This window comes from Setaria italica, chromosome III (genome assembly GCF_000263155.2).
Source record: "Setaria italica strain Yugu1 chromosome III, Setaria_italica_v2.0, whole genome shotgun sequence".
Classification (NCBI taxonomy): domain Eukaryota; kingdom Viridiplantae; phylum Streptophyta; class Magnoliopsida; order Poales; family Poaceae; genus Setaria; species Setaria italica.
The window spans coordinates 3,675,020-3,810,361 of NC_028452.1; the positions used below are offsets into that span (position 1 = coordinate 3,675,020).

A 135,342-nucleotide genomic window follows, 5' to 3' on the forward strand; every position below is an offset into this window, starting at 1 on the left:
TTTCTTAATCAATGGCCCCCACAAGTGAAAAAGAACAAGAGGAATTTGTTCGAAGTGTCTCATTCCTGCTTTGGGAAACAGCCCAGCACCTCTCTCATAAAAAAAACAAAAAACTGAATTCGATGGCATTACAGGTGTGTACATGTAAGTCTTTGCCTGCTGCACTTTTGTTGCTCAAGCTAATTTCAGGCCATTCAAAAAATAAAAATTCAGATTACCCTTAAAGATAGGGACTTCAAAAAAATAGTATCTTAGATTGAAGCAGTAGTTGTTGAACCTGCATTGGTAGATATTATATATGTAGGATCAACTAATAATAATGTCTTGTTACATATGTATATATATCATGAAGCAACAAGCAGCGCACATGATACATATATGCGCAGTACTATGCATAAACTAAGCAGTCTCTCGCTCATATATGACATTCTGGTGCTACTTAGCTTTCGTAGTATAAAGCTGTACTACAACTATAATGTGTATAGATAAGCATTAGATCATGAGCACCAGTGTCGGGCTTTTAGACTTTTCATCTCTCTTCTCAGACAAATCAAGGGTCTGGCTCAGCAAACTGCTTCTTCTTCATGGTGATGTAGTCGTCGATTTCTTTCCTCGACAGCACAGCCTTAAGCGGCCCCCTGAACATCGTCTTCTGGCCAGAGACAGCAACATCAGCATGCGGCTTTGCCACCACCGTCACCGCCGTCGGGTTGGTGTACACCGAAGGTCTTCTGACCAGGTTGTAGACAGGCTCGATCTTCTCCACCTTCTGCACGCTCACCTCACCGTCGGCAACAAAAGGGTTCATGTTGCGAAACATGATGTGTGTTTACTGGTTTGTAGCAAGAGAGGAGGCTACAAGGATGCGTTGTTGACCTTGCTTGTCTTCTATGGTGCTGGTGGTGGTCTCCATTTATAGGCCTCGTGGGGATTTATACGCACTGTGAGATATCAGTGAAAATTAAAGGTACATCTATTGACTTTGGTTAATGCAGTAGGTATAAGTTAGCTGCTTGACAATTGGCCTTGTAGTGTGAACACATTAGCATCCGTAACTTCCACCACATACTCGAAAGTAAAAAAGAAAGCTTGTCCATGTCTGAAAAGGGAAGTAGCTTCATGCAAGGGAAGAGTTCAAGAGCGAAATAACCTGATCCTTCTCTGTCTCTGAACAGTCCAAAAGAACCATGATCTCATGTTTAGAAGTTAGATATCCATTGGTGCATGTTTGATGTTTTGGTCAAGACCTTATTTTCGGATTTTTTTTTTGGCTGGTCGGACAGGTGAGGTGACATACATAGTGCGCCCGCAAATTCATTTTTACAGATATACATCACAAGGGAAATTGTAGCTTAACATCAGAGTTCTCCGGTTTAGCCAAGGCTTAGCTCCGGACCCCACTGGTACTTGTCTAATTTGGCTTGTCACTCGGCCTTGAGTAGGATCATGGTCTTTCATGTTTGCTATTTCTTCAGCGTATTTCATATCCATTTCATGAAACACAATAATTTCTGAACAAAATTTAAATTCAGTGCCCTCTTTTCCGCTACAGTGTGTCAGGCGATCAGGGATACAATTAATAGATGCATCACGAAACCGTTGGTATCAAATCAGCAAAAGGAAAGAATCCAGTTGAGTGCAAAGATGACAATCTTAATGGAGAAATAACTTTACTACTAGTAGGTAGATTAATTAATCACGAAACCTTCTTGTTCCGTATCGAACACGAGTCACCTAGCTAATTGCATGCACATAATCTCAGGTTCTTGTTAGTGGAGTTCTAAGTTCTAACCCCTCAATATTTCCCTGGTGTGCATGCTAATATCAGGGTGCTAACACTTTTCGATTGCAACACGCAAACTCTATCAAGACTCGAGTGAGGATGATGTCGAATCTACCTGAGAATAGACCGTGTTTGCCACTGCCAGCTTACTAAAATCGAAGAACACTACGCAGTACGCACTGTCATTTTGATCTAATCACCTGCGTCACGTTAGCAATTTATCTCCTTAGCACCAGGAGTGCTTTAATTTTTCCTTGTTTGTGCATGAGAGCAACTCGTGTGCTGCTGTGTATGGATATTTTTCTTGACCATTCTATATTTCACGTAAAGCCTAAATCAGCAAAAGAGGGTTAGCAACAGAGTAGATATTTTAGAGGGTCCCAGATGAGGACTTGCATGCAGATAAGGGTCAGTCAATGAGCAAGTAACAGGAAGGTGCCTAAAAAGTACAAGAGATGGGTGTGGAATAATCCACAGATTCCTTTGTTGAAATTGCTCGAAAGTTCTTGATTCCTGCGTTGGAAAGAAGTTTCTTCAAAGTGGAGAAATTTATCCAGCATGACACTGATGTTGGTTAAGCATGTAAGTTTCTCTGCTGAAGCACCTGAAAGCACGATCCTGCACTCTTCAGGAAGCTCGATGTCTTTTCAGGCTCTAGTTTAAATTTAAATTTTTTAATCCCAACCAGAAAAAAGAAGATGCTCCTCATACAACTGAATCATCAAATACGTCTTGGAAAATATATAGTAGTATGTATGTCTCCTTACAAAAATTACAAGTGCAAGATTATATGCTTGCGAGAAGAAGTACTATATAGTCTTACAAGTGCAAGATATATCATCACAGAGGCTGAAACAGCAGGAGCCACATCCTCATGAGAGTCTTTTGGCAGCTCTGTGTCTTAGTAAAAATGGAGAGAAAAGGCAGATGATCAATACTTCTACCGTCATGTGATATGTACGTATATCATTAGTCAAGGTGGTCATGAATTCACAATTGCAGATGATTATGTAATCTTGTTTTCACTTTATTTTTCTAGAAAAAGAAATTGTTATCCGACAATATGCTTCTTATTATACAGTTCGACGTTGCTCCAACACCAAATGAGAGCAAAGGTATCGTTGGTCATTCGTTCTGAGAAGCATCAGGTACGTTCTAGACTCCGAAATGCTAGACTTGGACTCGCAACAGTTAGCCTACCTCTCCTAAATTAAACTAGGAAAACACTAAGAAAAATATAGACACATAGTGAATTATAGCATGAGCATGCAGTAGGGGTTTTAATTTTGTAGGAAGATATATGCCCTTTTCTAAGAAGATATGCTACTGGCACTTTAAAAAGAGCTCTGATCTTCGACAGATCGGCTTTAAGAATGCTTGGTGGTCGTTGTATCTGTGGCAGAAGAATATTACTAGCTGTCCATGGTTGATTCTTCCTAGGAAATTACTAGCGTTTGTTGGATGGTCTGATATGATCACGGCTCTGCACGATTTATTCCTGAATCTCTAATATTATACAAGAAAAAGGAAAATTCCAAAAGTGAGTCAAGTCATGGTGATAATATTATTATATTTCAATTATTTTTTAGAACTGAAATATAGTTACTGCTCCTACATTGGCAATCTACTAGACTATCAACATAGGAAAATAGAGTGTGTATTGTATACTTTCGAAGGTTGGAAGCATGATTATGGGTGTCCGTATCATGCTTTAGAATAAAAGAGTAAGTGAAGAAAAAACATACGTTCCAAAGTGTTTATTCCATGAACTTTGGAGATAGCAAATGGCAGTGGCTAAGAGTTGCACAAATTTTATAACAAGAACCTCACACAACCATACACTCCTTATAGAAACACACGCGCCCGCGAACACACACGTACAGCCGTACAGCTGGAGCGCCTGGGTTTGCACTATTTTCCCGACACACACATACATATAGCCGTAGGTAGTATGGGCTTTTGCCTGACGAAGCTCATGTTTCTTGAGAGGGCTAGTCATTGGTTAGTTGTGCACGATAGGAACCGAGACAAAGCTATCAGGCTTTTCATCCACATCCCCCACCCGAACAACGTTGACGGTCAGGCTCCGGGTCACCTTGGCCGTTGCCGTTTGCGACGGCTTGGTGGCGACGTTGTAGGCCTCAATCCTCTCCACTTTCTTCACCCTCACCACGCCTTCGACTGGAAGCTCGTTGCTCATGCCCACGCTCGCCCTATTGTCCCCGCGGAACATTTTCCTTAATTTCTTCTTTGGATGGAAGCAATTCAACTTAGCTAATTCCTGCTAGATCGATTGATGTGTTTCCTTTGAGCTTGGTGTGGTCTCCATTTATAGGCTGCTAGCTAGCTGGAGGCGTGTTATGGAGGGACTCTGCAGAGATATGATACTGCTGATGTGCAGTGATCAAGAGCAATCAGTCACAAATTAAAGCTGCAGTGCTATCAGTTCTTGCTACTTTTTTGGATGCACAAACATGATGCTGTCCGAAATATGTTAGGTACGCTAGCTGGTACGGTGGTTGCTGTGCGCAGAGTGATCTTTCTCAGCATCTTGTTGGTGGAGCCTCCCCCTCACATGCATGTGGAAATATCATTAGGGAATTTGCATCGGGTACTCAAAGGTGAAAACGGCGTCTTAATCAAGTTCAGCCACCCTAACAGTAGTGCCCGTAGCTTGGAATATAATCTTAGCTACTATTGACGCCGATTGTGGCACTGGATGAACTTCGCAGTATATATAGACTCTCTGATTAAATAATATAGGTATAGTCCAAATCTTGGGTTCAACAAATAGAATAGAACAAAAATTTCTCCACCGTATAGACGATAGAACTGACAGCTCAGAAATCCAAATGGCACACAAGGTACCCTAGAATTCAAGTAGATTGGAATCCATGATAGATGAGGATCCGTCGGATTGAAGATATGCACGACGGCAGTGTTGGAGAGATGTGGCAAGGTACTTTTTACGACAGGGATCATTATCCTGACAGAATAATCCGTCATGCCCATCAGTTAAAGTAGTACCAATTTTCAGAGGGAAAAAAAAAGAGGTGAAAGAATCCAAAAATTCAAACACGGGATAAACCCAGGGCAGAACCAAGATCTTCTGCTTCTTGAATCACGAGTTGATCAGCCGCATTGCATGTTCAAAAATAATAAAGTCAAAACCCTTCAGGAAACTTTCCAGTATGCTTTTAGAATATGTTGTTAAATAGTTTGCAAAATAGAAGAATTATTTAATTCATGTGTGCGTCGCGTGCTCCTGATAAAGCAAGAGCGTGCTGCACGCTCCATGCTAAATAATTCAAAAGAGCGCGCGCATTAAGCATCTCGAATCTAGATGGGCTCAACCAGAAAAGAAAAAGGTTTGGATGCAGAATTTCTATGTAGCCCATGCAGGCAAGGTCCCCCCTATCAGTCACCTATTATTCCCAAATATGTTCGTCTCCGCATAGGGGGTCCATTACGTGTTGGGTTCCTGTAGGTTTCTCAAGGTTGTTAATAAGCATGTGAGAAAACTACGTTCACACAAATTGAAATAAGAAGCCAAAGAGAAAGAATTACGTGAGAGAGCACTCACCATTTTTTTTGCAAAACGGCTCGAGTATTTCTTTTTGAGTGATATGAAGGGGCAATCGTTAACCTTGTCGTGTGCAAAATGTAAGGTGGAGCTAGCTAGCTTCTTAGGATGGTTTGATTTCAAAATTTGATGAGCTCATTGTCCAATCCAAGTTGATGGAGCCCCATTGTTGCCGATCTTTAGGACATCTGGCGTTTAAGCGACGCGGAGCTTCAGGATAATCCCATGCTTGTGGCTGGAGGCTAAAACGTGGTTAGATCGGTTCCAAACTCGATGAACTCCTCATTCTGTACTTGGAGCGCTTGAGTTTGAAGGTTAGATCGAGGTCTAGTCAGCTTCCTCAGCTTTCAGAAAATTTTTGGTTGTGATGGTTAGTATGAGGAACTGAGCACATGATTCTTGCGAGGAAGTTGTACCAAGCTATTAATCATTACAGGAAACAAACAGTACACAAATTTGCATCTGGAGAGATGGAAATGCCACTGAAACATATACGTACGCTGGGTCGTGGCAAATCGCAAATGATGCAACACACAGAGGGTATCTGCTGTACATAGATTGTAAGTTCAGGACGTACTAGGTTTGATATGAGGTGATCAGGGTGCATATACGCATACATGTTCGATCAAACATTCATGACCTCTAGCTAGTTTTGGCCGTTATCGTTTCTGCCGCCGATCCCTTGGAACTTCTCCTTGCTCCTCCTGATGAAAGCTGCAGCCAGGTCGTTGACGTCCGGCACTGCCTTGCCGTCAGCAGCGGTGCCTCCTGGGGTAAGCGAAGGCACGACGCCGCGGGTGGTAGCCGTCGGTGGTGGTGTCCCGTTCTTGACAAGCTCGAGCTTCTTCTCTGCCCACTCAACATGGACTTCACCTTCCACAACGACAACGCGTGCACCATTGCTACCACCTCGCCCCATCTTGGCTTCCACTTCCACCCTCTGTATTTCACCACTACCTCTAGCAGTATTTTTACTGTCACAGCTGGGCAGAGGATTGATGATCAATTTGAGCTGTGTTAGTGTTTTTTGGTTTGATCGATCGACGGTCGGTGAGCAGGTATTTATAGGCTCCAAAGTGTGGAGCAGGTTGCTTCGATCGATCGACTGGTTGTGCAACTCTTTCTTATGTGAACATGGAGTAGCCAGTAGATTCTTAAAGTGGAGTAAAAAGACTCAATGTGCAATGCCGCGAATTTCAACCAAACCATACAGATCAAGGTATGAAAGCACTCTGAGAGTTTGATTCCTGATTGACAAATCGAAATGCTGGCTATATGTTGAACTAGGGGATGCGTGTATGTTTGCTGTTTGGACACACTTTGAATCGATGCCTTCCTCTTGGGGGAAATGTCTCGAGTGTGTTTCAGGCTTTCAGACATTGCGGCTGGAAGCATCCACGGGGAGAGTACTGGTACCAGGCACCAGCTGCTGAATGCTGATTTCCTGGCAGATGCCACCATATATGTTATGATTGCTCCTTATGTAGTACTTGTGATGATGGTGAATCTGTGAATTATGTTTGTTCTTCCCAAATCCCTAGTGCGTGGTAGCTAAAATTATGTGTGTAGTTTTGCTCTAAACTCCAACAACACAAACTTTACAACAAAAAGAGCTGGACGAAAGAAACTCTGTAACTGGCATGCTTTGCTCCTGAAGCCCACAGAGTGGCCTCCTCTGTAATTTGGCCCAGGGATCATGCATGTAACTCAGGCCCTCTTTGTGGTCGAAGATTCTTGCGTTTTGTTACTTCCATACTTCCCGACACACTATAAGGATGAGGGATATCGGAGCCCTCGTCTTGAGTCTTGACACGCTAGCTAGCTAGGAATACTGACCATGTTTGACCACCATTGCTGGACCGAGTCAGAAGCCGCCCAGTGGTCCGGGTGGGCGGAGGGTGGCAAGGCCGAGCAGAGGCGGGCGGCGGGCAGCAGCGGGGCCGGCTGGGGGCGGGTGTGAGGGCGGTGGAGCCGGGCGTTATTTCTTTTTTTATTTTTAATACCTTTCAGTACCAGTTATTTCAACTGATATTAAATTCCCTTTAGTACCGATTTTCTAACAATACCGGTTATGAAATCGGTACTAAAGAAAGTTCCCAACTGGTACAAAATGTCATTTCTCTGATAGTGTGAATTTACATTGTGATCTCCGTGGAGCATCGACGTAACGGGCAATCTTTCGTCAGGATGTGTTACAAATAACACCTGAGTTTGCAATGAACTCAGAGGTGCAGTCTTGGCTGACCAATGTATTGCGGAGTGGATGTTTGGTCCTGTAAAGGCACACCAAACTTAGGTTTCTTTTCCTTCTTCACTTTGGTCCATAAGAACATAAAATGAGCATGTTTACAAATCTACATCACAGATATTATCGGCATATATCTTTTCGTTTAAGAAAACAAAATTCGCATGCCAGTTACAGACCCACACTCAACTAACAAGTTGACGTACACGACAACGAACTTGCTCCCCAGATTCTGATCGGCTACGACCAGGCAATTGACACGACAATACACGACAAAGGTATCTGTAGTTTCTACAAACTGCAGAATGCATGCATGGATCACAAAGTTCAGGACAGACTATGAAATAGTACTGATCGAGTTATTATATGTACGTACACACACGCATAGATAGATGCATGTTCGATCAAACGTTTACATGGTTTTTTGGCCTTGGAACGCCGCCCTGTTCCTCCGGATGAATTCTTCAGCCAGCTCGTTCACGTCTGGCGCCACCACCGCCTTTCCGCTGACGGTGGCGGTCGGAGAACTGCGCCCTGCCACGTTTCCCGGCGGCGGAGGCAGGACGACGCCGGTGGTGGTGGTGGTCGTCGTCGTCGGTGACGGTGTTCCGTTCATAACCACCTCGATCTTCTCCACCCTCTCGACATGGACTTCAATTTCGCCGTCCACGACCACACCTGCACTGCCTTTGTTGTAGGCACCTCGCCACATCTTGAAAATTTCCACTGTTTATCTTACTTCTCTTACGAGAGGTCGTGCACTGGATGTTTGGGAGATATGCATGGATGAGCAGCGATCGTGTGTTATTTATAGGCTCCAACAGCAGCGTCTGTGGTGAAGTTGGTTTTGTTTGCTTAAGCGGCATGTTATCATATGTTAGATCCGACCATTTTTTTCTCCTATGGAACATTAGAAGAAAATTTTCTCTAGTTGGAAAGAACAATGTTCCAATAAGGAGGAAAAACATTGTTATGTTCTAGAAGAAAATGTTCTTGCCGAAGAAGTAAAAACTATTTTATCAAAAAAGAAATTTAGATTTCACTTAAGCTGTGCAGCAAACAAATGACTTTCTCTAGTTTTGGTCTACTATATTTCCCGAAAAAATATCCGAGCAAAATCAATTGGAATACGTGTACTACTACAAACCGGCCCAATCTCAGAAAGAGGACGGCCCGGTCCGTACAACGCTTTCGTGTTGCCTTCCGCCACGGTCACTATTGCAAACTGCCAAACTTGACGCTACCCTGTCGGCCTGTCCTTCGCAAAGCCGCCGCCGCGTTCTCCTCTCGTGCGCGCGCACATCTCGAGAAGGCAGCAGATGGCTGGCGCGGCGGCGCAGGACGACGCCGAGCAGCTGCTCCACCTGAAGCTCGCGTTCCTCGCCGGGGAGCCTCCCGCCTGCATCCTCGCACTCGCCAGGTACGCGCTACCGTTAGCAGTCAAAATAGCAACGGCACCGAAGGTCTCCGTCCCTGCGGTGCCCTCTCCCGATTGAATTCGTGGTTCGGGGAACGGTGACCACCGACTGGTACAGCCTCTGGTTCAGTCTGCTTTGCAAATGCTGTCTGCAGTGCTAGTATTGGTGCTCTGAGTCTGCTTTCTCGTCGCCTGTTCAGTGCGGACTTGGTGGATCTGCAGCTAAGATAGGCTAGTGGATATCTAGTTGACCTGTAGGTCATGCTGTTGTATAGGTGATGGCTAGTTTAGTTCGTGATCAGCGTCCAGTATTTAGGCTTGTTTAACTTTAATTGGCCAGCATATGGTTCTAGCCGCAGCAGCGAAGTGTTACGCCTCCTAAGCACTCTACCAAGTTGGCACAGTTGCAAATTCCGCAACAACGTTTGAGTGAATTGCAGCGAGCCAGTGACTGATTACTTGGCCATGGAAATGTCAGGCAGCCACAATTTGTGGGAAATATGTGGCGTTGGCATGACTACACATGAATAAGCTACAACTACAAGTTCAAAAGAGAAATTGTTCTGTGTTTCTGGTTTCTTTTCAAAAACTATATGTTTATGCATATTTATGTACGTGTTTTATTTGATTTGCAGAAAAGCTGGGGGAGGTTCTATCACACCACATGTCCAAAAATTTCTTTTGGAGAATTGCACTGATACTAATGTAAATGATCTTTTTTCTTCTCATCTTGTAAAATTTACTCAAACAACACAAATAAGATATATATTTTTGCAACAGAAGCAATAGATAATTTATTTGTGAAAAAAACTGCAAATATAGTGTTGTTATAAAAGTTTCCCATTAATCAATATCTTCACATCTTATAATGGGATTTCCGTTGTATACTGATGCAGGTATATGGACGCCAAAACTCTACTTATACAACAACTATTTTTAAGAGGATTATATCTGAGGTTGAATTATCATCGGACATTGTGATTGATGCACTTTATGAGGAATTTGCTCAGCGTATGTTGTCCAAAGCAGTATGTAGATTTTATTTTGTATTATATCTCAATAATTGGTAATCGTTAACACTATACTCAGATACCTCATGTTAAGTGCAGAAAGATTCATTGTTAAATAAGACGAATCATATCTATAAAGAGATATCATTTCTTTCTTCTACACGTGAGTTACCAATTCCAACTCTTTAGTTTTCTTTGAGAAATATATCAAATTAATTATAACAATCCATAGTGACAACCTTGTTTACATATGTAGATGATAATGTTTCCTCAAGTTTAATAAGTGTTGTTGCTCGACTATCATGTTCTTCTAATATGCTTGAAGGTGATACAGGGTATGTTGTCATTAAACACTTAAGTGTTCTGTGTCCAGATATTCTATCAAGCTACTTTCATATGTTATTGATTGATACCCTGGATTTTCAGGTGCTCCCTTTGGCCATCAAGTTTATTCTTGTCTGAGTTTATTCTTTCATACCCTGAAATTTTCTCCACAAAGTGTTGCTTCGAGGTAAAGTGATTAATTTACTATTAAAGTGAGATACATTAATAATATAAACTCATGCAGGGAAATTTATATAAATATGTTCAGCTCTTGCATCACCACCCATTCAAATAATAAGTTCTATCAAAGAATAATGCAAGTTTCTTCAGTCCTTACTTATGGTAAACAATGCTATGACTAGCAACTTTTTTCTTTGTTTGGTACGAGGCTAACTAGGGTGTAGGGGCCTATTTGGTAGATGACCTCTGAAAGTGATTCTCTATGAGAAGTGATTCTTTGGCTGAAAGTGATTTAGGAACTCTATAGAGGAAATAATTCTGGGCAGCATGTGAATCAGGGAAAGCTAGTTTTTTCAGCTTCCAACATCTTAGTTCTTGCCCTGGAATCATCCTAGGAGCTGGTGTGGGAGCTCTGCTGAACAGGCCCTTAATAGGAGTAATAGTGTTTGTATAAGTGCCGCTATATGCTGTTTGCACCACCATGTAATCCTTTATTTGTAAACATGTGTTAAGCAAGATGCATCCTCATGAAATTAATCTTTTAAGTGGCCAGCTACTTGAAATGGCTCTTTGTGTGCAAAATTACCTAAATATATTTTTCTCTGCACTTAAGGAGTATTCTCAGGATTTCTTAAATGACATTGCTCTAATGTTTGCATTATAAGCAGCTAGGTTCTGGTGTCGGTTTGGTGGGTATTTGTCTTAACTATGTTGGTGCCTCTAAGGTATGTAATAATGCCACTCTCCATTAAAAATGAATGGTTATCACATTATTTATGGGTCAGAACGTGAAACAGTATTATTTCCTAAATTGGTGAAGTGGGGATGCATATCTACTGTTTAATTGTTCAGCATCTGTGTGGAGCTAAAGTGATGATTAAGCATGAATTTTTCAGTCCAACTATGTTCACAAGTTTCTTGAAATCAAAGAATAGTTTCAAATTAAATATATGTCATGTGGAATTCATATAATATGCAGGTTATTCTTACCGATGGTGACACATCTACACTTACAAACATGAAGGAAAATATGGAACTGAATAACGTATGCATTAAACTGGAAGATTTTGAAGAGTTAAAAGAAAGCAAGAATAAGGTTTGTTAGTTTCCTTGCATAATTCAGAGTGTTGTGTGCAGATGTTTTCTCTCTTACATAATTTGGCATGCAACAGTTTGAATTAGATGGCTCTCGTTGAGCATTGAATAAATGCACTATTAGTTTAATGGCAATGCATTGTGGCATGCAGGTAGAGTGCAAATATCTTTCTTGGGAAGAAGCATCTGAAAGTGATTTACGGGGCTACCAGCCAGACATAGTGTGAGTATAGAAATATATTTTTGTAATGTTTCTTTGTACCTGCTTATACACACAATCATAATCATGGGGAACCGGGAACCAGGATATTCATCTGAAATTATATCTGCAATGTTTCATATAGCACCTGATACACAATAATCGTGTTTAAGTTACTCAGTAATGGTAATACGGTTAAAGAAAATAATAGTTGTTCGGATCATATATCTGAAGAGGCATCTTGTAAAAGTTGTGATGAAAAGTGATGCTCCTATTAAAACTATTTTGTATGCTATGAATTTCGAACAATATTTCCGATCGGTCTTACACCTGAAAATAATTAGTGATCCACAGTGTACAATTCAGTAGTAGTGCCAATCAGAATTTATCAGGGACTTTTGGGTGTAGAATAGGTGCTGTAGTTCGATTGTTTTTATTGCAGTAAGATGTTTATATCCCCTTAGACTTCCACTAGGACACCTGCAAAAAAATTATCATCTAATTACAACAAAGTAACAACTGTTATAGTGATAGCGAAATTTGTAATCAATACTAAACAAGTTTATAATGTGTTTAATAGTATTTAACATCAATAGAAAGGAATGAACCATGTCCAAAATTAAAAAGACTTTCCTTCGTTTTTTCCAGCATTAAGCAGAAACATATTTTAGTTGCGTATGTTTTGGTGGTTGTTTATTCTTAGTTCAGTTTCTATCTCTTTATTTTTCCTATTGTTGGGTGAACATTCCATAAACTTGTTTACGCCAGACCAGAATGTTAGTTGTCCCTTGACTGGTTTTGTACCTGTTGAACTTATACAAATCTTGTGTTGTGGGGTTACTGGTACCACTCCTGTGGAAGGAAGAGAGGGCATACATTGTGAACTGCAGTATCCTGTTTAATCTGATAAAAATTATATCTTGTAAAGTGGGTAACAGAATTCATCACTTCTGTTCATGCTGCCTTCCTTTCATCTGATGTTTTCTTTTCCCAGTCTCGGCGCAGATATTGTGTACGATCCAGTCTGTGTGCCACACCTCGTTCGAGTGCTCTCAATGCTGTTAAGGAGAGACAGCAAACAAGGGGAAGTCAACAGAAAATCTGGTGATGAATTGGAAATGGATGGTCCGGTCGCGTATATTGCCACGGTTGTTCGAAATGCGGAGACTTTCAACTGCTTTGCCAAAGCAGCTGCTGACGCCAAGCTGTCTGCTATTAACATTGGCAGCAGTACGGCTCCTTCAAATTTTCTACCCTATATGCTATCATATGATAGATCAAGTGTGCAGCTTCTTAAAATTACTTTATCGTCATAGAATTGACAAATTTGCATCTTTTTGAAGTATTGCCATCTCGACTCTCATTGTAAGGGCATCAACCATGCCATTACATTTGTTGTACTTTATTGTCATAGAATTGACATTTTTTTTCAAGTACTGCCATCAGTGTTCGTTTCTACTTTATTTTGATGTGAGCAGCTGTTTTTTTCTCTTCAAATTATATTGCAGAGTGGAATCCATTTTGAATTTCAAAACGATGTTAGATTCTACCAGGCATCAGACAACTTCTAATAAAAATAATAAAAAGAATTGCAGCAGTTGGGACAAAACTGCTAGATAGAAATATGTATAATCTCTGGACATTAAATTATTCAACGTTCACAGAGATAAGCAAATTTCATCTTTCATATACACCACTCCATGCAAAATTCTGTACAATTTACAACTTAGCTCACTTTCTACAGGATCAATAAGAAACTAGAATCATGATTTGGACAGTTGGAACTTAGTCCTACAGAAGCAGTACTCCTGAACCAAAAAGGATGGTGAACTTAGTCCTACAGAAGCAGAACTCCTGAGCCAAAATGGTGGATTATACATCATGGCTGGGTAGGGGAAAACTAACAAAGGTAGCAGCTCATGCAAACTTCAATGCAGTGATGGCCAAGAGAGTTATGGCTCTGAAGAGAATTTCATTCATGCTTTTCTGTATTCTCACTGCTACCTCATCCTCCTCCATATTAATGTTACTTGGGCTTCTGAAAATGCTGGCAATGGTGTCACGCAAACCATTGACTGCCCAGGAGAGCCAAAAGAGCCCAAATCCAACACTGGTGCTCAGCAGTCGAGCTGAAGCAAAAGGAGTTCTCATGCCGGTAGCCATCTTGCACATAACTGACAGAAGAATAGCCAAGCCAGTTCCAGCTATGCCAACAGAACACTGAGTCAAAAGTTCATTGATCTCTGGACCAGCCTTTTTCAGTGAGAGAATTGTCGAGCTGCTTTTGTCCTTGTCCAGCAGGATGGATAGAAATGCCTCGCTAGCATGTATATAGTTTCTCTGATGCAATTCACGTTCTTTGATGTTTTTCCCTCTCTGTTTCTTCTTTGATGAAGATTTTGACTTCACATCAGCGCTGCACATTTTTTTTAAAAAAAAAACGTATTGTTATTTTTCTGTTGTCTGAAAAGGTGCAAGCAGGAATTTAATGTAGCAGAGCATAGAGTTAAATGTTCAAAAGTTGCTGCATGACAATTTATTTTGAATAAAGATTTAAGGTTAAATGATGGGTCTTCCAATCAAAGTGTTCCATGCAATTGGTTAGCCCTGAAAACAGTGTATCTCACATGCTACCCACATAACCACCATACTAGTTGATGCATGAAATGAAAAAGTACCCGCTAGTAAAATGATAGGAGTAGATAAAGATGAATAAATTTTAGAACACTTGATTCGCTCTATAACCTCTTAAAAAATGTTCAAATAATACCAGGTCCCTGCTTTAGTGAGTGTTAATTTTCATAGAAAGTTGCTTAATTTAATATGGGCATGTAACATGCAGCATAAAGATACTTTGAAACGTGCCTGATACTCTTTGTATCTAGTATATGCTGCAAATGATAAGGTCACATCATTAGAATCAGAAGTTACTCTAGGATCTAAATGTGCTACCAAGCAGCATAAAAAAACATCATGATACGTTTAGACTTTTAGATAAAACAAGTGAAACAAGAAAACAGCATGGAAGATACCGGAACTACCAATATTTAGAAGCAGCATATTTAGTAGCATACACCTGAAGGAAAAAAAATCTAGATAAGAGGGAGCAAAATGAATGCAGTACCTTTTTGAAATATCGGTTGCCATGCTTGCTAAATTTGTATTGGATACTTGGCTGTTAGCCCGAGAACGCTTTTTCCTGCGTATGCAAAGATGCATGCCATGTAAATGACACAACTGAAAATGTAGTACAGAAATGAACCATAAAATTAAAATATAACAACCCAAACAATGAATATTAGTTTATAACTTACAAGCATATCATTGGCAGGTACAGGAATTGCATCATATAGGTTGAAGGGTAGTTTTAAGATACTTCAATATTTCATGCATCTCTTATTACCTAGTTATATATTGTTACTGTCCATGCTCCTTGCTTGTTAACTAATTCAGGAATATCTAGTTCTATACCAATTCATCCATGAGCTTATTAGAAGATAATGGATATATTATGCATCATATTAACCCATGTGCAGCTAACCAGGGAAGATTTAGAATACAGAATCTTGCTATCCTGATTTCTGACATAATTAATGAGCAAGCTGTAGCAAGTCAATAGTTCTCACCAAATATCTTTGACAGAAAAAAGGGAAAGAAAAACTCCTGCCAATAAATCAGAAGCAAAGTCACCAAGAATACTCTGCACTTGCAATCTTACTGACATTATGTACGCTCACAAGATCAGGCAAATTCTTAAATAGCAGTTCAGAGATAAATATTCAGTTGCGATGCTTCACAATATTACCTCTCAAAGTATGGAACTAGAAATGCAGTCTTGCAGCCACTTGTTTCTCGTTTAGACATGTTGAACTCTAGAAAAAGTGATAACAAGTCTCTCATCTCATCTCCATGGCCGGCAAATAGGATTCGGCCATTTTGATCGATAGTAAGAGCAGAGCCATAGGACTGAACAAAGTCCAGAAGAGGATCAGGGATGACAAGTTGTTTCTCTGGCAGATACTGTTGGGGCTCATCCAATTCCAATCCAAACTCACAGATAGTTAACTTATCATCCGGTATATATGGTTGATTTCCCAAGTTAATTGGTAGAGTCTGTTGGCCAGTGAATTCAGATAGCAAGGATTCATCAAGTTCTTTCACGTCAGACCCTGACGTCACTGACATCAGAAACTTGAGGATTTTCTCTTGCCTTGCACATTGCTCAGCAATCCCAAGGCTAAGTCGAACTGAATCAGGGTGGGAATCTGTTACAAAGACATTCACATAAGACATGAGATGATGAGCATCATAAGAGGCTGCAAGATAATTATAAACACACTACTCAGTACTTGTGCAACAAAGAATCAAGGGGAAATCGCCACCATAGCATTATGTTGAAACACAGTTGTCAAGGTTAAGCATGGTATAGCATGAACACTGCACAGGAACCCTTATTTGTGCAAGGTGAAGAAGAGTTATGAGCAAGAAATGGCATTTTTATTTCTAGCTGCTTTCAGTTTCTTCGCATAGAGAAGCGCAGTGTTTTATTCAAAGGCCCAGGCTCACATATCCAAATACGGCTGTAACAGAACATTAAATTGTGCAAACATAGTAGTAACGGAACATGCATACATAGAACATAGTAGTAAAGCGCAAGCAACACATTGACAAGACACAAGAGAACGCCATGAGCCATGCGAATCGGAATCTGGAAACGAACCTTGCACGTCGATGAGCGTGGCCGTGTCGGGCATGGCGAAGGCCTGGTAGGCGGCAGGCACGGCCTGGGCCTGATTGCCGCAGGGCATCATCATCTGCACGGGCAGACCCTCGAGATGGTGATGCGGATGCTGCTGCTGCTGCTGCAGCGGCGCGCAGAGCTGCACCGCGGCCGCGGCAGCGTCGTGCGGCCTCTTCCCCTGGAACGGCAGCACTCCATGGAGCTCCTGCACCGCACAACGGCATGAGAGACATCGCACACCGTGGCGAACCGATCAGGTCATTACACCAAGGACCGGGCACAATTCAGCCCGACCCAATCCAATTCCGCGCGAGGGGTGGCTCGGGATCAGGGCGGCGTACCTTGGACGGTGGGAGGACGACGGGGGAGGCGGCGGCGACGGCGAGGAGGGACAGGTCCCCCACCATCCGTGCTTCGGGCGGCGGGGCGGCGGGCGACTGGAGATAGGATGGGGGGCGACGAGGCGTAACGCAAGAGGCAGCGGGCGTGAATCGTGATGCGCTGCCGGGGAGGGGGTAGGATAAAAGCAGGGTGTTACCGGGGGCGAACGGGTGGAGGCGGCGACGCCGGGGCGGCGTGGAGCGACGGTGGCGTGGGGAAAAACGCCGCGACGGTGGGAAATCACGGTGGATTTTGGCTGGTGTATTTTCTTCCTGTGGTGCGCGAGGAAGATTCGCGAAAGTGAAGGCCGGGACGGGGAAAAGGCGGCGGCGACGTCGGAGCGCACGGGAGCGTGGGGCCCACAGGGTGGCCCCTGGTGGCTGCGGCCGCCGTGCACCACACCAGCGGGTGATATTTTCCCGGGATGGGCTGGCTGGGCCACGGCCCCTCCGACCGACTCCGACGTCGTCTAGCGAGGCTTTCGTGCTCCATCTCAGCCACCCGTTGCAAATCAGACGTCTGATAGCCCCATGACGTCCAACGTGTACTGTGCTCGTCGAACAGGCTGGAGTGCAGTGCAGTTCGTTCGAGTTGGGTTTGTTTAGTTGCTTAGTTTGGAGGTGCAAAATTATTGTGCTAGCACTGTAGCATACTGTAGCGTTTCGTTTGTATTTGTGAATTATTGTCCAAATATTGACTAATTAGGCTCAAAAGATTCGTCTCACAAAGTACAACAAAACTGTGCAATTAGTTTTTTATTTTGTCTACATTTAGTACTCCATGCATGTATCGCAAGTTTGATGTGATGGGGAATTTTCTTTTTGCATAATGTCAAAGTTGAGAATTTTGAGGAACTAAACATGACCTTGGTTTGAATCGCAACCTACCTCCGCGGTTTAGCCGTGGGCGGATTAGTGTAACAAGTTATAAGAGCTTATCTTCTTTCTCTTCTTTATTTCTTTCCTCTTTACCTTGTATATATTCTTTCCTCTTTTCCTTGTATATAGAGATGTAGGAGGGGCTTGAGCCCCGACTGACTTACCGCTAGATCCACCTCTGGCCGTTGCAACGGCTGAACTTTCGGCGTGTTTGGTTTCTGGATTCGGTTTGATCTAACATGAGCTGCTCCTACATGAGGTCGTTCGTTGTTTTTCGGGATCGAGCCGGTGCTGGATAATTGTTGTTCCTACTGCCTTGTACGAGCACTACACGGAGCGTCTTGATGTCGAACGACATGGACCTGTGATGTAAACCAAACAAATATATTAGGTTCGGATACAAGATCGGATGATTTCGGATGGTTCGGACGCTAACCAAACACGCTATTGCTCGCCAGCCAGTTATGGCATGCATGCAGACAAGGGAGATCAGGAACCAAGCTGCGAGCCACAAGGACGAGATCGTGACAGTGACCATGGCTTCAGCCCTGAAGACGGCGCGCCCGGGTTGAGTGAGCTGGGCGAGAACCAGTTCGTGAAAAGAGTTTGGTTGGGCTTATACCAGCCAGCCCTACCAGGGGATACACATAGGCTTTTATTAAAAAAAAAAAGAACAAAGTTTCCGCGGTTTCCCCGCGAACGCGTCCCAAATTCCCGCCAGAAACCGCGCCTGCTCCAGCGGAGAAGAGGCAACGGCCAACGGCGGTGCCCCCTACCGCCACCGAGTAGTCGGCTCGCTCCCCACCCGAGCCAGTAGCGAGAGGGACAAGAGAGGAAGATGTCTTCCTGGGACGACGACGAGTCCGCAGCGGCGTCCGCGGCCGAGGCGACGACCACGGACGTGGAGCTGCTCAAGCGAGCCTGGCGCAACGAGAAGGCTGCGCCGGAGATCCTCCGCTTCGACTCCCCACTCGTCTCCCGCGTCCGCGAGCAGATCCAGCTCCTCGTACGCCCTTTGCTTCTTCTTCTTCTTCTTCTCGCCGTCCCTCCTCCTCTCCCTCTGTTACTTGTCTGGGTCTGATGCGGATTCGCTACCGCGATGCCACCAGGAGGAGACGCTGGACGATTTCGCCGACAGCGGCGTCGACGATCTGGTGGTCTCGCTCTACCAGATGGACCTCGACCGCACGCTCTTCCTCTTGCGCTCCTACCTCCGCCTCCGCCTGCAGAAGGTCGGTCGCATCAAATCCCAATCTGTTCGCTAAAACTGACCAATTGTAATTGTAATTACCGAATTGTTGCCAGTCTGATTACTTGCTGGCTATAGATCAAGAAGTACACAATGCATATCTCCAGGTCTGACGACCTCCTCAGCCAGCTGTCGCTGCAGGAGCGCCGGTTCGCTAAGAGGTATCTTTTGACTGTGCGACTGGCATTTGCCCCAATTATTTTGCATTGTCTTGTGAAACTAGATGATTCTGATGGGCTCTAGTGTTTGATCTATCACTAGTTGCGCTGAGATCATGGAGAAGCATCTCGAACAGTCGGTGCTGTCGAAGCTGCCGTATGGCTATGACTCGGTTACCAGACAGTCCTTATCGAGTACTGAGGATGACATGGGTATATACCCTTCACTTGATCTGCCAAATTTTGGAGTTCCTTGTCCTGTTGCCGTACTGCTTCTGTCGTTTGCAGCTTCAGTCATTACATATTTTGAATAGGCTGCTGGATGTGAATAGTTGGTAATATAAGTTTCACCATTTCTTTTGAGGTGGGCGGCCTGATAGTTGGTACAAAGTATCTTTGGAAAATTTGGTCATTAGTTGTACTCAAAAGTAGTGTTCCTACATAACAAAATTTAGCTGTCAACTTAATAGCAGCTCGGGTATAAGAATGCCTCCTGCCCTCATGTGATGGTTCTGATTACCTACCGCATCTTGGTACTTCCATCCCCAAATTATCAATATGCTCCCACCATGTTGCCATGAAGCATGACAATTTTATTTGATTCTGAATTTTAGACTGCCTTGTCCTTATCAGGTTGAAATTTGCTGTTCCGGCAGTGTTCTTATTATCCTAATGACCTCATCCGTTGATGCGTAACTAATGCTTGAATCTGTAAACTAATGCATAGGGACACGTTTCTATCGGATTTATCACATTTGGATGCATCATAATCTTAATTTCAGTAGTCTAATGGAAAGAAACAAACTGAAAGTTCGTGATGCGGTCACATAATGATAATCTGCAATTGTATAAAGTTACACTCCAGAGAGCGATCAAGGAGAGCCTCGACCAGGCACAAATGTCAGAGTGCATCTTTCTAGCATAATAACTAGGTTCTCATGTCTCCCCAATGCCCAAGGATCCATGTTCAGAATCTTTAAATCTGTAAAGCTATCGGCCTGTTGCATGATGAAAATTACCAATCCTCTAATGAACTGTTGTGCATTTGGTTAAGAAATACTTTTGAAGAAAGCATTCAGTTAATAATTAACTTTCTTCACAAAAGAGTTAACTAACATGTCTGCAGTCACAAACATCTAACACAGAGCTTTTGGAGATGATCACTATAGGGCATAGGCATAGCTAGAACAGAAACTTAGCTTCACATTTTCTAGAACAAGCCTTTTTTTATTCACTTTGAGGCAAAGTTCAAGAGTAAATAAAGAATTCTTCCGTATTTCTGAAAAAGTGAATGCTTTTGGATTTTTATTTCTTAAGATGTGGAATTTAGGAATGTCCATGTAATAGACCAACTTCTAATTTGATTTCGATTTGAAATGCCTTGTTCAGTGCCAGAGCCTCAGCTTGGCACCTTTGTCTTCTGCAAGACTAAGAGCGACGTAGGAGCCTTCCAGCTAGATGACATGTAAGTGCCCAGGCACACTTCAAATCTTGATTTGCACTGTTACATGCTTTGCTTACCTGTGATGCTTCGATGCAGTGGAGAGGAGGTTGTGGACTTAGTTGCCGACGACTTGTACATTCTTCGGTACAAGTCCATCAAGGGCCTTGTCGAGGGTGGCCGAATCGACCTTATCTGATGTCAATCACAAATCAGTACCTGTAAAAGAGCGAGCTCTGAAAGCATAACAGCTAAGCCATACAAGATATTATGAAGCTTTTGGTCCAAGATTCTTCTGAATTCTTGGAACGGATGGAATCAAGGGCAGGAATGATTTGCTCTGTATCGCCACAAAGATAACCTGAATTGGTAAATACCGTCTAAGTGCAGCATGTGGCTTAGGCTCCATATGTAAGACTCACATTGGTTTGTATTTTGTAATTTGTACATGATTGTGATGGTACCAAACTTAGTTTATCTATTTTCGTGGGTTTTCTCTCCGTTTGTTAATAAAATCAGGATCATGTAGTCCTGGTCATCGTCATCAGTTCAGTTTTGGTTTCTGATCATGTTGCATAGTAATGCCTGGCCCAAGATTAATCTATCCGAAAAGGTCACCCTTCCTCATACTTGTTTTGGTGATATACCAGTGGCTCATTCAAGTTATCGAAAATTTTTTTTGACCTGAAGAGAAGGTTCATAGTGTTCGTCAGTTCAGATTCTGATCATAATGTTTTTTTTAGGAAACTACGGCAACCCATGAACTTAATGTAGCATGGATATGAGACCAAAGATAGATAAACACAACATTTAGCACTAGACAAACATTTCTGGAAGCTTGCACGGTGCACACGCGCGAGAGAGAGACAAAAAAAAAAGGAGCACAAATCGGTTTAAAATTAAGATAGGCTGATCAACTCATTACCAGGCGCTGCACTCCGTCTGTCCTGGCATCCTCTGCACTTGCAGGAGGTTCCATGGACAGGGACGAGTTCCGTCTGTCCTGGCATCCTCATCAGCCGCCCGGCTTGGTAGCCGGAAGTTGTCGGCGCCAGCGCGCTGTCGCGGATCTCCTCCCTGCGGCGCCTCATGAAACGCGAGATGCTCCTGATCTCGAATCGGGACAACTCGCCGGCGTGATTCCGACGGTGCAGCGAGCATGGCGTGGGGTCATCCCACGCAGACAAACAGACGGCGGCAGAGTCGGAAACCCTCAACTCTGCATTCACAGGGATTAGAGGATTTACCCCTCCGTTCTGTTCTAAATTATAATTATAATTAGTTTTAACTTTCTTCAAAATCAAAACATCTCAAATTTGACCAAATTTATACAATAAAGTACTAAATATCAGATAAGTAATTAAATATATTTTCATAGTATATCTATTCATCCTCTTTATAATTTTGGTAAAACATAAAATAGCTCTAAAATAGTTAGAATGACTTGTAATTTGGAACGGAAGGAGTAGAATCTAGCGGAGGATTGCGAGAGGCGAAGGCGCAGATCTTCGGTGAGTCCACGACGGCGGTCGGCGGCGGAGGCAAAAGCAGGTGCAAACGAGGGACAAAATAGCAAAACGGAATCCAAGATAGGTGGTTTTATGGAAATATTTGGACCGCGATTAATAAGTCCAGATTAGGGTTTTTCTGCAAATAATTGGATTGCGATCGGCTTTTATGCAAATAACGGCTCCCCCTCCCTCCCGCTGCAGCTGGCCGGCAGCCGGCGTTGATGGCGAGCCAGCCGGGCCTCTCGCCGCCCTTGCTCCGGAGTCCGGATGAAGAATACCTTCAGGCTTCAGCACCTCGCCCCCTCAAGGTCTCACGGCATCCCCGGCTTCGGCGGAGAACACCAGCAATGGGAGCCTACGCTGGACCTGGACGGCCGCCGCCGCCGCGTAGCGCCGGAGCCGAGCGTCGCGACTGACGTATGCCTCAGTCGGAAGCTCGGAGCCCTAACTACGCCGCGCTTCATGGTTGCTCCTCAGCGCCGTGCGTTGCCTCGCGTCCACCGTCTCCATCCTTGCGTCGCGTCTGACGTCTGTGCTGTCGTACCTTGAAGAAGCTGACGACAGTGGCAACCTTCACTCTGCGAATCCATGGCTGCACTGATATCTAAACAAGGATGTGATACGCACACTGGAGGTAGTGGTTCTTTTCACCGTAATAACGAGTCAAAATAAATTATCTGATATCAGTTGAATATCAGAAATTGTTATTACCATCTTATTTCTAGCAATGCCAACACTGAAGAAAAGTTCAGAGTTCAGACAGACACTTTCTGGTTTGGAAGATCCACAAACACCAGCAATCATCGGCTCATCGAACACAAGACTTTCTTCCCAGTTGCTGCAACTTGCGCATATGTTTCCCTTCACTCAAACAAATCGTCACAGAATCACAGCGACAACTGCAAACCCGTAAAGGTACCGAAAAACGGTTGCTCAGGGCCGTTCTGCAGCTGCAACTGAACTATGTGCCCTTTTTTTTTTGCAATTACAACGTGTGAACCGTGCAATTTGCCTTTTGAAATCCTAGTAAACAAAGAATACATGGAACATGGAGATGGAGATTCAAATGAAATAACCAAAGGAAGGGTGTTGGCCTTTGATGTGTTTCCTTTCATCCAGCCGCTATGTCATCTGTCCTGGGTGTTCGACATCTGAACCTCAAGTTTGTCAACTGGCAGCGTGGAAGTAGCTGTTAGCAGTACGCATGGACCACATTGCATTGATGTGATCCGACAAACTCGTCTGGTCACACATGAAGAGCCCATCGCTTGCATGGCCATCATCAGTTGTGGATTTGAAGGATGGCATAAGCTATCATCTGGATAAGCTTGTCTGCCCATAAAAAAAAAACCCTTCTTTTTTTTCATGCTATAACGTTACCCATTTCTTCTGTGCCCATAAATCTTTCACCTTGCAGGCTTGCAACGTCTCGTCCAGATGATTCCCGTGGTCAGCATGGAGTGGAGGAAATAGGAAAATAATTGAGGCAGATGCCTTGGTCATATTTGGGTTGTGTTTGCTATCTTGGTGGAATATTAGGTATCTGTATCTTTCCATCAAAAACAGATGTACCATCCAATTCCAACGGTTTGCTTGACTGTTCTCTTTTGGGAGGATATCAGGGATCTGGGCTCCCTCAAATTATCTTTCCGCCAGTTCTCCTTTGCTAAAAATGACAAAGCTTCAGTCTTCAACTTCCATTTGCCGCTGTCCGTGGGCTGCCTCAAGTCAGTTAGTTCCAACTCAATAACTTTGCTAGAGGACATGTTTTTTTTTTTCGGATGAAATACAAGATCAATGGTCATACATTTGGGGCTCTCAGGAAGTCAGGAATTCATCTCCGAATAAGCATAACGGTCGCTCATTGGGATTGGGACTTCTACCGCTGCTTGGACTTTTACCTGGCTATGGAAAAATTCCCATCAAAGCAAACACAAATTATACTTTTGGCTGTCACTTAAAACACAAGAAATCTTTTGAAAGGAAATCATTTTAACATTGGTTGCTACAGTTGTGTGAAGACACTGGAAGAAGCAGTTGATGATCTTTATTTCATCTTTCATTTCAGTCAATAGGGCCGTTGGTTTGTTGATATTCAGTGGGACATGAACCTGCCCTGTTTGATAGAATTAATGAACAGTACTGTTTCCAAATAGGTGGTCATTCAATGGTAACCTGCAGGGTCATTTTGGACTCATAGAAATAGCATTGCCTCCAAATATCAATCGTTTTGGGATGCTTTACAACAAACACATTTTAGTTTTGATCAATAAAATATTTTTAAAATATTTTGAATTAACTTTTGAAAATGGTAGGTTAGATTTATCTTCAATAACAGTTTACGTTAAAGTAGTGTCTTTGTGTCGCTGTTTGACTAGGTTCATCCAATTCTTCGAACACGACTAGGTTCACTAATCGACATGCCTGACTTTGCAATCCAAGCGCGCGCTCACTCACAGCTATCACAAAGCGTGTCTCGTCCAGCTTCACGAGGGGAGATCACCGTCTGCACGCGTAACAACGAAGCCCAGCGCCACCGGCCCACCGCCCAAAATTAGTTTACTCGTCGAAAGACGGCTCCTAAAACTCGTAAAAATCGGCGCAGCCTGTGCTCCGACTGTGCGCGACGGCGACAGTTCCAGGTGGCTCCATGTGCCCCAATCCTTTTGCCGTCGGGGGCGGGCGGGGCCTCGCGCCTCTCGCTTCCTGCCTGCCTCAGCCTCCTCCCCTCAGGATCACACCAGCCAAGCCATCCTTAGGCGAAAATGTGAAGAAAAAGAGAAGCGAAGCCCCGATATAATTGGGAAACCAGGGGCCACTGGTGGTGGTGGTCTCCCTCACTTGACTCCTCAGCTACTACCTTCCTGGCTTCCTCTCTCTCCTCAGCTCCATGTGGGCGGCCTCGAGCTCCGCTTAGATCACAGCTGTGTTCGTTGGTTGGGTGATCCGCCCCTTGTCGGCTCCTTTCAGTTCCGAGCTCTGGAACAGGGAGATCTGCGCTGTCTCCACCTCGGCTCCCTCCCTCGTGTGCGCGTGGGCACTGAGCAGTGAGCTCCTTTCCTCCTCGGCCTTGTTGCTCCCCCTTCTTGCTGGATCTGGCTTAAAAGATCCGACCTTTCGTGCCCGCCTTGGCCAAAGATCCTCGCTTGGGTGGTTCCTGGAGATTGCTGGGAGGATGCAGCACGACCAGAAGAAGAAGGTCGGGGTCTTCTGTCTGATTCCGTGGTGTGGGCGGTGTTGTTGGTCCTCCTTGCTTTCGCGGCTCGAAATCTTGGTGTTTCGATTCTTTTGTTTGATTTGTGTTTCTAGCTGTGTCCTTGCTGTGTTTTCCCGATGATTTAGTGATTACAACATTTTTTTTTGCATATAAATCTATACGATGTTTAGTGTCCGATGAAGCCAATTTCTTTTTCTGATCTGGGGATAATTAAATTAATTCCTTGAAAACAAAATACTCTTTGGCGCCCAAGAAATTTTGATTCTTAGCCTCTGTCTTTTTAGCCTCGCCAGTCGCCAGTTGCCATCGTTGTCATACTAGAAGGCTTCTAAGCATCACATTGTCCAAGCCTGAGTCATTTACTGTTTTGGCGATGCAGGCACCTTCAGAAATGGATTTCTTCACGGAATATGGTGAGGGCAGCAGGTACAAGATAGAGGAGGTTATAGGGAAAGGGAGCTATGGTGTGGTTTGCTCTGCTCTGGACACCCATACTGGCGAAAAGGTCGCTATAAAGAAGATAAATGACATCTTCGAGCATGTGTCTGATGCGACACGGATACTCCGTGAGATCAAGTTGCTTAGACTACTGCGGCATCCGGATATTGTGGAAATAAAACATATTCTACTTCCTCCATCAAGGAGAGAATTCAGGGATATATATGTAGTTTTTGAACTCATGGAGTCTGATTTGCACCAAGTTATAAAGGCTAATGATGACTTGACCCCAGAGCATTATCAATTTTTCTTATATCAGTTGCTTCGAGGATTGAAATACATACATACAGGTAATTGATTTGTTTTCACATGAATTTGTTTTTTTAATATTCGAATAGCCAGTGGCCTGCTGTTTGGAGTTCCACATTTACTATGGGCAATGTATAACCGTTGAAGTGGAATATGTGTCACTAGACATCAATCCAAGCTGGTACGCTAGTGTAAGCATTTGTGCGAAAAATTGAAACCTAACAATGTCTTCAGAAACTATATGCTCACAAGAAACTTGAGATTGTTTATTAGTTTGATACACATCAAAACTATTCATTTAGTACTCTGTCTACTTTCTTAAAGGCAGATCTTTATTTGTGGTAATAAAGTATCCTGTGCGCAATTCTTGTTGAGCTGTTTCTGGAATCTTAAATAAATGATGAAATGGGACTTTGCATCCAATTTGATGCAAATCAAGCTACAGTGTAGGTTGTAGGAAACTAAGCGTTTGCTGCTTCGCTATCACAGCCTGCCTTACTGCTCAATCCAGATATTAACATTGTTTTGCTTGTCTTGAGGTACTAAAGTAGTAAAGTATAGATGTCGAATGGTTACTGCCTAGTTGTATTACATAAGACTCTTTGCTCTTTATAGCCACACTGTTTTTGTGAATCTGTGAATCTGCTGTATGTGTAAAGAGACAGTTTTGCCTTTTATGATGGGCTTGAAGAACATGTTTGTGATCAAGAATATTTTTTACTACTTGTCTTTTATGCTAAAAAATATAAATATTTTTCTTTAACTGATAGGAAGGCTTGTTGTCATCACGATCTATCTAATAACAATTATATATCAAATTATTTTGTATTTAATGAAATAAACAATTATTGGAGCCAACACATAGCAATGATGTTGGTATAGAAGGAGGCTGAAAATACAAATATGGAAGTAAGGGTTAAACCGTAACTTATATGGAAAATTATAAACGTGCATGATATGACTGATGCATCTTTCAATAGTTTTGCCTTTTATAAACATTAATGTTTTTGGTCTTGAATCTTCAGGTGCTCCTGATTTGTTTCTTTTTTGTGCTTCTTATTTGTGGCACTAACATGCCTGATATGACTGATGCATCTTTCAATAGCTTATTGCAGCAAATGTATTTCATCGAGATCTGAAACCAAAAAATATTCTGGCAAATGCTGATTGCAAGCTCAAAATATGTGATTTCGGCCTAGCCAGAGTAGCTTTCAACGATACTCCAACTGCCATCTTTTGGACGGTATACCATATTTTCTCCAGTATGCTGTTCAATTCTTGTAGCTAGTCTACTTTTGTAGCGTCAGCTAATTTATTACTCTTTTTTAGGATTATGTTGCAACTAGGTGGTACCGAGCACCTGAGCTGTGTGGATCTTTTTTCTCCAAGGTTGGTTTTCTGAACATACGCTTGATCTGATATCAACCATGATACCAGTAAAAGTATTTTATCTGTTTTCCTATTTATTATTCAAATAATCTAGTTTAATGTGATAAGTAATTACTTTTCAATAATGCTGCAGTTCTGGATTTCCTTAGTAAAACATGCATACCATTTCCTTGGTAGTTCAATTATAATAGCTTTATATTCAGGTATTTAGTTAGTTCAGTGTCAATGAGTACTAGTCCGACAATTAAAGACAACTTCTTGCATGATTTATAGTTATTGAATCCAGTGGCAGAGCTTGGCTTGACAATGAGAGGGGGCCAGATTAGCAATTTTTTTGTGCTTAAGTGATAGAATTAAGTGCTCCTTAACTTTGGCCAGCACTAACCTCCGCTTCTGATTGAGTCTGCTAGACTTGCTTTGGATCATAGACTGTTAAAATGAAACATCAAATTGTTCACTGTATTTACGCTAAGGACTATCAAGCTGTGCTCATGGTGCCTATTTATTTCATTATGTGGCTGCAGACAAAACTCCACTTGGCTGAAACAATAGTTGAATTTGATGAACCTAATGATTAAACAGTCACGGAGAAAAAAATAAAATCATATTAATTCCCCACAGTTTAAGTTGGAACATGAACACCTTGTGCGACCACTTTGCAATCCAAATATTTCCCAGAAAAGAAAAAAATCCATGCGACTCAGGACTAAAATTTCACTCTTATGGCTTATGCTGAGTTTTATACTCAGACCATCAGATAAGGTGACTTTCATAAACCTCTGCTTTGATTGCCTGATGCAATATAAGGTGGTTTTAATTCTGTTACTATAGCATGTTCTTTGTTCATAGGTAGGAAATGGTGCATATTTAGAGCCTGATTGGTTGGGTTCCGATTCGTACCAAGCCAAAATTAGGGCATGCCAAAATCAAGGCTTGCCAAAATCAGGGCATGCTAAAGTTAGGGCAAGAAATTTTGGTATCCATTTGGTTTGGTGCTACTGTATGGCAACCAATACTTTTCACCCTTTTGAGTTTCAAAAAGTTTCTAGTGACTTGCCTTAGTTTTGGCTATAAACATTGGCATGCCAATTTCTGGTAGTGAACCAATTGATAGCCAAAATTTCTAGGCATGCCATGGTTTTGGTTGGGCAAAAATTGGAACCCGACCAATCAGGCCCTTAACTCTCTCCTGTTCCATGGCCTTGTATAGTTTGCGAAGTATCTGGAGCACTGTTGAAAATTATTATTATTTTTTGCAGTATACACCAGCAATAGATATATGGAGTATTGGCTGTATATTTGCAGAACTATTAACTGGGAAACCTCTTTTCCCTGGGAAAAATGTGGTACATCAACTCGATATAATTACAGATCTCCTGGGAACACCTTCTCCAGAAGCAATATCTAGGGTAGGTACAGTTTGGCATCAAAATGTTCTTTATATTGTAACAAAAATGGTCTAATGCTTCTAGCTACATGTAATTTCGCTGTAGATTCGAAATGAGAAGGCTAGGCGCTACTTGAGCACTATGAGGCGGAAAAAGGCTATACCATTTACACAGAAGTTCCCAAATGCAGATCCACTTGCACTAAGTTTGTTAGAGCGAATGCTAGCTTTTGAGCCAAAAGACAGGCCAAGTGCTGAAGAGGTGAGTTTACTGAACACTCTTTTTATTACTGTATTATAGAGTGTCACCAACTTTCCATGCTAGTAACCTGAAATGCCAGCACCACTAACTAATGTCTCGTACACATTGCCAGGCTCTTGCTGATCCTTATTTCAAGAATATAGCCAATGTGGATAGAGAACCTTCTGCACAGGCTGTCACAAAGCTTGAATTTGAGTTTGAGAGGCGGAGAGTTACAAAGGATGACATAAGGGAACTCATATATAGAGAGATTCTTGAGTATCATCCAAAGATGTTGAGAGAATTCCTTGAGGGAACTGAGTCAAGTGGTTTCATGTACCCAAGGTGTGTACCTATGCCAAGGCTACTTTCATTCTTTAAAATCTTTTGACCAAAATGTGCCTACATAGGGTAATTTTGTGGTGCTATTGTTAGTAACCTATCTACTCTATATGTTTGTTTATTTATCATTCTTGCTTGATTACCTGTCCAGATTTGTGCATCCAATATTCATAATTTTTTTTGCATATTAACATGTCTTGTCGTTTTGACTACTCTGTTAATGTTGATAAGCGGTACATGAAGCATGAGTTAAATGGTTTTTTTAGATTGGTATTGAGTAGTGTTTACTTGTTTTATCGAACAAGAATTAATTTTGATTACTTTAACCGGCCAGTCACTAAATAAATTGAGACTGCATTTTTCGTAGAACTGAAATGAGTTGCTCCTTTATGTTTTCAGTGCAGTAGATCATTTTAAAAAGCAGTTTGCGTACCTTGAGGAACATTATTGCAAGGGATCTACAGGAACCCCACCTGAGAGGCAACATAACTCATTGCCACGGTAAGATATCACTCTTTCTTCCTATGACTGTCTTGAGTTAACTGACAACTGTTTTAGCCAGACAGAATATCTGGTTCCTGACTATCTCCTTGTGTATTATAATAGGCCTTCTGTTGTCTATTCGGACAACCGACAACAAAGCACAGCCAACATCACGGAGGATCTTTCCAAGTGTTTAATCAGAGAGAATACACAAAAGACACAGCAGCATTCTGCTTCAGTTGCTGCAAATAAATTTCCACTCCATGTTCCTCATGGTAAACACCTGCTACCCCAAAGAGGACATTGCGGTTAACTGTATAGAACATATGTGCGGTCTAGTTACACAAATACTCCCATTTGATTTTCTGACAAAATGCATCCATAAAACTCGCTGCTAACTCTACTCATCTCTTTCATCTGACAGGTGCTGCTGCGAGGCCTGGTAAAGCAGTTGGTTCAGTGCTGCAGTACAACCCCGGTCCAGCATCTGCCGCTGAGCAGTATGAGCAACGTAGGATTGCTAGGCACCCAGCAATTGCCCCAAACAATATCCCTTCTGGAAGCTCATACCCGAGAAGAAATCAGACCTGCAAGAGCGAGACAGGTGATGCTGAAAGGATGGACGTGAACCAAGCTGGGCAGCCAAAGCCATATGCAGCAAACAAGTTACCTGCTACCGTGGACGGTCGCGGTGGCCACTGGTAGATTTCCGCAGCAGTGCACCAGCGAACCATTTCCTAACATGTTATCAGCAGCGGTTACTTATGCTAAGCGCTACATTATTCTGACAAATTCAGAAATGTAGTCCTGTACAGATTTGTATTCTTAATCCAGATACCTGAGTTCTAAAAGAACGTAGAACTAAAGGATTCCTAAATTCCGGATTCTTTGCACTCGAAGTTGCTGGGTTTCGATTTGTCGCTATTCAATCACTAAAATCTGGTGAAGATTTGTCAGCCTGATGTATAGTGGAAACTCACTGGTAAGTGGCAACATTGGACCTGTCTGCAGAGTTCGTGATTGAAGCTGTTCATGAACTTGTTCTTCAACCAGGTAGCTCTAGAGCCGAACTGAAAAGCTAGTAGTTGCTCTTAATCACTTACACATCAGGTGCACAATGATCATTTCGGGGGCCTAGGAGCTACAGCTATGTACACTTCCTTAATATCATTTCATTGTTGTAATCTGCACGTTTCTGAGTTCTAACTCCAGAGCGTGTGACTTTGTATTTTAATTTGTTAATTAACTGTACTATTGAACTTTTTTTACGTTTATAATAACACTTGTGAAAAAACTATTATTTGGAAGTTACATGACTGTTTGATTGGAGGATGTCTAAGCTCGCGTGGCTGCTTGCCTCGCTGGCGTGGTGCAAGCTGGCCGCTGGAGGCATACAAGCTGAGTTGTTCTTCGATCACTGCACCGCAGTGCTTGATGGCCTTCTTGTAGAAGTCGCAGATGTGGTTGGCCATGGCTGTGTACTGGCCAGGGTCATGAACTCCAGGGGTTCGATAGCTTCCTCTTGCTATGCTTGTAGCGCTGGAGCACGTCCAAGAGCTCCTCTAGTGCCTCCTGGTCTCCTGGACCCTATTCGGGCCCTCAACGTCCAGCCACCCGACGAGGTCACACTTGTCATCCTTCATCTGTTAGTGGTAACCACAACCACAACCATATGTTACTTTACAAGTTTGATATCGCATGAAATAGATGATGGAGTGGCGTAATTACATTCTCTGCCGGTGCCATCTCTCACCATCCCCTGCTCGAGCGCACTCTCAAGACCCAAAGCTTGCTGCTACCTAGCACTGCAGGCCTTATGCATGGAGTCAGCAAAGAGCTATACCGACTAGTTATGTGTCACTACATCGGCCTTTATCTTCTCTAATGGAGCCACATATTTTGGCCTGTGGTATAGTTGTAGCTCATTGCTTAATTACAAAGGAGAAATTTCCGACTTTTTCAAGAAACAACTACTACCATAGTGAGAAAGATGGTATGAATCCTGTATTCATGGATGAAACAAAAATGATGCAACTTTAAAGAAAGTAAGCTTGGGTAGAACCTGATCACTTCATAGAGGGAGATAGCTCAATCGAAATTTTGTAGTAACTTATTCCTTTGAAAAGAACAACCTAGCTAAGGTTTGGTATTCAATTTAAATGGACGGCAAAGTTGCAAATGCGACTTCTAGTGTTGCTATGTCGTCCGAAGGACTATGTCCATGTATGGAAGGCAAAGAAAATGTTGGGTTTTTGTTCTAAGTGATGGAAGATTTAACACTAATTTTTGCTCCCTTCCTACGAATATTTTGATGTCCCTGGAGGGAAACAACCTGTTCTCTGCTATCTCATTACTGTAATAAGGCTATCTAGTGACGTTTATAAAAGCACTCTAGCGACCGATTGCATTTAGTGGCTTGAGTGTAGTGATGTTTACTGTCAGTTTGTAGCTAAGAACCATCTCTAGTAATAAAAAAGTCCCCTACGAGCCCATGGTGGTAATCTATTTGAACCATTGGTTCTAGCTATAAATTGATGTTACAAATGTGCCTCCTTTTACTGCTAGTTCTTTCATTGCAAGAAACCAAAGGTGCTGACGTTATGTAGTAAGCTCCCACTATGTGAGGTCTTCTCCCTCCTCTTAAACAGGAGTACACATATCAAAAAATTTATTTTATTTTTGCCACACCTCTAGCTCCCAGGCACTTTTTATTATTATATGGTGTTTTCAGTGGCCCATGGATGATTTTCTAACTTCAATATATTTAATTGGTGTGTCATCTTATCTATCTGCCAAAAATTGTTTCACACCAACTACACAATTGCTTTCGTTCCACTAATAGTCTTCTTGAGGTATGTAATCTCTTTCTCCTCTGATTGTTGAGCTTAAGTGAGCATATGGAGAATTTGTAGATTATCATAGGTATGTAATGTATAGAGTATATCCATTCAGTTATATTTGATGAAATAATAATCCATGCTCCCATCACAATAAATAGTTATTTGTTCACAAAGTTATTACAAGACAAATTTGAAAAATAATACACGGCTAAACTATGGTCAAGTGCACACATTCCATGGTCACATACATTACAATGATCTACATGAAAAATCCAAATGTAAAGTCTTCTAGGCTGCTTACGTCAAAAAATCATGTATATCCTTCTTTAGCTTATTCCAACTCCTCCCTTGCTTTCTTCAGTTGATCCTTGGTATTGTGCCATGCTCCTGCACTACATTTGGGCCACTCTTATTCCCAAACATTGGCATCTCTTTCTTCCTTTTTCTTCTTCCTCAGCAGCTTCAACATTGCCACAAAGCTAAATTGTATTTAGATTTATTTCTACAATATCGGCGAGTTCTCTTGTGTTCCTCGATCCTGAATCTTCTGTCCACACATGGATTGAACCAAATGTGGGACTTAATTGGTTGTCAATCCTTACAAAACATAGTTCCTAATAATAATGGCTTACGGCATAAAACATATGTCACTGAAGTTATGATCTTGTACTTCCCATCTTTGTTGATTTCTTATAGCAAGACATACACAGATCAGAAGAAAATACCATCTCCAGCAATGAGAATACATAATTATATAACAGTAAATATGGTAGTTGTAATGTTCGTCGATATATGAACGACGAACATGATGAGAAACCACAAGATAATTAACACGGACTGTCATACATATATTAGGAACACATCGATACTAGTTCATTGCATATGCATCGCAATGAATGTTCATAGCCCTGTATTAGGATACTAAACCATAGATAACAACTAGTTACTAATACTCCTTATCCATGTCCATCCACTGCTCAGGGAGAAAATCTCCTTGCTGATCGCCAGTCCAGGCCATCTGGCTTCCAGCCCCCTCCAGTGCTAGAGCTGTAGCCCCCATTTGCTGGCCAGCCCATGTAGTAGCCTGGCTGCTGCTTGCCTGATCAGCACCATACAGGAAGGGTGGCCAAACCTGTGAAAAGTTGTTCATGGTGGAAAGCTGCCTGCCGGTCCCATAGAAGTTTGGGTTATATGCATCACCAGTAAAGGCGAGCGCCTCCCAGCTGGAAGAGTTGTTCAACACCCAAGGTTCAGCATCATAGAGGCCAACATCATTAATACTGTAGCGTTGCTTCTCGGAGGTGCGTTCCAGCCTACGGAAATACTTCTGCGCATGGCTGGAGACCTGCACTGGTGTCTTGGTGGTGACAAAGTCCCTTGAGATGTCCTTCCATTTGCCGCGGCCGTACTCGCGTAGGCCACAAAGGAACTGCCTGCAAGTGAGAAATATTGGTGAGTTTAGGATGAAATAGCTAGTGAGATAATGATTAGATCTTTCCTATTATAATCTCAAGATTAGTAAAAACAAAAATCAGATCTCAGAACCTGATCATAACCAATACCTCACACCACATGATTAATAAGTTTTTCTTATCCACAAAGTATGAGCCATGAATTTTCCAAAATAGTTGAAATATAAGTATGCGCGAGGTTAAGTATATTTAAAAAATTATTAACCTGTGCTCCTCTATGGTCCAAAACCTCCCCTTCTGCTGCCTCTCTTGCTGAGGAATGATTGCTTGGCTCTGAGGAGCTTCAACCACCATCCTCATGGACTCGGGCGTCTTATTTGACATATAGGCATACAACGTATCCATGTTTGGATCCTCCACAGGAATCCCAAAGTTATCATTCACCGAGTTGTTGGTTGCCACCACAAACTGATTTCCACTCTGTGTCGGACTAATCATCTCCACCACGAGCTCAACATACAATTCAATTACCTGATCTCTCTCCTTCCAGGGGAACCGTGCTTGGATGTCATTCACAATGTCATTGTGTTTCTTGTTCAAGTCATCTGCATAGTTGTTGTTGGCATTGCGACTAGCAATGAGTGATTTCACTATCTTGATATCACAGGCACTCCACTCACCATTGAACTTACGATCCATGTTTTGTGGTGGTTGCGTACGTCCTACACAATACTTGGTAGTAAGAACTATGAATAGGGTTGTTGGAATGAGGAGAATGGCAACCATACGGCCTTGTATTTATAGGCCTTGTAGAGAATCCATTTGTCCTAGTCTTAATTAATTGTATGAGTTCCTTTGGGAGGCAAACAATGATTTCTTAATGATAAGTTAAAGATATCAAGTCAATGATTTCTAAATGATAAGTTAAAGATATTCCATGCATATTCATATCTTAATGATACAATGTAGTTATGGCACATATCTTTGAGCTCACACTGTGATAACTGATAACACACATGCAACAATTGTACACACCTTGGCATGCAGAAATGCCTCTAGCAGGCCACAATGGATATGTACATGGACATACTATTACTTACATTCATAGGCAAGAGTGTATTAAGTGTACAAAAGGACAAACACCTGTGCAGCCTAGCTAGTTTTGTGTCTAGGGACATGTGGACACTTGTCTATCTGTAGGCTAAAAGGTGTGGATTTACATGGCCATACAACCATTGATACCATTCTCGAGTACATAGGATTGCAAAACCAACATATGGTCTGGCTAGTTGACTCCATCGTCAGTGGTGAAGTTTTACGACTAAATGCTTAACCACATGATATAAATCTTTTCTTGTGATACGACACTTAATAGTTTTGTCTGATTTATGGGTGTTTTTAGCAGCGCTCTTCGTCCCGATTCTGCTGCTCCTGATTTCGATTTAATTTCCTAGTGAATCAATTCATCTAACCCTCTTTGTGAATCATAGAAAACATCTAACAAGAAAAAAAAAGAATCGATCCTCTAGATCTGGACGCACCATCCTGACTCGGTCTCCTCCTCCAGTCGCGAGCGGAGGATGCAGCGGCGGGCGACGAGGCACTCACCTGGATAATGGGTCATCGTAGTGCACCGATAGTGGTTTGTCAACAACCGAGCCAGGCCTACAAGCCGCGAATCGAGCACCCCGGCTGCGAAATCGACTCCAGTAGTGCAGGCCGAAGCCGAATCAGGGAGGCAAGGTAAGCATGGAGGTGCGGGAGTGTCGCAGAGGTGCGGTGGGGTAGCATACTAGGCGCGCGGAGAGAGGCGTAATCGGGTGCGGAGTGTGGGAAGCAGGTTTTTTCCGCTTCCCGCCTCACAGTGAAAAGAGTGAATTGATTCGCACTTATTCAGACGTGGAGCTAGTCGCAGCAGACGTATTTGGTAGCGCTCCCCGGATTCTCGCGTGGAGCGGAGCCGGTGGAGTGGTACCAAACAGGCTCTATAGAGTGAAGTTAACTTTCATAATATGGGTTGTTAGCTAGAATATATACCATGGTCCTGGTATTCCTGTTCGATGGTTCTATTTTTCTTTTATCTTCCTGAAATCAAAGGTTTAGATATTGTTTGACCTCTTACGTAATCAGAGTACTATGATAGGTCCCAAAACCAAAATTTTGATAGACATGCATAATTATAACTAGAATGTCCAAGGATCACTTTCATCACAAAACCTGCTAGGAAATGATGACGTTATTTCTTGTACCTCGCAGCCAGGTCTTCCATCAGGGGCCACTTGCCCTTGTGCATATAACGGCGCATCTTCTTGGCTTGCTCCTATCACACGAGCTTCCCCTCAAAAATCTCCAATCTACTCCCTCCGTTTTAAATTGTAGGTTGTTTTGTCTTTTCTAGGTGTATAGATATTATTATGCCCTACAATTTGGAACGGAGGGAGTACTTTCTTTGGTCATATGTCTCTCTGCTATGATCCTCCATCATAGTATCTTGGTTTACTCCAACATCTTAAAATTCTAGGCTAGCGACGCCTTTCGTGCACTGAAGCGGAATCAGAATGCATAACAACCTCCTCTATCATATTCTGCTTGAATTTAGCTTAGTGCAGCATCTCAAAATACCCAATCATCAGTGTTTCGATTTGCTGTTGGACAGCATAGGTGTATAGAGCCGACTTCCGTTGCCAGCAGGTGTAGATTTAGTGCTGCTAGTAGGCATGCTATTTCCATTCTAACGGGATTACGGGAGTAAGTCATGCCCTTACTTTGATGGTTGCTTGTGCAAGTGCTATAGTTCTAATAATGTGCTACTTTTTCTTACCAATGGAACGTTTACTTGGAACATAATCTAATCTCTCAGCCTCTCGAATCATAAATAAACCACATTGTGAACCTGAAAACAAATTGAACATGATCGCACACTGCATATATGTGATGCGCGAGGCATGCGGTACAACAAACTTGAACCTCAATCTGCTCACTTGTTAACTGTGAACCTCACTCTACTCATGAAGCAACACTTGCAGTAAGTGTGACAATGGGTACAGTTGGGTGATGCTGCCATGTTTTTTTAGAGAAAGTACGACAACAAATGAAGGTTGCCTGAAATTCATTGCCGATAAACAACAATTTCCAAACATTTATGGATCAGGTAAACCTGATTAGAGGGAATACAGGAGGAGGACAAGAGGCAAGATCAGAAGGAAAAAGGATCCTTTCTTTAAAAAATAATCTAAGCTACACGATGGACAAGCTGCATGCCATCGGCGATGGTGGTGCGTTCCTCCTTGGCGGAGACAGGAGCGAACACTCCAACTTCGGCACGGCCTGCACCGACGGCAATGATGGTGCCCAGTGCCCTACGAGGTATAGTAACCCGTAATTCCATATATTTTCTGAACCACTTCTCCTTCGGGGACAACTTTGTCCATGTGATCAACCTGGGAATAATGGCAGACAGGAGGTCTTCATCTACGACAGCAAATCTGGCAAAAAAAAAATGTCATGCTGATCACTCGCCTCAGCATGGTGCGTACAGGTAATGAAAAATAATAGCATCTTTATAATTCAGCCCCTACCTATGATCTGTTACCTATCTGTGCTTCTTAGATTGAATCCATTAAGTCTCTCGCCATCGCCAGGGGGAGGGGGAGTTCTGTTTTCGCAGTTCTTTTTTCTCTTTATGTGTTGGTGGCATGTCGTCTTTTTCCTTTTTAATTATTTGCTTCTCTGTTCTATTATTCTGTACTTTGGTGTTTTACTGCTGTTTTTTATCCTCTTCATTAGTATAATTATGCACATCTCTCCATCCTACAATATTAGCAAGTTCTCTTGTGTTCCAAGATCCTAAATCTTCTCAACTTAACGGGTTGTCAATCCTTACATAAACATGTATAGTTCCTAATAATGGCTTAAAACATGAAACATATGTCTGTGAAGTTATGATCATATACTTCTCATCTTTGTTGATTTCATTTGTATTATTTAGCCCTCTCATGAATTAATCAAACATGTCTTACAACAAAATATACACAGATCAGAAGAAAATAACACATCCAGCAATAAGAATACATAATTATATAATAGTAAGTATGGTAGTGGTAATTCATTGTCGATATATGAACGACAAACATAAAGAGAAACCACAAACATAGTAAACACGGAGTGTCCTACATATATTAGGATTAGGTCGATACTAGATCATTGCATTGTGTATCGCAATGAGTTATTGATAGCCCTGTATACAACATTGCCAACAAGACTTAGCCTGCAATGTATCATCTTCAACCAACTAGGTTGCCTTGGATCTGGCTGTTGGATCCATAGCTGCTGGAGGTGCGCTCTAGCCTACAGAAGTACTTCTGTGCATGGCTGGACACCTGCACCGGTGTTTTGATGGTGATGAAGTCCCTGGAGATGTTCTTCCAGTTGCCAAGGCCATACCAGCGCAGACCATGGAGAAACTGCCTGTAGTGAGAAATATTTGTGAGTTTAGGATGAACCTATTTGATACTAATTCAGATCTTTCCTATCATAATCTCAAGATTAGTGAAGACAAAAATCAGATCTAAGCAACTGATCTAATAAAAACCCCACAACATATGGTTAATAAGTGTTCTAATCCACAAGAAATATGTGACATGAATTTTCCAAAATAGTTAAAAATTATGTGTATGCGTGATAAACTTATATCTAAAAAATATTAACCTGTGCTCCTCTATGGTCCAAAACCTCCCATTGTGGTGCCTCTCTTGCTGTGGAATGATTACTTGACTATGAGGCGCTTCTTGCACCATCTCGGAGGCACTCCACTCACCATTGAGCTTGGGATCTATGGGTTGTTGGGTTGAGTACATCCTACACAATAATTAGTAGTAGGAAGAACTAAAAATAGGGTGGTTGGAATGGGGAATGGCAACATTAAGGCCGGTTATTTATAGGCCTTGTAGTGAATCTATTTGTCCTAGTCTCAATTAATTGTATGAACTTTGATAGTCAGATAATAATTTCTTAATGATAAATTAAAGATATATCAAGTGATGCATATCCATATCTCAATTTTATTTGTTAGGGAATATCTCAATTTTATTATATATGTTGTTCAGGCACATCTCTCACCTAGGTATGAATATTTGGCAGCACAAAGGCTGCTCTCTCGCAGGTCACAATGGACATGAACATGTACATAGTATTAATTACATGAATGCACAAGATGGACATAAAGTACAAATGGACAAACACTGGTGCAGCCTACCTAGTTTTGTGTCTAGGGATATGTGAATGCATGTCTATCTTGAGAGTCAAATGTGTGGTTGTACATGGCCATACCACCACTTGCCACCGTTCTCGAGCACACAGGATTGCAAAATACGATGCTTGGGTTGGCTATTTGACTCCATCGTTAATTTGTGGTGAAGTTTCACGACTACAATGCTTAGCCACATGATAGATATATCTCTTTCTAATAGAATGTATTATTAGTTTATTTGTTGCTGCTACATAAAATATTCTGAACTATTCAAATCCCATATACATATGCAAATCTTTTCATGCGATGGTTTTGGTATTTTATCTTTCATTGAGAGGATGTTCTCTAGGTAATGCAAGAAACAACGGCACAAATCAGCTGGTTCTGTAGATCATAGGATGATAGGAAACCATGTCTGGATTAGGTACTATCAGCTGACTCTATCCTTAGTAATGTACAAGCACATGAAATATATCTCTTTAACGTGATCATGAACTGATCAGATCCTCTCTGTAATATGGTACTTATTCATTTTGTCTTCTGTACATATGTATACTATGAGCTTGAGAGTGAATGTCAGCTTTTGATAATGGGTAGTTAGAACTGTATATAATTATGTTTTGGTATTCTTGTTTCTCAAGTTCTAGGTGATCAAAGAATGTACATGATTAGCGATTTTCATGGGATATTCTATTTGCATGCACGCAAGTTATTTTGTGTGCATTGTACTTCGTATAAGTGCTGGCTTAACATCTAACCAGGCTAGGAAAAAAATATTTCTATGAATTTTATGTTGTTTTAGACACACGACTAGTTAGCCGCAGCCCACACATCTCGCTTTTGAAGGTTTGTAGATGCTTTGTGTTACTTCACACCTTTGAGTGAAAAACAAAGTTAATATGTAGTATATCTTCACTATATATTCATATATATATTGTTTGTATTTTCCTAGGAACAACCGATTTTTGGGTCATGTAGGTACATTCATTTGTCGTTGAAGAATATCTTCATATCAATCAATAGTCTCTTAAAGATAGCATGTGCGTGTGTATGTGTATATAGATATATCTAAATCTATTTGAAATTTAAACAAGCTAAATTAGTGTTCTTACTACATTAAAACAAGTAATTCATGAATTAACTGCTTAAGTTTATTGAATGTAGTGTACCATCATTTTAGCATTTAACTTTTAACATGAATGATCATATCTATATAATTTCCATGCCTATTTATTTATCTAGCACCATGGCACCATACCAATGACGTGGACGTGCTGGTATGCATCGTGCATCATGCTACCACTGGCATGATGACAAAATGGATCTTACGTGTCGCACGCATAAACATCTACACGTTAGCTGCTGTTACAAGAACTAATGCTTTCAGATGTAGCATCTCAAGAAGAATCATAAGTACACACTAGTCATGACAAAAAATGGACCAAAAATCACCATGTCAGCTTGTTGTCTTTCAACAAATAAAAAACAGCTATTTAATCACGGCACAACACAGTTTATTTAATTAGCTCGGGGTGTTTGGATACCAAGTGATAAAGTTTAGCAGTGTCACATCGGTGTTCGGATACTAATTAGGAGGACTAAACATAAGCTAATTATAAAACTAATTGCATAACCATGTGCTAATTCGTGAGACGAATCTATTAAGCCTAATTAATCCATCATTAGCAAATGGTTACTGTAGCACCACATTGTCAAAATATGGACTAATTAGGCTTAATAGATTCGTCTTGCGAATTAGACTCCATCTATGCAATTAGTTTTATAATTAAACTATGTTTAATACTCCTAATTAGCATCCAAACATTCGATATGACAGGTGCTAAACTTTAGCCGTCTGTATCCAAAACAGATGACATACTGCCACGAACATCATGTCCGTTGCTGCCTTTCAACAACAAATGGTAGGTACATATCAACAGTGGAGGAGCTACATACTGCCATGCGTGGTGGACAGTTCCCCGCTGCCATTTTTGCATTTCATGCGTTTCCATATGGACATATAGTCATTAAGCTAATGATTTTATTGATTCCAAAGATAAAAACTCATCCAGATTCACTTGCTAATTAGTACTTCACCCCTTCCCATAGGTTGGACTCGGGCTCTGCGTGTGCATATAGTCTATGGCATCCCACTCGCGCCTTGTTTCCTTCTCTCGGACTAATTTGGTTTCTTCATTTTATTCCACCGCTTGTTTAACTGATTCCATTGCCAAGTGAACCGGTTAGAACGTTGAACTCTAAGAGTCGTGGAAACTTCCGTCCCAATCCGAATTCGAAGCACGGCACTTTCTTAGAACAAAAGATTGGAGGGAGTTGTTGATGGCAGTTAGCATGCTAAATTGTGAACTGCAAGTGCACGGATTAGCCGTATCTTTTCCCTTAGAGATTCCCCCAAGGTTTATGAATCCACGGAACCGCTTAACTAAGCACTAATCGATGTAGAGGAGTTTTAAAGCATCTATTTTTGTAAGTCGAAAGGATTTTTTACTACATTAATTTTGGTTGCACCGGTATCGTTTATTCTCATGAATTGAAATGAAGCAATTTCGATTCGATTTCAACCGTGGGGTAATGGGTTTAGGTTCTAATTTTGACCAAAAGTGAAGAGGGATTTTGAATGAAATAAAATAAATATGACTTAGAAAAATTCTAATTCTAAAAAAATCAATGAGTTTTTCAAATTTAAACAAACTAAAATCTTATGATCGTGTAAGTCCTAGAATGCATAAAAAATTTACAAAGTATTAACTCTACCCTGCCTATTCCCAACTGAACTCATCCTCTCCGTCCGCTTCTGCACCACTGACAGCCTTCGCCTTCGCCGAGGAACTCCGTCGCAGGCGTGGACTCACCTGCCAGGTGCCCAGGTTGCGCAGCTTGCGGCCGCGTGCACGGCGGAGTTCTTCGACAGACTTCAAACCAATCAACATCAAACCCGAAACTCCAAGGCCTTGTTTAGGCCTGGTTTGGTTCGTTTGCTTATTTTTAAAGTATCCGTCACATCGAATGTTTAGATACTAATTAGGAGTATTAAACGTAGACTATTTACAAAATCCATTACATAAGTGGAGGCTAAACGGCGAGACGAATCTATTAAGCCTAATTAGTCCATGATTTGACAATGTGTTGCTACAGTAAACATTTGCTAATGATGGATTAATTAGGCTTAATAGGTTCGTCTCGCTGTTTAGACTCCACTTATGTAATGGGTTTTGTAAATAGCCTACGTTTAATACTCCTAATTAGTATCTAAACATTGATGTGACCCTTGCTTAAAAATAAGCAAAGGGAACCAAACGCCCCTTTAGTTCACCCCAAATTCCAACTTTGGCACTATGCAAAAAGAAGATTCCCCATCACATCAAACTTGCGGTACATGCATGGAGTACTAAATGTAGACGAAATCAAAAACTAATTGCACAGTTTTGTTGTACTTTGCGAGACGAATCTTTTAAGCCTAATTAATCAATATTTGGACAATAATTTACAAATACAAACGAAACGCTACAGTGTTGCTACAGTATTTTGGATACCCTAAAGTTGGGCAACTAAACAAGGCCCAAGATGCAAAAAATGCAAGCTGATTTTCAGAAATCCAAAACACAACCGCACTAGTAAAACACGAGATTGATGCGCGTCCGTACTAAAAAAGCATGCGGTTCAATCATGAACGAACCACCAAATAGCGCCTGGAGTGCAGGCAAAAGCAGCACGCGATGGAGGAGAGGGCGCCAAGGGAGGAGCGGACGGACCAGGCGGCCAGCCATGGCCGCCGCTCCCGCTCCATGCGCCCGCACGCAAGGGAGGGGCGGACGGGCCAGCCTGCAGCCTGGTCAGCTCGCCATGGCCGGCGCTCCCTGTGCGCCCGCGCGAGGCCGGGGTGGAAGGGCCGGCCTGCTAGCGGCTTGGCCGGCTCGCCACGGCCGGTGCTGTCGCGCACGGCAACCCGAGTCCAGGCGCGGGGAGCCGGGGAGGAGGGGGCGCGGCTGCGAGGCGCATGCGGGCGCGAAGGAGGAGGGAGAAGGCAGCTCGGACAGCGCGCGGGCACGGAGCCGACTCAGCTGGCCGGGGTTGGAGAAGACGGAGCCGGCGGCAACGCTCCGGCGAGAACTCGGCCGGTTGGAGTCGGGGGCAGATAAGAGAGAGGCGGGGGTAAACTAGTGAAGTCTGGTAGCTTTCTATCAAGGGGGTGTTTGGTACACCTCTAATTTTCTATTAAGGGATGTTTTGATATCCCTTCTAATTTTAGTACCCGTCACATCGGATGTTTGGATACTAATTAGAAGTATTAAATATAGACTATTTACAAAACTCATTGCACAGATGGAGTCTAATTTGCGAGACGAATCTATTAAGCATAATTAGTCCATGATTTAACAATATACTGCTACAGTAAACATGTGCTAATTATGGATTAATTAGGCTCAATAGATTCGTCTCGCGAATTAGTATATAGGTTCTGCAGTTAGTTTTATAATTAGCTCATGTTTAGTCCTTCTAATTAGCATCCGAACATTCGATGTGACACTCATAAAGTTTAGCACCCCGTATCAAAGACCCCTAAAATTAAAATTGAGTACAGTATCCTAGAGCAAATTTACATAAGAATAGTAGTGTCTTGTAGCAAAGTCAGTTTTTTCAGTGGCCTACAGCAAAAGATACATTTTAATGGTGTCCGCTGGCCAATTTTGCCTTTCCCCATTTCCCGAACACGATCGTAACATGTTGCTACACACAAATCTCAAAGCAATGTAAACTGTTCGGCTTTGGGCAGCAAATGGCCCCAGTAATGAAATTCAGGTGGGGATCCCCCCTTGACCCTAAAAAAAAAACCTCAAAGCAATCGAAAACCTTAAAAGAATCTTTCGAAAGATCAACAGAGATAGCGTAGCGCGGTTCTCCGGCGGACGGCGGCGCAACTCAGGCGTCAGAATCTGAGCTTGGGGCGACCGGGTGACTGGCGAGGCGACGAGCCGACGCAGTATGGTACCATTCGCTGATCCGTCCCTCCCCCTCCCTGCCTCTTTGGCCCTTTCCTTCCTCGCCCTCTTCGGATCCGATTTGCTGCCGTTCTTGCAAATAGGAATCGGATTCCCATATGGACACCGGATCAGGTTCCGGACTCGGCTTCGATCGTGTGGCGGGAGCCGTGGCTACCTCTATTTAAGGACGCGATGGGATTCTACTAGGCACTTGCGAGAAGAACAACCCGTCGCGCCACCTTTGTAAGGCCAAACCCCGGAGGTGCTGCACAATCCCACGCCTGTAGGGGCTTCTTGGTGCAATTGCCAGGTAATTCTACTCTTCCCATTGACCTGACTCGATTCTTTTTAATTTCCTGTTACGGCGTTGTAGTTCAAGGGCAGTCAAATAAGACCAATCTCGTTCTCGTCAAAAAAAAAAAAATCTCTTGCTCGTAGATTGCAGCAACTTTGTGCAGTACCTTGTTGCTTGGTAATAGTATGTATGGTGGAAATCATTCTTTTCAAAAAAAAAAGGACATTTTTGTTCTATGGTAATCTTCTCTGTAAATAGCATGCTTTGCCTCAATTGCTGATTTCATTCGATATAATACTAGGTCAAAAAACTTGCTCATAATGCACAATTGGTGTGCTGAATTAGTTAAGGTACCCATTTCGAAGTTTCGGTTCTTATGATTGAGTAGCAGCATGACTAAGTTGCCCTCAATTTTCTTCCTTTTCAGATATACTTCCTCAGTCAACTGCAGAAGAGGTACAGGATGCAAAACCCATCAAGCAACTCAGACTCCACTTTTGAGCTGGAAAGTGCTCTGCCAATCCTGGTTCATGATCCGGGAACTCAGCAAGTTGACTCCCAGACGCTGTACAGCATCTCCAAGCAGTCCCTGTTCGCTCACGCGATCGATGGAGTGAAAGACTACCGCTGCTTTGAGACCCCCCAAGGCTGGGTGCTTGCCCTGGACAGAGCTTCCCTGCAGACATTCCTATGGCGCCCCCAAGACAGCGAAAGGATTCAGTTGCCGGCGGTGGAGGAGGACTTCCCCAGCCGATGCAAGTGTTTGCTCTCTGATGTGCCCACTGCCTCAAGTTGTGCAGTATTAGTCCTTGATCTTGACGACACCCAGATGTGGGTCTGCCAGATTGGAGCAAGCAAATGGGACTCCTGCAGCTACACCCTCACCATGTTCGATGCACGTGACAATCCTCGGGAGAGGCACATAGCGAGACGTCATGGTGTCGCTGCTGTTAACGGCAAGGTCTATTTCCAGCTTACAGGCTACGAGCTGGGGATAATTGAGTTTAACCCTGATCCAAGCCTTGCGACCATTGAGGTGGACATGGTCGACTTGCCTCTGAGCATGCCAATGTGCTCAACTTACCTAGTTGGGTCCTACGGCGAGCTTTTCCTTGTTGTTATCTTCTTCGACGGCGACAACGTGCACAAAATTGCCGAATTCGCAGTGTACAAGATGGATTTCTCGGTGCCAGCTTGGTGCAAGGTGGACAGGATTGGTGATGATCGAGTCTTTCTTCTAGGTGGAGATAGGATTGGGCTTTCGAACTTTGGAGCCTCCTGCAAAGTGACTCCTGAGAACAATCTTTGTGGCAATTCCATCTACTTCTTGAATCACCTGGCCATCACCGAGAATTATCTACATGTCATCAACCTGGAGAATGGCACTGAGGAAGAGCAACGGCCATTCAGGGACAAGGGTTTTCCGATGCCGTTGCGTTCGCCATTCTGGTTACTCCCTACAGACACATGATCTGAAATTCTGAACAGCCTAAGCAGTTATCTTTATATTGGATAGATTCAATGTAATCTCAGAACTCTATACTTTTCTATGGGAAAAAAAAGACACTGTTTAAGTCTTACTTTAATTATTTTTTGTATATAAACCTTGGAAAGACCCAATGTAGCAATTGTAACATGTGTCTTGGTCTATAATCTAGAGTAGCTCAAGTTCCTCGAGTCTCAAGCCAAGACACCAACACAAGTTGATTGTGTTTGATCTTTAAACTATTTGAAACACTGGAAGACAAGCCTGAAACTGTGTATTTCTTCCAGAGAAGTTTACCTTCCAAACCAAACCACCTCTGGCCTTAAAACCTATTCCCTCCATCTCAAATTATTAGTAGTTTTGATTTTTCTAAATTCATAGATTTTGTTAATGCACCTAAATATATATTATATCTAGATGCATAATAAAATGTATGAACATAGAAAAGCAAAAACAACTAAATTTTAATAATTTAGGAGTTGGGATGGAGTGGAGTATGTAGCAATTGTAGCTTTATATGCCATCTTCAAAAGTCTATACAAGTTCAAAGTATTTTGGAGATTGAGTCTGACTAAAAATTGATGAACAATGGCGGTTCAGAAACTTGAACGCTGCATCGAGCGCTGTCAGTAGCCTGGGGTGAAGCTTCTTGACGGCCAAAGGGGGCCATGGCCTCCCTACCTAATATATTTTTCTATTAAATGAATAATAAATTCTACTAAAGGCCTGAAATGGCAGCCCACCTCTTTCTACACTGCCACTCTCATAGTGTGTGCAAACTTGCAAAAGTATGTTGAGAATCGATTGGCATTTTGATGATAACTACAAGGCTGATATTTGAATCTTCAAACATATCAAGCAGCAATTGGGAGTTCGTGAAAATTACCATTCTCATATTCTCGTGACATGGTGTATCTGGACAACAAGAAATAGAGTTCCTCTCTTCATGGAAATTATCATTTGCATGACATGGTGTATCTGGACAACGAGAAATGATTGGATCTTCAAGGATATAGACCCCTCAGTGGATTCTTGCAAAAGAAACCTTAGTTTTGCAGAGTAAAGCCTAGCCTCGTCAATCCCATGGAATCTTGGCTTAATGCCCTGTAATTTTCCCTCTTGTCCTATTTTTTATTTCTCGCTTTTTTTCAACTCTCTGTAAATTTGTTTATTTTTTCTTTTATTATTTCCAATCAATAGAACATTCAGTTGTGAGGGTGAGGTAAAAGCATAATTATTAGGACCGGACCGGACATTGAACCGGCCAGGCTCTCGGTTCACAGTTTGATTGGTCTTGCCGGTTGAACCGCCGGCTCAATCCGGTTCAAATAGATTAACATTTGGATCTCATCACAGGTAAATTTGTAGGTCAATGGTGCGCTCGGTGGCTCCCAACATGCAGGACTTGTGTTCGAATCCCACCGACCTGATCCGGTTCCCCAGTCCGAACCCGCTAACGGCCAAGCCAGGCGTGGTCAGCGAAACCAAGTTAAAAAAATTGGATCAACCTGAGCCCACCCAAACAATTACTTTCATTTATCTTTCAACTAAAAAAGAATTTTCGTGGGCACAAATTTTCAGCTTGAAATGAATCAAGCTATTTTTGCTAGCCTGAGCTCGATCAAGCCCACATAATGCTCAGTTCTAGGTAAAACACTCGAGTGTGATAGAATATTTCCGGTTATATCTTACAACTAAAAAAGAATTTTCGTGGGCACAAATTTTCAGCTTGAAATGAATCAAGCTATTTTTGCTAGCCTGAGCTCGATCAAGCCCACATAATGCTCAGTTCTAGGTAAAACACTCGAGTGTGATAGAATATTTCCGGTTATATTTTAAAGGGCCTACAACTGCAAGTAATTTGCATATATAATATATATTTGATACTATTGTCCCAACTGGAAATTAAATTGAGGTGGCAACTCGGAGGCGCGATATCACTGCAACGGTTCCTTAAGGCCGGAGCCCGGAGGCGATGTCTTGTCACTTCTCTTTACGGATGCACGTAGACACCGACGGCATCCAGCAGGGATCCGGACCTCCCGAAGAACCCGACGACGCGGGCGTCGTCCTGCACCGGGACGCTGAAGGGTGTTTGCCCCGGGTTGCCGAACGGGCCGTGCTTACCGACGTTGGTGACGAACGTGAGCGACCTCACGACGGTGTGGCCGCCGAACGGGCCGTACGTCCCGGAGATCTCCTTGACGAACTCCCCCGCGCCGAACTTGACCTGCTTGCCACCAAGAAAGAAAGAAAAATTGCTTGAGTTATGAGAACTACGAGATGCATACGTCGTGATGATGAGCAAATGAGGAGCAGGAACTGCAGATGGAACGTACCTTGTGCTTCTGCCCGCCAGAGCCGCCCCACGGCCCCGCCATGCGCGGCGCCCCGTCGACGCCGGCGTAGGTGAAGGAGATGGCGTCGACGGCTCCCTGGCAGCGGATGACGACGCTCTGGAGGCGGTGCGGCGCGACGCCGGCGGCGACGATGTCGTCCCGCGGGTCGCCGCCGCTACCGCCCCACGGCCCGATCTTGACGAGCCCCTCCATTCTCCGCCGCCGCCGCCGCAGCAAGGCGAGATGATGAACAACGAAGGCTGGTGCTCAGCTCGGCTGCGCTGTGTTTTGTGCAGGATCAGAACGTGCGGTATATAACCATTGAGCGAGGCCTCGTGTTGGAATTCGCAAGGTTTCCTTCGGTTGGTTCATATGCACTGAAGGCATTGCTATACAGTAATGTACACGAATGCCAAAGGGGTCAACAGGCTACACATACTAGAGAGAAGAGCAACCGTACTGGATTTCGAGTCTACAGGAATTCCACGCCACAGACCAAATAAAGCAACCTTTGAGTCTGGAACCAAATTCAAACTTTGTTTCCAGCTCTAGCTAAGTTTTTACCGTTGTCAAGTTCAAGTCCTCCATCCGGCCCGAGTTCCCACACAAGTTGCAGCTCTGAAACATTCGTATCGAGTTGTTTTACCAGCACATTGCATTTCTGATTCACAAATCATCCAAGCAAGTCACATTGCGATTATAGTATTTTTCAAACAGAAATCATGGTCAGACCTCGGGCGTATGCACGTTGTCATTCGGAAGGCTAATCAGTACGCCCTTGCCTCTATTCTAAAGCAAAATCACATATCAACGGGCTGATTGCCTCTCGAATGTGTCAACAAAGCCAAAATAAAAAAATGAAAAGAAAAGGAAAGAAAAACAAAAGGAAGCTAGTTGCCTTGAACGTGTCCTACGTCAAGCCCGTCTGATTGCGAGTCAAAACTGGAGACATGATCTTCAGCTCCATCACCCCTGGCTGCTGCTAGCTTCGCGTATATGGAACATCAGCTGCAAGGCACAGTGTCACCAGCTATGAGCAGAAGAGCACAAATGTTGAGCAGAATTGTATGGCAAACAATCAATCACCTTAACGCCCACGTAGAACGTAGTGAATATGAAGGCAAGGGCGGGCAGGGCTGCAAAATGGCAACATGTATTAGCTACAGGGATCATTGGACCTTGTATGTCTGACTGATTAAAATTCATCGCAAGTGAATCGAGTGATGGGTGCGATTTTGCAACTCACCTTCCTTTCCAGCCATTTTTGAGATCAGAACCTTAATCCCAGATGGTCCCACAACATAACCAACAAGGTTTGCCACCTGTGTGCATGAAACATCTCAGAAATAGCATTCACAAGAAACAACCTGTGAATGACCAATCTACAGCTGAAATTTCTTTATGTTCGCAATTGTGCAAATTATCATGGCACATTCAAGACCGTCTGGATTTTCTGTTGAAGACAGCTAGACAAGTGGTTTCATATAGTCTCTTAGTATTGTTCTTTGATATCTTCGATTCTTTTACCGATAGGAGATCAGGAGAAAATAACTGCATTCCTTTAGCAGTACATAAAATGCATATAGAACGTACCATAAGACAGCTGATTGTCACAGCACCAGCAATCGCTTTAAATTCACGGTGAACAAGCATCCCAAGGGAACTACTTGCCTGCCAAAAAGAAGTTTAAATGCCTATTAGTGTTGGCCCAAATGATCTCTTTCTCATTAACCACACATAGATAGCAGTTTGGGGGGTACATATAGAGATAAGGCAGGGGTCGGTAGCAGGGGTAATTTAGGAATAAGTAGCTACTGCATGGATAGATAAGGTGCACATGCACCACCAACTACACCCAACACACACATGACTTATGCTATCAATTAGATGGCTGCCTCGTTAAATTTCCATGAAGCATCTTGCAAGAATGCTAGAAGATTTCAGCATCTTAGAAACTTGATTCATGCGGATGTCTCCAAATTCTTTTTACATTATACTGGCATGGTTATTTGGATCCTCAATTAATATGCCTTCCTTAACTCAAATTTACAAATCGGATTTAAAAATTTCTCAAACAAAGATAAGAATTTTGATATGCTTTAAGTATATTTAGTATCTTGGAACAGCTGTTCTACAAACTTTTGGAACTACATTTTAGCAACTTCTACGAAAAAGCAGATGAGCTGCACCCACAGAAAATCTACTGAAACACAGTTCTCTGAAAAATTTACCTGAAATTTGTTGGACAGAGATTTGACCAATATCTCTGGAACAAAAAATAAGCAAGTTAACCATGCCCATGAAACAAGTTTCCTGTTTAGACAATCAAATAGAAGAATCCAAGTCATCACAATTGATGTGAAACAGAGTAAGCAAGCACATCAATTGTAGGGTTTTGAAGAAGCTACCATTCCAGATCATGCCACACTGCTACAAACGTGAATATCACCCAGATGCTCAGTAGCTTTCTTCGAGAACCACCAAGAGGAATGTATAAGTACCTGCAATAAGCGAGTGGCTTGTCAAAGAAAGCAACATAGATGTACCTTAGTATAGACATGTACCAACTCTATGTACAAGTTCATGAATTTGATTCAAAATTATGATGTAAATGAATGCAATACTGTATCAAGTAAAAAAATTCCTGCAACTTCCATATGCAACAATCAAAGGTGGCAAAACAACAAACAAGCAAGACGCGATACAAACATGTCACAGGATATATACGTGGTAGCATAGAAGATATTTAGACCAGACCTGACCAACCATCTGTTAAAAGAAGCATGCCAGCTTTTCCAGAAACTCTCCAGATCGTGACAATTATTTATACACCTAGGCATGTTTTCAGGTGTCTCGACTCCTCCAACCTGCAATAAAGTGCTCAGTGCTTTAAAACATACCAAGAATATCATGAAACGGATGCTGAGATCAGAACAAAGTTGAGTTCATACCAATGCTATCTTTTAGATAAACAATTGCACAATACTCTACAGCAAAGTGTGTACTGAATACAAAATTCAAATATTGAATTACCAGTGACCAAAACCGGAAGTAGCGCCAAATAAGAAAGAATTTCAACCACATAAAGTTCAGCACCTGTATTGAAAGTTTGAGAAGTCAATGAGATTGATTGTTAACCATAAGAACAAAATCAATAAGTTGCAAAATATTAGCTACGAAAAGAGATATAACAATTTATAGTAGGAGACAAAACCTACCCAGACAACTACAAAGCAAAAAATGCAATTTCAGGATAGGTAGTGCAACTAAACTTATATGCAGGCAATCAATTAATAAAATCTAAAGAGAATAATGGAAAAATATCAACTGCTGCACCCTGACAAAATGGGATAAAGTTCCACAAGTGACAACTCAGAAGTAAGGCATTGAGCACATTTACAGGAAATATCATATGTATCATACAATGTAATCTTATTTATGAGAATGTACAATATAATCTTACCCCATAACTGATGATGAAGATCTCAAACGGGGATAACTGCTGCCATAATCGGCTGTCATCAGAAAATTCAATTCAAATTTCAGAACATAGTAGTAACATTACAAAGGAATAAAGAGTTAGCCTATAATATGAGAACAGGCAGGTACCTTACTACAAAGGCATTGTAGTGGAAAAAGTGTGTCATGCCTTCCATAAGAAGGAAACTTAAGATCCACCTCAGACCATACCAAGATATTTGTGCAAATGAATAATTTTTCTGAGGTACTTCTAACTGCAAGATCGCTACATCAAAAACAGTTTAGTACATGTAACTACTGAGACATTTGCATAGATACACAGCCAAAATTCCTCTCCAAAACACTGCAGACATTTTCTAAAGTCGCCAAGTGACATTTGAGGTAACTTAGAAAAGACTGGAAAAGATATTCATGATGATCAGTGATATATTACAATTAGCTATATCTATATTGAAAATGGCTGCCGTATTTCCTCATCTTGAAAAGAATTCCAGACTTAAACAGCTGCCAGGTTATAGATTATTAGATTGGCCAATTCCCTACAAACTCCTTCATAGAAATTTTATAGCTATTAGATCAGGGTGTTCACAAGAATAGATAAAACTGACTGGATGTCATAAACCAGTTGACGCCATTACGCTGAATGATACGAAACTAATATTTACTTACACTTTTTATAAAGCACTGTTTTGACATATGAACAATCAATATGGAAAATCATTTTCATTTCATAATGCATAAACCATAAATGAAATATCATTCTAAAGTGCTACTTCTGTTTTCAGATTGATAAAAGATCAGCTTCAGTAGTTCATTAAAAAAAATCCTAGAGAAAAACTAACCTGAGCAGCAAATGCATTATATCCAACAATAGGACCAGCAATGTAGAGTGGAGCATATGTCAAGTAGCATAAATATGTGAGGAATGTGTATCTGTCAACACTGAGCCCTCTCTCCTGCAAAGAAAAGCACTGTTATCACAGGATACGAAGAATAAATATAATTCAGTTTCCAAAGGAACTGCTTAAGCTAAATAGTTACAACCACTAAAATTATGGTTTAATGATATATCATACTGGAAACAAGTAAAAACGTGTTGAGACCTTCTTTACAGACAACCTAGATGATCTATATTGAATTCATGTACAGGTCAACCTGGTCTCAGCAGAACACTAATCATTCCATAGTAAGAATTCTTTCACAGATCTTCTCATGGGAGGTTTGATGTCTCACTCCACGCGAATTCCTACGCCAGTTATTCATCAGTTATAAAAAGACCTAGCCCAGTCATTAGATACAAATACTAGTTTTGTTCTTTCACTTCGAAAAATATAGTTCTCATATGACCAAAACCAACCTCTTACATGTGTCTAAAACTAACAGTGGGTCTATCATGTACCGCCTTACCACATTTAACAAAAATAAATTAACTGTTACAAGAAAGGTTGGAAGAATGAAATACCTGCAAAGCAAAGTAGCATGTCTTGCCAGAATAACAAACCTGGCATCTTTGCATATGTTTCTGTACCAAGAGCACTCATGTTACTATACTACAGTATCAAACCAGTATTCTGTGTATCAACACGTGTGAGTTGTGACTACATCAAAGGTATTAGAAAAAAAAATAGAGAGTTCTAGATATCCATGAAAACTATGCGAAACAACTATTTAGAAAATAATACCAATTCCAAACATTGTTTTGAAAGCTCATTTATATAGACTTGATCAGATCATCCGAATACAATCCAGTCCAACAAGTATGTCAACTAGACAGACCAACTTTTCATACACTGAAGATCTGATGCTGCAAAACTAACATGTAAAAAAAAGGTATGTCATTAGGGAACATAGTACCTTGTGATCAAAATGAGAAGAATGATATGTCCAGCAGTAATCACATCCAAAGCTAATCATCCGTAGCACAACTGCATGGAAATTAGATGGTGTATAAAAAATTGTCCATATTGAATCAAGTAACATACAAAAACTTGATGCATAAACACAAGCGATGGCACAAAGTATAAAAATTGGTGCAATACTTGTGATGAAATAAATACAAATAAACTTGTGTGATAATTGCATCAGGCCTAACCCAACTTGAAATCATACTTGGACATATTGGAAGAAATTTACCAAAATGAGTTAGTTCAGTTCAATAGTATCTGAACTCACAGCATCGACAATAATGAAACGGTGGTGATTGACTGACAAAGAGAGCACCTTGAGCAGTTCAGTAACTCCATTTTCTTAATTCAAGGGGTTTTAAAGTTTAGCACAACCATGGGGTTTTGATACAATGGGAACATGTTCCTACCAACCAGGATAATAATTATCCACAGTTGATAATTTGTGGACCAACAAATCTAGAACATGTCTTGAGAAAAATAACTGAAGACAGTAGTCTTCTTTTAGGTTTCAAATTCTACAACAAATTCTCTAAAATATAAGGCTCCGCCTTCCTATGACTTCCACCAACTTGAACAGCTACAATAAGCTTCTATATACAACAGCACAAAATATATACATGATTTCAATAATAAGACAACATGAGCTAAAACATACCAAAATTGAAGCATATGTGCCATCGAAATGCACCCCGATAGTTGTCTAGAAAAGCCAGATTTTGCCTGTTTAGATACGAAAGTTAAATCTCATAAAAAGAATTAAACAAGATATCTTAGTAAGAGAAACTGCAAGATGCAGTGCAGCAGCATAAAGAATCTGACCCGAAGAATGAGAATGAATAACCTTCATAAACTCGGTTAAGAATAAGAACGGATAAGTTGAAGCTCCAAATGAGGCTTGTGCAATACTTATAATGAGCAAATAGCTGAAAAAATATAGAACTATGGTCAAAGAATGAAACAGACAGTAACCAAAATTAAAACATCAAAAAGTGAAAATCTGTTATCTAGTCACTCTACAGCCGTCAAATTGATTTTAACTGATGATGTCACTTATTGGTTGATGATCATCACATAACAAACCAAGCAGCATCGTGCCCGGCATTATGATTGATAAAGTCACTGATTTAGCAACACATTAACATTACAATTTACAAAATTGCTTGTTTTGTGTTCTGTCTTTCTTGACTTTAACATACTCAATATTATGTGTATCAATTACTGAACCGATTCCTTGCTTTTAATTAAATGTTTAGACCATTACATTCTACAAAATAGGTTCATAAACTTCAAAACAAGACAGTGAGTGATTGTTTTATTGGCAACGAGATCAGATTCTTCCATTTACGTTTATTAGTCATATTGTTTGTATACAGTATACACACAAACAACATAGGGATAGAGAGCAAGACAGTTCGAAGTTCAAACAGCTGTGAGGGAACATGCAAGCACTAACCTTCACTATGGAGTAATTAATCGATGAAATTAGAAGAATAAACACAACACTGCCATGAAGACAAACAAATTAGAAATTTACAAAAAGAAAATGATGAAGAAGGAAAAACAACATGGTCTGGTGAGTTTCATACCAAGCACCGTGAAGATAACATAGATAGCTCAGTGACAGTATGAGCCACAACAAAGCAGTCCCTCGGCCCTTCAAGCCATAGCAATATCGCAATGTATTGACTACAATCAGAAATGCGCCCATTACAACAGTCAGAATCGGCAGGTTCCCACGGAAGTTTCTCCATTGCGCATCAGACAGGTCCTGCAACAGACAACGAGGAAATTGAACAGGCAGCTCCTCGATCTCCAGGTAAGACAGATGGCTGACAAAAACAGGCGAAAGTTTACGCACATTCAGATGGCCAGCAAGTGACCCCGCGCGTAGTCCGTAGAGCCTACCGGAGTGATCTACAACCACGAAGCAGCTGTGAGACAAGCGGCAATTGCGGAGAAGATAGCAGGAGAGGTGACGGAAACCGGGTGCCACCGACGTACCGTGCGAGAGGCGAAGCGACCTCCGGATCACGACGAGGTAGAAGCCCAGCGCGTATAGAACGAGCGCGGCGAGCTCCAGCCGCTTCCAGGGCACGCCGCCCATCTCCGTCAGACTTCAAACCTCCCACCTCGCTAGCCGCGCCCGGGAAGGGCTCCCAATCAGGCGAATGGCGCGCGCCTCTGGCGTCCGGTCAGGTGTGGCTGCAGGTGTACCTGGGTGGGTGGAGAGCTCCGCGGTGCTAGGTCTTCAGAAGATGTTGGATGGGAAGGATGGAGCTTTGCGGCTCTGGGACGACGGCGGCAGCGGCGGAGGTGGGCGGCGCTGGATGGATGTGGCCATGTGGGGAGGAGACGCGACCCGAACCAGGGGCTTATATGAAAATTTAGGGGCTTGTCTGCAAATTTAGAGAGTTATATGTAAATATTCGGATCGTGGCCATTAATCTCGATCCATATTAGGGACTATTTGTAAATACAAGGGTGTATTTTGAAAATATTCGGATCGATCAGGGGGTTTTTGAAAATGTTCAGGGGTACTTTATTAAAATTCTGGATGCGATGCGGTTCTGCGTCGCCGATCGCCGGAGCGCCGCCCACCTCCCCTGTTCTTCGTCCTTCTGCCTGGCTCGCCACCTAGCGAGTAGCGAGCGGCGGGAGACGCCAGCGGAGGAAGGGCTCCCGCTCAGCGAGGGATACGGCGGGGAACGCGCGGCTGTGGACGGGATCAGAGGCAGCGGGGCGGACGAGATCCGGGGTGTAACGGCGGCGGATGGTGGGAAGCGGAGGCAGAGCCTGCGGCCGCGGCGAAGCGGAGAGGGGAAGAGAGCTGCTGGCCGTTGGATCGGCGTCGGAGCAGAAGCCTCTCATCTGCGATGGGATTCAAAACGTACTCCAGTAATCCGCTTTCGTTAGCTGGCCCAGCCTGCCTATGCATGCAGTAGTTTATGTTGGAATTGTGTTGGGCCAGTTGCTAGTCGAAAGCCAAGGCCCAAGTTCCGCTAATGGAAGCCCATCCTAACTTCCCGAGTCAACGCCACCGCCGGGATACCGTTGGACAAATCCAAGGATAGTGGACTTACTCATTCTTATATAATGAAAAGTTAATGTGAAAAATAGGGAAAAAAAGATTACCATACACCGTTCTAGACTCATTCCTAATAGCATAGAAGCTTCGCTAAGAAAAGATAAAAGAATGGTATTCAGAAATAGAAATGAACACAAGTACACAACAGCAGTGCTACTCGCCATGTATTTAAAGACAAATAGAGTATCTATTATACAGGATATTTTACATGACAGTCCCTATTACTACCGGAACAAAGCAACCAATCACAGTATCATTAGTATTAGCCACATCTGGTTAACATGGAGTACACTAGCAATGACCAAGCACAAGAAGATCCTCAATATTACAACAACAAACATGGCATATACAGAAATCACCAAAGGAAATCTTCTAGGCGTTAAACTTCTCTCTGTCGTGTGGAGCATTATAATCGATGTTTGGGCCCACAGGGATAATCCCGTATGGATTTATGGGTGAGTAGCCTCCATAGTAGCTCTTTTTTATGTACTCCATGTTAACCGTGCTGCTGATGCCAGGAATTTGGTATATGTCCTTGGTGTAATTGAACAGATTTGGGTATTCCCTGATGAGCTTCTTGTTGCATTTGAAGTAAACAGAGTAAACCTGTAGAAAATAAAAAAGATTCAGTACTCATAACTGGTTAACCTTAATCCGTATAAGGAAATATTTGTAAACTACAGACAGAAAATTTTAAGTTCTAATGAAAACAAAAAAATGTATAGCTTGAAACTATAGTATTCTACTTCACAATTGTTCATCTGCATATAAAAATGCCACCTAATAAGGAAATGAAAAAACGAAAACAAGATGATGGAAAAAACCCTGTATATTCAAAATGTTTACGTGTCCACCTTTATATGGTCTAATAATTGTCAAACCCCTTATTTGCGCACAGTTTTTTGCAATTGATTAAAGGCGACACCAAAAAAATCACACTCTGCATCTCATTCATTTGGTGCTATAACTCTTTGAGAATATCAGATAAACATTTATGATAACATCAAGCATCACAAAAGGCCTAAAACTGAAGAAAAAAAAAGGAACTGGGTGAGATTAGCAATCTTGCTGGATGTTAAATCGCTGTAGTAGTCGTCCCATATTTCTGATACTTGGATAGAACTCTTTGTCTATTGTTAAAGGAGGTTAAGGGAGCATGAACTAGTGAAGATAGATTGGATGCACCTTCAAACTGAACACAACCAGATGTAACAGTAATGCTTTCAACAAAACGTCTCTTTCGTGATATCTAATTAACTTGATGGAAATCTATGAAACACACAAAGCAATGACCTTAGAAAGAAGAACACAGTTGACAACAAATCAAATCCTCATAGAGTTGCAGAATTCCATGTTCATTAGTTTAATGTTGTATTTCTGGTCAGCAAGTAGCGTACACATAAGGGCACCAGAACACTGCTATGACAACAAAATATACTTTAGAATATGAAAAAAATATACATATGTTTTTTAGGGATAAGGGTACCACGGGTCCTCACCGACCAGCATACTGATCGGCCCTGACAGGTGGGCCCGCCCGACCACGCCGTGCAGACCAAGACATGAAGATACGTGGAGCACAAGTCCGGAGGCCGGGTGAACGGATTCTGCCCGAATATCACGGGATACTTGCTGTAAACCAACTCAGATTGTTTTCCATGTAATAACTGACTCTAGGTCGTCAGCCTATATAAGGCGGCCAAGAGCGCCCCCCGAGAGTAACGTACATCAACTCTTCGCATCCCATACCAGCAATACAATCCACAAGAACACAGGACGTAGGGTATTACTCTCCAGAGACCCGAACCTGTCTAAACCTTGCGCTCTTATGTTACCATTCAAGCTATTGATCTTGCGATCTCCCCCGCCTACTGGGTAACCCCTGGTGGACTGTCGGTCACTAAATATAACAGTTTTCTTCGATGAAAGAATTCACACCTCATCAAATCTTATAAGAGTTGTAAACAAGCGCACGTCTGCCTCTGTAAGTTGATTGCCGCATAAAAAGCGTTGCTTGCTTAGAATATCCTCACATTTGTCCAAAGCCTCGTATAATTTCGTGACCGCCTACAAATATGGAACAAAAGAAGCGTTGGTCAGACATTGGAAACGTATCCAATTTGAATAAACCTGCTTCCAAGAAACTGTGAACCGATGATTTACCTCGTCATATGGCCCCTGTTGCTTTGCAAAACCACATTTGTACACACCGATGTTTATCGCTTCGTATACCAACTCATTGATCTCATCTATGCTGGCCTGTAAATGAGCAGGGTATAGATCCAGATCAGGATTCTTTGCAAACTCGTTGAACTCGGAGTTGAGCATTCGGATGATCTCCGCGCTCTCGTTGTTCACGATGGTCTTGAGCTGCTTGTCCCATAGAACCTGTAACACAACACAGGAAGATCAATCCGATTGTTTAGCTGGAAATGTCAAATGAGGAGAAGAGACTCACAGGGACGCTTGGTTTCCCGGCGTAATTTCTGCTGGCGATCTCGTAAAGCTCCCTGATGCTCTTGGCTCCGTTGAAAGGATCGGGCTCGGCACCTGGCTCCTCATCTTTGGTGGCAGGAAACACCCATCCCATATGGTCGTCGGTCTCCTTGGTCCTCTCAAAGACGGGTTTCACCGACTACAGTATCATCGCACAGAGAGAGGAAAATCAATCAATGGATTTATTCCCCACATGGGCCGCGAAATCGAGCTGTGATTTCTCACGGTGAAGCCGATGGCGTGATCGAGGCCCTTGAGCTTGAGGAAGGCGAGGCACCTGCACGCCCAGGGGCAGGAGTAGGCGACGTAGAGGTGGTACCTCCCCGGTGCGGCGGGGAACCGGGCGGAGCTGTCCCTGGACACGAAGCTCCGGAAGGTGGACGGCGACGGGTCGAATGCCCCGGAGTCGGTGACTTCCTCGTGCCCCGAGCGCGCCATCTGAAGCACGCCACCACGAGAGCAGAGTACTGAGGGTCGCCCGCGCAGGCGTACGGATCAAAATCCGAGAGCCAGCGAGCGGGCTTGCCAAGATCACGTACCTTGACGTCGACGAAGGTGGTGGAGAGCGTCCGGGCGGCAGTGGCGGTGGAGGTGCGGCGACTGGGGAATCGTGTGCTCTGCCTACGGCCTTCAGCACTGTCGCACTCTGCTGTCTCGGCATCGATCGATGGATGCAACATGAAGCAGCAGTAGAGCGTGGCGTAGTCTATGATTTACGTATTCATCTTGTGATGGCGTATTTTATATATGTATGTGCTAGTAGAGAACCTTTGGCCGCGAGTGGTAGCAGGTGACTAGCGGCGTGTTTGATGCTCGGTTAAAGTTTAGCTCTTATCATATTGAATGTTCGGATACTAATTATGAGAACTAATATAAGCTAATTACAAAACTAGTTGTAGAAGTTCTGGGCTAATTCGCGAGATGAATCTATTAAGCAATTAATCCATCATTAGCAAATGGTTACTGTAGCACCACGTTGTCAAATCATGGATTAATTAGGCTTAATAGATTCGTCCCGCGAATTAGCCTCCATCTATGCAATTAGTTTTATAATTAGCCTATATTTAATACTCCTAATTAGTATCCAAACATCCGATGTGACAGGAGCTTTTAGCCCCTAAGAAACAAACACGCCTAGGTGTGCACGAGAGAAGGGTTAAAAGGCTCTGTATATCGATGAAATAAGAAAAATGAAACATTGTCAAGCTAATTCCTATAAGGTCATTATTTGTGGCAAGCTGCCATATCTAAATGTGAAATGAAATTTTGAATAAAACAAATCTTACAACAAATACTCATTTTTATTATTTCATAGGCAGGCATACTATTTAATATGTGTAACCTGGAAATGTTTTAATTGGACAATATAACTTTCCGTGTGAACTGAGTTTCATTTAGACGAAACTTATTTCCTCTATCTGTTCATAAGTCCTACAACAGATCATCATATCTATTCCCGTGACACCATATTTATAAATAATGAAATTTACGTCGAGAACATCTCGGCTCCACTTCTCCACCGTGGAACGGATTTGTGAACGGTGACATGCTATTGATACGAGACAAGCGCGAACAAAAGATAATGCGAGAGGCGATAAGAGCTAACGTACCAGAGGTAAAGCAGACTTCCGAATTATGGTGAGATAGAAGCCCGGGCCCAGTTCACCCCTACACGGCCACACCCGACTCGCGAAGCCCGGGCCCAGTTCACCCGGGCGACGTCACGGCACACGCCATGGGTTCGGAGGCACGGCCTGCACGCGGCCGCGCCCCCTCCTCGGCCTCTCCCCCCGCACGGGTACACCGCAGGCGTCCCATGGGGCCCGCATGCCAGTGAGCACGGGGGCACGGGCGCGGTTTTACGGGAACAACCCTCTGCTCGGTCACTATTCCCAATTCAGGCACTCTCTCGTCTATATACCATTTCTAATTCGCCCCCTCCCTCCCGTTTCTCACTTCCCAGCGCTACCCAGCGCATCCGCGGCCAAAACCCCCCTCCGGCATCCGCGGAATCCATCCCCGGGTAAGGTTCCAGGGGTCCTGGTTCGATGGTTCGATTCCTTAGGCCGTGAATTCATTCTGATACCCGGCAAACTAAAACCCGCTACCGATTTCTCCAATTTCTCGGGTTTCTTTTCTTTTGTTGTGTCTTCAGGGGACAAGAAAACCCCGCCTGCGTGCCACTGCCAGCATCAGGAACAGCGCCTAATCACTTGTTCTTTTTCCTACAGTTCGGTGCAGGATTCGTTGGATTTACCTGAATCACTTTTGGTGCGAGGAGTAATTGTCAGCGCCAATTCCATCGAGCTTGGGAAAATCCGGCTCTTTGGTAGCTGGATTTTTGGCCAGTTCGAAGCAGCATCAGCTGCAAGGCGAGGATGCGAGGAGTGCGGCGGAGTGCTCGCGGGGAGGCGTCCGGGAAGGCGCACCGCGAGCTAGACCGGTTCGACATGGCCAACGAGGTGTTCCATCTCACCAGGGCCAGGTCGGAGCTCTGCCACCGGGCTCGAGGCGCCACTTCAGCCCGCCGGAAGAGGCCCTTCTCGACGTTCGAGCTCTTGTCGGCGAGGGAGTGCGGCCGCACGGGCGGCGCCGGGTTTGCTGCGGCCGATCGCGCCTATGTTGGCAGCAGGCACATCCCGACCAAAGGGCCGTGGGGCGTCGACGAAGTGGACAGCGAGGCCTACGTCTCGCAGTTCTCTGCTGATGGGTCGCTGCTCGTCGCTGGGTTTAGGGTGGGTGATTTTTGCTGTTACGATAGACAATGTGAACATAAGAGTTTCTTGTTCTTTTGTATACAAAACTTGTCTAGTGACTGACGATTCTGCGTGCAAAAATGTGGTGACAAGGGAAGCCGCATCAGAGTTTACGATGTCGAGAGAGGGTGGAAGATTCATAAGGATATAAGCTGCAGGAGTCTGCAGTGGACAGTTTCAGATATTGCTCTCTCACCTGATCAGCAATTCCTTGTAAGTATCTTGAGCATCGAATTCCTTTCAGACTGGATCCTGGACCTTTTACTGCTGTATTTGGGGAATTTGGGGATGTGTTTGATCACTCAGACCATGATTCGTAGAAGGTCTGGGGGAAGGGGCTGCTCCCGTTCCTACTCATGTATCTGAATATTGGTCCATTTCCTTTCTTTTTTTTTTTAACTTACATTCTAGGTCTTTCAATATCTATTTATCCCTGGTATGCATTCCTTCTTCAAAATTGGCTACATCCTCAATATCATGTGATATCGTTTTTTTCTAATGGAATATCATGTGATTTCTGATGAGGGATGATTTAGGATTGTTGTGATGTGCTATGCCAATTGCCAACAGTTACTTAATTTTTTAAGGATCTTCACCACGTCCAGGGATATTTTATTTCTATAACTTCAATTTTAAAACATGCGGGGGTGTGAAGCTTGCTGTTAAGTAGTCACAATGCCTATTTAAATAAATGCAACAATTTATTTGTACCACTTACCGAATATCAAGGTTTGTTACTTTTCTTCATGCAAAAAAAGACAATACCACATACTTAGGTGATTTTTGGTTCGTGGCACATCTGTTGCTATAATATGTGTTTGAACTTGTTTTGTATCTATTCTTCTTTAATGACATGATTCACAATTATCCTGCATGTTCGAGAAACAAAATAATTAGGTGATTTTGTATTACTAAGAAAATAAGCACCCAAGAGGACTTCAGCTTAGGTGCACATGGCGTACTACTGTTATTTTAGTTTACCATTTTAAAGTTTTATTTGTTAACTGCTTACTTTTTTCCGGTAAAGGGCCTACCTTGTGGTCTATTCTATCTGCAGCCTGCAGGGTGTGCTGTTAACTTTAGACTTTACCAAGTCGCAATTCATGTTCAGTGGCATGCCTTTTTTAATCAAGCAGATTTCATCACTTCGCAGGCCTATGCAAGTTTGTCGCCTATTGTTCACATTGTGAATGTGCAGAGTTCTGGAAAGGAATCTCATGCTAATGTTAATGTATGCTATATTCCCAAACTTTTCAATTTGTTGTCACCTATTAAAAACTTTTAACTTCATGCTCATGCTGAATTCATAAACTCATTCCTCTTTTTCCGAAGGAAATTCATGAGGGATTGGATTTCACTGGTAATGAGCATGATGAGGACTTCGGAATATTTTCTGTTAAATTCTCAAAAGATGGTAAAGAAGTTGTTATTGGGAATAATGAAAGATCAATATATGTTTATGATCTTGCAGCAAATAAAGTGTCAGTCCGCATCCGTGCTCATACGGTATGAACCATATGACTAACACAATCTTATTTGATTTATTTTGTTGTGTTTGTTTTCAGTGTATGATGGAAAAAATAAATGCCTGTGTCTAGTTTTATTAATCATGCATAAAATGTCAGTATAAACAGCTACTTTATTGTGCTGCATCATCATAGAAGCATATAAGTGTCTAGTGGCTCAAGAATTTTCATGGATTCAATTGGAAGTATTCCCATGATGTCATAGAATGTTAGGGTGCATTTGGATATGTGCCCGTGCCTACCCAGCCAATTTTGACCGCTGACCGTGGATGAGGCGGCCGTTTGGACGCTGGCCAAGATTTGGCAAGCCGCCGCTTTCCTAGTTCATTTTGATGCATTTGGCCAACCAAATCGGGACGGCTGAATCTTCCGCCAAATTTTGGCCACAACTGAAGCTTTGGCATGGCTAACGTTGGGCAGAATCCAAACATACCCTTAGTACCTTATGCAAGAGTGATGGGACACTCCAGATGACAAAGTGAAACAATTTCAAGTGGAGTAAATTTAAAATAGACTAGAGATGAGCATGCCAAAGCCTCTGTCAGTGCATTGTACCATCCGCATAATCATTCAATAGATTTCATAAGACAGCTTTATCAAATATCATGGTGCAGTTGGAATTTGCAAAATTGAGAAGGTTCATATTTCTTGATGGTGGAACTGCCATAACAATGCTTCAGTGTGTAGTATAATTTTATTATACAGTTTGATGCCATAGGTCTGGAATACCAGCTAGAAGCACATAAATATCTATCTCTTCCACATGTGTTTGGAAAATATTTTTTGTGATCTCATTTTCTTTTCCACTGTTTCTCTAAGGATGATGTCAATGCTGTGACCTTTGCTGATGAAAGTGGCAATATATTGTACTCTGGAAGTGATGATACTCTTTGTAAGGTTAGTATTTTTTGGCTATTTTACCTTTTTTGCTTTCCTTATTCTTGCTACACTGGGATTATAAAAAAATTATCTAATAGATAATACAACGAGCACAAAATTTTCTGTATGGTAAATATAATTAGACCTGAATACGTGATAGGACATGCATAGCTTTGTGACGGCTTTGAAACTTCTTGCAGCAGACAAGCAAGTTTTTATACTTAAAAATGGCAGATTGAGTATTTAACATCTAGATTCTAGAAGGTAATGATGAAAAACTACGGCAAAGGTAAATTCAGTAAAGTTCCTATTAGATCATCCCTATATGTTCTTTTGTGAGGATTCCTTCGTGTGTTCATCACTAATCATCCATGTATAGAGTTTTACCTTCACTGACAATGTTTTGTGAATTATAACCCTCAGGTGTGGGACAGGCGTTGCCTTGTTGGGGGAAAATCAGCAGGTCTTTTGACAGGTCATTTAGATGGAGTTACATTTATCGATAGCCGTGGTGATGGGCGTTATTTCATCTCCAATTGCAAGGATCAGAGAATCAAACTTTGGGACATCAGGAAAATGTCTTCTGCTGTGAGAGCGTAGGGTCTTGCTTTATAGCCATTTGTTACATAATGTTGAAAAGTTCTATCTTTTAAATTTGGTACTGTTGTTTTCACAGGCGCCCAGTCAAAATGGTGGACTGGGACTATAGGTGGATGCCATTCCCATCAGAAGCCCATCATTTTAAGCATCCAGATGACCAGTCTCTGGCTACATACAGAGGTCATTCAGTTTGGAAAACACTTATCCGTTGCTACTTCTCCCCTATGCACAGGTCAGGAGGGAATGGCAGATTTTCTTTATTGTTGATTTTGTCACCAGCATACTGAAATTTTCCATTATTTGCTTTAGAAAGGTTACATGCATAAGTGGAATGTTGACCATCGAGTGAGTCTGGATTGTGGGATCTACCATATTATACTTTTGAACTATTGACGTATGATAATCTGTATACTAGTATGCAGATTGAGATCACACATCCAAAAACACAAACCAATAATAAGATGAAATCCTGAATTTGTCTCACTCTTCCCCTTGTCAGCAAGAGTTGGACGGTTCAACAAACACTACTTCTGCTGGTTGCTCCTCTTTGTCCATGAAAGTTCAGTATTGCAATTTCACCTTATTACCAATGATATAATGTCAACATGGCATGTTCAGGACAAATTTTTCAGAACCTCAGAAGCACAATTATTTATAACAAAATTTGAATTTCATACAATATGTAAGTATATGATGCACATTTTATAACATTGGGTGCACTTATTCAGATAATTCAGCGAAGTTTTCTTTAGACATTGTGAATACAACTTTTGTGTAAGTTTATCATTTTGCAGTCCAACATATCAATGATAATATGCCTTGCTTACTTAGAATAGCATGTAAAAAGGGCAACAAGGTAAATTGAACTGCGGAAATAACTTAATAAAATGTTAATATCAAATATTATATCTTAACTTAATTTGTTGTTAGAAATGTCATAGTTCTCATAGAAATTTTTCAGCAGCCATGTGAAAAGCCTGTTTGATGCATGTAAAGTATTTAGTCCAGCTGATCTCAAAAAAAAAAGTATTTAGTCCAGCCATCTCTTGATTTGTAGCAAGCTTGGTTGCTGTAGTCTGTAGGGGGGTTTGTTTCTGCCTTTCTGAAATAACGCGAGTGCAAATAAAAAAGGTAAAGGATGTTCTTAATTTCCCTATTGCGTTTTGATTATCATAGGTGGTGCCTAGAACATTGCCAAGTCTATATTCATTTTTCTTTTCAAATGCTGTGCTTCTTGTTGCAGCACGGGCCAGAGGTACATATACTCAGGATCCAGTGACAAGTCTGTATATATTTACGACATGGTATGTTGCTTCCATGTCCTTCTGATTTATTTATATTTTAATTTTTGGAGTAAGATGTAGTATTTTCCAAATGATAGCTTACTGTTTGGATATGCAGTTACATCAGCATTAAGTATTGTCAAATTCTAACATTAAGAGCATGGCGATCTCGTCGGTAACCAACCAGTTCACTGATGTTTGAATATGGCCCCACGCACGACTAGACGTTTGCTTTGGGATTCCTTGGTTGACAGCAATAAACATTGTGTCATAAATTCTCTGGTTGCTCATAATCTTAGTTCTGCCCATACAAAATTAGCTGCATATCCCATGTGCGCCGACGCATTTCATCTTTCTGCACAAAGATTGTTTCTGAGTGCTTGCTCTGATCCTGCTGAACGTACTGCCGTGCAGGTAACTGGGAAAACTATTGAGAGGCTTTCGTGGCATGGCTCGATCATCAGAGACTGCACCTGGCATCCGTATCATCCAACGCTCGTCACCTCCTCCTGGGACGGCTATCTTGCCCGGTGGGAGGCCTCGGGGAACAACGACGACCTTTCAATGCCAAAGATTATGAGAACGAGGTGGCCCGTGCGGTTGGGCGCGGCAGCACCCACGGAATAAGGGGAGTTGACGGTGGAAGCAAGATGATGGCGTCCGCAAAGAGCGAATACCAAATGGTAGCGAACATTGTGCTTGATTTGTAGTTTCGGAATTGCAACTGAGCAATGTGTACAGTGCCGTTTGACTCTGTGTGCCTCACTGTCATGCAATAATGCCAGCTTTTCATAAGAAAGAAAATGGTGACATTGTATAGGTAAAAATTTGCTGAAATCGTGTTGTGAAAATAGTTTGGTAAATTTCCGTGCATGAACCTTTGACATTTGCGTCTATGGCAATAGTGTAGTGCTCGCTTGCATCGACTAGAACAGAACTGATACAAATATGCTCTTACATCATGTAGCAACTGATAAGCACTACAACTCCTAAGATCCATTGCAAAATTTTGCCTCGCAGGCAACTCACAAAACATTGCTAGGGCAAAAGATTGCCTGCCCTATTAGACATGGAACACATAAAAGGAAAAACAAATGCAGTAAAACAGGCCCTTCGCTTATAACGCGGTCTTCTCATCTTCGCCAGCACCAATCTCATATGCCTCTTCAGTCCCCTCGATATTGTTGGGGAACACAAGGTTAAGATCACCTTATCATCCACCGGAACTTGCTTCTCTACCGACGCTTGCTGCACGTAGATGGATTAGTCAGCTCTGGATGTCTTGCATAAATTATATATCATATTAAGCAGTGTTCTACTGAGGGTAAACATCAAGTGATCTGAGCAAAACTTAACAAAAAAACAAAGACTTAAGTTCTAGTATGATAGACTAGCTTTTCAATGCCTTCAGATTTGTCACTTAAAAATCAGTGGGAACTGGGAACATAATTTAAAGAAATGTTTTTCCCCAGAAAACAATGATTTTCTGTGCAACGCTGAGGTGAACATCAATCTCTTGAGAATTATCGAACATGACGGATTGATATGAAAGAAATGCACACATGCTGAATGCGACAGTTTGAAAAGGATAGTGCAAGACATAAGGTCAGTCAGTACAACATTCAAAAATCCTAAATTAAAACAACTTTTTTGGAGCGAAAACAAGGCAAACCTTATTCTCCTGCTTGGTGCAAGTAATCCTCGTTTCTCAATGCTCTTGTAGCGATCCCTCGTAAGATTAGAACACCCCTGCATGAATTTTGTAGTTAACTACGGCAGAATAATAGAGATACAACAAAACAAGAAGCAGTTGTTACCTTTAGCTTTCTAAGAGAGCCACTAATCTCTTCAGTCAATAAAACTTGAACAGGAGCTGGTTCAAATCTGTTAGATTTGGAGTTTTGAGATTACTAGCCAGAAAACTAAAAAAATCATCATTAAATGTACTATGGAATATGGATCATTGTTTCAAAGGCGTCGCCTAGTCCAGGCGGTCCCAGCTCGCCTTGGGAAACCAGCCGCCTTGTCGCCTAGGCGATAAGGCGTGCACAGATTTCCAAGGTCGCCTTATCACCTTTAAAACACTGCTATGGATAATGCCTCAATGTACCCTCATAATCTACTGTCACATCATTAAATGTAATTAAATGTAAGATATAAATATAATAGTGATTTGCAAAGCATCTAGAAAAGCATAGACATTTTCATCATGAATTGCATGAAAAATATATAAGAATCACTGGCATAACTGAAGGCAAACTAATCAGTTAGTTTAGAATTGTACTTGTGTCTGCCCAGACGAGGTGGGCCTGATTTAAGCCTCTCCTCTTTAATCACAGTACGCCGTATGCGCCTCTTTTGCTTTTCCTCATCCTCTTTAGCTATCTCATCAATTATATTTGGCAAGCTGAAAAAAGTAATAATAAGTATGCAAGCTTGTGCTAAAATATACCATTATAGGAAGCTTCACAATCCGATAACATAAAAACTACCTATCAATTTCTTTTGAAATACTTTCCATTTTCTTTGCTTCTGCCTCTTCTCTTAACCTCTCCTTACGACGAGCTCTTCTGTTCATTTCTACTCTTGTTACTCTTTTTGTTTTGTTCTTCCTGAAGGAATAAATCAAAAATTGAAAACGCAATAACATCTTCAAATTCAGCAACAATAAATATTATGAGTTAATATCTTTTGGAAATGAAATATCTATTTGAAATTAACATAGTTATGACAGTATGCTTGTCCAAGAATCACATGATCCCACCATAGATCTGATTCCAAAATAAAGTGGCTTTTATGGTCATTTCCAGAAACTTTAAACATCACTTCTTCTAGTATAAAAGAGCATGCCTTGCTTTGTTAGCTCCAAATGGTAGGAATAGAGGTACATAAAATCTCCAAAAATTCACTTTGCAGAACATATAAAAAAACTACGCAATAGAAAAACTGATATTAGCTTTTTACAATCATCATTAGCCCAAATAAGTGATACTTTGGGATGTCCAAAGTCAAACTACCAATATTTTTATAAACTTAAAGTTCAGACTTCAGACACACTGATGATATGATATGATTTGAAAAGAAAACAATTTTCGTGGTATTACAACTTTACAAGCTTTTGGTAAACATATTAAAATGTAACCAGTGTTCCAGGATGCATTATGTACACTGTTTTTCATAAATCAATGACCAAATCCCAAAAGAATATTTATCTCTCACATACGTGCTATAGATTGTCAGGTCTAACCTTTGTCCAACTGAAGTATCAGCATCCTGTTCTCCATCATCGTCCGTGACATCTTCATCTCCATCATCAGCATCAAGGAAGAATTTCTGCAGGCCACATAAAAGGTTATACTATGCAGCGGTAGTATGTATGGCACATAATTTACAATAAGATGCCAAACTGGTTGTCTTTCAAAAGTTTAACATCAGAAGCACCATCAAGGTGAAAACCTTACATATTTACATGCCATATATATTGAATCAGTTAAGATATCTACATAAATATGGATTTCTGCATTTCAATATATACAATCGTAATTTGCATGCAGTTAAAAGCACAGATTGGGGGCTTCCAATAGGGTAGGATAATGCCTAAATTGCAACATATCATAACGGAGCTGCATAAGCCTCAACCATAAACTTACATCTTCTTCAGTTATAGGTTCACCAGAAATTATGAGTGGTACAGGTGTGGGCCCCAACTCTTTCATGAGTGTTTTGTGCCTTTCATCCGCAACTGCTTGAGCAAGAGCATCCTACAAATATCAACATAAATAAACTGCGTGAAACAGATGACTTTTCATCGCTTTAAGTAAAAGCATAGCAGGTTCCTCTTGTACTGTCATCATCATTGTAAAAAATATCAACTGGTTTTAACTGAGGAATGGGATACATTGAAAAAGATATCTGCAAACAAATATGAACACATACTTGATGTGCTTCAAATGGAGGATTAAATGAGCATCCTTGGGGCTCAACTTCAACAGCAGGAATCAATGACTTAGTAGATCTCTGCAAATAGAAATACAATTAGTTGGACCACAAAAAATGTGCTGAAGCCACCAAGTTCAGCTTTTCAAAGCAGAGATCTTTATGCATAATAGAACATTGCAAATGCCTGTTTAGATGCACTTAGATACAGACATTAGTGTGCATTAAAGAGCCTTTCCTCACCTTTCTAGCCTTAGTATCTCCTTTATCATCCCCCGCCCATATGTCAAGGTTCTTTCCAGCAGAATCATCTTCCTGCGGAGAAGACACTCTCAACAGTTAGCAAGCTGGACAAATAAACAGAAAACAAGTCATACTCGTCGAATGGTCAAATACCATGGGGACACTAATGTCTCCCTGTGTCTCGTGCAATTCCTTCTTCTTTGTCTTCTTCTTATCCTTCTTGCTGACCACAGAAGATGGGATTGGCTGTATAAACGGGTTCCGCTTCAACAAACTCTCGTGATAAAGAACCTTCTCTCTCTTTTTCTCGATCTTCCTTTTGGCAGGAATATCTGAAAGCAGAAATCAAATTTCAGCTATGCCAGGGAATGCAGTAGCAGGAAAAGCGTTAAGTTACAGATGTGGCTATAGAAACAGCAATCAACAGTAATTTTGGACACGTGTAATCAAGCAGATATGCTTTAAACTCCAATCCTAAGCTACTGTGACAATTCCATCACTGAGATGAACCACCTAGTCATGAAGATCAAAGGGCCTGGTTATTAAGTATTACACATAAGGGTCTCAAAGTTGAAGATTGACAAGTTACCATCATACTAGTTTGAGCGATTAGTAGCGTAACAGGCACATCCATCGCCATCAATTGTTTGGGAGTGTTAGTCTAGCAAACAAACTTTTACGGTGTTGCATCCCAAAAGAAATTTAACTTCAGCCTACATCAGAAACTACAACGATAATTCGGAACCTGAAATCGAACGGGAGGAGAAGAAGTTAGTGGCGGCGCAAGGGGACGGGATTGACCTTTGGTGGTTGTGTCGGAGGCGCCGGCGGCCGAAGTGGAGGCGGCGGGCTTGTCGACGTAGAAAAGGGAATCAGAGGGGAGCGAGGGGATGGCGGCGGCGCCGGCGTGGGCGTCGCGCGTCTGCTTCTCGAAGAAGTCGCCGATGTCATCGGTGCTGATGTTGGCGCGCCACGCCTTCTTCCCCTTCCGCGAGCCCTTCGACGCCTTCCCCATCGCCGCCGCCGCTTTCCTTCACTCGCACGCGGTGGAGGAAAGGGAAGCCGCCGGCAGAGGAGGGACGGGGAGGTTTGGGGAGTAGATGAGAGAGTTTTGGTGGGGAGCTAGGGTTTCTGCGGTCTCTGTGAGTCAATGGCAGGTGGGGTCTCAAGGTGGAGGGGCCCATTTGTCCTTTGACGATGACGGTCGGTGCAAAATGTTCGTTCCGCAAAATAACAAAAAATTTCATCCCTCGATCCTCGAAAAGGGAAAAATAGAAAAATGCATCTAAGCACTCAAGTTTTATTGATTTTCTGTATCTCAAATACACAGTGGTTGGTGTATATAACACTCAAAAAAGTAGATTTTTGTTGAAAACAATCAATTATATGCCCATTTTACTTTTTTTTTTGCGAGTACATTTTACATTTATTTAAAAAAGTTGATGGCATAACTTCTAACAGGGGGTCATTTCTGGTGTTTGAAAGATAACCTCAAAGGAAACGCAAAATTGACGGCAACTTTCTAGTGCAAGTTATATTAAAAAAAAACTTTTAAAAACACATGTAATGTTGTCCAAAACTATTTCTTAGTACAAATTTACGCATGTAATTACTCTATCCGGTACAAATACTCGCTTTGACTCAGTTTGATCAAATGATTGACTAAATTTGAGAACATAAAAACTATAGGTGTAAATTTGTCTTGCAAAGTTGTAAGTACATCATACCTATTAGATATAGTAAGCATATTTTATTAAAACAATAATACAACAACGGTTAAAGATAAAATTAAAAGGCCATAAAAATTCAATGGGCTACAGAGAGTACTCACTCCGTTCCAAATTGTAGGTCGTTTTAGTTTTAATGTATGTCTAGACGTATAATAATATCTATGAACCTAGAAAAGCCAAAACAATCTACAATTCAAAACGGAGGGAGTACTATCTAAATTGCTTCTAAATCTAAGTACCCTGAGTCAACTTTAAACTACATGGCACTTGTTTTATACTGTATTATCGAGGACGTCTTTTTTTTCTCTAGAAGCACATATAAATGCATCAACGTGTGGACACCACAATGTCATCAACCAAAAAAAATGAAGGCACCACAGCAAAATTTAAAATAACAACCACCACCAGTATACCCATAATCACAACCCGCACTTTTGAGTTTGAAAAGTAACGAAATTTAAGTTTAACTTAGTTACAAATTCATGCCAAAAAAGTCCATACAGTATACTACTAATCCTAAACTTCATAAGCTTGAAGTTGGAAGGTACTTCTAGAGCGTAACCCTGCTAGCTAGTCTACAGGGGTACTTCCATTCTGGAAGGACTCATCAATCAGACAAACGCATCAAGGGCATTAGAATGACGGACGCCCTTTTGAGTCCGACGACGAACTGAAGTGGCTCGACCTTTTTCTTCCAAGGGTCTTCCATGTGAAACTGTTTCCCTTCTGTAAACCACTGGTAATGACTTCATCTTCACCATCATCTTCAGTCTCATCCTTGCTGTACGATGAAACTCCAGCCCTTCCTTTGTCAGGTGTCCACGATGGGTTGCTTGCACCATCTGCGCTGTTCTCTAGAGATCTAGGCCTCTTCCTCCTCTCGCTAAAATCAACTTCTTGTATGTCAGATAAATAAGAGGTCCTCTTTGCTCTTGGAGTTATCTTTCGAATGTCCTCAAATCCCTCATCGGATTTCATCCACTGGTCGCTGAAGGAGTCTGAATAGACGACCTCCTTCCTACGTCTCTTCGAACCAACTGAAATATTCTCGAATTCGTCTGCCACGGTCCTCTTGGTTACAGTTTCATTATTGGCAAAGACCCAGTCTGGAACCTCATTTCCGTCCATAAGTCTAGATTTGTAGTTTTCTCTTTGCCTCCTTTCCTCATCCATCTTCTCAAACAACCAGAACTCTTCATCATTTCGAGCAGCCAAACGATTTATCTCACGCTCACTGGGGATATCAGTTCCCAGCGAGCTTGTGCCTCTCCTGAGGATCTCCTGCAGCAAGGCTCGCCTGTCCTGTGCTGTAATGGAAATGACATGAAAATATATCATGTTAAAATACAATGGGTACATGCAGAGAAAATTAAATATTGAGGAACTGTGGCGTTCAAACTCACCAGTGGAAGTTGTGTTAAATAGCCCAGCCTGGATAACTTTTGCATCAATACCCATCTTCTGTTTCGCACGGTCCAAGATCTCTTCTTCAATTGAGCCAACACTAACGAGAACAAATACACGCACTTCATTCTTTTGTCCTATACGATGGGCACGATCTTCAGCTTGCTGGTCCATTTGAGGGTTCCAGTCACTATCAAAGATAATGACAGTGTCTGCAGTCTGCAAGTTCAATCCAAGGCCTCCGGCACGTGTGCTGAGGAGAAACATGAAATATTCTGAATCCTTCTTATTAAAATCTGCCAGTAACCTTCCTCGTTCTTCAGTCTTTGTGGATCCATCAAGCCTCATGTACTTGAAACTGTACATTTGCAAATATACTTCCAAAACGTCAAGCAGTTTTGTCATCTGAGAGAAAAGTAGAACCCTATGGCCAGCTCTCTGCAGTTTTGGAAGTAGACGATCAAGCAATTCAAACTTTCCTGATGCTCTAACAATTTCTTCCCGCTGATACATGTTATAATGCTCTACAAATAGGTAGGGATGGTTGCAACACTTCCTAAGCTGCATTGACAGATTTTGCAGAGCCTTTGATCTGAGACCTGCACGCGCACAAGTGGTAAGTACATTAACCACACAAAACACAAGGAAAATGGAAGTGCAAGTGTGACACAACGTGACGATCCAAATAAACTTGTAACACAGATAGGTTCAAATTTTACTGGCATTACAGTATTATTACGCACTGCTCCATCAAGGTCCAGGTGAAAAATTAAAAAAAAATTGTTTCACTCAGAAACATATATTCTCTAGGGGGGAAAGGATCGGTAGTATTAAAGGGCAATAGGGCATACCAGATCCTAGTGCAACCCTTTCCCTGCTTGTGACTTGTTCATAGTATGCTTTTTGCCAAGCAGACATGTCACACTTGAGAATTACTTGTGTTTTCACAGGAAGATATTTTTCCACTTCATCTTTCTTCCTCCTCAACAAAAATGGACGCAAAACCTGGGTAAAAACAAAGGTTGCAGTGAATAAATTCACATACATTTTATGTGCTACCACCTCACCAGATCTCGACCAAAAAGATGAGGATGTAAGTGGGGGACCATGTGGCAACATCTATGGAGTTAAAAGAACCGAATGACTGAGTGAATAGGGGGGCAGCATTACTCACTTGATGCAAACGATGTATGATTAGTAGCTGTTCCTCATCATTAAGACTGACATCGCATGCAAATGGTGCATTAAACCATTCCTCGAAATTCTGGGATGAATTAAAAATATTGGGCAGAATAAAGTTTAGCAAAGACCACAGCTCTTGTAGGCTGTTTTGGATCGGAGTGCCAGTTAAAAGTAGTCTGCGGCGGATCTGATATCTGTAAATCAAGTATCAGCAATCTATAAGCATGATTTTTGAATGGTCCAAACAAATTAATTTAATATACCAATGGCCGTCACTAAAGAATGAACAAGGCTGGCACATAAAACTAGACATGGTAAGAAAATAGTACTGAGATATGATAGAAAGCAGGTGTCTCAATCTATCAGTTACACTTCTACAAAAACTTCATAAGTATATATTTGGTATACTACCAAACTAATTTAATGGTTAGCATTAAACCTGGTGATAAAATCACTGCATTTACATACAATATCATGACAATTTAGTCATTTTAGACCAACAATTTAATCAATTATGAGCCGGCGCTAAACACTATCTGATCAATATAATGGCTTATTTACTCAGCTACCGCTGTTTTTCAAATAGCTAGGATAACCTTCTTCACGAAAAGCAGAAGGTATGTCTATGTGATAACCTGCAAAGACAGGTGTTTGAGATCCATCTGTGAAATGCTTGAAGGTGTAGGGCCATTGTCACCACATATGAGAAAAAGTTCTGTGGCAACTGGCTGAGACTAATTTCATGATCATTATCACAAGACTATGGGGCCCAGTACTAAATATGAAACTTGATGTTCTTCACATTTTCAGTGGCTGGTATTTCAAGTGGTTTATAGAGCAAAGTGTCAACTATCAAAAAGGCATTACTGACAACTAAAGCCATTCCCAGATAATAATTGAGTGAACACCATCCAAAGGTACACAGAACAAAATTATGAATAAATGATTTACCCGGAAACTAGTGTGCGAGCAAGAGCACATTCATGGTTTTTCAGACGATGTCCTTCATCAACAATCAAATAATGCCAGTGAACCTTCTTTAGGAACTTCTTGTCTTTCAGTATCAAATCATAATGCGTGAGCAAAACATTAAATTGTAGTCCATGCATATCAAAATTCTTATCCCTTAGAGCCCTCCGCTCATCTGGACGACCATCGTACAGAATTGTAGCAATGCTGCAACAGACAATTGAGTTAGGGTAACTTCAATACATAGTAGAATGGAAAATGCACTCACAAATTTTGATGACCCCCCCCCCCCCCACACACACACACACACAAAATGAAACAGTACCTGGGAGCCCAAGTTTTGAATTCATTTGACCAATTTGGCAATACTGCTTTTGGAGCAATTATTAAGTGTGGCCCTGGGACCTCTTTCTTCTCCAACAGATAAGCGATCAATGCTATGGTCTGAATTGTTTTTCCCAGACCCATCTCATCAGCCAGAATGCCATTCAAATTGTTGTTAAATAAAGAAAGCATCCATTGGAGACCCTCCAGTTGATATGACCTTAATTCCCCACCTTCGAGAGCTGATGGTTGTTCTGTTACCTGTAAATCCAAAGAACAGATAGAAACATTAGATTCATCAGTAGTACACAGCGTCATAGATTGTACTACAATTTTGCAAAAATAAAAGGACAAAGTCAAATTAGTAGCATGAATTCCAATGAAAAACAGATCTGGAATCAATTAGCAATTGAGGTTTTCCATTTTATACCTTCAAGAGTATAATATTAGTTTTACAACCAGAAAGAAGCAATCAAAATCATTTAATGCAAAACAATAGTAGTCCCCTATATAATATTCCACAAATTACAAGAGATTGAATGAGGAAATAATAATGGGCAGTTTTGGATCCTAAAGCATCAAGGATTCCCATATAATTTATTTAAATCCTCGCAGTATCTACTAGCAGCAATGCTCTCCCTTGTTGTTTTCCCTAAATAACAGTACCTACCATCATCAGAGATTCAGATTAATTACATCGCCAGCAAATGCATAAGTTGTTTAATTTGGGTATGAATGTGAGGGTCAATAAATCTGCACTCATTGTATACTGTGGGTGCTAATACTCCCAACAGAATGGCACACCAAAAGTTCAATAAATGGATAGTGAAACTTTGTTGTACCTTCTCTTCAATGGAATGGACAGTAAAATCAAGCCTACGTCCTGCATTGAATTTACGTTCATCTGCCGAACCAGGAAGGTCATCTGAAGGAGACTCCCCAGGTGATTCATTTTTGACATCTGAGATTTGCGAATAATCCTCAGATTCTGACCCTTTTGGCACTTCAGCTCCTTCTGGCTGACTAACATGCTCAGCATCTTTTTGTCGCTGTACAGCTTTCCCAATTCCTTCAAGAAGCTCATTTGTTTTGTCAAGGAGCATTTTCAGACGTTCATTCTTGCTCTCCTCAACCATCCTCATATACGCTTCTTGATCACCGATTTTCAGAAGATTCAATCTATTTTTCTCTTGCCGTGAGATACGCTGACGTGCCCGAAGATGCCATGCCTACATTTAGCAAGTAAAAGGCTCTTAAGAACTAAAGTTGCACATCTAGAACATGCATACCTCTAGGATAAAGCCATATTACAATATAGTAACGTTATTTACTCTGAAAGGAAATGCAATCATGTGCTAACAAGTTGAAAATAAGATGGTACACATATTTCCTAAATACTTCTCAGAATTTGAACATATGTTGCATTGAAATCTTCAACTTTCGTAATCACAAGGAGCATAAAAATGTTGTTGAGATGCAAATCATAGTTTACTGTGCCACAATTTCAGATAGATGAACAGATAGCGTCCTAAATCATACCTGAACTCCATCATTCCGCTGCTTTCTTTGTTTGAATGTAGTTGCCAATTGCACCTGGTGTTCCCTAGAAGCGTTGAGAATTTCTGTAAAAAACTTCCTCTTCCTTATATCTGCCTGAATTTTTTCTTCCTCTTCAAGTCTTGACATCCTCTAAAGTTTGAAAGTACCAACACTGTAATCATGATTTGAGCTGTATCTAAACTACCAGACCTAATTATCAGAAGATATATGACACAAACCTCTGTGAATCTCTTTTTGCGGTGAACATCATCAGCATCCATTAAAAAGCTATCTCCTATCCCATACATGGCAAAAGGATATCGTATCCGCATCATCCCCCAGTCAAACAGTTGCCTCTCAGGATACGCACATTTCTTGTGTAGCCAATATTCTGCGCTGATATCGGACCGCACTTTCTTCTGTAAGTCTAACAACTGCACAAGTATATGAATAGTCAGCAAGAATTCTATACTTCTAAATATAAGCATGTCAAAGTCATATGTGGTAGTTTCAAATAGATATGGTGTCTAACGAAATAGATAATAGCTGGTAAAGGGAGCAGTAAATATGTCCAAAGTCTGAACCATCACAACTGCTGCTGGAAAAGCTTTTCTAAATTTGTGTAACACCTACACCACATATATCGTCAATTTGCACTCTATGCTATCTTGACCACAAATCCATCAGAACATACACATCTCAGCAACACTTAAGTGCTGGACATGTCACCTTTAAGTAGCCAGCATTTTGTACCATAGAACATTGCTGATCAAATCACCATCCCATAGAACTTGCATGCTCACCACATGAAACACAATGACTAACTAAAAGATTTTGCATGTATGTAGGTCCAATCCATGAGCATGTCATATTAATATATTATGAAATTGTTTCATAGAAAAGGAATAATGCAAGCACAGTGATAAGTAACCAATATCTGCCAAAGAGGCTAAAACGAGCCACCAAAGAGAAAGTAAGGATGGCAAAGTAGTGTATGGTTATAGTCTTCTAGATAGCCCAGTTACCTTTAGCCCGTACAACTCAAGCAAACACTTCATTTGCAAGTCTTCACCCCTAGTAGAAGGTAACCCTGGCACAATAAAAAAAGAAATAAGTGATGACACTGCAACAGGTAAAAATAACGATGATCAAACAACTCAGCAAATCTTTAAATAAGTCAAGCAAGGACAAAGCTCTAATGGTAGCTGCCAGGAAATTAAATGCAAGCACATGCAAACTATATCTGGATATGCTCAACATTCGGTAACAAGCGGATAGCATCTATTGCACAATCAAAGACAAAAGTTTCATTCCAGATTTGCTGTTCTTTTCCACCTTTTTAAAGTTCAATCAAACTGAGCAGCTGAGGCAAAAGAAAGCCTGGGCTCAGGTCAGGCCACTTCAAATAGCCGAAAGAAAGCATGGGACCGATGCTAGACCAAAGACAACCATAAGACCAGGGATGCTGTTGACACGGGAGGCTAGAAACATAAATGGCCAAAGTGCCTTATAACTCCCCACGAATTGGTTTGCAGACACTCCACTCCTCGAGCGCCTATTACTTCTTTAGCACTAGGTTATGTCCTGGACAAGCGTTTTGTGCCATCTACCTCTGATCCGTTAGATTGAACATGGATGGCTCAGATCATACATTGATTCTCCTAATGGGAGTTGGATTCTCCTACCGTTAGTTGGATTCTTCTACAGTTAGCTGTGGTCAACTCCCTCCCTCATCTACCATTGCTCCATCAGATAACATGGATGGTTCAGATCCTAGGTGGACTCTCCTACCGTTAGTTGCCGCCAACTCTCTACCTCTATTTCTACTTCTCTCCCTACCACTCGAGGCAACCTCAAGCGCGTCCTCGCTGTCCCTGTCTTATTGATGCTGTTCGGAGTTGGAAGGACATGGTGGTGACCGTGATGAGGTGGCCTGCAGGCACGTCGTCATCAGTGGCTGGAGATGACTGCCACCGCTATCATTGGAGACAAAGGTGAAGGAGTGGAGATGACGGTGCTACTGTGCTACACGGCGCAAAATTGGGGAAGAAATGAGTGCTAAGTAGTAATTAAGGCTTTGGGAGTAGTACATTTGCAAATCAGGTTCGTGGGAATGCTATACAGGCTATTTGACCAACAAAAATATCCAATCAACACAACCAGGTATGCAAGACCATGAAAACTAAACTGGGAATGGAAACTTCAAAAAATCATTCAAAACTAATGCAAATCAGAAAATCAGTCAGCAAACAAAGTACAAAAATGAGTCCCTCTAAGACCTTCGAGTTCAGCTAGCCGATGCTGGATGGATGCATTGAATCGTCCTTCTTTCAGAGCAGCCAAATCTGAGTAGGATACGGGCATTCTTTGATTCTTAAATATCGCATCTTCAAGCTCTTCAATCAAGGTAGCCCCCTGTAAGGTAATAGCTTTACTCAGTCAAAACATAAGAGGAAAAGATCATTTAAAAGCTAAATAGCGAGTACTTCACGACAAAAAAAAGGAGGTAAAGAAATAAGAACTTCAACCAAAATACCATGATAAGAATATGATGATCACAAACAGTATATTATTAGCAAACACCTCAACACATAATGAAGGTAAGAAATTTTTATTACTGTTTCAGTGAATAATCAAAACTCAAACCAGAATTTTTTCAATCAAACAAAATTTTTAATTGCTCTGCTGGAAACTGGATGAATCAAACCATCCACCAAGGGCAAACCAGTGCTTAACACAGTTAATAAATAGTCCTAGCCAAACTTCATCAAAAGCGTTGGGTCATTACCAATCAAACCCTAGCCACCTGTTCACAAACAGATCAAGTTCCGTAGAGCCCAAGCCCATTGACCTCCAAATTTCCAAATGAGTGAATGACAAACACCGTTAGCCTTTCTTACCAGAACATTCACATTTTGATCAGGCATACCACTTTGTCCACTATCTAACATTAGAAAGTCGTGCAATTCATGCATTTCATAACTCCCTGCCAAAGAAGAAGAAAAACAACTGAAAGTGAAACCTGCCCTACTTGAATACATATCACACCACCCAAGAGAGCAAAAAATCACATATCATGCTTACTTCAGCATGGATATACAAAATAAACCACATCATCTTAGCAAGTAGGAAAATTTAAGTTTATGACAAAGGCTCTACAAAAATAATGTATTTTCTAGAGCAAGCAATATATTGCTGATCCTGACAGAGCATCAGAAGTCAGTAGAATTTCAACAGGAAAATCTAAATACTCAACCATACATTATCCAACATAGTTACCCCATCCGGGTTCAAAACAGATAAATCTATCAGCAGCCTTGTCTACTCCAGCATAAACAAGCAAATATGTCCTGACAAACTATTTCACCTAATGAATATCAGTACTGTACCTCACAGAGGCATTTGCAGGAGTTATAGAGGTGCATCTGGCCGCAACACGAACCATGACAGCATTACTACTAAGGGAAACAACCAATTGCGCACCGCAAAAACATCACTCCAAGTGCAGCCCATACCTAATCCCCAGCAGGAAGCACGCTCGAATCTAGAAAGACTAGCGAAAATCACAGCTAAATCACGTCAAATTCCACAGACCCTAAGCGAATCTCCTAACAAACAGGCCCCCAACACCTCGGCACAAATCCAACACACAGCCCCGGGAGCACTCGACAGAAAGGGGAAATCACCACACAAACCGAAGAACCACAGGGACGCACCTCGGCAGCACCGTCAGCGGCGCCCTCCGTGCAACCCTCCCCCGCGGCATCCGCGACCGCCATCTCCTCATCCCCTTCCTTCTCCGCCTCCCCCTCCTCCTCCTCCTCCTCCTCCTCCTCCGGGTGACCGGAACCGCCGTCGTGGTAGATGGACGAGACGGCGCGCAGGACGTCGGGGGGAAGCGGGAGGTTGCGGGAGAGCAGGTTGAGCGCGCCGATGAGCGTCCTGGCCTGCTCCACCGCGCCACCGGCCTCATCCACGGCGGAGACCACCGCGGGGGGTGCCACCGCCACCGCCGCCGCAGAGTCCACGGACGCCGCCATCGCTAGGGTTTCGCCCCGCGCCGCCTCCGCGGGGCGAGAAGGCGCCGGCTCCTGCTCCGGCGGGTTCGAATCGGCGCGCGGCAACGGTCTGGTGGGTTTTGAGCGGGGTTTGATGGGGTGTTTTCGCGCCGGCCTCTGTCAGGGGAAGCCGAAGCTTCGATCGATCGGGGGAGGCGGGCGCCGCGGATGGCTGGGCAGCGGATGGGGAAATTTGGAGATTCTTTTTTCTTTTTTTTTCTTTTGATGACTGAGTTTCGGGTGCATATATTGGATCGGGTTGGGCTTGGATGGGTGGGATCCGATTTGGCGGCTGGGTGGGTGTGGTGGATCGGATCATGGTGTGCGTGGTGGTATGGGCCATGGGGTGGGCCTGGGCTGAAAAGGCCCAGCCTGTATTTTAACCTAACCGAACTCGGCCTTAACAGGAAGACTTGGGTACTTTGTTTCCACAGCATTTTTGCTCGGTTTATGCGAATTTAATCAAAGAATACTGACCAACTTCAGTTCAAAAATGCAATTAAAGTTAAGAAATATTCATTTTGATTGGTCACGACCCAATTAAGTTAGAAGTATATACTCCCTCCGTTACCTCCGTCCCAAATTATAGGTCATTTAGCCTTTTAGATTCATAAATTTTGTTATGCACCTAAATATATATATTATGTCTAGATGCATTAAAAAAATCTATAATTTAAGATGAGAGGACTATAAGCTAGACTTAAGAAATGTTTGAGTCCTGAGAACCTGAACGGGGAGATGCACACGCATGATGATAACTCAAAAATTACTCTTCTCAAGCACTATGGAGTATGGAATTCGCCGCTTATGCATGTTTCTGTCAACATCAAATGTTGTCATGTCCTCAAGTCCTCAACCCACAACCCTATCCATAGGGCCACTCCTCTGATTTGGCATCGTTGAGCAACACACATTATGAGAACCCATTCTAACACCAATGTCCACCGCACCAAAAAGACGCACATGTACCACCATATAGACACGCAAGGCCCAAACTTGTGGCATCTTACCTTCTCCTCGCTTTAAAAATGCCCCCCTACCATTTAGATATTCTCGATCGGAGGAATGAACCTTTGCAAGCTAAAAAAAACTATGTATGAACGTCAAGTTGAAATGTCCAGAGACAGTATTTAACTTTTCATTAATAAAAACCCAACATCTATCGCAAAATAAATTAACTAGAACCTCACAATTCATCCGAGGAAACTCACATCCACCCGAACTTAGAAAATGGAAATATTACGAGAAATAAAAACTAACTGGCTAGTAAATTGTGCCCAAATAATATATCATGCCTTTTCTTACCCTATTGATACACCTTGGAATGGAAGCTATGCGACACGGATACGGATACGTAATGGTATCGGTCTTGATATGGATATGCAAATACACGGATACAGGGTCACGTTGAAGTATCAAAAAATACACAGAGAAACAATAAGTATTAGTTGGTCAGTACATCCATTGAACATTCACATAGACTCCACTATGATGAAAAAGAGTCTCACGCGTGAACGGTGTATGTCTTGTCTACTTTTCACAATTCTATTCTTCTTCTAGACTGGATTCATACTATTATTTTCAGTGGCATTTCTTACAAACCTTCTCTTGGCTACGACAATTAAATCTCTGCTATTTTCCTTATAAAAGAACATGAATATGAGTGGAAAAGGGTTTAGTCGACTAACTTTGAAATTAGACAAAAAGTAACTAAGTTGCTCGATCTTTTTTGATTGCGGACTTCAAGTCATATCAATATGTTTAATTCTTACTTTGGACCACGTAGATATGTATTTTGTGCAGGTTTGACCATTTTTTTTGAGTGATGAAAAGAGAGAGACTTAAGTTTATAATTGTTTCATTATAAATAATCTTCTCGGACCTGTTATTGAGATAGGGCATACTCCCTCTGTTCCAAAAAGAATGTAATGTTAGTACTATTTTGTATAAATTTGGTCCAATTTGAAATTGGTTGACTTCTCGGGAAGCGAGAGTTGCATTTTTTTTAGGACAGAGAGAGTAGATAGATAAACTCAAATGCACATTTGTTAACAAGACCTAAATTAGTACTAAAACCCCAGCCAAAAAATCATCTAAAAAAAGGAGAACACAGAAGCACGAATAAAGTTTCCGCTGGAGTTTATAGAATATCATCATTTTCTCCACACCTTTGGCCCCCGTGTAATGCAGTTGTGGACCATGGAACATCGAGATAGTGATTGCCTTGTCCACAAGGCCAGAAAAGTGGAGGTAGCTGGCACACATTAGAAACTAAAGCAACCTACGGTAGTCGATGAGTCTGACACTATATCATTTTTAGGTATGCTGGTGTTGCACGAGAGCACAAAAAAAATATCATAATGATTGGAGAAACTTTTGAGGGAAATGCGTGCTTTTTCATGCCCTAATAATATAGGGTCACGATAATGGGTGGTGCCTTATTAGAAAATGTAATAAACTTATGGCTTATTTTTGTGTGACGTGCTAATATCGGCACTAAGAACATACCTCAAACTTATACGAATAAGTCCTGTTTGGAGAGGGGGTGCTAAAGTTTAGCACCCCACTTTTTAGCACCTTTTAGCTAAAAAGTGGGGTGCTAAAGTTTACCACCCCATTTTTTTTAGCACACCCAAGGGATGCTAAAAGGTGCTAATGGGTGCTAAAAGTGGTCTCAAGCCCATTTCCCCCTGCTGCCCCCTCTCTCCTCTCCATTTTCCCCAAGACAGTCATAAATGAGGGCAATGTAGTCATTTCTCACTAAATGTGCTAAACTTTAGCACTGTATCCAAACAACCCCAACCCCAAGTGCTAAACTTTAGCACTCTATTTGATGATGCTAAAATTTAGCACTGTGCTAAAGTTTAGCATTGTGTATCCAGACGGGGCCTAAATGAATAAATGTGGATGTTACTACTGCATGCATATAGGAGCGAGAGCAGTTTTCTTTCATGCATTTGTGTGGAAGTTCAAGAGGAGATGATAGGATCTAGACCGTAGAACACTGATGAGTTATCATCGTTTCTCCTTTTCGTCTCATGAAGATTCCAAAGTGTAAAACCGCAAATCAATGAATCACTTATTTTTTTCTTAGCACGACAAAATAGATGACTGTAGTGGACGGATCACATGGATGAATTTTCGATTAGCAACAATAAGTCGGTCACTGACAGCAACATCATCATCATAAGATTACTATCATATACGAGGTTTTTGAAGAGTACTGCACATGATAGCGCAGCTTGTTTTATTTTTAAAGACGGCAAATCCGTGTGTGGATTGAAATGAAAGAACTTAAAAAAACCCCGAGCCTCTTCTGGAAGTTCGGAACTGCACCTATCAAAGCCGGCAGCTAGTGAAGACGGCCCAGCGGGGGGCCCACACCCCAGTTCCCACACGGCGGCGGCCGCGCCCGCCATTTACTCCGCTCCGACGTACCCCTCCCCCACCTCCTGAGCTGTCGATGACAGCAACCCCATTGACTCCCGACAGCCACAGCAGCGCATACCCGCGCGCCCCCGACACTCGGGCCCCACCATTCTAACCACGTCTGACCGCCACCTGGGCCCCGCTGGCATTCCCCACCCTACTCTGCCTTGTCCCCCCGCGCGGCCGTCGTCTCTCCCCCGTCCAATTCCGAATTCCACTGCGCTCTGCGCTGGCCCCCCCTCTACCTCTTTCTCCTCCCTGCTCGCTCTCCCTCGGATCCCACGCGGCTGCTGCGGCGGCGGCGGTGGCGGAGGCTGAGGCTGAGGCTTCGGGGTTTAGCGCGGGGAGGAGCTAGGGTTTTTGTGGGAGGAGGAGGAGGAGAAGGAGCGGATGGGGACGGCGGGGAAGAACGCGTGGGTGGTGCCGGCGCCGGCGTACAGGGAGGTGGAGGGGTGGGAGGGCGTGGGGGAGGACGCCCCGGGCTTCAGGTGCGGCCACTCGCTCACCGCCGTCGCGCCCACCAAGGGCCACGGCCCGCGGCTCATCCTCTTCGGCGGCGCCACCGCCATCGAGGCCGGCGCGTCCTCTGGCCTCCCCGGCATCAGTTCGGTGCTCCCTTCCTCGCATCAGCTAAGCTTTGAGTTCCGAATTCTGGTTGTGCTGGTCCTGTGCGTGTGATCTGACGGCGGCGTTGTTAACTGAAGGACTCGCGGGGGTGACGAACTCGGTGCATTCGTACGATGTGGAGAAGCGGAGGTGGACGAGGTATGCTGCTTGCTTCCTAGAAGGTGGAAATTTAGCTCAATTTCGAGTTCTACTTCTAGTTCGGAGCTTCCTGGAGGACAGACAGAAATGTATTAGTTATTGGGTTAAGTACAGTGAAATCTCTATGTTATTTTTCAATCCTGCGCGCAATTGCATAGAATTGTATGGTTTGCATCCATGTTTGGTGCTCATTATTGCTTGGTTGTATAGAATGCAGCCCTACTCTTAACTACCAGCATGCTGTTCCTTTGCTTGGTATAATTTTCTTTTTTGTGAAATGGACGAAATGGATTCAAATACTTGGGTTAAATTCTACATTTCTGCAGGTTACATCCCGCTGGAGAACCTCCATCACCAAGGGCTGCGCATTCTGCAGCCGCTGTGGGCACCATGGTTGTTTTCCAGGTAGTAGGAACTTGGGATCTTTGAATTCCGTTTTGGCGCCAACTTAGTTCAGCCGTGACTGATGCGTGTTGGTATAGGGTGGGATTGGACCAGCAGGGCACTCCACGGATGATCTCTATGTCCTTGACCTCACAAACGACAAGTTTAAATGGCACAGGTTAGGTTAAAGCCAAATATACTATTTTTTGTTTTTTTTCTATGTGCTTTCCGTTTTTGCTTGTTTGTCGGATTGTGGTCTAATGTTTCCATTTCTGGCACTCGATGCAGGGTTGTTGTTCAGGGGGCTGGGCCTGGTCCTCGCTATGGTCATTGCATGGATTTGGTAGCTCAGCGTTATCTTGTCACCGTTTCAGGAAATGATGGTTAGTCCCTTAACTGTATTTCTGCAATGATCACTACGTGTCACCCTTAATATTTTCTTAACTGTATTTGCTGGTCAGTTACTGCTCTCCAGAGTATGTGAATACATGCATGATTTTCCCAATATAACGACAGTTTTGAACAAAATTGCACCGAGAATATAAAATCAGCTACGGAAATTTCACTAGCGCATGATTAGTTTCGAAAAAAAATCAAGAAGCATTAAGTAATGTGTTTTTAGAAGAAGGCCCTTCTTAAAAAAATAGATACATGACTTTTCTATATTCTGGTCGCCAGCAATAAAACTATGATTTACTTGCTAACCATGATTATAACTCAGCCTAGCGGTATTACTTTGTTATCTATTTTAGTTATCATGTAGCCTGAAATCTTGAACCATTCTAAAATGCTTATTTCTTGCTTCTTATTATAAGTTCTAGAGGTCAGTGGTTCTTCATATAATTTTCTGAACCTATGCTCCATCTTGTGTAGGAAAGCGGGTCTTATCAGATGCTTGGGCTTTGGATACTGCACAGAAACCATATAGGTGGCAGAAACTTAGCCCTGAGGGCGATAGACCTTCAGCAAGAATGTAAGTTGATCCATGTACTTCAGGGAGATGGATGATGAACTCCGTGTTTTTTGTTATGCATATTATCTTCTTTGAATTCTTCTTAGAATGTTTGTTGGCGTTTTGCCACATCTTCCGTGTCTATCCATCCACAATGTTAAATGATTGGCAGAATTAGATTGTACTGGACGAGTTATTGCAGATTTTATACTTTAATTTGTGCAAACTTCTCTACCTTCAAGCCCTACCATTTGGAGATTGTTGAATATTTTTATACTTACTTATAACTTTATAGATGAACCCTCTCTAAGGAAAAAAGGGAAGGAAAGAAAATTGTATTGGTGGGCCAGTGCGATACTTATTTCATTCTAAAAGAATTATATGGTACTTACTGAGGAAATTCACATCTGCACTAAATAATTGCCATGGAACATACGCTCGGTGCAATAGATGATTGTTATATGCTGTAAATGTGACATTAGGCTGACACTTAGTGTCTATTGCTCTTTTAGGCATTGTGTCTACTTTGAATTTTGAATGCTTGTTTAAGTATGCAACGTCTTACTTTTAGCTGCTTTTAAATCACTACAGGTATGCTACTGCCAGTTCACGTTCGGATGGCATGCTTTTACTTTGTGGTGGAAGGGATGCTTCTGGAACAGTACGCTCCTTGTTTTTTTACTGTTCTGCAAATTTGTGTTATTTGGCTATTTTATCTGTTATGATGCTAACTGTCAACATTTCCCCAGCTCAGCGAACCTGAGAAGTTTATATGTTTAGATAGTAAAAATGAAGATCCCCAATAAAGGCTTATGCAATGCTTTCATATAATGGAAAAAATTATCCCTTCACTACTTTTCCTGCATATTTTCAAATTACCTGAGTAGTAAAGTCTTCTGTTGTAATGGTCTATCTTTGGATTCTGGATGAGAAAGCACTTGGAATTTAAATGCAAAATTTGCTCAGTTACATGTCAAAGAATTGAAATTAGAGAAATACCATTGCAAGGCAGTTCAATGGGTAAATGACGTTGCAATCACTGCTCTTTTAATGGAAACAATAGTGGGTAAAACAATGGTTTTGCTCTCCTTTTCGTGGAATTTAGCCTGCAGTGTATTTTGTAGTGCATGATGGTATTTTAGGTGTAGCTTGTGCTGTCCAAATGGGATGCCATAGCACATCAATGCAGTGGATTCCACGCTAGGATTGAAAAGGCTTTATCTTGTTAATCAAACTAGTTACTTCAATATTTGTTCAGTTCTTTTTTTAAAAAAGAAATATATCTGTTGAGATTTATTTGATGATAATTGCAATGCATTTGCAGCCACTTTCTGATGCTTATGGACTACTAATGCATACCAATGGCCAGTGGGAGTGGACTCTAGCTCCAGGGGTATCTCCATCTCCAAGATATCAGCATGCAGCTGTAAGTTAGACATCATGTGTGCAAGCTTTTTCGTTTAAAAAAAAAAGGGTGCAAGCTCAATTACTTGTTTTATATATGACAAATCCATGTCCAGCTGATTTGCACAATTTCTCCTGATAAACATCTAAGTGTATTTATTTGTTCTTGATGATGCTTCCTTCTTGCTCCACTTAACTCTGGCATGTTAGTTTGCTTTACTTCTCCTGATGATCTTAAACTTTAGGTTTTTGTTGGTGCTCGGTTGCATGTTACTGGAGGTGTCCTTAGAGGAGGAAGGGCCATCGAAGGAGAGGGCGCAATAGCAGGTGAGCTTACTCTTTTGCTCCTTCTACCTCCAGATATCTGTTTATCTCTTGGTCTGACTAAACCACACTTTCTGAAGTCCTCGACACCGCTGCTGGAGTTTGGTTGGATAGAAATGGCATTGTGACCTCCCGCACTTTAAAATCATCTAATGAGCATGATGCTTCTTCGGATCTACTTCGTCGCTGTCGTCATGCAGCTGCCTCTGTTGGTTCTCAGATATACATTTATGGTGGACTGAGGGGAGGTAACTTGCAATGGATATCATTTTTGGTGCTGCTCTGTCTTGTTTTGTATAGGTTCATCTGAAACTCAGAAAACCTTTTTTCTCTTGACATCATAACAATTCTGTCTGATCTGTAGTTTCCTTTTGTTATCAGTAGATGGCATTGGCGTGCTGATGTTTGTTTTTCGATGGAATGGCTTGTCACTTAGTTGTGTTTAGTGATTTAGTATAGCCAGCCAACAAGTATTTGGATAATTAGATTCATAGCTGTATAGTTTTCAAAAAATTAGATTCATAGCGTGGTAGATTCTTACTGCAACTGCCAGATTTCATTTAAATTACTGCAGCATTATTGTAGCAATTTTCTGAATCTCTTATATCAGGTAACCATAGGACCTCCTATGTTTAACAAGCCACTGGTATTTTATTAGCAAATGGTTGAGTAACTGATCTGCTTCTTGTTTCAATTAATTGTGCTGTTAGGTTTCAGTGTCCAGGTCTAGGTCATCCTTAATGCAACTTTTGGTGTGATTGCCAATTTACCATCAACTGTGCCACTGAAATCTAATGACATTATTTTCCGACAGATATCCTCCTCGATGATTTCCTTGTTGCTGAGAATGCACCTTTCCAGTCAGAAATTACATCATCTATGTACGGTGCTGATAGAGTCCCGAGGGGGGAAACTCAAAATAGAAATCATAATTATTATTCGGATTCACCTGTCCAGCAATCTTCAAATAACAGGCAAGACGCAGCTTCTGGTTTTAGGTTTCTAACTCACATCTTGGTGCCTGTAGAGTTTTGTGCTTTTGACTTTGTGAAAGTTAAATGAGTTCACACCATTTTCAGCACGGACAAAAAGTCAATTGACATGTTGATAGAGGCCTCAACTGCGGAAGCTGAAGCTGTAAGCGCTGTATGGCGAGCTGCTAAGGAAGCATCTGCAGCATCTTCAGAAGACAGTCTTTCAGAGGGAATAGGGTCTGAGTCCCCACTGAGTGAGACTTCTCCAATGCCTGAAGATTTTGATGATGGGGGCTCCCTAGAGCCAGATGTGAAACTGCATTCTAGAGCAGTATGTATTCTGATGGAAATTCTTTCCATAACTTTGTCAATACTCATACAATTTCTTCAAGTAGAATAGCTAATTACCCAATTAGAAACTAATGGAATCTAATATAATAGTAATGTGGCCTCTGCTATTTTCTAGGCTTTAAAACAATATTTGAATGAGATTTCATGGTTGACTGTTAGATTATATCTAAAGGATTCTGTACGATTTCCTTGCAAATGCTGCTGTTTTCTTCATCCAAGTTTTATGCTTTCTCAATTTTGATCAATACAATTTGGTGACCCTGTACTTCTGGTATTTGTTTTGAAGGTTGTAGTTGCTAAAGAAGCAGTAGGAGACTTAGGATGCTTGGTCAGACAGCTTTCGCTCGATCAATTTGAGAACGAAAGCAGACGAATGCACCCTTCAAGTAATGATCAATCTTATCCAGGCAGGAGAGCATTAAACAGACAACGATCGCCACAAGGTTTGCATAAGAAGGTATGTACTGATTTTGATTTCTCTCAAGTTTGTGGCAAGAGCTATGTGTTCTTATTCTCTTTTGTTGCAGATTATTTCGTTCTTACTTAAGCCAAGGAATTGGAGAGCTCCTGCTGATAGAACCTTCTTCCTTGACTCTTACGAAGTTGGCGAGCTATGCTATGCTGCTGAGCAGATTTTTATGCAAGAACCAACTGTTTTACAATTAAAAGCACCAATTAAAGTATTTGGTGATCTTCATGGGCAGTTTGGAGACCTAATGCGCCTTTTTGATGAATATGGTTTCCCGTCAACTGCTGGTGACATAACGTAAGTAGCCCCTGAAGTGAATATCACATTTAACACTAGTGAACTTTGTTTTTTCTGTGCACTATATTTGTTTTTGTATTGTACATTGTGGGCTTGTGGCCGTATCCGCTAATAATATCACTGTTATTGATGCCTTGTGTATTTACATTTACCCTTTCCCTTTCTTTTCCCTTTTTGTTGGTGGCTCATGTTGGGTTTCCACTTTAGCCTACCCTAAGTCCCTAACTTCCTTGGGACTAAAAGGCTTTGTTGTTGTTGTCGTATATTGTGGCTGTGTTCTGCCATGTAACCTGTCCCTTTTTATGTAACAAATTTGCTTTTTTAGGTACATTGATTATCTCTTCTTGGGAGACTATGTTGACCGAGGCCAGCACAGCTTGGAAACAATAACTTTGCTTCTTGCTCTTAAAGTTAGTACTAATTCCTGAAATGTCTTTGCCATTGCTGCAGCCATTATGTATAAAATTTAGTTCTGATCTTTTGAGAAACATTGCAGATTGAGTACCCAGAAAATGTGCACTTGATCAGGGGAAATCATGAAGCTGCTGACATCAATGCTCTTTTTGGCTTTCGCCTTGAATGCATCGAGAGAATGGTAGGCATAACAGTGCTACGTGTATTTGTTTGAATGAAAATATTGGCTGCATTAGTTGAATGACCCCTTTGATGCAGGGTGAAAGTGACGGGATTTGGGCTTGGACAAGATTCAATCAACTGTTCAATTACCTCCCACTTGCTGCCATGATAGAAAAGAAAATAATTTGCATGCATGGTGGCATTGGAAGGTCAATAAACACCGTGGAGCAAATTGAGAAACTCGAAAGGCCTATCACAATGGATGTTGGGTCCATTATTCTCATGGACCTCCTATGGTACTTGGTGGCCCTTTTTATGATCTTCATGTTCATCTATAGCATGATTATGAACAGTTTTTTCTTGTATAAATGCAGGTCTGATCCTACAGAGAATGATAGCGTTGAGGGTTTGAGACCAAATGCACGAGGACCTGGCTTAGTGACATTTGGGGTATGACCTTATGATTATTCTGTTGCTGTGAATTCCAGATATTTTCTCTTTCTTATTTACTTTATCAAGTGCTTAGCATTCCAGATTAAATATTGTGTTGGCTCTTCTTTTCTAAACAATCAATCTTATTGCTGGTCCTGCTGATCAAACTTGTTTCCTGTTAAAATATGCAGCCTGATCGAGTAACAGAATTCTGTAAGAGAAACAAATTGCAATTGATCATAAGAGCCCATGAGTGTGTTATGGATGGGTTTGAGCGTTTTGCTCATGGTCAATTGATCACTTTGTTTTCAGCAACTAATTACTGTGGTATGTATCTTGCACCTTGCTCCGTTTTAAAAAATATGTATCTTTTTTCTGAGATCTTTCCTACAACAGGTACTGCGAACAATGCTGGGGCCATACTTGTGGTTGGCAGGGGCTTAGTTGTTGTACCGAAGCTAATTCATCCACTTCCACCACCTGTTAATTCACCTGAGTCCTCCCCTGAACGTGGGGATGCCACATGGATGCAGGTCAGGATTAATCCATTTCTCCTTTACTTCTTTTTTTTGAGGGAATATATGATTACCAGTAAGAATATTTTTTCCAACAACACTAGGCTCAAAGTTGATAGAAATTATTGATTGCATGCGTTTTTTAAAAAGATATGTATCTCTCTCCATTCCTGTTCTGGCACAGTATAAATCGTCATGAGCTATTCTTTTCTTCTGCTGTGGGTTGGGTCTAACAATAGGTTGACTTACAATGGACTTGGAATTCTGTTTATTTGTAGGAACTTAACATTCAGCGGCCACCTACTCCAACCAGAGGGCGGCCACAAGCTGCCGGTGACAGGAATTCTCTTGCTTACATATGATACATGACAGAGCCACCTCAAGCTTCTGGATCTGTTGTTTGTAATCAGAAATTTGTTGGCAGTTTCAAGGTACATATGGTATACCCCAGAAGAACAATCAACCAACAGGACATCATGGATACAATTGTGAAAAGTTCCCTGGTGATCCATAGTGATGCATCGGTGTTAGCTGTAGTTGATGTGGTACAATGATTTGATCTCCTCATTGGGAAGCTACATAATAATAGTTCAGATCGCTATATGCTTCCCAACCTGATTCGGCCTCTCTGTAGTTCATTGTTTGGAGGGGAAGAGTGCGACAGTGATATGAAGGAGAATAATCAAAGTCTGATGTAGTTTGCCGTAATAGCTCACCTGTAATTGTAGTGCACATAGCTAAGAAGGCTTTTTTCCATGTGTTTGTATACCATGCCTCCAGTGTGGAGCCGCAGTTTAAACACAATAGCTATACAACTTATCAGATTCTGAGTTTAGATTGGCCTTAGATTTGAGGCTTTTCATCTGCTCTTTGTGGAGCGTGAATGTTTGTAAGTTAATGATTGAATTTATGTAGGCGTCTGTGCAATAAACTAATTAAGTTATGATCAAATTCAGCGACTCTGATTCAGGCTCTTTGTGGGAGTGCGAGTGCATGTTGTTGACGGACTTGATTTCCTATCAAGACCCAAGCAAACAAAAGCTGAACATTATTGTCTGCAAACCTCATCTCAAAGCGTTCATGTAAAAAAGGAATAAAGAAAAAATGTTCATGGAAAAAGAAACAAGGAGAGAAAAAATGTTTATACACAAGAAAAGAGTTCTGTTGGGGAAGAGGACTTCGCGCAGTACCCCCCTCCCTCATTTTGAGATTTTGCTATGGGCTAACATAATTGGTTCACAGAGAGGTGTTGTGATTTATCGTGTGCAGGAACGAAGAGACGGTGCGGAGGAGTGACTTCGCCTATTCCATGTCCGACCGAGGCAATGAAAGGACTTCGGACTTGAGAAGGACGTGCGAGCCGGGGCGGAGCAAAGGCAGCGAAGTTGTCGGCTGGCGGCGAAGACTTGGGAGGATGCTCGTGCTTTCGACATCCAGCGAAGTGGTGATGATGTCTTTGACACGTTGGTCCATACAAACCCACCTATAAAATGATGAGTTGTAAAGAGTGTGGCAAAAGTGATGTAATGTTACCGTAATACACCCGAATATACTTTGCATAAAGTGATAAGGAGGGTGAAGAGTTGTAAAGTGTAAAGATTACGTTCCTATAAAATAGGACCAAGAGGAATGCAAAAGGACACGTTCTAAACGGAGGGAGAGTTCTTTCTGGCTCCTCCGAAGTTATTCTTAGTTTCTTATCTTTCTTATTATCTCCATTTGGAAACTCGGTGGCCTCTCTTTGGGAACGGTTTCTACCAACAAGTCCATTAAAAAAATGTTCAGGAAAGAAGAAACAAGGAGTTCATATTAAAAAAAAATTTCAAAAGGGAAAACATGAAAAAAATAAATAAAAAAGTTTCTAAAGGGAAAACATGAAAAAAATAAACAAATAAAGTTTCAAAAGGGAAAACATGAAAATAAAGAAATAAATAAATTTTCTAAAGGGAAAACATGAAAAATAAATAAACAATAAAGTTTCGAAAGGGAAAACATGAAAATAAATAAAGTTTCTGAAGGGAAAACATGAAAATAAATAAATAAATAAAGTTTCTGAAGGGAAAACATGAAAAATAAATAAACAATAAAGTTTCAAAAGGGAAAACATGAAAATAAATAGAGTTTCAAAAGGGAAAACATGAAAATAAATAAATAAAGTTTTCAAAAGGGAAAACATGAAAAAATTAAATCGCTAGAAGGAGGGCTCGAACCTCCGACCTTGTGGTTAACAGCCACACGCTCTGGCCAACTGAGCTATTCCAGCTTTTGTGTCATATCTTGTGCACGCACGTTTATATTTAATAAAAGACCGATGTAATGGTGGCCAATTTGCTGGCAGTGATACCGTGGAAGATGCGGCAAAAGGAACTGAACAGGAGCGATATCAAGTTGCCAATCCTGGAACTAGTGAACCAAGGTGAATAGATGTCGACCCGGCCTCTGTTACAAGAAGGTTGTAAGAAACAACATAGCACGGAAAGGTTGTTAACCAGGTCTAGCTAGACTACTGAGACAGCAAACTACTGGCTCTGAAGTTGTTCCTACGAGGGCTCTGAACCTTGGTAGCGTTGACGCTTCCCTCATGGAGCTCAACCTTCCAAACCTTCTACTCCTCAAAATGAAGACTGTATGAATCTGAAAGGCACAAAATACATAGCAAGGTGTGTTGTCTGAGAGATGAGAAAACTTGGCAAGAATACTTTACATACCGGACTAGACTTTAGCACAAAAGAATATCTAATCATTCCAAAGCTGGACAGGTGTTCAACCAAAATAGAGCTACAATAGAAACTTCAATTTTAATTTAGTCCATTAAAGTATATGACGTTCCAGCATCAGCACTCTCTTTGACAGATAACCCCAGCCTTTTAAATGAATTTGTTAGCACAAACTCATAAAACTAATATACTTGCAAATGATGGTACCATTCCTACATGACTAATCTAAATATTCTTTAATACATAGATGGTGAAAGCAAGAAGTTTGATTCTTATGTAATATATCTATGAATGGTGGAAGTATTAATTAGTTTTCTAGAAATGGCATCCAACCATTTCCACTACAAACATCATTCGCATGAACATCAGCTACTTGTTTATTTATGAAAATCAGATGGCCCCTAAAATAATGTATAATGCAAGCCAATGATGTGGACAAGTGTATCAACAAGTAAACCAAAGAAGCCAAATAAAGCGAAATAGGATATATCAGTATGGGAAGTTGCATGCTTGCAAATTGAGTGGCTAGTTTTGTATTCAACCATTGGAAAGAAAAAAAAAGAAAACCAAATGACTGAACATGTGACACTACCAGCTAGCCTTCTAAGCCGGTGGGGCAGTGACGAGAAAAATGTCATTAGTAGTTGTGGCATCAAGGGAAAACAGTAGTTCCCAATGCCAAAGGACTAATTAAGATCTAAGAAGAATCACGGCAGACACTTATACACTAGCCCCCAATGGACAGAGGAATAGGATTCATGAATAAATGAAGCAATGATAGCATACTGCTGCATGTGTAACAACATGTCTACGAGGGCATTTTATTACTTATATCAAGAGACATTTTGTACATAATGCAAACAATTTATTCAATTTGAAAGTACAACATTCACCCACCAGAGGGTTTCATTTCTCCCCAACTGGCCCAGCATTCACTGTTTTTCTAGTGAAATCAGGGTTTTCTTTCTACCTTACTTTCTTTCCCACATGTCAAAGCAACTTCCAGAAGTATAGAAAAATTGAATAATGGCATTAGAGCTTACGTATGTTAAGTTTACTCAGGAACTCTAAAACATTTTGGATTTTCTGATCAAGCACTTCACATTTGATTTCCACTATCTTAAGGTGTTCAGATATTGCAGTTGACCTCTTTGCTGGATCAGGGCTTCCTTTTATCTGCACTTTACTTTTAGATCCCTGCCAAAAATAAAAACATTTTGCTTAGATCAGATCGTGCACAATAATTCTAGATGCAGCAGTTGCATATTCATAATGTATACCTCACAGAACAGTTGAAGAGTGAGCTTCTCTAACACCGGCGAATGTTCAAGGATACATGCCAGTGCACTTAAGTCACCAGGCACACACCAATATTCATTTAGTAGCAAAGTCTTCAAGTTGCTAAATATGGGGCACCATATCAAGTCCCTTCTGAAAATAATCTAAACACATTGCAAAATAAACAATAACAGAACCTCAACGAACATGATAACATTATGCAAAAATGAGGAACGTGAACGCTTAAGTTATAAGCATACCATTTCAATGTTAGCTGACAGCACCAATTTCTTAGCTTGTGATAAACTTTGTAGAAGCACACAATTTTTCGTGTCATCATCTACGCCGTAACACCATCACATTCCTCAAAATGACAATTCCCAGAGTAACCACCACCTTCGCAATCGCGAGTCATTATTGGACTTGATATCAACAACTGCCTCCACTAAGGAAGGCATTCTCTCAAGAACAGGAGCCCTGCCCGTAATGCATTCCATGTGCAGCGAAATAAGGTTTGGGGAACGAATCTGAGTGTGAAAACTACAGGCCAAAACGGAGAAACCAATGATGCTCAGACTCTTCAGTGACTGGGACGAGATCCTGTTGACACTTTGCAGCCTGCAGTGGTCAATCTCAAGTTGTTCCAACACGGAGCAGCTAGAGAAGTCAAGGAAGTTGCCGTTGAGCTCTAGCATAAAGAGCACTAGCCTGGCCAAGTGCTGGGAGACGAGAGGTAAGCTGACCACCTCAAACCAGTGTAGAGTCCGGCTGAACCCGAGGAAGAGCACCCGGACGTGGCACATCACAGCATGACGGATCCAGCGGTTGATGTCGGGCTCGTCTTCGTCGGTGTTTGGGAGGAGGGGGTTAAATTTTAGTCCCCGTCACATCGAATGTTTGATATTAATTAGGAGTATTAAACCTAGACTAAGTACAAAACTAATTACACAACCCCTAGGCTAAATCGCGAGACGAATCTATTAAGCCTAATTAGTCCATGATTTGACAATGTGGTGCTACAGTAACCATTCACTAATGATGGATTAATTAGGTTTAATAGATTCGTCTCGTGATTTAGCTTAGGGGTTCTGCAATTATTTTTGTAATTAGCTTATGTTTAGTCCTCCTAATTATTATCTGAACATCCGATGTGACAGGATTAAAGTTTAGCCACTCGTCGCAAACAGAGGACAACAGCTCGCACGTCTCGAGTGGCGAGCCTCCTCGGGCTTGCAGCAGACTGCCCACGAACTCCATGAGCTTGTCCCCGCACGCTGCAGGCTCCTCAGCACTGCCGATGCGCAGGCCAGAGGCGGACTTCCAGAGGTGGCGCCAGTGCCGGCCGAGGACGCACGTCCGCACGACGTCCTTCGCCGGCAGGAAGCCAAGGATGCGCCGGAGGGCGTCATCTGGAAGAGCACCGAGGCGGTCGGCGGGAGCGATCGACGGACCCGCAGCCGCCGCAAGAGCTTTCTTGCGCTGTCTCGTCAGAGGTGCCATCGATCCGATCCCTTCGTCAGAGCCCGTCCGTCGCTGCTGAGGCAAGTACCAATCATCGATCGAAACGCCGGATTCTGGCGCTCGGATTCTCATCGTGAACCGCCGCCCCGCCGGGTACTCCGATCTCCTCTGCCGTTGTGGTCCGAAGCCTGCGCGGCTCAGAGCAGAGGAGCGGAGCTCTCGTGGTAGAGCAGGGCCTGAGCCAAGGATGGGGTCTTGCGCTTCCGGCTGGAGCGGAACCTAGGGCGGACGGTGGCGGCGGCAGCCGTCGATGCCGGAGGCGGAGCCGACCTGACCAGGGCGTTTTATGCAAATAAACATTCAGGTATTTACAAAAGGACCCCCAATTTGGATCGCGATTATTAATCGCGATCCAGATCAGGGGTTTTTACGAAAATAAACCAATCCCAAAATTTTCAAAAAGATCCCTAGTTTGGATCGCGATCCATATCAAGGGGTTTTACGAAAAATACTAATCCCAAATTTTACAAAAGGACCCCTGATTTGGATCGCGCTGCAAGTACTTCCGGCGCCGGAGAAGCCGGCGAGTCCGCGCTGCCGGCGGCGACGGATCGCGCAGTAGCCTCCAGACCCCAGTCGCCTATTCTCTGCCTCCGGCTCCCCTCGCGCTCCGCTCCCGGTCCCCGCTCCTCCTCGTGGTTCGGCCGCCGCGGCGGCATCTTGGCGGCTAGGCCAGTAGCAGTAGGCCTTCACCATGATTGCTGTTGCCCTGTCCTGAGACCGTGTGCCGCACGATTTTCCTTTTAGCCGTGCTTCCTTTCCCCTTTCTTTCCACCATCGGCATCTGAGAGTCACGCTCTGCCTGAAAACTGGAGACCAACTAAGCCCTCCATGTTTCTCGACCTCTGCTCATTCCTCGTTGAGAATCATCTTCAATCCATGGTTGATTCAGTAACTTGGCTTCAGTCTTTCAGATGCCAACACTGCAAACGCCTTCACGTTGACGTTCAAAATGGTTTGGTACATGTGTCAGAGAAGGCTTCACCTGTGTATCCAACGCTGCACGACCATTGCTTACGACATGCAAATTTTCAGTTCTTCAAGTCAGAAATTCAGCACCAGCTTCCGATTCTTGCCAAGCAATGGAGCAATGCGCTGGAGCTTGTCAGCAATGGAGGTCCTCAGATCCTCAGCGCCTGCGGCAATGACGCTTCCGATTCTCCTGCTGCCGTCGCTACTAAACACCACCGGCAGGTTTGTTCCTTGCCAATTGCAGGAATTGGAACTTCAAATTAGGTTGTCAAAACTGAGAGATCAGGCACTGTTTTTTTTCTCTTTACGGAGAAAACTGCGCGCAAATTTGGAATTCACAACCTTGCACACAAAAACGATCCAAGTTCTAACTCAAAAAAATTTCTCGCCTCACATCGGGGAAAGCTCTGTTTCGCCTCTCATGGCAGAACTAGCAGCCACCACTGCAGCTTCGGATCGCGCGATTCTAACGAGGAGAGAGCGATGTTCGCGTAGGCTGCCGTTTTGTAGGAGGCGGCGAGGCCGCCATGCCCGGCCGAGTCAGCTGCGGCTTCGATGCCTGCGCGACTCAGAGGAGAGGAGTGGAGCTCTCGTGGCAGTCCAGGGCCTGAACCAAGGATGGGGCCTTGCGGTTCCGGCTGGAATGGGACCTAGGGCGGACAGCAGCGGCGGCGGCCGCCGGTGCCGGAGGCGGAGCCGACCGGACCAGGGCGTTTTATGTGAATGTACGTTCGGCTATGTTTCAAAAGGACCCCTGATTTGTGATTTGGATCGCGACTATTAATTGCGATCCAAACCAGGGGGTGTTCTGCAAATATTCCGGGCCGGCGCTGGGCAAGCCAACGAGCCCGCGCTGCCGCCGGCGACGTCCGCGATGGATCCCGCGCTATCCTCGGGATCCCCCCCGCGCTCCTCCGCGCGGTTCAGCCGCGGCAGCGGCATCTAGATGCCTTCCCCTTCCCCTGCAGTTCACCATGATTGCTGTTGCTACTGACTAATGAGATGCACTATCGCAGATTCGCAGTCCCGCAAGAAACGGCACTCATTTGGAGTGGTGTTCAGCAAGACAGCAAACAGCAATCCATATCTGCAATATAGCAAATGGCTGGATTGCTCCTGCTATCATACAAGGCACAGCAGCCTCCCTGAATTTTAACTTTCAAACAATGGCACATCCAAATTTCTCTGGTGCAATGGTTTGTCATGAAACATCACTCCTTTTGGAAAAAGGCTGGTCGGCCAAAAAACTGGCATACGAAATGGTTTGTCATTCATTCCAATTCAGATATCAAAGTTTCCACTTGTGCAAATACGCGTGTAAAAAAATCTAAAAAAGTTGCTGAAAACAGTGCGAGTTAGTTATCACCAGGGGGCAAATGTTGGAAAAGCTATCGTCTTGAAAATGCAGGGAGGCAATCTATTGTACCTTGCATGATACCAGGGGCAATTTGGTCACCTGCTATATTGAAAAGGTGCTTGAGAAAAACAGGAGAGGGAGAAACAGAGATGGACTGCTATTTTATGAATGCATTTGGTGCTTCAGTGCTGTCCTGTGAATTCATCGATTCGTCGTGCTGTTTTCTGAACACAATTCAAGCGAGTGCTGTTTTCTGAATCCCCCCAGAGCCCGTGTGCCGCACCAGCCGTGCTCTCTCACTTTTCTTTCTACCTGTATACCATCCAACGACTTTTCAATCCAATCTCAGATTTGCATTACATCTCTCAAAAGATTTGCCGACAAAAAGATTCTAAGCCACAAATTGCCGCTTGAATTCATCCCACCCACTCGTACGACAGAAAATTGGCGGAATGGCGGCGTCTCGCACGGCCGAGTAACGCACAACCATCGGACACACGATCATTCTCTCTTGGTGCTGTTTGAATGACCAAATCCATGTGAACTCGAGTAACATTAATTAGTAGCATGCGCAGTGAGGTTTGAATCCACACTTCAATTAAGTTATCGACCGCAAAAGGAATTTTGGCTACAAAATTTTTGTACATCAGTGGCTTCAAGTGAGTTATCTACCACATATAGCCCTCTCAGCTCTCATCCGTGGTTTCACATCTCCATTTCGTCCTGCGCCATATTCTGCAGGTCCTCCTCAGTCAGGAGCGTCTTCTTGCCGCCGCTCCCTGTCTTGTCGTATGGCTGCGCCATCCTCCGGAGGAACTGTCGCAGATCAAGTGTTAGAGCATCACTATTGACTGAAAACGAAAACTAACAAGCAACAGGCAAGGTTTTGTCAACCCTGGGGAAAACGAGATGCCAAGATGCTAACAAAATCCATATGAGAACCACTGAACCAGGGAAGCTGTTTTAGGGGAATTTCATGAGTAGGGTAGAAAGGAACCGAGTCATTTGTGCATGTGCAGCCTAGTTTCTGGAGTGCCATTGGCAACAACATATCTTTACAGGATAATTTGTTCTTTGAAACTTCTAAACCACAATTGCCCGATGATTCAAGCTTCAAACCACAAGTAATGGATACCAGAGATGCAAAACATACCTCTCGAGCTATATGCAGAGCCATATCAGTGCTCAGGTTTAGGTGAGCATCATGCAAGTGTGACAGTATCCACCCAGGCAACTTAGACCGTTTATCATGCCGACTGTACCTGTAAGTAAAAATACCATGGAATTTAGTAAATGTGAAATTCTGCATAAAACATTGTTATACCCATGTGTGATTTTTTTTTGAGGGCATACCCATGTGTGATTAATAACGCAGGGAAATGGGCAGAGCAAGTGTCATTATGTCTCATGGAAGTATAGATGCAATTTTGATGGACCTCAGGCCTAAAATAACTAAAATAAACTTATAAGACACGCACTTCCCGTGGGACACAAGTATTAAATCAACCAATGATTATTAAGTAATCTTTGTTTGCAGAAAAAACAATCAAATGCATACTTTTTAGTTGGAAACTCCAACTTCATGTATCATGTGCTTCCCAAGGATGCTACCTTGTGTTGACATTTTAATAAAGAATTTTGAACTAAAATGGCCTGTTTACACTGGACCACTACATGTCCAAATGCAAGAAAATGGGAACCTGTTTTTAGCAACATGCAGATTAACAATATGGTGAGTATCTGATACAACAAGATTGCAGCCAGTTCATCAACATAAAACAACTACACACTTGGCTTTCTCCATGCTCAGCTAAGCTAAAATTCAATAAGTCAAGGCAGTAATTAAAGTACCTCTTGTCAGCAAATATCATCATTCCATAGTCAGCTTTAGAGCGAATCACGCGGCCAACACATTGGGCTGCTTGCCTCTGACATTCACAAGATTTCAAATTTTCCATAATTTTTGTTAGAAATATTAAAAAGAAAAAGGTGACGATCAAAAGGCACCCTTTGTCTTTACAAAAATAGTGCTATTACCAAAGCATCAAATGTCAGGAAGTCACCCTCCTTTATCTGAAAAGTTTCTCTTAGGTACTCCAACCTAGCAAGCAATATCCTGCAAACCATATACAGCCAGACAAAGGCGATCATTGTTTAATGATAAAAGTACCACAGATTGCAACATAGCGACAATGTTGATTTGCTATAGCTAATAGTTTGAAAGTGTTTACATGCATCTAAACCACTTATAGGGATGAAGTGATGGCAGCTTGGCACAAATATCAAGGGGTACAAAAGATTGAACTTAAAACGTGAACAAAACTCACCTGCTGAGTGTGTACTGGAAAGGAACACCAAACATGATAACAAGTCTGCCATAGTGTCGGTCAAAATCAATACCTTCAGCAACTTTGCCCCTGCATTGGGTCAAGTTAAGCAAGAGTACATCTACAGATTAAAATGGTGATGGTAACATTTTTTTTTATCTATGTTACATCTTATATTGTCATCATACTGATATTGAACATGAACACATAGCAAATTCTGAAGATAACTTTCTGATTGGAAAATAATATAGCGTGAACCGACCTGGCAACAGAGAAGAAAACAGCACCTCTTCCACAGTCGCACGCCTTTCTGTAGTTATCAAGAGCCAAAGTTGTCTCGACGACATCTGGGGTTTCGATGAATACTAATTTATATTGCATGATGTCCTGCGAAATTGTAACAGCAGGTTTGAGCTCTTGGGAGCCAATGCATATAAATCTTATCTGGGATGAAATAGAAAAATGCAAAACCATACTTGAGAAGAAAGGTGGTATGATCTAAGAAAAAATAAAGTAAAAAAAACTGAAGGATTTGGGATGCATTGAGTACGCCATGTGGAAGCTATACAATTTCATGCCATCCTTTATAAATTATAAAACAAATGATTACTGTATCTTTGTGCATAACAAAATTTAACACAAGTGGCTAATATATCTTTTAGATAACAAAGCTGCACATATGTTAAGATATTCTATGTCCAAAGTCTTCACACTTAAGCAACAATATACAGTTCCATATGCACATTGCTGGTGTAGTAAACAATTAGATGGTTACAGATCAATACTTCTAGGTCTTAATATGAACCCAGGTCTACGGATGACTCAACTCTTATATCAATACATAGTAGCATGGAAAATCCAGAACATGGTTTGGAAATATGACATCAGATACTTATAAACCCTTTCATATTTTACTATAATTGATGTTCTAGAGGAGCTGCGAGATAGTCAATTTATAAACTTGCTGAACTGCATATTTTATCTGAATTGCAGCAACTTTATGAAATAACAGTGTCAGGTGAAAAAATAACCTGCAGAATTCCCATTTCGTGCCAGCTGTTGACAATGCCATCCATATAAGAATAACTGACAAAAAAGCAAACTATGCCATCTGGAACAGCAGAAGCCATTTCCAGCAAGAGGCGGCCATAATTCCTCACCACACCAGGATCGCTACGCATATCAAACTTTGTACTCACAGGTAGCTGATCACTGAAAATTATGGAATGATTAAAGTTTACACAAAGTTTTAGTAAAATAAAATTTAGAAACAACTAAAATGGTCCTATAAGCCTAGCATAAGCGTCATAAGATTCTCAGGAATTGAAAGTAGCACTACCAAAATTAAGAATATGTTGAAAATACTAGCATTTAAACAATCAGACATGCTACATAACATTTTGACATATGAACTGCGAAGTTAAAAGTGGGACAAGTTCATACCTTCCTCGAGTCAAGACCATGGGACAAATACAATCCCTTGTCAAAGACATTGTGAAACTTCTGCTTATAACAGGATTAAAATTCAAGAGACGAGGATAAAGATCAATTGGGCTGAGAGTTCCAGAAGTGATCACAACTGTTTCAAAACGATCAAAAACAGGTCTTATTGCGAGTGAAGCATCATGGCAACTCAGCTGCAACACATAAAAGCTCATTAGCACATTAATGAAGCAGTGTGATTACAACGACATAATGATCACGAGGATTAGGAAGGGTACCTGAATCACAGGATCACGAATGTCAGGCATTCTTTCATCATATGGTTCTATTATTATGGAAAAGCCTCGTGTGTAAGTTCCAATCAATGTGGCAAAGTCACAGATGGTCTGAATGTGCATGAACTCATCTGTATCGGTTATCTCTAATGTCATCATTAGTGAGTGTAGCCGGTCATAACAAAACCTCAGCATTTTCTGGTCGATTCCAGCCGAGGAATGGATCGAAGCAACAAAGGCAATGGGCATTTCATTCTCAACATTTTCTGTTTCCAGCCGTCCATCAAGGAATCTCACAAGCCGCCGCAAGACAGCAAGAAAATGCTCAGCTCTCCTTATGTTTCCAGGAACAGCTTCCCTCAGAATGTCATCAGGCAAAGCCGGATTTGCAAGCCAAGCATCCGATACTTCATCACAAGAAGCATATTATTGTGAGCTGTCTGCGGAAGGTCATAACTGACAGTGCGTAATGCAGGAATAGTGAGAAAAAGGGATACTCACTTGGTAGATTTCCCCTCTGTGCTAGCCCATCCACAAGTCTGTTGTACTCAGCACGAAGCCTATTGGCATCGGTGGCCTTGAACCTTCCTACCAGATAGAGCAGTTAGCAAGCAAGCCTCAATTACCTATCACAGAGTTGGATACTTTTAAAGAGATGAAATGTATTGTTCAGTAATTACTACTGTACTAGTGACCGAACTGGAGCTTCTCCAACAATTGAGATAGTACCTGTCAATCTCTTGCGAGATACGCCGTAGATTCCGCTCAGCACCTTCCAGCGTCTGCTTGCGAATGCTGACGCTCAGCGCCTCGATGCAGACATTGTCGATGTTGTGAGCCTCATCGAACACGACCACACACTCCTTCTGCATCTCCCTTGACACAATGCTGGCCACCTTGGGGTCGAGCAGGTACTGGTAGCTGTACACCACAACATTGGCGTACTTGACCATCTGCCTGGCGAGGAAGTAGGGGCAGACCCGCCGCTGCCTCCCGAGCGCGCGGAGGTCAGCGAGGGTGTACACCCCGGGCGGCATGAGGGATGCGAGGTCCCCGGCGGCGGCGGCGCGGTCGAACGTCTCGTAGAACTCGCACAGCGGCGTGGACTCCGGGTCGGAGGCGGCCTTCTCGCGGACCCAGGAGGCCGTGAGGCGGCGGCACGCGGTGTCGACGGAGTCCCGGGCCGCGGCGGCGGACGCCTGCGGGTGGACGCAGAGGTTCTTGCGGGAGGAGAGGCCGAGCGCGAGGAGGGAGCGGGAGGCGGCGGGGGGCAGGTGGGCGAAGAGGAGGCGGAGCTCGGCGAGGGTCTTCTCCATCTCGTGCACGGTGCGCGTGCAGTAGATGAGGCGGAGCGGGCGGGACGGGTTGGCGAGGGAGTAGGAGGTGATGAGGGAGATCAGCGCCGCCGTCTTGCCGGTGCCCGTGGGCATCTCGAGCAGCGCGTGCCCGCGCGCGTCGAGGGCGCGCTTGAGCTCCCCCATGTACGCGTGCTGCTCTGGGTAGATCGCCGCGTACGGGAAGTGAACCGGCATGCCATCCAGGTCGAACCGCATCGTGGCGGCGAGGAGAGGGCCGCGCGCGTGGGCAGCAGGGATTGGGAGGGTCGGTCTCGCCGGAGCGGTTGCCCTCGCCGCCGCCGCCGCGGGGAGGAGAGCACAGGAAGTGGAATGCCCGCGGGCCGGGTGGGAGAAGACGGGGACGAGTCGTTGGGGAAGAGGGAGGAGGTGGGCTTGGGCCGGGCCGGCTACAGCGGAGTCTCCTGCCCCTGGAATTAAAGTTTCGTCACTCTAAAAGGTTTAGATAGATATTTTGGTTTGTTTTATTTTCAAAAAATATTTCCGAAATTTTTTGTAGTTATTAGGCAAGTTAAGGATGGAATTTGTATTTCATAACAAATTATCAGTATCAAACTAATACAACCTACTCCGTATCGACTAAGTACATTCAATAGGGAGAGAGGCCCTTGCTCCTATTTCTCACCTATAAGTGTTTAACCGCTATCTCACCTTCCTGCGCTCCTGCTAACCTCCCCATCACCGCGACTGCGAGGCTAATCTTCCTGCCCAGTAACCTTATCATTAAACCCATCTCTCACGATAACCTCATCGATAAACCCGTGGCCATTGCCAAACGTAACCTAGTACCCACCCATCTCTCGTGGTGCTCACAAGAAAGATAGAAGAGATTAAGGGTAAAAATCAGGTGATAGAAAACACCAAAATGGTATCTCATAATTCAGCTGGTACCATATTTTTAATATGCATATGCATCCAATTACAAAGGATCCAAGCACCATGTAGAACCGTCACGTCAAACTAAAATATCCACCTAACAAGCGTGTCAAGAACGTCACACAACAAAAGGATGAGCATAAAAGATGGCTTAAGTAAACTTGACTCATAAATTGTGCATTGTTGCAATGAGCATTCATAGCCTACAGGTCAATCGACAACTCTTTTTACAAAAACTTGACGGTTCACAAGTGGCTTCATCAGTGTCGACCAAACTAAGCTCACGGTTTGTCTTGCATGCACAATTGGTTAGTTTACACAAAAGATCACTTTGGTTCTAGTGCAACTACGAAATCAAGTGGTCGACTAAACCGTAGTCATCGCCAACTTCATCATCGCAGAGTACCCTGAAAGTAAAATCGTCATTGTTGGGTCAACTATGCACAGAAATAGGAATCTAGCTAGGATAACAGTACTTACATGCTCAGAAAAAATAACTTTCCATGTCACCATCTTCATCATCAGGAGTTTCACGAGATACCCTCTCTCACATTCCAAACTAATGCAGTCCCATCAATTCTCACATCTCAGACTAATGCAATCACATCAATTCTAATATCCAACGTGAACTAATGCAATCACATCAATTCTAATATCCAACGTGCTCAGGTAACATATTATACAGTGAGATGTCAATCAATGCAATCAGATAGGGAAAATACTGGATAATGACAACAATTTAGAACAGCTAAGATTCCTTATAGGAGTTTCTTCACAAAATATATAAAATGACAATTTGATGTTTAGCAACTGAAAGCAAACAAGCACTCACCTTGAATTATACCAGAATCATCGTCATCTCCCGAGGTACAATCCGCAGTAGTGACAGGATAGGTGCCTAAGCAGAAAAACCATCATGGTTAAGGTATCCATTATATATACTTGTTAAATGGTGGAAACAAACTTGCAAGTATCTGCCTGCACATTTCTACATAATATATGAAGCTTCTATAAAAGTCCTTGGAATCCTGATGCATAGAAATATATAATCGTATCAGGAGCAAACCTCAAACATCAAAAATGAGAGATACATACCTTCTGCAATCACTTCAACATCATCTGATACATTTACTGTCATCTTGATAGTGCCATGTTTGCCTTTCCGCGTATGAAAGATACCAATCTGTAAGTTGAAATGTATTTCTCAATGCTATGAAATTGATACCACATACAGATTTCAATCTCAGGGAAAATAGAAGATACGAAAAGAAGCTCCACGAAGCCCATTTCACGGAAATGTTCATCAAGTATATGAGACCCTTGTTATTGCAAGGTAAAATAGCAACATAAACACTCATGCAGAACTAAAACTAGTTTCTATTCTTTTAATTATATCCATATGCATGCTCCTGCCTTTTTATATTGTGAATAAATGTTTCATTATATTTGTATATTTGGGCCTCTCAATGCTTTCCCTACTTATAGCAATATTTCGTAATTAGAGATATAAAGGCGCATAAAGTAGACATTAAACCACGTCTAAGAACAACTACACTTACTGATAAATCCACAGAGGAACCAATGCTGTTTCCTTTGTCCAGATGCTTCTCGCACATATCCAACAAGAAATTCTCTAGCTGACAATAGTAATAAGAATATCGAGGTGATATAATACACATCAAATATAGTTACTATCTTATCCAATCTTTACTACTAGTAATACCCCTTTTTATTTCCATATCCTCTTTACCAGTGACACTTATTGGATCTCATCTCAGCTTTACATAAGCTTACTTGGGACTACAAACTAGCTAATGTAATACATTTGTGGGAATATAATAAACAGCACCACATTTACCTCAATCGTCGTAGATATGTTCTCTCCATTCCAAGATTTAATAATATCACCATGCCTAACACCAAGTTTCTCAGCAATCGATCCTTCAGACACCTACAGTTCAAATTGGCACTTAATTACTCAATAACATGCATAATGAAAAAAAATAGAGAGGCGACCATGAATCCACAAAATAAGCAACAGCATGCAATGTATACCTGTGTAACAATGAGACCATCATCGATATCACACTTGCAGGCGATGACCTCTCTATGAGGAAGGTCGAGGAGGCTAATAGCTGAAAACTTCATCCCAACGTGCAGCCGCAGTATGCAGCTATAGTAGCAAATAATTGTTTATGAGATTGGAAGAGGTATAAACATCAACATACTACCCTTTTAAACAATCTATTTTGACTAAAATGAAATATCATGTCTAAAATGCTCAAAGTTAGAATTAAAAAATCCATAAAAGATATAGCGGCGTAAGCACAAGTGCACAACAAGACCTGCCAATTTCTAAACATTTTCTCATGAACCAACAAGAGTCTTTACTCAAAAGAAAAGGAGCATAAGAAAACGTTAATGAACCAGTTTAATATTAACATATGCGGTCGTCGTAGCAGATGGAACTAACCTATCCATCCGATCTAAAACTGTTTTGAGTGGCTCACAGGGCTGAAAATTATTTCTCAGAGCTCTAAAACTATTCGGATATTCTCATGAGGAAAAGCTGAGGATGGTTAATATGCTGAACTGCAAATTAAGAGAGCTACCCATTAAATATATTAGAATCCCTGTATCTGACTCAACAGGCATCAATTATTTTGGTGGCTTATATGACAAAAGACCCAAGGACAAAGGGAGCCTTGGAAAAAATAATACTATAATAATGAATGAATGCTTACTAGTTAGTGGATTTGGAATATTGTCAGGGTTTCTAATGAAACTTGGCTGATGGGAACTTCTTAATTCCACATGCGAGGGGACATCTCAATTTTGGCAAGGGTTACCTAAAGTTAAGCATCTCTTCAAATGATGAGCGCTATTTACAAAGCTAATGATGGTAGGAGGTTGCTTCTGGGATGATGTCTGGTTAGGAGAGGTTCCTATGAAAATCAAGTTTCATGGATGGCTGGTTCATTAACTTCAGTCAGATCAAGAACAGTGGAATTCTTTAATGGCCAACCTCAGTGAGGCGCAGATTGATCTGTCCAGGGAGGATGAGGTCTTCTGAAACTTAGGCAAAAAGCAAACTTCCCATGAAAATTAAATTCCTTTGGAAAATACCACACATAAGCTACAGGCTGCCTCTTCTTTGAAGAGACGTAGGTGGAAACGTGGCCTCTTCCTTAAAAGCAGACGAAACTCTTTTCAAAAACTAACATATGCATCAAAACGGGAAAAGATAAATATGTTGGGTAACATCATATGACAATACTTACTTGAAACTCTTCCACATTTGCAGGCACCTCAATATAATAGAAGAGGGTGTAAATGCCAGTCCTGGATGACTATACATCCCAGCAACTTGTCCACCGTGGTTGATGACGGGTCCACCAATACCAAGCTAAAATGTTTTAACCACAAACATTAGAATTGTGAGCAGTAGAAGAAAACAAAGACAATATAATAAACATAGAAATCGAGGTAGATGCAATTATACCTTATTTATTCTACGGGTGATAAACATATAATGGTGGCGTTGCAACCTGCTTGGGCCCTCATATGCCACATTTCCATGATCTATTGTCAGATATCGACCCTCATCTCTTCCAAGCACAAAAACCTCTTCAGCAAACTTCAGCTCACTAGTAAATGAGGGTATCTGAGCAGATAAATCCATAGAAACCTTGAACAAAGCAAGATTGTAATGCTTGTCGTAGTGCAGCAAGTTAGCAACTACTGTAGTCGCAGCCTTATCCATGAAATGAACGCGGACCTGAAAAATTGATTGTAGAAGGTAATACATTATATTTTTCAAGAAGATATGACAGTATTTGATCATTTTAGGACAATACATATTATTAGTAAAACTTTGTAGAGAAAGGAATAACAGTTTAAAGAGTGAAGTCCATTATTCCTCTCAACTATTATTGAGTATGAGAAACACGCCGATCTCAAATACAATAAATCAGGCAGCCCACACATTTCTGATAGAAAGTCTAGGCGGCGGCAGGGATGTTAAGAACTTTTGATGGCCCTCAGCTAACGTGGCTCGGGCTGACGTGGACAACAACTTGATCAAAACTAGCTTTACCTGATTTACAAAGGTGAAGGGCCGTTGATTAGTGTTTAAAGACTTTGAGACGACTTGGCTCAAGTTAAACACTACAATTAGAGGAATTCATGTACACAGACCCACGCTAGGTATCATTGTGAATTTGACATTGACTACTAAGACAACTAAATTTGGATGTGAACTCACCTCAGCATGGGTAGCATACTCGTCTGTTGCTGACCACTCATCAAGTGATGGAGACTTTGATTGGATCACGAGAGCAGATGTCAACACAGTTCCAATTCTATTCTCCACATCCCAATCTATGAGAAAACCAGAGGTCCGTCCCAACATTTTATCATCTGCATGTGTGCACCTATTATTGGTGAGACCAAATGACAGAAATTATCGCACAAATCTTAGATAAGTACACATGTATACATACCGATATATGATGACAAACCCACTGTGACTTTAGCAATTTGAAGAATTGAATTTGTAGCCGCCTTACGGACTGAAAGCAATCTTGGATCTACCATGCATGAAGATGGAATACGCTGGTCCAACGAAACTAACTTGAGCTGGCGATCTGTTCGGTAAAATGCACATAAATGAATATATGAAATCAAAAGATCTTTTCTCTCCAACATGCCATGACAGGCGTAACAGCACTTGGGTGGATTTTCATGTAAAGTAAGATAGGATGGGTTCGGGTTTTCATATGAAGTAAGGAAGGCCCAGGCCAAATTCTGAAAACTTCCAGTCCATACACATCAATCCTATAGCTCAACCTGACACGTACAAGTTCCCAACTAACTAGCGGCTCTAGGACAATTTGACATTCAGATACGAAACGAGAGCACATAAATGAAATCAAAATATCTTTTTTCTCTAACATGACATGCCAGGCGAGTAGAAGAGATCAAATAGCTTACCCAGTTTAGCAAAATATTTGGTTTTCAGCTTGCCGTGGGCCCTGACAATGGCCGGGTCGATCTCATGGAAAGGCTCCAAAATCTGCTCTCCGTAGGAATCTTCACCTAAGACGGCGCGAGGGAGTTCAGGCCAACGGAGAGGAGAGCTGGTTCCAGAGGATGCTCCGGAGGAAGCATGCCCGGCGGGTGGTGAAGCTGAGGCCGCCGCAGCCTCGGCATCCTTCTCGTCCTCGCGGCCGGTCGCCCTAGCTCTTTTCCGCCCTCTTGAGGATCCGGGCCTTTCTCTCTTCCCCCGCTGCGACGGCGGTGGCGACGGGGCGGTCCCTGCAGGCGGTGTGGGGGAACCTGCAGGAGTCCGCCGCCGCAGCAGCCTTGACTCCCACGCCTCTCCCCCCTCCTCTTCCTTGGTGGTCGGCGCCATACAGTGCGGAGATCGACTCGGGGGGTGCGACAGGAGAGGAAGCGAAGGTAGGGAACCAGGGAGGGGTGTAGATTTGGGGAATTGGGGAAATTTTGGGCTACCGGTCGTGGGGGAAGAGGGAGGAGGTGGTCTTTGTGATAGTGCAGGCTTGGGCTGGGCCGGCTACAGCGGAGTCTCATCATGATACTTGATCATTTAACTTTTTGCCACTGCATGCGATGTTCACTTCGCCCCTCTCACATTCACTCCTCTCACATAGTGGCAAATCTGTTGCCACTCAGTGGCAAAAAATTAGATATCACTTGATCATGGGACGCTAGAATCTGTCAGTTTGCTTTTGTCTTTTATGGAGGTACGCATATATGAAACAATGAAGCTCCAGCTACTTGTCATTCACTTCTCTCGGCATCTTGTTGATTAAACAATCTGTCTCTTTAAGATTATCAATTTCAAATTATAAATCTTATTAGAGCTCTACGGCTTTGATTTTTCAGCATCACTTTATTCCATTCTATGATATAGGACTATCGTTCTTAAGGCACGTCTGGTGTCAGGCACATAAACAGAGCATAAACAGAGCTGATGTGCGGTGCATGGTGCTATGGCCGCAGCATGCAAGTTCTTTCACTAACTTTTGTTCGTCCCGCTCAATTAGTCCTTTTGCATTAAGTGGCACTACTCTTGAATTAATAGAATGTGTATTTTGTATCACTTTTTAACTCTAAATAGTAGTTTCATGTTAATGTCAAGTAGGTTTCTGCCTGAAGGATGACGAGAAATATTGATGTTTTTACAATTAGGTTTACCTTAATATCTTTTTGTTTTTTCATGCATAATGATTAACACTTGTATAAATAGAGGTACTGCGAGGTCTGTAAGCATATACACATCAATCAAACAAATCTTTACTACTTTGCAATTTACTTTCAAGTCGGCGACTTCGTCAAACTTTTCTTCTTTTTCACGAGTTCTTCCAAGCTAGCAGGACTGCATCAACTTGATCTCCGGCTGGATTGTAAGTTCCGCGTTTATCGAGTAATTTTTAGGCTTTAACTTCCGGCGCATCACTATTATTTCGTCTAGATTTATTCACCAAGTTATCGATATCTACTAAATCTGCAAGTTTATTCGTTTAATCTTGCTCTTTAGTTTTTATCACCACTATCCCAGTTTGGAATAAGTTTCGATCGGCTTTTACCCTGGTTTTCAATTAATCAACTGTTATACAGTCGATTAGATCTATTTCAACTGTTGTTCGCATACATCGGCTGACCTAGCCGATCGTTTTGTTCCCGTATCGGCTGCCCGGCCATTACAATTCTGTAAAGCTAATCAGAATATGAGCCGATTCGCTCTTGAATTTGACACTTGGATTATTGTAACACCCCGTCCTCCAAAGCCGCACCGCCCAGCCCTTTCGAGGGGCAGGCACGCGTACACATAGCACCCTGCTTACACTTTCATTTCTCGCTTCGTGTAAAAGGGTTAACCCGAAGGTGCTATGGCTGGTTAAGAAAGGCTTATAAATTGGTTCCACCCTTGCTGATGTTATATATTGGCCAGTTCAAGGGAAACAAGCATCGACGGGCACATAGTAGCCGATGTAGTTTTTTATTATCGGCCAGTTGAAAGGAAAGCAAGCACCAGCTGGCCCATGGAAAGAGTCGATGGAAAATATTTTTTCCAAAGAAAGCAAGTATCAGCAGCCGATGGAAGATTTTTCATCCGCCGATGGACAAGAAAGAAATATAAAAAAAAAGAGTAGCCGATAGAAAGTCCCTGCCGAAGGACAAGAAAGAAAGAAAGAAAGAGAAAAAGAAAGGAGCAGTCGGCCGATTGGGAAAAGAACACATAAAAAAAGGAGGAGGCAGTCGGCCGATGGGCAAAGGAACGAGTGAAAGCAGTGGGCCGATGGGCAAAAAAAAAGGGGAGACCAGCCGATAGGAGAAGCTCTGGCCGATGGACAGAGAGTATAGATGTACATGCAGCCCGCAGCCCGATAGCCCAGCACGAAGTTCGATTTTTTAGCCCGTCCCAAGCCTAGCCCGGCCCGTACCTCTTCGGGCTCGGGCTGGCCTGGCCCGATGCCTCGTGCCGAGCGTGGGCCGTCGCCTAGGCCCGACGGGCGGCACAGCCCGGCACGAAACTAACGACCGGCCCATTACTGGCCCATGTCTCACCCTTATCCATTCCACACTCGATCTTATCTCACCCACGGTCCACTCCCCTTCCCCGTACGTTCCCCTTTCCCCATCCGTTCTGGCGTTCTCTGCGACTCCGCCTCCCCGGCTCCCCCGCGGCAGCCGCCTCCCCAACTCCCCCCGTTCGTTCCCCTTCCCCCATCCGTTCTCCGTGACTCCGCCTCCCGAGCTCCCCCCTCCCCCCGGCGGCCGCCTCCCTAGCTCCCCCCGTCCGTTCCCCTTCCTCTCCATTCTCCAACCTCCGCCTCCACCCTTCTCCTCCACGACGACGTGGGGCTGGCCGTGAAGAGCAGCCGCAGCGGCGGCGAGGGCCGAGGGGGCTGGCTGCGGGGAGTGGCGGTGTGGGGGGCCAGTGGCGGCGGCGCAGGGGGCCAGTGACGGCGAGAGGCCGGCGGCACAGCGATGGCGGGCTTGGTGGCGCGCAAGAGGAGTCGAGGTCTCGAGGAGACGACGCACAGGCACAGCACAGGGAGCAGCCAAGCAGGCCGTGAGGGCCCTTCATGCTCGCAGTGGCTCGAAGCCGGCCGTGCGTTACGGGCCAGCCCGGCATGAAAAAAATAAAATATGAGAAGCCAGTGCCACATCCTCCATGAAGAGCTACCACATACTCCCTAGATCCATTCAACAGCAGCGTACCAGATGAACCTTTTTCTGATGTGATGTTCACCTCAGCAAGCCTCATACTGTAGCCAAAAGGATTTTCAACAGAACAGAGCTGATCAATCTCCCCGGGTGCGATGCCTCCCCACTTACTGATGTCCGATGCCGATTTGGTGGCCAGGACAGCATAGCAACCCTTTGCAGCGAACCTGAAGGATTTGGGGCAATAGAAAGTATGCGGTGACGTTGGTTGCAGTAGTTTGCAAACTATCCTCTCGGTACAGATAGAAGAAGCAGATCCTTTGCATAATTTATTCAAGCCACACATGCATCACAGTAGATTCTCGCTAAGTCTTCCTTCATCCTAAATCTCCGCTCACGATGGTCCCACAAAATCCTTATTTCAAAGAATTGTTCAACTTCCTTAACTGTGATTAGATGAGTAGTTTTGAAAGGAGGACCCATAAGGTGGGCACATGTTAGTATCCAAATATGCTCGTTGACATCTTTTATAATGAAACCCGTTGAACAGTGACTTTCTTAACTTTCCTTCTCCCTTTCAAGGATTCTCTCTGTATCGTCACATGGAATTGTATCGATTGCATTCCACCGTTCATACACTTTAGCAGGTCCTTAGGCATCAGCTCAACAAAGATTGCAGACCCCTCGAAACTCTCTATAGACCCATTCCATAGTTCATTCAATCGGATAAGCAGATCCCGTCAGCTTCTGTCGCAGTTGGCTATTTCTTGTTCTCGATCACATAGCCTTCAGCGTCGAAGCGATTGAAAAGGCTTGATTTGGTTTGCATTGTTGTTGCCTTGCAGTTTTGTGAGATGGTCAGGCTACTGAATCTCTGTTGGACGCCACCCCCAAAGAGCAATGAACTCGCGTCCAATTCTGCTTTCATGTGGAGATTGGGTGCCAGATCCATTCATCCTTGGCCTTTCTTGCAATGCACATTTGTACTCTCTAATCGTCATGCAATCACCGAATACAATTTAACGGTGACATGTTCTAATGGATTGAACATTGAATACTGTCAGAACTCAGAAATATTTCCCCTTCCACAGGAAGAAGCCACAGAGCTCTTGCTCACATCTACGGCCTGCCCAAGGCGCACTACATACATCCCACACTTTTTACTTTATTTATATATATAGATAGATGGAGACAGCGACTCTTTTGCTATTAGAACCACATGAACTCGACTATTTCTCAAAGGTTTTCTGATGCCAAATAGAACGCTTTTGTCTGAATCTCTGTGTTACCAAGTCTCTGCAAAAAAAGAAAAAGAGAGAGATATTTCTCCACGTCTGAAATTACAGAGTTCTGCAGCACATGGAATCAGATACAGTTCGTCAAGGGAAGCATTTGCTGGTATTTCTTTCTTTTGGAAAAGGAAGAAATCATTTGGTTCTGGGCAGAAGCTGCTTCTCTGAAGCTTCCTTCTGTCATAGCATATCGCTGCTTGAGATCGCAGCGATTACTACAACACTAGAACTCAGCACGAGCGCCGTCAGATGTGACCTGTCTGAATTGACCTTCGAGGTCTCTACGCTTTCGCCTAAAAAAAAAATAGACAGACTCGAATCTTGCAATGATGGGTGGTGGGTCACGGAGCTCGCGAGGTCCATGTCAAGTCAAATGGTACCGTGACACGAGCATGTGCGGTGTGCGGGTTCATGGAAGAGGCATGGAAACTGCGGCGAGACTACCTCGTTGAGGCAATTCGCCACTAAAATAAGATCATAATTCCCTATGTACCACTCAAAAAATTGTAGTGCCTAATGTACCATTACCACTGCTGTCTAATTTGGGGGAAACGGCGGCTGACTGGAGCTCGCAATGACCATTTTGCCCTCGCCTTCCACCTTCCTCCTCATCTTCTCCCGTTCCGTTCTTCCCGGGCTCTCCTTGGAGCCACGGTGGAGGCCTGAGCTGGATCGTCCGAGGGCCCAGCTTATGCAACGTGGTGTGCTAGGAGCCTAGGAGGTTTCACCCAGCCCGTGCGGAGGCTAGCACGAGGAGACGGCGCGCCGGATGGGCCAGGTGGGGAGCGTGAGGAGGCTGGCGAGGGAGTAGAAGTGGAAGAAATCGAGAAGACGGCGCCCGCAGACCTTGCAAGTATTGGTGACGCCCAGGAACACCACGTGTGCTGTTGACGATGTATGTCTGCACGCCGGTGATGGCATCCGCGGCCAAGTGCATACGCATGAGTCACGAAGAACAGATAGGATGATGGAACAGGATAACTGGATAAAGGAAATATGCAGGATGCATAGGGGGATTGCAGAATGCAGGCGGTTGAGTTGCATGGGTGCTCGCTCTAATAACCTGGATTCCCTGTTAGCTGTCCTGCGGTCACGCACCATAAGCCAACATTCAATCGAACATCGCTACTGAAATCAATCGACAGACAAGAAACAGAGTAGAAGAATAATAATCAATGGCGCCTCTGCTCTTCAGTCTGAGAAGGAGCGAGCCCCATGCGGCGACGCTCGGGCCTCGGGCCTGAGGTGCTCAGGGACGAGCCGCGCGAAGCCGCTGCGGCCTGCTTTGCTTCCTCACGCACGATGCTATTGTCGAAGATGCTAAGCGCTGGCTGTCCGACGACTGGTCCACTGCGCCTCGGCTGCCACGCGGTGACTTGCCGCCGTCGGTGCGCCAGCAGGGAAAGAAGGGAAGGGGGAGGCAGGGGATTGGATTGGGTGGGCAAGCCAAGCTAGGGAGGCGAGGGGAGGAGACGCAACTCATGGAGAAGACGAGAGAGAAGAGGAAGGTGGAAGACAAGGGTAAAATAGTCATTGTGAGCTCCAGTTAGCTGCCGTTTTCCCCAAATTAGACGGCAGTGGTACGGAGGGAACAAAACATTGAACTAATGGTACATTAGGCACTACAATTTTTTCAGTGGTACAAAGGGAATTATGATCTTTTTTTAATGGCTCACAGGGAACCAAAAAATTGTAGTAATGTGCAGATTTCACTTTTTGGTTGCATCTTTGCATCTCAAATTTTGCATAATGGTAGAAGATGACATGAGCTGTCCATTCATATTTTTGTTTGAATTTTTTTGATCACTGTAGACTTGCATTTTGAATTTGGTAACACGTAACACCCTAATGGGTGGTAACGTAGGAGATGTTCTCGGTTTACACGTGGATCGCTAGCTCTTCACACCTTGGTTCTTAATTTCTTACGAGGCATGGCACACCCTATTGACTCCAACACGTCGTCAATGAGATTAGGAAAATTTTATATTAGCTTCGGTCAGCAAAAGCTGGCATTTCTTCACCTTTGAGGTTGAAACCGTCCATTGGTTACTCTTGAGAGAAAGAATATTATTGTAAAAAATATTAGAGAAACATATATATGTTGCAAAAGAATTATTTTTCATCACATTCAATAAATATTTTCATTGAACAAATACTAGACGATTATAATTTTAAATAAAATTTAGTGGACTAAGATGCCTTTAAATAAAATACTACTTAGGCACAGCTGAAAACGTGGAGCAGATTCATGTGGCATTCTAGAGAGGATAAAAAAAAACTTGCCTCGGTAATCGTGAACTATAAGGAAACCGAACGATTTCCAGCCAAGTTGTCCTTTACCCAGCAGCCAGCATATAACAACATGGGAAATCAGAATCTAATCTAGTAAAGTTTACTCTAATTATCCACTAGGGAGTGTAATTTGGGTTTTCTTTTGTTTGATATGATAACGGAAAGCGCGCAGCAGCAGCTGCATTTGTTCTCCTCTTCGCCGCCCACGGCCCAGCACGCGCGGCACCGTCCCGATTCCCGCCCACTTGGCCACTTCCCTCGCCCCCTGCCCGGCGGCGCAACGATTCTTCTCTCCCCGTCCGGAAGCCCCCACCGCCCGCCGTCGCACTCAGGTGACACCCCCGCCCCCTTCCCATTTCACCTCCGTTGTCATGTTCTTGCGTGGATGGCGGCGGCGGCTGCTGCTGTTCGATTTCTTGCCATCTTTTGACTTTTGATGCATGCGCTCAACCAACGCATTGCGCAATCTCGCGCTCCGCCCCGTGAATCTGGCCTGTACGGCCGCGCAGATTCGGCCGCATTGCTCTGAACAAAGCCGGCCAAATCAAAGTTTGCGCAGCCTGTCCCAATTCGGTCTTGCTACTTGTCGCACATGGGGTGTGGTGGGGGTGGGGATAGACGCATAGAATTTCCAAGATAGGCCTGTGCTTATCTCCTTGGCTTCCTTATCAGTATATAAGCTTGTGTGGATGGCTGCCTGTTAATAACAATTGCTGGTACAGACGTACACTTGCTTCTAAGGAGTATATTAAGGTGGGAGGACCGGAGGAGAGATGCTACCTGAAGATGCAGTCATCCTTTGATTTTTTTTTTCCTCATAAAGCAAGACTTTATCAGTTGTTGACCAAATAGCAGCTGAAGAATAAGGAGCACATTGCTGTGTTTGCCGTGTTTGTCCAGGAAAGTGTACAGGCAAAAGCACTTCTGTTGCTGCTTCTTCTTCAGCTGAGTTCTTCCAAATGGATAAGCTCGACGGTTCTGCCCGCCTTGTGATCGTCTCCGATCTTGACCAGACGATGGTGTGTGCTTTGATTGAAACCTTTAGTTTTTCCAGGTTCAGGAGCTTGCTCATGCTGTTCAGTTATGTAGCTGATCAGTGCCTGATCTTTTGTATTATTTACTCGCAGATCGATCATGATGATCGAGAGAACCTGTCCTTGCTTAGGTTTGAGGCGCTCTGGGAGGCTGAGTTCTCCCAAGATTCTCTACTGGTCTTCTCAACTGGAAGAACACCGATCAGTTACAAGGGCTTGCGGAAAGAGAAGCCTCTGATCACACCAGACATCACTATTATGTCTGTTGGAACTGTGATTGCATATGGTGAAGAGATGATCCGTGATGTTGGCTGGGAGGAATATTTGGACAACAATTGGGACAGGAATATCGTTGTCGAGGAGACTGCTAAATTCTCTCAGCTAAAGCCTCAGGCATGTCCAGTTGTTAAGATGATTACTTTTCTCTGGTTAGTCCCTTTTTGATATCTGAACTAGAGCAGTGTATGTAACTTTTCATTGCATTGATGCAGCCAGAGAGGAATCAAGGTCCCCATAAGGTTAGCTTCTTCGTTGATAAGCAGGGCGCTCAGGAAGTAATAGATTCTCTCCCTCAGAAGTTGGAGAAACGAGGGGTGAGGCACATATGCTTTGAGATTTCTCTCAGTATTTTCTCAAATTTAGTACTAAAACAAACTTTTTTTAACTGTCTGCTTATCTTTGATCAGCTAGATGTGAAAATAGTCTACAGCAGTGGTGAGGCCCTCGATGTTTTACCACAAGGTGCAGGAAAAGGACAGGCTCTTGTTTATTTGTTGAATACACTCAATTCAAATGGGAAACCACCAAACAATACTCTTGTTTGTGGTGACTCTGGAAATGATGCAGAATTATTCAGTGTCCCTTCTGTACATGGCATCATGGTCAGTGATTCCGTGCAAAGGAGTTTCTTGAAACTGTCAAGTAATGTTCGTTCATGACAATGTTTACTCTGACTAGCTTACCAAACAGTTTTTAAATCATACTCAGGTCAGTAATGCTCAAGAGGAGCTGCTTCAGTGGTATGAAGAAAATGCAAAAAGTAATCCTAAAATAATTCATGCGACTGAGAGATGTGCTGCTGGTATCATGCAAGCTATCGGTCATTTTAAACTAGGACCCAATGTTTCTGCAAGAGATCTCGAATTCCCTTATCCGAAGGCGGACGCCATCAAGCCTGCAGAAGTGGTGGTGAAGTTCTATGTTCTCTATGAGAAGTGGCGGAGGGGTGAGCTTCCAAATCCTTCATCAGTTTTGCAGTACTTGAAAAGCATTACTGTAAGTACTTCCTTTTTTCGGTTCTCAGAATAACTTGGTTTTTTCAATTCATATTCACTATGTTTTGATCTTGATCACTTTCATACAGTGGACAACACAGAAAGTAATTACACATTTCACAGTTTTGAAGTTATTCCAGATCAAATCATACTACTAATCAGTAGTCTGAGAAAATACATATTTTGCTGGCTCATTGATTCTTTGAAGTTTTTCTTCAACAGATCCTTTTTCTTTTGTAGCATTCGAATGGAATAATTATTCATCCTTCTGGATCGGAGCGTTCTCTTCATGCGTCCATTGATGCTCTAAGTTCTTGCTATGGCGACAAACAAGGCAACAAGTTCCGGGTATGGGTGGATAGACTAGTTACATCACCGATTGGTACAAGTAACTGGTTGGTGAGGTTTGATAACTGGGAAAAAGAAGGTCTGCCGTCAGCCTCTTCACATGATACACTAATTGTGGCCCTTAATACAAGCCAGTGGTTGTCACTTTTTCATATAGCTTCATGACATTTCATTTTAACATGCCATGTCTCTGTTTACCTTGTTGTTTCTTTAATCCTTGCATGCTCTGTGCTTTGCTATTTTATTTTATTTTATTTGAGCTTCACAGTAGTTCCTGCTATTCTCAGGTGGTGCTCGGAATTGCTGCCGCACTACTCTTCTGCTGAACATGAAGGTAGATTTTCCCGACTATGAGAATTGTTGGTTGTCTTGCAGTTGCTTAGTCTCATGCACCTGTATAGTGTATATTTTAACTATTTCTATCTGCTTTAACTTACAGCCTGAGACTCCAGAGGGCTTGGAGCTGACACACATTCACAAGACCTGGGTTGAAGGACACTCTGCAGGGAGCGAGAACGCATTCATCTTGTAGGTCAATTAGTCACTTGCAAAGTGCAAACAGGCATAACATATCTTTTTCTTCAACAGTCCAAATAGAATCAGAATGTACTTCCAGATAGGCTCAATCCATGGTAATTCCATGTAATGTACAATAAAAGATGTTCCATGATTCTGTCTCGTGAAGTTCATGAGGTCCAAAAATTAAATGAAGCTTTTGCCTGTTGGTTTCCATGATTCAGTAATGTGACCTGTTGTGCTTTCTTGCTGAGTCCATAAGGACGATTAATTATGATAAAAAAGGGTGTGGAGTCTGGGGAAGGGAATTCCTGGACAGCTTTATCCTTGCAAAAATCTTTCAAAATTCTGCGAAGAGGCTGGTTCAAACCTAGGACTTCCGGGCCACAAGTGGAGAGTTTTACCACTGCGCCACGATTAATTATGATACCTGCCAAAAAAAACTGAAGAAATTATGTGTGAATTGGTCTAACCCGGCACAGTGAGTACAATGTGTCAAGCAGGTTTTCCTGGTCCATGGTAATTCCCACAAGGTGCAGCTTCATTTCATCTGCAATTCTTGTCACCCCGGTCCATGATCATGTGCCCAACCTGCTGCATTGTGCAATCGTTGACGACTGTGGCCTGAATTCCTTAGGCACAAGTCATCTTTACCTTCTCTTTCTCGTTTTTAACATAAAACAAGACCTCATCCCTGGTTGACCAGAGGGTAGGTGAAGAATACATAAGAAGCACATTGCTGGGATTTGTCATATTCATTCAGGGAACTGAACAGCAGAAGCACCCAACTTTTCCCAGTAATCTTCGCAGGAGCTTCGATGGACAACTTCGATGGTTCAGCCCGCCTTATGATAGTTTCGGATCTTGACCAGACTATGGTGCGTAAACCTTCGAAATTTTATGTGACTCATAATGTGTTTTCTATATGGTTCATCAGAGCTCAATGTTTTGGATCATTTACATGCAGGTTGATCATGATGATCCGGAAGACTTGTCCTTGCTCAGGTTCGGGGCGCTCTGGGAGGCTGAGTTTTCCCATGATTCTCTTCTGGTCTTCTCGACTGGGAGATCGCTGATCAGCTACAAGGATTTGAGGAAAGAGAAGCCTCTGATCACCCCGGATATCACTGTCATGTCTGTGGGAACTGTGATAGCTTATGGTGCCGATATGGTTCATGATGTCGACTGGGAGGAGTATCTGAACAGCAACTGGGACCGGGATATTGTGGTCGAGGTCGAGGAGGCGGCAAAGTTCCCTCAGCTAAAACAACAGGCATATTTTTATCCAGTCGCATGAATGATCACTTTGTTTTTCTATTTTGGGGCTGACGCTGAGCTGAATGCTCTCTGTGTGTATCTTATCTTTGTATGGATGCAGCCGGAGAACGATCAGAGTCCCCATAAGGTTACCTTTTTGGTTGACAAGCAAGGTGCTCAGGAAGTAATGCATGCTCTCCCTCACAAGTTGCAGAAACGTGGGGTAAAGATCAATTTTGTTATTAATATCGAAACATTCGCCAGTAGAGCCTTGTTTTGAATTTTCTGTTTCTTTTTTCTGCGATCAGATAAATGTAAAACTAATCTTCAGCTATGGTGTGCTTCTTGATGTGGTACCACAAGGCGCCGGAAAAGGGCAGGCTCTTCAATATTTGCTGAACAAGTTCAGTTCACAGGGGAAAGCACCAAACAATACTCTTTGTTTGTGGTGACTCTGGAAATGATACAGAGTTATTCAGTGTCCCGTCGATCCATGGCGTCATGGTTAGTAATTCGGTGCACGATAGTTTCTTGGTAAAGCGCTCTGCTAAAGTTCATTGCTGACAATGTTGCAAGGACTCGGTGACAGCTGACAATGGCTGCTACTCTCCCATAACCCTGCATCTACGGTGTTATGGTCATCAAACATTAACTAAACTTACCACAGCTTTTTGAAACAATGTCCAGGTCAGCAATGCTCAAGAGGAGCTGCTTCAATGGTATGAAGAAAATGCAACATATAATCCCAAGATAATTCATTCAATGAAGAGATGTGCCGCCGGTATCATGGAAGCTATCGAACACTTCAAACTAGGACCTAATGTTTCTGCTAGGGATCTTGAACTTCCTTATCCAAAGTTAGACATCATGAAGCCTGCAGATGTGGTGGTGAAGTTATATGTTCTCTATGAAAAGTGGCGGAGGGGCGAAGTTCGAAAGTCCTCACCAGTAATACAGTACTTGAAAAGCATTGCTGTAAGTACTTCATTTAATTTCTTAGAGCAATCTGGTTTAAGTTCATTGGCATCATTTTTCTTATCTATAATCTCTTTATGAAGTGAAGTAGACAATTCAAGTACAAAAAAGTAACTGCATTTCTCATCCGCATCTCTCTCACCTGATCAAATTGCACTAGTAATTTGTTGTCCGACAAAATGTATTTCTCCTGCCTCTTACTGTTTCCTTGAGCTTCCTACAAAGTTTAAACTGATCTGTTTTCCTTTTTGTTAGCATTTGAATGGAACAATTATTCATCCTTCTGGATTGGAGCATTCTCTTCATGCATCCATTGATGCACTTAGTTCGCGCTATGGTGACAAACAAGGCAAGAAGTTCCGGGCATGGGTGGACAGGCTTGTTACATCACCGATCAGTACTACTAACTGGTTGGTTAAGTTTGACAACTGGGAAATGTAAGGTATGCTCTCATAACCCTTCTCATGATGAACTATTTTGTTAGTTATCTATTCGACTATTCCAATCGTTGTCACTTTGTTTAGCTATCTGCCTACAATAATTTTGCATCATGTCATGCCGTGACTAATCATTTTCTATTCTTGGCTTGCCTTTCCACTCTAGGAGCTCTGCACTTTTGAAATTTCTCTTATTTTATTGATTTACTTAAGCTTCAGTGATTAATACTCCTTCCATTTTCAGGTGATGCTCGGCACTGCTGCCACACAACTGTTCAGCTGAATATGAATGTAAGTTCTTCCAATCCTACTGAAATCCTTTATCGTCCTGCAGTTAAATGCATCTGTGTTCATCTAAAAGTCTTGCGTAGCTTGTTACTATTTGCTTCAACTGGCAGTCTGAGAGACTCCTGAGGGCTTGGAGCTGGTACATATCCACAAGGCCTGGCTTGAAGGACATTCTGCAGAGACTGAACACAAGTTCATCGTATAGATCATCTTTTCACCTGCAATGTGCACGTATGCCTTATAATATAATTTTCGCTTCAGGAGTCCAGATAGAATAAGCTCAACATTTGTCAGAAAATTGGACAATGCACGAAAGCTATTACTGTATTACATTTGGTTGCAATGTGATTCAGAAAGTAGATGCAGTTGCCGGTCAGGCCATGCTCGGCAGCAGCACACGACGCTCCGAAGTTGGAGACCCCAATCCGATCCCCCCCGAGGAGAAACACCCTGTCATCGCCGATCCCGCCGACCTTGCACCAAGCCGGCGCCGAGAAATCCATCTTGTACACGGCGACCTCGGCGATCTTGTGCACGTTGGGACCGTCGAAGAAGACGACGACCAGGAAGAGCTCGCCGCGGGACTCGACGAGGGAGCTCGACCAGAACGGGAAGCTCTCGGGGATGTCGACCATGTCGACGTCGATCAACCTGGGGTTCGGCTAGGCGTCGGCTGGGTCGAACTCCACGAACCCCAACTAGTTCCCGGTGAACTCGAAGTAGACCTTGCCTCCTACGGCGGCGATGCCGTGGCGCCGGGCCATGTGCGTCTCCATGTGCGCCGGGCCATGTCCGGCAGCGCGATCCGCTCGCCGTCCTCCGGCCGCCACAGGAACGCGCGCAGCGTGGCCGGGTGCAGCGCGAGCACCCACCCCTGCGGCGTCTCGAGGCAGCGGTGGTCCTGGAGCAGGCCGATGGTCTCGTTCGTCAGGGACCGCCCCGCGACGCTGTACTGCGACTGGGGCTCGTCGTACTCGCCGCCGACGTCGTGCACCAGGAACGGCCGCCGTGCCTCTAAATAGTAGCGCTTCCCCGGCATCGCGTCGGAGTCGAGATCCGAGTCGGCCTTCAATTTGCTCCGGCTCCGGCTCGGTTTCCAGCAAAAATCAGTTTCCAAGATGAAGGAATCAAGCGAAAGTTTTGCTCTGGGCAAGTGTCTGAAGGAAAGGAGTTTTCTTGGTTAGCACTTGGATGGAGTGATTATTCACTCTCCTGGAACGGATGCATCCGTTGACACTAGTTCATGGTATGGCGACAAACGAGGCAAGAAGTTCCGGGCATGGTTGGACAGACTTGTTACATCACAGATTGGTTCAGGTAGCTGGATGGTGAGGTTTGATCACTGGGAGATGGGAGGTCTGTCCTCAGCACTCCTCACATGACAAACCAACTGTTCGGCACCGGCAGTTGTCATTTTGTTCAGATGTTGCTACACGACATCTTCTTCAATTGTAGTATGCCAATATTCTTTTGTTTCTCTACCGCTTGCATTTTTCATGTAGCTGCACTGGATTAAGTGTGCACTGAACTTTTCCATTTTATTTATCTGAGATTCAGTAGGTTAATGTTTCTTCCATCCGCAGGTGCACAAATCTTTTGCTGAATATGAAGGTAAGTTCTCCTGATTAACCTTCTTTGTTCATATGGAATTATGGACTTGCGTAGAGAACGATAAACTATTCCTGCATGATTTTACTCACAGCCTGAGAATGCAGAGGGCTTTGTGCTGATGCTGATACACATCCACATAAGCTAGCTTGAAGGACAGTCTGCTGGGAGCAAGCACATGGTCGTCTTGTAGTTCACTTAGTCATTTGCAACATGTACACTCTGACATAACAAAAATTTCTTCGGAATAAGGATAGATTCATAGAGCAAAAAAAAATGTAGTCCAAGATAGGGATTGATGCTCTCTTATCAGTTCTATCTACAAAGAAAAAGGTGTTGTATGATACTGTCTCGTGATGAACTCCATCAGATCCCTAATTAACTGAATGATCTCGAAACGATCATTTCTCGATGTACTTGGTGCTCCTGAACTGGTGAATGGTAGCATGGAGCCATGGACCTTCTTACTAAAGAAAATTCAGATGGCCTGAACATGAACTGAATCCCGTTTGGTGTCTCTTTCAGTCAATTTCTGTTAACTCGTGCTACACAAATCGCCTGACGTGAACATGAACTGAATTCAGTGGAACAAAAATACAAAATTAAGTTTCAAATAATTCATTCAGAGCTGGAATATGTACATTTGGATTCTTAAAGAACACATGGAAACAAGATTTGCAAAGCACTCTGAAGGAAGCTGACGTCAGATGCCTCACATCATGAAATTAACTCCAGGAGGTCAACTACTCAATATGAAAATTATCCATGGTCTACAACTACAAGCATCGATGTCGCATCGTCCATGGCGGCAGCCTACTGGTTAGCTAGTACTAGTAGCCATGCGCAATGCAAGACTCCCAGAAGAGCCTGTTGCTCTCGGCGGCACGGACGCTTTCGCCGCCGGCAACCGCCCCGCCCTCCGATGCCGGCGCGCAACGACCGCCGTCATCGTGCGCCGCCGCACCCTCGACCGCCATCCGGCGCCACCACGGCACTGCCATCCAGCTGTCGACTTCAGCCTCGTCACCTTCCACGGCCACGTAGTCTCCGTCACTGTCGTCGTCGCCGTCGCCGGTGGTGGCGCTAGTAGCACCACCACCACCACAGACGCCATTATTGCCACCGCCGCTGCAGGACTCGGCATCATCCTCGTCTGTCACCGAGGGGTGGTCCCCTGCCAGCAGGACCGCCGACACGGGGGTGCCGGACTCTGAGTCGCCGGTGGCTTCTTCTTGCGGCGCGGCGGTGGGCGGCCCCGGCGAGGGAGGAGGCTCCGGGTCCGGGATGGGTATGGGCTGACGGTGCGTGCAGTCCATTGAGGAACGACGACGGAGGTAATCAATGGTCTCCAGCTGCAAACACGGTTTGGCTATATATGCACGGAGATTTTCGTCTTTCCGCTCTGAATTAAATAAAAGTTTATTAGGCTTTTCGAATCCTAGTAGGTCTGTTTTATAAAAGCTGTACGGTTTTGGAGGCATGTGTCGACTGTCGACTGATGTGTAATTGTAAAGCATAATATATAGGACCATCTAACTTTACCTTTACGTGCATAATTGTATAATGGAAGTGCCTAATAAGAGTTTTACAAATAACTTGCGGGGAAAAGAGCATCGTTTTTTTTTTTCCAAAGTTGGATAGGCATTGCTTACAAATTGGTTAGTGTTGCAAGTTTCCTTTTTTAGGGCCACTCAAAACTCCTGGGATAAAAAATAACAGTAAGTAACTATGTATGATTTACCATGTGAACTGACCGGTTCGGAGTCGGGACGACTCTTCCTTTAGCTGGGTTTGTGTTGGTGCTGATTCTAGTGCGTGACTCGTGATTTAGATTTTTTTTAGTTTCTTCTCGGTTATCAGTTATGACTTCTCAATATCGTAATCTTGTATTTTTCCTACTATATCAATATATAAATGCACTTGTCAAGTAATGTTTATTCAAAAAAAATATTAAATAGATATGCACTTGCATCGTAGCTGCTTACATAGGCTTCGCGATCTACTCGTTGGCTATCAATTCTTTTTAAACTCCCACATATGCATCAAATTGTGCTTGAAATTAATGGAGTGTCGCCGGACATAAAAAAAAGGACACAAAAGCAAAGCAGCGATGTATATGCTAGTACTTGCACATTGGAACAAAACATGAGTTGAGCGTGACGTGTCAGATAACTCAATGCCTGCACTGACCAGCGACTTTTGCAAAAGGTACATCCAGCTAGGAGGAAAGAAACAACAAGGCCACTCCTAAAGTCGTACCCTTTTTGAAGCAAGCGAAGTCGGCCATCTAGAGGCCGGCCGGCCGGCGGGGTCGTGAACCGTTCCTTTTAACTTTGGTACAGTAACCTGGTCTACTCGCACACGTATGGCTTCGTCCACCCATTTTCTCCGATCCGTCGCGCGGATTCCTCCTCCGCGTGGGCGCATGCATGCATGCAGAGTGCCTCTATGCCTGCGGCCTGCCATCTAGAAGGCGTATCTCTATACGTTCTAGAAGCATGGTTGGATCGAGTCAGAGAGCTGCAGGCGGCTGCGCACGCAGCTACCCTGGGCACGTAGCTGTATCTTTATCTATCTAGCCGACGAGACATCTGTGTCCCGTAGCCGCTGCGCACGATGGAAACGTGGTGAGAAAAGTCCGTGGCCCTCTCTAGATCTGTTCCCCGCCGCGCGCCCACCTTTCTCACGAAACCCCCTTCCTTTCTCCGACTAGCCGTCGGTTGGCAACGTGCCCGACCCAAACCGGGTCTCCTTTTTGCACAAATTGGCCTGATATAATTGTGTATCATGTTGATATATACTTACTCCTACCTTACGTTACTCCCTCTATCTCAAATTGTACATCTTTTTTACTTTTCTAGGTGCATAATTTTTGTTATGCACCTAAATATAGTTTATATTTAGATGCATACAAATATCTTTAAACACAATTTGAATAGGTATAAAACATATAATACACGCACAATGAGCACACACGCCACTGTCGTAATGTGTGATCGTTGAGACATTACGCGCGCCTTTTCATCTCGTTAGCGCAGGTAGCTAACTATCTAGGAGGGCTGTTCATACAGCCGCTAAGCAAATGGTGATAGTAATGATTTTGCCAACGGTTTACAATTCTATAATGAACTTAGCTGTTCATACAGCCGCTAAGCAAATGGTGATAGTAATGATTTTGCCAACGGTTTACAATTCTATAATGAACTTAAGCAAATGGTGATAGTAATGATTTTGCCAACGGTTTACAATTCTATAATGAACTTATGTCTTCAACTGTAGGAAGTTAAGTTGAAGGGAGACTTAATTAATCACCGTGTCATTTTGCGGCATGTCCATCCTCACAAAACTTCATAATAGTGCAAATGTTGTCTTTTGTCTCTATATGGTTTGCATATTCCCCTTACAGTTTGAGTAGAAAATTAAGAAGTACTAGCAACTAGACCCAATGTTTTAAACAATAGCTTATGATATTTAGCGAAGAGCTATACTCAACCGCTATAGCTCCACTATAGTTTGATATAACGCCGTTATAGCCTGCTATTTAGTACAACAATAGAACCCTAAGTTTGAATTGTGGTTAAATAATAAATTCCTATTTATCTCTTGTACTGTAGGTCACTAATGGTAAAAGAATTCGGATATCTACTCTAGCTAAACATGTGCCAAATGTGCATCTCATGCATATGAGTTTGTGCACGTGGAAATCTCATTTTTTTCATGCGTACTTTTTATTTTATTTTATTTAGATTAGAATATAATGTTCAGTTCCGAGTATCATGCTGCAGACATATTCAGATCTACCTTGCTACTGCCTCCATCCTAAATTACTATTCATTTTGGCTTTTCTAGCTACATAGCATTTGGATATGCACCTAGATATATATCTAGATACGTAAAAAAAATTATGTATCACAAAACAAATCAGAGTATTTTCTAGTGTTTTCTTTAATCTGTTTTCAAGTGTGTTTGCTCTGTTGCTAATTTGCTGCCCACCTGCCCTGTATTTTCAGCCACTCTGTTGACCTCAGCGGCCAGATCGGACGGCTCAACTCCACCACGTCGCATCCGACGTCCCCTCCTGCTTCCTCAGGCCGCTCACAGCCCAACCGACCCCCGCCGTCCCCACCACCAACAGCCCAGGGTTTATCACCCTGCGCCGCCGCCGTCGCCTCCTAAACCCACCTCGCCTCCGCCGCGGCGGCACCTTCCAGAACCGTGGGCGCCGGCGGGCCAGCCATGTGGGTTCTCCGGAGCCTCCTCCGGGCAGCATCGCCGTCGCTCCGCCGCAGGTGCGCCCCGCCCCCTTTCCCTCCCCTCGATTTGTGCCAGTAGCATCGGTTCTTCCCTCCTTCCCCTCGATCTCTGACACGTGCGTGTGCTTCTGCGGCGGGACAGCTCCGGGCGCCTCGCCGCGAGTGGGGAGGCGGTGGCCGCGGCCGCGGACTTGGCTACGCCGTCCGCGTGGTTGCTGGCGTCGGGAGCAGGAGCAGACGGCGTGTGGCGGCGGGCGATGTCGACCAAGGGGAGGAGCATGCGGAGCAAGGTGGAGAAGCGGATGGCCAGGGAGACGGGCCGCACCCAGCGGGAGCTCCGCCGCGCCGTCAAGCTCCGGAAGAAGCTCATGACTGAGGACGAGAAGCTCATCTACAACCTGCGCAGGGTAAGGAGGCTCCAAATTTCTCCCATTTCCCCTTCCCTCGTACATGTTGGTGGTGGTGCCGGCCAAATGCTCCTGTTGCAGTAGGGATGCTTGGTCAATCCCAGGGTAATCCGCTTCTTTGAATTTCTGTAGTTTTGTGCTGAAAGTTTTGCTGGCTAATGAATTGTGGAGAGGAATCCGGAATGTGTCGTGGGATGTTAAGAAAAGCTATCATATCAGGCTTGGCTACATGTAAATGCGCATCCCAGAAAATAGCTAATATAGTTATATTGTTTGGGGTTTTGCTCTGTGGAACTGAAGGCATCAAATTAGCAGCCTTGGGAGATAGGAATAAAATACTGACATATGTGCCTGTCAATTGCAAGTTTTGATTTAGACAACCACCCCTGGTGCATGTGTACATAAGCCTTCTATGATTCCCATGGTTTATAGGACTTTAGAATTTTAAAAACTGTGGTAATGTTCGTTGTGAGTATGCCATAGTATTTGAAGCCCATTGAAGCTTTCATGATGGTCTAAATGAATAAAGGTGATTGATAGTGAACGTGCTTGCTTTATTTTTAAGCTTGAAGAAAAATCAGTGTCAACAAATAACACAAATATATGTTTTGTTTCTTCTAGTGATTGGATACTTAATACTCAGTTGCTGAGTTTGCACGCCTATTAAAAAGTTACAATTTCCAGATATATCGTGAAGGTCTAGCTAACCACAGCGTAGTCTTTGGCCTATTTCTTTTTTAATTTAGTAATGAAGTCGTTGACTTACCATACCAGTTTTATACAGGCCAAGAAAAAAGTTGCTTTGCTTCTACAAAAGCTCAAGAAGTATGAGCTACCAGAATTACCAGCTCCTCGTCATGATCCTGAGCTGTTAACAGCTGAGCAACTACAAGCTTACAAGAAGATCGGATTCAGAAATAGAAACTATGTACCTGTTGGAGTTCGTGGAGTCTTTGGAGGTGTTGTTCAAAACATGCATATGCATTGGAAATTCCATGAGACAGTGCAAGTTTGTTGTGACAACTTTCCAAAGGAAAAAATTAAGGAAATGGCAGCAATGCTGACAAGATTAAGTGGTGGAATAGTGATCAACATTCATAACACTAAAACAATCATCATGTTTCGAGGAAGAAACTACCGTCAACCGAAGAACCTTATACCTTTCAACACACTTACCAAAAGGAAGGTCAGTCCCACACTGATGTGTCTGTCTCAGTTAGCATTTCCCTGCTATTTCCATTCCACTTTCCTCTTGCTTTGGATTATGCATATGATTTTTATGGCATTTACCAATTCTTATTGAGTACTGGTTTATTTAGGTTGCATATGGTTAACTCCAATGGAGTATCTTTTTCTTTCAAACTGATTATCTCCAGCTTTGCAAGACTAATTGGTTACTGAACAATTGTAGTTATAACTTATAACATACCCTTTTTGCAGGCTTTATTCAAGGCAAGATTTGAGCAAGCACTTGAATCACAGAAATTAAACATCAAGAAAATAGAGACACAACTCCGTCGCAAGGGTATCAATCCAGAGGACCCAGTTGCTATGGCCAGCATCCAACGTGTTGCCTCTACATTCTTCCGAGCCATAGATGAGCAGCAAGGTACTCCCTATGTTTTCCGCGGGGATACAGACCATTCTGCTGGGACTACTGAAATAAAAGAACCACATGATCAACCATCTGAAGATAGTGACCAGGAGGAGCTTGACCGGTTCATTTCAGAAATAGAAAGTGCAGCAGAGAAGCAATGGGAGGAAGAAGAGGCAGCAGAGAAAGAAGAATCTTCAAGAATGCGGTATTTGGAGAGAGATGAGGTGGGTGAGCGGAGGGGTTTCAATAGAAGTTATGAAAACTCAGATTATGAGGATAGAGGGCAGGGAAGATATAGGAGAGAGAATAACAACAAAAGGACATCAGATGCAAGGAGGTGGGATGATGATAGCGAGGTCGAGGCATCAGGTGAGGAATGGGACTCTGGTGATGATGGTGATGACAGGAATGTTCTGGGCTTCGACAATGATAGAGATTCTCCTGATGAGCATCCTCGACGATTTGAAAGCATGAGGAATGGGAAGAGCAGATCCAGTGGCAGGGAGGATTTTGTTCCTAGGGGAGAAGTGGGTGAGAGGAGGGCTTTCAATAGTAGATATGACAACTCAGATGTTCAGGATAGAGGCCAGGGAAGATATAGGAGAGATAACAACAAAAGAACATCAGGTGCAAGGAAGTGGGATGATGATAGTGAGATTGATGCTTCCGGTGAAGAATGGGACTCTGGTGATGACACGGATAATTTTCTTGGATTCAACAATGATAGTGGTGCGCCTGATGACCATCCTCAACGATTCAAAAGTACGAGGAATGAGAAGAGCAGATCCAGTGGCAGGCAGAATTCTATTCCTGGGGGATTCAGAAGTTCTAATTGGACCCCAGGAAATTCATTAGCTGCTTCTGATAGCACTACATTCAGAGACAGTAATGATGATGGGCTAGGCACTGAAGATGATGACTTGTGGGATTCAGATTATAAAGGGGGAGAAACGAACTCAAGAGCCCCAAAGGTGAATTTCCCAAATTTCCACAGCAGTAGCGACGAGGGCAGCAATGACGACTTTAAACACGGTGACAGTATTGGTAAAACGAAGAAAAATACCGACGAAAGTTGGGACAGTGACTGATACGCTGATGTGTGATGGACGAATGCCAGCGTGGATGGTTGTCAATCCAGGTTCTTTAAGGGCCTGTATTGCACATGTTTTTGTCCAGTGGAGATCTCGAGGAGCTAGAAGAATAAGCGTGGTTTCCATGATGTTTGAACGTTTGCTGCAAGTTTCAGACAATACTTGGGTTCCAGTTGTCATGGTAGCCTGAAAATGTGCTTCACCTGGATGAGGGGCAGAGATTGCCAATGGTGTTCTAGCCTCCTAGTCACATCTAGGCCAGAATGCAGCATGACTTGAAAAAGCGGAGGAGAAGCTGCCGAATGTTTCTGGCTAGAGTTCAATGTTGAGCAACTAAATATATCGAGATTCCTCGGAAATGTGATATTCTTGTTCTGCGGTCATTTTGAGACCAAATTTATTTTGATATTTTTTTTATGTGAACAAAAACTTGCACATAGGTATATTTGAAGGTCTCTTCTTTCTGTGTCTTCTGTGAGGATGTATCTCATTCGTACGACGATGAACTTGAGAAATTGTCTGAAAGTTTTTCACGGTGTGAAACTTTTATCCGAATTCTCGAATACTTTAGTGTGCCTTAACTTAAGCATAACAGAGACAATTTATGCATTCAAAATGTAAAAAAAGAAGGAAAAAAACGACAGCCTAATGAGAGCATGCGTACAACTTTTGGCTCCACGGACTAGGCTATGGCTACTTGATCATCTGTAGCTTGTTGATCGTTGGAGAAGAATATGGCCGCCGTCCGGAGTAGGATGCTTTGATCTACATGAGGGGCCTCATGGCAGCAACGACTATAGCGGCCACGGTCGGCGGCGGCGGCGGCCGCGGCGTTGGCCAAGGCGCTGGCCGCCGTGCCCGCGGCCTTCCCCATGCTGTTGTGGTCGGTGCACACACGGCTGGCTTCGTGCCGCCGGGAGGGTTCGGTGCAGTGGCGGTGGGCGCCTCCTGAGTCATGACGCGCGAGGGCGAGGTTCTCCTGCCGGCAGTCGGGAAAGCACGCCGGCGGCGCGATTCCAGTCGAGCTGCCATGGCGCGGTCCCACACAGACGGCGGCGGAGTCGGAGACTCTCGACGTCCAGGGGCGGAGAAGGGGATGAGGGCGCGGAGCATGGAGGGTCTGGCGAAGGGCCAAGAGAAGGTGCAGGCGCGGATCTCGGGCGTATCCATGCCGCGGAAGCCATCGCCGGAGGAAGCAGGCGCACCTGAGGGACGAATCTGAGAAATGGCATCCAACTCAGGGGGTTTACTGTAAATATTGGGATCGCGACTATTAATCGCGATCCAACTAGGGAGGTTATTGCAAATATTCGGATCGCGATTATTAATCGCGATCCAGATAGGGGGTTTTACATCAGATAAAGGGGTTTTATGTAATATTGGATCGCGATCCCTACTGGGGGCTAATTTCAAAAACAGCTCCCCCTCCCTCCCGGCTCCCGCCGCCGGCGCCCGGCGGTCCA

At 42.9% G+C, this 135,342-nt stretch overlaps 17 protein-coding genes, 1 non-coding gene and 1 pseudogene across 37 annotated transcripts; 9 read left to right on the plus strand and 10 right to left on the minus strand.

Moving 5' to 3' along the window:
• Window positions 1-8,828: 8,828 nt before the first annotated feature.
• LOC101780894 (putative uncharacterized protein DDB_G0277003) lies at window positions 8,829-13,299 on the plus strand. Of its 2 annotated transcripts, XM_004960396.3 has the most exons (10): window positions 8,829-9,031; window positions 9,664-9,733; window positions 9,925-10,056; window positions 10,138-10,201; window positions 10,295-10,373; window positions 10,465-10,549; window positions 11,211-11,267; window positions 11,522-11,638; window positions 11,790-11,860; window positions 12,831-13,299. In XM_004960396.3, the coding sequence occupies exons 1-10, from the start codon at window positions 8,931-8,933 to the stop codon at window positions 13,150-13,152; spliced, it is 1,098 nt and encodes a 365-aa protein (XP_004960453.1). In that variant the 5' UTR covers window positions 8,829-8,930; the 3' UTR covers window positions 13,153-13,299. The 2 variants fall into 2 exon arrangements, with proteins under 2 accessions (XP_004960453.1, XP_022680827.1); XM_022825092.1 differs by lacking the exon at window positions 11,211-11,267.
• Window positions 13,300-13,434: 135 nt separating this feature from the next.
• Window positions 13,435-17,232, minus strand: LOC101781567. Its single transcript, XM_004960398.4, has 5 exons — window positions 16,919-17,232; window positions 16,557-16,782; window positions 15,642-16,101; window positions 14,961-15,035; window positions 13,435-14,252 (listed from the first exon to the last, which is right to left on the minus strand). The coding sequence occupies exons 1-5, from the start codon at window positions 16,982-16,984 to the stop codon at window positions 13,754-13,756; spliced, it is 1,326 nt and encodes a 441-aa protein (XP_004960455.1). The 5' UTR covers window positions 16,985-17,232; the 3' UTR covers window positions 13,435-13,753.
• Window positions 17,233-18,476: 1,244 nt separating this feature from the next.
• On the plus strand, window positions 18,477-21,236 carry LOC101781974 (DNA replication complex GINS protein SLD5). Its single transcript, XM_004960399.4, has 6 exons — window positions 18,477-18,842; window positions 18,946-19,068; window positions 19,164-19,246; window positions 19,347-19,456; window positions 20,633-20,708; window positions 20,784-21,236. Exons 1-6 carry the CDS (start codon window positions 18,675-18,677, stop codon window positions 20,881-20,883), a joined length of 660 nt encoding a protein of 219 aa, XP_004960456.1. The 5' UTR covers window positions 18,477-18,674; the 3' UTR covers window positions 20,884-21,236.
• Window positions 21,237-24,977: 3,741 nt separating this feature from the next.
• On the plus strand, window positions 24,978-31,312 carry LOC101782379 (mitogen-activated protein kinase 14). 2 transcript variants are annotated; one of them, XM_004960400.4, is made up of 10 exons: window positions 24,978-25,394; window positions 25,792-26,200; window positions 27,275-27,402; window positions 27,489-27,548; window positions 28,808-28,957; window positions 29,042-29,197; window positions 29,310-29,521; window positions 29,918-30,019; window positions 30,125-30,276; window positions 30,426-31,312. In XM_004960400.4, the coding sequence occupies exons 1-10, from the start codon at window positions 25,371-25,373 to the stop codon at window positions 30,704-30,706; spliced, it is 1,674 nt and encodes a 557-aa protein (XP_004960457.1). In that variant the 5' UTR covers window positions 24,978-25,370; the 3' UTR covers window positions 30,707-31,312. The 2 variants fall into 2 exon arrangements, with proteins under 2 accessions (XP_004960457.1, XP_004960458.1); XM_004960401.3 differs by having other exon boundaries at window positions 24,979-25,242.
• A 2,475-nt stretch (window positions 31,313-33,787) lies between these two features.
• LOC101780786 (transcription factor SRM1) lies at window positions 33,788-34,952 on the minus strand. The gene is made up of 3 exons (XM_022825045.1): window positions 34,644-34,952; window positions 34,519-34,550; window positions 33,788-34,274 (listed from the first exon to the last, which is right to left on the minus strand). Exons 1-3 carry the CDS (start codon window positions 34,950-34,952, stop codon window positions 33,788-33,790), a joined length of 828 nt encoding a protein of 275 aa, XP_022680780.1.
• A 9,346-nt stretch (window positions 34,953-44,298) lies between these two features.
• Window positions 44,299-46,483, plus strand: LOC101783469. Of its 2 annotated transcripts, none has more exons than XM_004960404.2 (3): window positions 44,299-44,508; window positions 44,606-44,814; window positions 45,227-46,483. In XM_004960404.2, the coding sequence occupies exon 3, from the start codon at window positions 45,263-45,265 to the stop codon at window positions 46,268-46,270; it is 1,008 nt and encodes a 335-aa protein (XP_004960461.1). In that variant the 5' UTR covers window positions 44,299-44,508; window positions 44,606-44,814; window positions 45,227-45,262; the 3' UTR covers window positions 46,271-46,483. The 2 variants fall into 2 exon arrangements, with proteins under 2 accessions (XP_004960461.1, XP_022680624.1); XM_022824889.1 differs by having other exon boundaries at window positions 44,299-44,503.
• Window positions 46,484-48,081: 1,598 nt separating this feature from the next.
• On the minus strand, window positions 48,082-48,909 carry LOC101783069 (protein GOS9). Its single transcript, XM_004960402.3, has 2 exons — window positions 48,625-48,909; window positions 48,082-48,515 (listed from the first exon to the last, which is right to left on the minus strand). Exons 1-2 carry the CDS (start codon window positions 48,835-48,837, stop codon window positions 48,279-48,281), a joined length of 450 nt encoding a protein of 149 aa, XP_004960459.1. The 5' UTR covers window positions 48,838-48,909; the 3' UTR covers window positions 48,082-48,278.
• Window positions 48,910-49,256: 347 nt separating this feature from the next.
• LOC101784139 (putative membrane-bound O-acyltransferase C24H6.01c) lies at window positions 49,257-56,507 on the minus strand. Its single transcript, XM_004960405.4, has 19 exons — window positions 56,013-56,507; window positions 55,870-55,925; window positions 55,598-55,779; window positions 55,465-55,513; window positions 54,831-54,934; window positions 54,667-54,731; window positions 53,959-54,029; window positions 53,567-53,626; window positions 52,947-53,060; window positions 52,234-52,358; window positions 52,088-52,139; window positions 51,658-51,720; window positions 51,382-51,491; window positions 51,033-51,125; window positions 50,856-50,937; window positions 50,218-50,295; window positions 49,871-49,946; window positions 49,711-49,760; window positions 49,257-49,632 (listed from the first exon to the last, which is right to left on the minus strand). Exons 1-19 carry the CDS (start codon window positions 56,113-56,115, stop codon window positions 49,591-49,593), a joined length of 1,575 nt encoding a protein of 524 aa, XP_004960462.1. The 5' UTR covers window positions 56,116-56,507; the 3' UTR covers window positions 49,257-49,590.
• Window positions 56,508-57,224: 717 nt separating this feature from the next.
• Window positions 57,225-60,289, minus strand: LOC101784545 (glutathionyl-hydroquinone reductase YqjG). The gene is made up of 6 exons (XM_004960406.4): window positions 60,132-60,289; window positions 59,818-60,030; window positions 59,555-59,731; window positions 59,260-59,484; window positions 59,035-59,163; window positions 57,225-57,702 (listed from the first exon to the last, which is right to left on the minus strand). Exons 1-6 carry the CDS (start codon window positions 60,270-60,272, stop codon window positions 57,469-57,471), a joined length of 1,119 nt encoding a protein of 372 aa, XP_004960463.1. The 5' UTR covers window positions 60,273-60,289; the 3' UTR covers window positions 57,225-57,468.
• A 1,222-nt stretch (window positions 60,290-61,511) lies between these two features.
• Window positions 61,512-67,440, plus strand: LOC101786148 (LEC14B homolog). 4 transcript variants are annotated; one of them, XR_002676897.1, is made up of 11 exons: window positions 61,512-61,615; window positions 61,824-62,327; window positions 62,442-62,561; window positions 63,502-63,579; window positions 63,681-63,854; window positions 64,694-64,771; window positions 65,177-65,349; window positions 65,430-65,585; window positions 66,411-66,484; window positions 66,597-66,657; window positions 67,051-67,125. XR_002676897.1 is itself a non-coding variant. In XM_004960410.3 (10 exons), the coding sequence occupies exons 2-10, from the start codon at window positions 61,971-61,973 to the stop codon at window positions 67,261-67,263; spliced, it is 1,410 nt and encodes a 469-aa protein (XP_004960467.1). In that variant the 5' UTR covers window positions 61,513-61,615; window positions 61,824-61,970; the 3' UTR covers window positions 67,264-67,440. The 4 variants fall into 4 exon arrangements, 2 of the variants coding, with proteins under 2 accessions (XP_004960467.1, XP_022680833.1); XR_002676896.1 differs by having other exon boundaries at window positions 66,411-66,657; window positions 67,051-67,427; XM_004960410.3 differs by lacking the exon at window positions 66,411-66,484 and having other exon boundaries at window positions 61,513-61,615; window positions 67,051-67,440.
• A 90-nt stretch (window positions 67,441-67,530) lies between these two features.
• LOC101785468 (ribosome biogenesis protein NOP53) lies at window positions 67,531-71,926 on the minus strand. The gene is made up of 11 exons (XM_004960409.4): window positions 71,617-71,926; window positions 70,969-71,147; window positions 70,816-70,887; window positions 70,573-70,653; window positions 70,287-70,397; window positions 69,884-69,969; window positions 69,129-69,248; window positions 68,921-69,043; window positions 68,454-68,520; window positions 68,309-68,385; window positions 67,531-67,884 (listed from the first exon to the last, which is right to left on the minus strand). Exons 1-11 carry the CDS (start codon window positions 71,828-71,830, stop codon window positions 67,872-67,874), a joined length of 1,143 nt encoding a protein of 380 aa, XP_004960466.1. The 5' UTR covers window positions 71,831-71,926; the 3' UTR covers window positions 67,531-67,871.
• Window positions 71,927-72,911: 985 nt separating this feature from the next.
• On the minus strand, window positions 72,912-82,245 carry LOC101786813 (probable ATP-dependent DNA helicase CHR12). Of its 2 annotated transcripts, XM_004960412.2 has the most exons (12): window positions 81,680-82,003; window positions 80,243-80,378; window positions 78,989-79,053; window positions 78,203-78,397; window positions 77,964-78,113; window positions 77,267-77,653; window positions 76,426-76,685; window positions 76,083-76,307; window positions 75,124-75,325; window positions 74,801-74,954; window positions 73,949-74,548; window positions 73,179-73,852 (listed from the first exon to the last, which is right to left on the minus strand). In XM_004960412.2, exons 1-12 carry the CDS (start codon window positions 82,001-82,003, stop codon window positions 73,179-73,181), a joined length of 3,372 nt encoding a protein of 1,123 aa, XP_004960469.1. The 2 variants fall into 2 exon arrangements, with proteins under 2 accessions (XP_012700312.1, XP_004960469.1); XM_012844858.2 differs by having other exon boundaries at window positions 72,912-74,548; window positions 81,680-82,245.
• A 3,595-nt stretch (window positions 82,246-85,840) lies between these two features.
• On the plus strand, window positions 85,841-93,866 carry LOC101752664 (serine/threonine-protein phosphatase BSL1 homolog). Its single transcript, XM_004960413.3, has 21 exons — window positions 85,841-86,054; window positions 86,155-86,215; window positions 86,542-86,620; window positions 86,698-86,777; window positions 86,888-86,982; window positions 87,473-87,572; window positions 88,143-88,212; window positions 88,876-88,977; window positions 89,201-89,282; window positions 89,360-89,527; window positions 90,094-90,253; window positions 90,359-90,584; window positions 90,891-91,061; window positions 91,132-91,370; window positions 91,696-91,780; window positions 91,867-91,965; window positions 92,043-92,242; window positions 92,321-92,396; window positions 92,570-92,705; window positions 92,775-92,911; window positions 93,172-93,866. The coding sequence occupies exons 1-21, from the start codon at window positions 85,841-85,843 to the stop codon at window positions 93,253-93,255; spliced, it is 2,664 nt and encodes an 887-aa protein (XP_004960470.1). The 3' UTR covers window positions 93,256-93,866.
• Window positions 93,867-95,082: 1,216 nt separating this feature from the next.
• On the minus strand, window positions 95,083-95,156 carry TRNAN-GUU. Its single transcript has one exon. It is a non-coding gene; the product is annotated as a tRNA-Asn (tRNA).
• Window positions 95,157-101,264: 6,108 nt separating this feature from the next.
• Window positions 101,265-106,525, minus strand: LOC101753075 (DNA repair helicase XPD). Its single transcript, XM_004960414.4, has 11 exons — window positions 105,513-106,525; window positions 105,285-105,367; window positions 104,787-105,190; window positions 104,509-104,702; window positions 104,097-104,277; window positions 103,328-103,452; window positions 103,066-103,155; window positions 102,776-102,854; window positions 102,590-102,666; window positions 101,892-102,000; window positions 101,265-101,554 (listed from the first exon to the last, which is right to left on the minus strand). The coding sequence occupies exons 1-11, from the start codon at window positions 106,334-106,336 to the stop codon at window positions 101,444-101,446; spliced, it is 2,277 nt and encodes a 758-aa protein (XP_004960471.1). The 5' UTR covers window positions 106,337-106,525; the 3' UTR covers window positions 101,265-101,443.
• Window positions 106,526-107,009: 484 nt separating this feature from the next.
• On the minus strand, window positions 107,010-112,551 carry LOC101753476 (probable periplasmic serine endoprotease DegP-like). Of its 10 annotated transcripts, none has more exons than XR_002676797.1 (12): window positions 112,007-112,550; window positions 111,517-111,660; window positions 111,279-111,433; window positions 110,517-110,792; window positions 110,296-110,420; window positions 109,070-109,187; window positions 108,873-108,965; window positions 108,574-108,651; window positions 108,110-108,197; window positions 107,847-107,912; window positions 107,495-107,573; window positions 107,010-107,401 (listed from the first exon to the last, which is right to left on the minus strand). XR_002676797.1 is itself a non-coding variant. In XM_022824949.1 (12 exons), exons 1-11 carry the CDS (start codon window positions 112,425-112,427, stop codon window positions 107,499-107,501), a joined length of 1,629 nt encoding a protein of 542 aa, XP_022680684.1. In that variant the 5' UTR covers window positions 112,428-112,551; the 3' UTR covers window positions 107,010-107,401; window positions 107,495-107,498. The 10 variants fall into 10 exon arrangements, 5 of the variants coding, with proteins under 5 accessions (XP_022680684.1, XP_022680683.1, XP_004960472.1 ...); XR_001163709.2 differs by having other exon boundaries at window positions 107,010-107,421; XR_002676799.1 differs by having other exon boundaries at window positions 107,495-107,606.
• A 6,435-nt stretch (window positions 112,552-118,986) lies between these two features.
• On the plus strand, window positions 118,987-122,189 carry LOC101753890 (probable sucrose-phosphatase 3). Of its 4 annotated transcripts, none has more exons than XM_004960418.3 (9): window positions 118,987-119,126; window positions 119,695-119,813; window positions 119,922-120,221; window positions 120,320-120,421; window positions 120,515-120,709; window positions 120,816-121,103; window positions 121,343-121,529; window positions 121,738-121,784; window positions 121,890-122,189. In XM_004960418.3, exons 2-9 carry the CDS (start codon window positions 119,754-119,756, stop codon window positions 121,980-121,982), a joined length of 1,272 nt encoding a protein of 423 aa, XP_004960475.1. In that variant the 5' UTR covers window positions 118,987-119,126; window positions 119,695-119,753; the 3' UTR covers window positions 121,983-122,189. The 4 variants fall into 4 exon arrangements, with proteins under 4 accessions (XP_004960475.1, XP_004960473.1, XP_012699780.1 ...); XM_004960416.3 differs by having other exon boundaries at window positions 118,992-119,126; window positions 119,517-119,813; XM_012844326.3 differs by lacking the exon at window positions 118,987-119,126 and having other exon boundaries at window positions 119,139-119,813; window positions 121,343-121,587.
• A 521-nt stretch (window positions 122,190-122,710) lies between these two features.
• Window positions 122,711-125,210, plus strand: LOC101781995 (annotated as a pseudogene).
• A 5,450-nt stretch (window positions 125,211-130,660) lies between these two features.
• On the plus strand, window positions 130,661-134,444 carry LOC101755372 (uncharacterized protein DDB_G0290685). The gene is made up of 4 exons (XM_004960421.3): window positions 130,661-130,820; window positions 130,927-131,191; window positions 131,976-132,377; window positions 132,632-134,444. Exons 1-4 carry the CDS (start codon window positions 130,768-130,770, stop codon window positions 133,874-133,876), a joined length of 1,965 nt encoding a protein of 654 aa, XP_004960478.1. The 5' UTR covers window positions 130,661-130,767; the 3' UTR covers window positions 133,877-134,444.
• The last annotated feature ends 898 nt before the right edge of the window (window positions 134,445-135,342 follow it).

Excerpts from the sequence above, each read along its gene's own strand:
- LOC101780894 (XM_004960396.3), top strand. The coding sequence starts at position 8,931 with ATGGCTGGCGCGGCGGCGCAGGACGACGCCGAGCAGCTGCTCCACCTG. Across the intron at positions 9,734-9,924 it reads AGAATTGCACTGATACTAAT|GTATATGGACGCCAAAACTC; the intron begins GTAAATGATCTT and ends ATACTGATGCAG. Across the intron at positions 10,202-10,294 it reads ATCATTTCTTTCTTCTACAC|ATGATAATGTTTCCTCAAGT; the intron begins GTGAGTTACCAA and ends TTACATATGTAG.
- LOC101781567 (XM_004960398.4), bottom strand. The coding sequence starts at position 16,984 with ATGGTGGGGGACCTGTCCCTCCTCGCCGTCGCCGCCGCCTCCCCCGTC. Across the intron at positions 16,102-16,556 it reads CACGCTCATCGACGTGCAAG|ATTCCCACCCTGATTCAGTT; the intron begins GTTCGTTTCCAG and ends TCTTTGTAACAG. Across the intron at positions 14,253-14,960 it reads GCAACCGATATTTCAAAAAG|CGCTGATGTGAAGTCAAAAT; the intron begins GTACTGCATTCA and ends AAAAATGTGCAG.
- LOC101781974 (XM_004960399.4), top strand. The coding sequence starts at position 18,675 with ATGTCTTCCTGGGACGACGACGAGTCCGCAGCGGCGTCCGCGGCCGAG. Across the intron at positions 18,843-18,945 it reads GCGAGCAGATCCAGCTCCTC|GAGGAGACGCTGGACGATTT; the intron begins GTACGCCCTTTG and ends CGATGCCACCAG. Across the intron at positions 19,069-19,163 it reads TCCGCCTCCGCCTGCAGAAG|ATCAAGAAGTACACAATGCA; the intron begins GTCGGTCGCATC and ends TGCTGGCTATAG.
- LOC101782379 (XM_004960400.4), top strand. The coding sequence starts at position 25,371 with ATGCAGCACGACCAGAAGAAGAAG. Across the intron at positions 28,958-29,041 it reads CTCCAGAAGCAATATCTAGG|ATTCGAAATGAGAAGGCTAG; the intron begins GTAGGTACAGTT and ends ATTTCGCTGTAG. Across the intron at positions 30,020-30,124 it reads CAACATAACTCATTGCCACG|GCCTTCTGTTGTCTATTCGG; the intron begins GTAAGATATCAC and ends GTATTATAATAG.
- LOC101780786 (XM_022825045.1), bottom strand. The coding sequence starts at position 34,952 with ATGGATCGTAAGTTCAATGGTGAGTGGAGTGCCTGTGATATCAAGATA. Across the intron at positions 34,551-34,643 it reads CAAACATGGATACGTTGTAT|AAGGGGAGGTTTTGGACCAT; the intron begins GCCTATATGTCA and ends GAGAGGCAGCAG. Across the intron at positions 34,275-34,518 it reads TGGACCATAGAGGAGCACAG|GCAGTTCCTTTGTGGCCTAC; the intron begins GTTAATAATTTT and ends TCTCACTTGCAG.
- LOC101783469 (XM_004960404.2), top strand. The coding sequence starts at position 45,263 with ATGCAAAACCCATCAAGCAACTCAGACTCCACTTTTGAGCTGGAAAGT.
- LOC101783069 (XM_004960402.3), bottom strand. The coding sequence starts at position 48,837 with ATGGAGGGGCTCGTCAAGATCGGGCCGTGGGGCGGTAGCGGCGGCGAC. Across the intron at positions 48,516-48,624 it reads CTGGCGGGCAGAAGCACAAG|GTCAAGTTCGGCGCGGGGGA; the intron begins GTACGTTCCATC and ends GGTGGCAAGCAG.
- LOC101784139 (XM_004960405.4), bottom strand. The coding sequence starts at position 56,115 with ATGGGCGGCGTGCCCTGGAAGCGGCTGGAGCTCGCCGCGCTCGTTCTA. Across the intron at positions 54,030-54,666 it reads GCACATATGCTTCAATTTTG|TTGTGCTACGGATGATTAGC; the intron begins GTATGTTTTAGC and ends ATTTCCATGCAG. Across the intron at positions 49,761-49,870 it reads AAAAATGGCTGGAAAGGAAG|CCCTGCCCGCCCTTGCCTTC; the intron begins GTGAGTTGCAAA and ends GCCATTTTGCAG.
- LOC101784545 (XM_004960406.4), bottom strand. The coding sequence starts at position 60,272 with ATGTTGCATCCATCGATCGATGCCGAGACAGCAGAGTGCGACAGTGCT. Across the intron at positions 59,732-59,817 it reads ATCACGCCATCGGCTTCACC|TCGGTGAAACCCGTCTTTGA; the intron begins GTGAGAAATCAC and ends ATGATACTGTAG. Across the intron at positions 59,485-59,554 it reads CCGGGAAACCAAGCGTCCCT|GTTCTATGGGACAAGCAGCT; the intron begins GTGAGTCTCTTC and ends GTTGTGTTACAG.
- LOC101786148 (XM_004960410.3), top strand. The coding sequence starts at position 61,971 with ATGCGAGGAGTGCGGCGGAGTGCTCGCGGGGAGGCGTCCGGGAAGGCG. Across the intron at positions 64,772-65,176 it reads GTGATGATACTCTTTGTAAG|GTGTGGGACAGGCGTTGCCT; the intron begins GTTAGTATTTTT and ends TATAACCCTCAG. Across the intron at positions 65,350-65,429 it reads ATGTCTTCTGCTGTGAGAGC|GCGCCCAGTCAAAATGGTGG; the intron begins GTAGGGTCTTGC and ends TTGTTTTCACAG.
- LOC101785468 (XM_004960409.4), bottom strand. The coding sequence starts at position 71,830 with ATGGGGAAGGCGTCGAAGGGCTCGCGGAAGGGGAAGAAGGCGTGGCGC. Across the intron at positions 69,249-69,883 it reads GATACTTCAGTTGGACAAAG|GAAGAACAAAACAAAAAGAG; the intron begins GTTAGACCTGAC and ends TTATTCCTTCAG. Across the intron at positions 68,521-68,920 it reads CCTCGTCTGGGCAGACACAA|ATTTGAACCAGCTCCTGTTC; the intron begins GTACAATTCTAA and ends CAAATCTAACAG.
- LOC101786813 (XM_012844858.2), bottom strand. The coding sequence starts at position 82,003 with ATGGCGGCGTCCGTGGACTCTGCGGCGGCGGTGGCGGTGGCACCCCCC. Across the intron at positions 77,654-77,963 it reads AGCGGAATGATGGAGTTCAG|GCATGGCATCTTCGGGCACG; the intron begins GTATGATTTAGG and ends TGCTAAATGTAG. Across the intron at positions 74,955-75,123 it reads TCATACATCGTTTGCATCAA|GTTTTGCGTCCATTTTTGTT; the intron begins GTGAGTAATGCT and ends GTTTTTACCCAG.
- LOC101752664 (XM_004960413.3), top strand. The coding sequence starts at position 85,841 with ATGGGGACGGCGGGGAAGAACGCGTGGGTGGTGCCGGCGCCGGCGTAC. Across the intron at positions 90,254-90,358 it reads CAGCAATCTTCAAATAACAG|CACGGACAAAAAGTCAATTG; the intron begins GCAAGACGCAGC and ends CACCATTTTCAG. Across the intron at positions 92,243-92,320 it reads ATTCTCATGGACCTCCTATG|GTCTGATCCTACAGAGAATG; the intron begins GTACTTGGTGGC and ends GTATAAATGCAG.
- LOC101753075 (XM_004960414.4), bottom strand. The coding sequence starts at position 106,336 with ATGCGGTTCGACCTGGATGGCATGCCGGTTCACTTCCCGTACGCGGCG. Across the intron at positions 105,368-105,512 it reads ATCTCGCAAGAGATTGACAG|GTTCAAGGCCACCGATGCCA; the intron begins GTACTATCTCAA and ends TCTGGTAGGAAG. Across the intron at positions 102,667-102,775 it reads TCCTGACATTTGATGCTTTG|AGGCAAGCAGCCCAATGTGT; the intron begins GTAATAGCACTA and ends TGTGAATGTCAG.
- LOC101753476 (XM_022824949.1), bottom strand. The coding sequence starts at position 112,427 with ATGGCGCCGACCACCAAGGAAGAGGAGGGGGGAGAGGCGTGGGAGTCA. Across the intron at positions 110,793-111,278 it reads AGTATGCTACCCATGCTGAG|GTCCGCGTTCATTTCATGGA; the intron begins GTGAGTTCACAT and ends TCAATTTTTCAG. Across the intron at positions 108,198-108,573 it reads GTTCCTCTGTGGATTTATCA|ATTGGTATCTTTCATACGCG; the intron begins GTAAGTGTAGTT and ends TTCAACTTACAG.
- LOC101753890 (XM_004960418.3), top strand. The coding sequence starts at position 119,754 with ATGGATAAGCTCGACGGTTCTGCCCGCCTTGTGATCGTCTCCGATCTT. Across the intron at positions 120,422-120,514 it reads AGAAGTTGGAGAAACGAGGG|CTAGATGTGAAAATAGTCTA; the intron begins GTGAGGCACATA and ends ATCTTTGATCAG. Across the intron at positions 121,785-121,889 it reads CTCTTCTGCTGAACATGAAG|CCTGAGACTCCAGAGGGCTT; the intron begins GTAGATTTTCCC and ends TTTAACTTACAG.
- LOC101755372 (XM_004960421.3), top strand. The coding sequence starts at position 130,768 with ATGTGGGTTCTCCGGAGCCTCCTCCGGGCAGCATCGCCGTCGCTCCGC. Across the intron at positions 130,821-130,926 it reads TCGCCGTCGCTCCGCCGCAG|CTCCGGGCGCCTCGCCGCGA; the intron begins GTGCGCCCCGCC and ends GCGGCGGGACAG. Across the intron at positions 131,192-131,975 it reads TCATCTACAACCTGCGCAGG|GCCAAGAAAAAAGTTGCTTT; the intron begins GTAAGGAGGCTC and ends AGTTTTATACAG.